A 144,179-nucleotide genomic window follows, 5' to 3' on the forward strand; every position below is an offset into this window, starting at 1 on the left:
TGCAGACTTCTGAGATCATTTTAAAAGGCAATTCTGAAATGTTAACAGAAGATAACTATCAGATACATGATACCAATTTAAAAGGTGATTTCATGGTTTATAATATCAGTTGTGAATTTTCCATGATGTCTGAAGTATATTCAGTACACGTAATGGATAAAATAAAGATATATATATATATATATATATATATATATATATATATATATTTATCTCAGAGCAGATATGACAATTCCCAAGCAGCAAGCATCCAAAATAACGTTCAGCCTTTTTCTACTGTTCATGTATTTTATCGAACTTTAGTGTCTTAAAAAATTGGTAATTCACATAACTCTCAATGAGCCAATACATTTAATTAGGCACAATATATTGCCCCTCGCTTAACCATGCCATATTTTATAACTTGATGAATTTGTTTATTTAAGTCTATTGATTAGGACCATGCCCTTGAGTGGTAAAACCCAGCTCCTAGCTTTGAGAACAAAAGTGCATTTATGTACTCTCAAGCTCATTAAATAGCATTTTCTCCTCCCGAAGGAAATCAAAACCACTGGTGAGATAAATCAAACCATTACATAGAGCAGTATCAATCTTCCCAACCTACGTCTGACCTACACACGTAGCTCATACTAATTTATATCTATTTTCCTCAAAACAATCTATGTCACACACCGAGACAGGTCCTTTCAGCAATTAAACTGATCTCTGGTTTTATTACTAATCGATTGTACCAGGGGATGGTTAAGGGCCTGAATAAGTCAATGCAGCTTCCCAAAGCACCTGGGTTGTATCTTTGAGAAATGACTATCTCATGAGGAACCCCAGCACTTTAGAGAAGGAAGGGCTCAGAGAAATCCTCTGGGCTCTTTGGTACAAGAAAGAGCAAAGGCCACTTCACTGGAGTTGTATCTGGATCTGCTTTGAATATGATCTAAAATCCAACTTGGCCAGAAATTCTTGTACTTTTGAAATCAAAGGAAAGCTCACAGCTTTTCATGCCCTTTTGTATCACTACACTGAAAATGGTCATCGAGGGTAGAACGTGACAATAATATCACAAGAATGAAGTTATGACAGAAAACTCTGGATTCCTTAATGTGTATGTTCATGATCTATTAAAAGAGTCTTCATAATAAACCACAAGAAATCACTTTAGTCAGATGTTCCTTTGACTATAAAAAAATTGGTACTGGAAATTCACATACTGTCTTAAGTTTTAGTTTTATAAGCATGATGTCCATCTTGGGAATTCTTACCAAGTCACTCTCAATATGACAAACACTGTCACACATTTTAAATAGCAAACTGACATGCATAACTACATAAAGCTCGCTATTTTTAATTCATAAACATTAATGAATATACAGTGCCTAATTTTAAATAAATGGATCCTTTAAACTGATAATGGTGATTATACAAGAAATAACTAAAGTTGCCTGATTCCTTGCCTTCTTATAAAAGCCAAGTAGCCTAGTTTTCAATACCCATGATACCATGTGGATATGGTTTTCTAATCTGAGATACTAAATATAATTTTTACTTTCTCTCATGGTGTAAATTGAAAATGGGACCTTCATACATTCTGCAATTCTTCTGAAGTCCCTTTACATAACTCTGTAATAGTTTCAGAATATAAACATTTCATAATATATTTTGCAAGCACAATTTCTACACTCTTCTAGAGGTAGGGGGAAAGGGTGCCGAATGTGTTCCTCAGTGAATGTCCTGCTGTTCATTGTTCATAGCTTCTTCAAGCTGTCTTTTAGAAAGTCTCCTCTCTCCATAGGCATCGATGTTTTTTAGGGGGAGTGGTAGGTTTTTTTTTTTTTTTTAATGTTTTTCTTCAACTTAAACTAAAAACAAAAACCCCAGTTCATTCATTTCTTCCCCCACCCCATCTCTTGTAACTACCAATCTGTCCTTTGTATCTATGAGCTCGGTATTTTTAATTTACTTTTTTTTCTAGATTTCACATATAAGTGAGATCATATAATATCTGTTGTTCTGACTTACTTCACTTAGCATAATGCCCTCAAGGTCCATCCATGTTGTCACAAATTGTAAGATTTCATCTTTAGAGCTGAACGATAATCCTGTGTACACACATCACATCTTTATCCATGCATCCATTGGTGGACTTACATTGTTTCCTTATCTTGGTTATTGTAAATAATAATGCAAGGAACATAGGGGTTTATTTATCTTTTAGAATTAAGTGTTGATTTCATTTTCCTTGGATAAATACCCAGGAGGGGAATTGCTAGATAATACAGCAATTCTATTTTAAATTTTTTGAGGAAACTCAAAATTTTTCATAGTGACTGCATCAATATACATTCCCACCAATAGTGCACAAGGGTTCCCCTCTCTCCACATCTTAATAATTTTCATCTTTTTGATAATAGCCATTCTGAAGGTATGAGGGGATATCTCATTGTGGTTTTGATTTGCTCTGGTGACTGATGTTGAGTATCTTTTCATTTATCTGTTGGCCATATGTAGGTCTTCTTTGGAAAAATGTCTATTCAGATCTTCTTCCCATTTTTAAATTAGATTTTCTTGCTATTGAGTTGTAGGAGTTCTTTGTAGATTTTAGGTATTAGCCCCTTTTCAGATGTATGATTTGCAATTACTTTCTCCCATTCAGTAGGTGTTTATTTTTTTTATTTTTTATTTTTTTATTTTGTTGATGGCATCACTGTTCTAATTCAGTACTGGCTCCCAGGCATGGATAGATCCAGCTAACCATGTCCATTTGTCTAGTGGGATGTAGGTTTATGTTGAGAAGAGACTGAGATCAGACCCAGACCATTAGCATCTACAAGGCTGACATGCTGCCTACTCTAATCATTTTGTTTCCACTGCTTTCTACATGTAGAGTTGTTGATGCTATCATTTGTTTTTAAATGTTTTTCCAGATCCCTTTAAGAAAAATTATTACCTCTCCACTATTCAGGATGAAATCTACTTGCAGAGACCAAGATAACTATGCACTGCAGGTTGTAACTGAAAATAAAGCTATGTGGCTTTTCAGCAATTAGACACTTCTGGAGGCATACAAAATGGTGCATGCAGTCTGGGACGCGTGCTTTCTCTCCCAACATCGGTTGCAAGTTCTAAATGAGACCACAAGTCCCCCAGGTCCTTAAAATAGAGTCCTGCTCCATGCAAGTTCTTCTTTATAGATGATTAATTCAGTGCCAGTTTCACAGTAAAACACTTTGTTCCAATTTGTGAATCATCCATATAGAGTCATGGGTAGCAAGAACAGATAAAAATGCAGTCTGCACTCCAGACAGAATATGAATTTGTTTAAAGCTGCTTCATTTATGAAGCAAACATGAACTGTTACCCGCCTAGAGAGGAAAGAAAAGAGAGAGGTTAGAGTGTATCTGCCTTTTCATTCTCAATAGCTGAATTCATAGAACTACAGATTGAGTAATAGATAAAATAAATGCTTCACTTACACAGCCGAAAGAACTTGACAAATCTTTTCCTAGATGCAATGACTAGTCACTCTGTGATCTTCCTGGTAACACTTAACATTATCTGAAATGATCTTACTGTTTGGTTTTCTCCTCCCATTCGAATGTAAGCTTCATGAGGACACAGAACTTTGTCTTTTTTTTTTTTTTCTTCAAGATTTTATTTATTTGAAAGAGAGAGCGAGAGAGAGTAAGCAGGAGGAGGGGGAAAGGGAGAGGGGCGAAGCAGACTCCTTGCTGAGCAGGGAGCCCTACACGGAGCTCCATCCCAGGACCCTGGGATCACGACCTGAGCCAAAGGCAGACACTTAACCAACTGAGCCACCCAGGTGCTCCATTTGTCTATCTTTTTTGCTGCTGTACTCCAAAAAACCTAGAACGGTGCCTGACACAAAGGACATACTCAGTAAATATTCCTTGAACATAAGGATGGATGAAGGAACACCTGGTGGCTTTCACACCCGTTTGCATACCACAGATGGTTTCCATTTGTGGTAAGAGGGTTATCTTGTAGCCCTGAATTTCTCTAACCAGGCTATGAAAAGGTAGTAGGTAAGGGGAGAGGTTTTTACAAGACAAAGGCAGTGTCTAGAGAGAAATAGGGTAGCATGAAGGAGGTATCCAGTGAAATGGATCGGAGACCATCAACAAATAGCCTTCTGGCCACTGAGCAATGCCAGTGTCTTGACTGCCTAGCTAGGTTCAAGCCATTGCTTTTCCTAACAGGAATAGGAGCAGCAAGATCTCTTTCAATGCTGCCAGCCAAGAAAAAAAAAAAAAAAAGACAAATCCTGGCACCACATCCTAACAAAGCCTCTGGGGAGGTTCATTTGGCCTACCACAGCTTATACTTGTTGAAACGTGAAAGCCAGACATTGTTTCAGTTCTTCAGAGCTGGTGTTAATCCACTGACCTTTGGACTCAGCTTTGAGATTTTCAACTTTTGAGTCAAGTATCTGTACTTCCTTAACTGTTTTTTTCAGTCACAATCCCTAAATAAATATATCTATTACTTTTTCTTCCCTACTCAATACTTTCTCCTTGTCATTATCTATCAATTCCAGAATCTTGCTTTTTAAATATTTGAGATCAGTGCAAAGGTTAAATATAAATTGTATACAATTCCATAGTACAAGTGGTAAGAAGTGCAGTATTTTTTCCAGTCTCTGTAAATGAATATGCTAAAAACCATGTTATATGACAATTTACCAAGCAGAGAACTCTAGAAACTATAGAACCTGCATCTGGGAAAGGAGAATTAAATCCTGAGAAAAAAAATAAGAAACATTAAGAAAACTTCATAAATCCAAAATATATAGCAGATGTTTTAAAATAAAGCTTGATTAAAAAAGCAAAAGGATATATTTTTTAAAAAGTTAGGAATAGCTTAAAATTCTAAACTTAAGTAGAGAAGCAAGATTGGAAATCTATTTCTAGTTTTGTCCCCAGGTCTCTTAGCAAAGAAAATAAACTTGAAGATTTCACAACTGTGTTCCCATAGAACAAAAACTACAATTTTTATAATGATACCCTGGATCCTAGCAATCTCATGAAATGGGCAGAGTAAGTTGTATTATTCCCCTTACTATCTTTGAAAAACCAGGAGTTAAAAGACAACTGACTCATCCAAGAACATACAGCTTGGCTTCCAGAGCCAAGGCCTGGACTCAAGTCTAATCCCTTCTTATCCTCTGTATTATAATGTATATACAGAAGGAACTCAAAGACAAATCCTCTGAAGCTCCAGAAATTCTTAGGAAATATCCAATAGAGTCACAGATCTTGCCAAGTCCTGTATGTGCTAAATGGCCAAACTTGTCTCAAGGTCATCCATGTTCCAACTCTAGGATCTATTATCTCTTAGCTCACATCTGCAGGAAATGTCTAGGTTGTATTTCTTTTATGAATCTCTCCACCAGCCTAGTTGTAATAAGAATTACTTTCAACACTTACCATGCTGGGGTGTGTCACTAAACACTGCTGTCCTAGTGTCTACCAATTCATACTACTTCTTACTGTCAGCCAAACTGGGCCTTCTCAGTGGTAATGCAGTCCTTCTCCTGAGGCCTCAATTAAAATTCTTTGTAGCTGACTCCCATTTCCCAAATCTATTATTTTCAACCATGACTGTTCTTTGAATTTCCAGTCTAACATATCTGGCCACTGGTATTTACTAACAGCTCATTTTCTTTTAATGGTATTGTCACCTCGTTAGTCCTATAGGTTCTAAATCATCCTTGAGTACTACTTGTGATGTCAAGCTTCACATCCTCCCAGTAATTAGAATATATGGATTCTTTTACTGCATATCTCCAAAGTCGTTCATGCATTCTTATTTCCATGGCCCTCATCCTGATTCAGGTTATCAGTCTCTCATCTGTGTGGAAGAATATCTGGTGGACTCCCTGACTCCGGTTCACTGCTCCCCACCCATCTGGTCTGGCTGCACCAAGATCTCATTACAGCTTTTATTGTATCACTCACATTTTTTTTAAGGTTTTATTTATTTATTTATTTATTTATTTATTTATTTATTTATTTATTTATTTATTTATTTATTTATTTATTTATTTATTTATTTATTTATTTATTTATTTATTTATTTATTTATTTATTTATTTATTTATTTATTTATTTATTTATTTATTTATTTATTTATTTATTTATTTATTTATTTATTTATTTATTTATTTATTTATTTATGAGAGACAGAGAGAGAAAGAGAGACAGAGACCTAGGCAGAGAGAGAAGCAGGCTCCATACAAGGAGCCTGATGTGGGACTCGATCCCAGATCCTGGGATCATGCCCTGAGCCAAAGGCAGATGCTCAACCACTGAGCCACCGAGGCGTCCCACTCATATCTTTTCTAAGCCCTCCAACAACTCCTTCCATTACTCAATACGGTCCACGTCCTGTACTTGGAATATTTCAAACCTATGCCCACACTCTTTTTTCTCAGCCCTTTAACTTCTCATTGTGTGGCCTTCCCCTGGAGTCCAACTGTACAAATGAACTCTTGAACACACTCCCTGCACTTCTGGCTTCCCTGACTCAGTTTATGGCATTTGCAGTATCTGGATCACCCCTTCCCTATTGCTATTAAAATTTTATCAATCATCCAAGATCAAGCTCGGTATAAATGCCACCACCATCACCTACGAGATGAAGCCTTTCTCCTATTGCTGATTTCTCTCTCCCTTCCGATAAGGCAACTGTATACGGGTGCACATGGTACAGTTCAAAGAGGTCCATCCATACCACACCTATGCTGAGGACATATCCTGTACAACCTTATGCAGTGATCTTACCTTCGATCTCTTTGCATTTTCCTTGTAAGCTCTTTTTATTGCTTTTTTAACTTCATAAACTTCTAGTTTCCTTTTAAAAATAGGTTATATTCATATGTCTTACTTCCTTTGGTAGGCTATAAGCAATCTGAGGACACAACTAGGTTATATTAAGCTCTGCATCCAACAATGTACTTAGTAGAGTGTGTTGGAATCATTTGTGGGAAATGAACAAAGAGCACAATTTTCCTATATTCTTTTCTTTCTTCTCAAACTGCTACACACAAGCTAATATATGAAAAATTCTTGTGGGATGTCACCTATGTATATTTGGCATCAGCTTGTTGGATTAAATTTTTTGTGTAGATATTTTCATGTTTGGTGTCAAATAAACACAACTTTAGTATATTTTGTCTTAGAGCCAGTTTCTTTGTTTCTAGCTCATTACCTTATAATCCTTCTATTTTCTTTGTTTTTAAAGTATCAAACCTTCCTCCTCTTAATTTTCCAATTATAGGTTATTTTTATTTGAAGAACTACTCCATTTTTTATTCTAGTATTCCAATATTTGTCCTAATTTGTTTTAGTTGGTGAAACTTCCACTTTAGGGAGTAATTGTTGCCACAAAGCTGCATCATTCCCTGTACTTTCCCCTTCCTTATTAACCAAGAAAATGGCTATAACCCAAATTAGATATAATTTTTTAAACATATAATAACAATTGCCCATTATGTTTCCATCTTGGGACTTTTTAGTACTGTTTTATTTCTTGGCAAATTTCTTCTCATACCACATCATATTCTGTTCTCCAAAACCTCCTCTTTCACCACAATCCTCTCCACAAATTATACTTCAAGTTTCTGGGAAGATTTTAAACATCTGCTGGTATAGGGACAAGAAAAGGCTTTACTCTACACAAATGAGTACTCAGTAAATGATTACAAATGACACCTATACATTTTGACTTTGGGGTCTATAGATTCATGATGACAAGCTGGCTCTTTTGTCTTCCTTTTTCCTATACTTTCCATGTCTATTTTCGTCTATTTTACATTTTCACAATTTCTATTCTCACATTATTGCAATTCTCAGAGGAGATTCTCATCCTCTTCATTTTTTTTCCAGCAAATATTCATTCATCACTTGCATGCACATAGTATTAGCTATATAGTTTAGTGGGATTCCAAAAAAGAAATTCAGAAACAAATCCTGTCCTGTAAGAACTTATGGTTCAGCAGAGGACACAAAATGTCTATAAAAGTAACTGTGAAGTCCTATTAATGTGTATTACATGTCATATGAAATGTAACATGAAATGTAATTAGAGGGACCAAAATTTAAGAAGTCATCCTTTTGGAAGTGGTGGTATCTGAGCGGAGTCTTGAGAGCTTTGCAGACATGATGAATAAGGTACTTTATGAAGGAGAATGCCACCGTAGATTCCTTATTCATTTCACACTACTACTCAATGTGTGAGGAGTTTATTTCTAAACAATCCAGAACTTCTTTTAAAACCTAGTTTGATGATTCATTGTACAGGAGAAATATTTCACATTTTAAGAAAAACAGTCATTTCCCATGACTGTATTTCCCCTTGCTATTGCCTCAGATCAGCAAATTACACATATACTACACTAAAAGTAAACCCTACTTCACTTTCTTAAAGATTTTTAAAAATTATTTTATTGAGGTAAGAACTCTTAATGTAAGATGTACCCTCTTTCCACATGTTTAAGTGCACAATACAGCATTGTTAACTATGGGCATAATATTTTACATTCTGCATTACAGCAGGTTATCTAGAACTTTTTCATCTTGTAAACAACAACAAAAAAAAAACCTGTTTCAGAAGGACTGTCTTCCTTGCGAGTGGTTAACTTTCATTCAGGGTTTATTCACTCTGTTGCTCATTCAACAAACATTTAGCAAGAGTCTACAACACATAGGCAACAAGTGAGTTGCTCGTGAAGGAGAAAGAGCAAGAACCAGACAGGTCCCTGACTGCTGCCCAACTACATATAACTAAGTTATAAGTTGCTTGACTATGGTTGCTTAAAAATGCAGTTTTTTTTCTTAAACAGGTGCCTTGGGTTTTCCCATCATAATCCATTTTGCAAATGTCACAGGACAAATGCAGAATTAAAAACCACATGATTAAAGACCTGTGTGCCAAAACAGCATCCCAGCGATACAATCCAAAACCAAACAGAGGACATTACTTGAGACTTGACGACTCGATTAACCATGTAAAATGTGGCTTGTGGATGTCTAGCTTAAGGGAGCTGAAATGGCTTAGAAGCAACAGTGAGGCTCATGCTGGGGTTGAATGGCAGAGAAACTATTTTTCCTAGAAACCTATGATTTCAGCTTGCAGAGTATTGCTCCAGAAAATAAAAAGTATCGAGTGAAAGGTCTATTTGTTAACATTATTTGACAGATAACATGAGCTTAGAGAGAAGGTGAGATAGTGAGCAGGAAAAAAAGAGCTATTTATGCTTTGGATATAGTGATCAAGGGCCCGATTAAAGGCCCAAATGAAGTCCTGGTAATAGCAAGGTTAAAGTATTAGAAAAATATGTGACATAATTATTATATTATGTTACTTGGGGCTGTTGAAAAATGTTTTCTAACTATCAAAGTGAGCTCCTGGAGGAGTCTAAAATTCTCTGACCCAGCTTCCCTGGGGAAGTTCCAATCTGGAGCTAAATTTCTGAATCTGGGACAAAAATGAAGCTGACAGGATAGTGACCTATAAAGAAAAGGCAAAGCTCACCACAGACCATATACCTCATAACTCTGGAGAGTAAATGATCTTGTGACTAGGAGGAAGTGCAGGGAAAGAGCTGAAGACCTAGGGAGATGAGAGGACTTTTTTTTGTGTGTTCTGCAATAAATGTGCTTGAGATCCCATGGCCATGACAAAACTGGCAGCCAGTTAGCAGCAGAAGTGGAAATGAGAAGAGCAGGAGCTGATGCTGGGTCAAGTTAGAGCTATTCTGGGGCCTGCCCCGACTCCTCCCCCACCTGCTAATCTGGGGCCCACAGCTCAGCCTGAGGGAGTAGACAGGAGAGGAAAGAGGAGCATCAGTGTCTCCTGGCCATAGTTCCTCCCTCTCCTTTCTCTCACAAGCCCTCCAAAGACACAAACTATCACAATAGGTATCTGTTTCTGGTTTACATTTACTGTGTCCTAGGCTTTGGCTTGCGATGAGGCACAAATTACCACCAGCCATGTGGCGGGTGGCACTTTACCTTGACACCTTTCTTCTCCTGATTTAGAAGATACTTTGATCACTTTCTATTATTTTATAGGAGTCACACCTAATTGAAATTGATTGTATTTATTCTTCCTCTATTATTTCATTTTAGTCCCTAGTTTGTTCTATTCCCTTGGTCTAATTTTTTTTCTGGCCTCAAAACAGTAAACACTCCACTATTAATTTTTTTGTATACTTCCCATACAAGATGAATCCACTAATCAGGACTACTGCTCACTGCTTGCCTCTCAAAATGTAAGCACATACATAACTGAACTGTGCATGTCTAATTTACTGTAACAGCTTCAGTTAACCTACTGATATCAATTTAACCATTGGCTTAATAAATTTTGTTTTTAAATTTTGGCACCTGGGATGCCTGGGTGGCTAAGTGGTTGAGCATCTGCCTTTGGCTCAGGTCATGATCCTGATGTCCGGGGATCGAGGCTCCCTGCAGGGAGGCTGCTTCTCCCTCTGTCTATGTCTCTACCTCTCTCTGTGTGTCTCTCATGACTAAATAAAATAAAATAAAGTAATTAATTAATTAATTAATTAATTTTTGGCATCTAAGACACTGTACAGTTCTTGTTGAATCTTTCAGCTTGAATTCTAAAAACTTACCAAGGTACAAAAGTAACAGTGTTGATAGAAGCCACAATTACACCTCTTGAAACTCCCTCTCTTTCTCTTGCAACATACTGAAAAACAACAAGAAAAACGCTTATTTGCTTTTGGACAGAGATTCTGTACAAAGCCTAGACACCACACCGTGATCTGGGCCTTATAAAAGGTAGTTTTTCTATAAATACAAAAGATGGCAAAATTGAGTAGAAAGTTTACCTTCATAAGCAATACTAAAGAGAATAAAGGACTTTATATCTGCCTCAATATAGTGTAAAAATTCTCTCTACATATGCCTATACACATACTAAAAATGCCTACCTGTACTTGATATATATATATATATATAATATACACACACATAGTATATATTTAAAGGCATGATAGAAGAGAAAGTAACATGCCAAATGAAAACTATAACTGGAGGTAAATCAACATATTAGTACTGTGGCAGCATGGGGTAGGGTAAGGCGTGATCAGTGTCAGCTACAGTAGGTGGAATGGTAATTTTGTGTTTGGCTTTTGAGAAAATACTAGATAGGCTGAGAAAAGTTAAGGGCTCTGAACACTAGCATGAAGTCAAATATATCAAGGATGTGAGAGAAAGTCACTGCAAGTATCCTGACTAGGAACTAACCTTATGAACTGGGGTTTAGGGAAGAATGGGGCAAGGGTATGGTTCAGAAGGGTGAAGGAAGAGCAAGATTCTGTGGCAGCTCAGCCAAGACATTATAAAGATACGGTTGAAGATGGTAACAATTGCCAAAGAGGTGAAAGACACAGAGAGGAGGAATCAGTATGTCCTGCTGGTAGCATGGAAGTGAAGAATATGCAGATGGGCCTTCAGAGCTCTGTGACTGGGAGTCTAAGCAAGATTCTGCTGCTTATAAAAAATGGAGCTGAGGTGACCATTACTGATAAGATGGGTCATGAAGACATCACTGTGAAGGTATTTTCCAGGTAAGTGGAGAGGTAGCAAATGTGGATAAAGACCATTGATATATGTTGGGAGCTGCCACAGAGAGCAAACAACTCCTTAAAGATGTGTAAGCATGTGCATGGTATGGGAAATGGAGATGTCAAGCTGACTTAAGCACATATTTAGCAAAACAGAATACCTTATTTCATTATCCTCTTCATTAATCTGTATATTTTCAACTGTCCTTGTGAGATTTGGTTGTTTCTTCTGGGAAAAGAACAAGGATATATATTGTAAGAATATCAATGATTGGTATAATATTTAAGATCTTGATATTTTATACTTTTATATTTTATGTCAATAACTCCCTCCAATATCAGGTTTTGTTTCCAGCATGTAAAATACTTTTGCAATAAAAAGAATATGAAAAATGCACTGTATTATCGACTCAACATTTTTAGGGTGTTGGAGACGAAAAAGTAATAAAGAAACTGATAGATTTAAATAGTAATTGAATTCAAAAGACATTTCAAAAAGTTGACTCTCAATGATTTAGCACATTTTAAAATTTTAGCCAGGTCTCTGTAAGAAGAGAACACAAGAACAGAAATCCAAAATAGCAGATAATACAAATGGCATTTTATTTGGCTTGAAGCACATCATATGACTTGCAGTAGATTTCTTCCTTTTTATATTTAGTTCAGGCAATTAAAACCAGTTCCCATTTCTTAAGTGTGCATTTTCAGTTAGAGGGGTTGTCTCCTAAGCATAAGGAATAACGGGAAAACATTAAGATTTAGAGTTTGGTGAGGCTAAGTTAAGGTAGGATCTTTTCTTAGGAAATGGCAGTTTTTTAATCATATATATATTAACCCTTACCTTCCAGTATAAGGCTCCAAAAGCAAACCCAATTACAAGAGAAAAGAATGCTGGCAATGCCATGGCTGCCCATTGTAAGTTGGAGTCTCCAATGGAATTTGAGGCCTTCCCTGTAATTAAAACAGTACAGGGGTGAACATAGCATATCCATGCTAGAGGTTTTGCTTTTATGCTGTGGTTGTTCCCAACTGTTTCCATACTCATGACCTAGCCCTATTTAAAATATTTGAAACATAGATTTTTCTGCTGAGTATTGTTCTGGGTCAGCAATACAAGTCCATGTCATCTCCAAAATACATTAAGTTGAAAAATGAGACCCACAGAAGGACATGTGTCTTGGTTGATGTTGACACATACGGAACACAGACAACATATTCCTAAAAATGATTTATGCTATCAAGCAAATCCATCTTCTATGACTTTATCTTCTAGAACCTTTTTGCCTTCTCACTCTTCACACCTTGCCAAGAAATTTTAAAAAGGACATTTTGCAACCTGGATCAAGGTCAGTATGCATTAAGCTGTTTGGCTTGCTGCAAATATTAAGTTATTAAATGTACTTTGTGGTTAGAGTATTTTTAGGTACCTCATGCTCAGAGTCATGGCGTTTCCTCATCATATCTGCAGTATACATTTACTGGATGCCAGGACTGTGCTAAAGACTAAAGGCTTCATATTTCAGACCTTTTGTGTTGGAAATCCTGAGACCACGGAACACTAAAGAATGGCTAAAAGCACCAATGTCTTCTCATTGCTTACTCTAAGTAACAGTGAGAGCGTGAGAGAGAGAACATGTGAGAATAACTTGGGACACCTTTTTATCCTGCTTGGCTTTTCTGTGAGCAGCAGAATGATTTATGAATTCACCAAAACACATCTACAACAAGGGTCTCTTTTCTTTTTTTTTTTTCCTTTTCTCTGTCTCCTTACAAGGAACAACTTGGTTGGTTGTTAGAGACAATGACACATATGCCTACTTGTATGAAAAGAACTGAAAATCTTCAGTTTTCTGTTGATGATGGAATACATTTAGAAATTACACACTTTCAGCAAGTATAGGATCAAAATGTAAACTAACCCAAGGTAAAGTGAGTGTTTCGCAATATTTGGGTTACTGTGTCAGCCTACAATCACCTATTTAACCTATTAAGCACCTAGGTACATAATGTAAAAGAACCAAACCACTGTATGTGTATAAACATTTATAAGGAGAAAATGAACTTACAGATTTAACCTGAGAGGCAAGAAACAAATCTTATCTACTGCAGGGAGAACAGAAATTGCCCATTTCCCCACCATTTATAAAAATGGGAGCCAGAAATTCATTAATTCTAGGATTCCTGTTTCCAAAAGGCTCTAACAGGAAGCTGGTGTGTGTGTTGGGAGGAAGGGTGAGTCATGAGTGCCCCTTACATTTCAGAAAGGAGGACTGGGTAGGCAAGTGGGGTCTTCCATTCATAGAACCATGAATCACTTCCTTGAGACTAGACTAGCATATCATCTGGCCCACTCCCCATCCTATAGCTTCGTGGGAAATAAGTCTTAGGCATTTTAAAGTAGAATTCAACATGAATTCTTTCATCAAAATAAGCTAGAGTTACAAAATGAGATAACTAAAGTGGCACTATTATAATAACAGAGCTATTTTAAGGGTTATTTAAGATTGTGTGTACCAGTCTGGGATTTAACTACCATTTATCAAAGTGTTCTCTTTCAGAAAAATGGATTCAGAATTATAAGCAATTCTTGACATTTTAGGAATTTTAATATCGCTGTCTGTACATAATTTGGCTATTTGCGGTTGAATTCCAGTAACAAGTTTGACTTCTCCTTGATGGCCACTCTGCTATAGCCCACAGCGTCTATCTGACCAGGTGACCTCCTGGAGGGGTCCCCTAATGAAGGTATACAGAGAGAACAAAGGAAGCTACTGATATTTTTGTCCCCAGACTCCAGTGGAAACTAATGAGCTAGGATGGTGCTATCGAACAGTCTATTACATGTTTGGGTAGCCAGATGCCCTGGAATCAAGGCAGCCAAACACTCTATTCTTGCTGTTCTTTGCAAATACCAAATCTTGACTTGAGCCACTCAGACGACAGGAAAGATCAGGACCACTAGTAACAAGTAGAAGCGCCTTACTAGACAGTAATTCCCAATTCTGGGATTCCCACTCACAAGCTTTCTCAGGTAGGACAGCCCCTAAAGAAGGGGTTCCAAACAAATCCATGTTGGATGAGACCTATTTAAAGAGAACTGGCTTCACTCTTCCAGAGTACTGTGATTTCTTTTTTTTTTAAAACCACTTTAAAAGTTCCACCCACAGGACTAAGGCCCCAAAGCCCTAGAATCTGACTCACACACAGCACCAGTCCACCTGCTGGAGGGAGGGGCCTGGTAAAGACTGGGAGGGGAGTGGGATCAGAGGAACTGAGCTTCACCTCCTTGAGAGGTCAATGTTACCTTGCTTTTGTTATTTCTTATTAACATTAAGAGTTTAATAGATAGGCCTTTAGTTCTCTCCACTGATACTTCCATCTCTCTTGCAGAGAGAGAAAAAGGGTGTTATCAGCAAAGGGTTGTTCATGCTTCCGTGGTATGACTCCTAAGAGTTTCTACTGCTGTTATCTACTGGGATCACTGAGATTTAACCTGTGTGCCTCAAGGTTTATGTGGTGGGTATTTGGGACCGAAGTCCAAACTAGTAACAAGGGCTTTGCTTCTGTGTAAAGATCGCCCCAGAAAACGTGTAGGGTGAGGGAGCTCATCTGGCCAGGATTTGGGTAATCCCAAATCCCTGGGTTGTTGTTTTAACTGTATCTCATTATTATGAAAATGGTCCACTGTCCAAAATTCATGGAGACTGACTTGTTTGGTTTGACTTACACCCAACGTCTGCTCAAATACAGAACTTGAAAAACTGTACTATGATTTTGCTAAACTACTTTTTCAAATGGTTTTGCTTATGTGCATCACCATGCTGGTGAGCATGGACCGCTTGGTGCTTAGAAAACCTGCAACTTAGTACTCCTCTTTGAGATTCAAAGCTTATTGTAGGCTTGCCACAATTACTGACCCACAACCTTGGTATACCTAAATGTTCTAATAATGATGAACACATACATAAGGCATGGCTCCAAGTTCATGTGTGTTAACACATTTAAAACTCACAGAAGCTCTATTAAGGAGGTATTATCATCCTTCATTAGACTGACAAATTCAGAGAGATTAACTCATCCGCGGGTTAACACTGGGATATAACCCCAGGCGGTCTACTGAAAGACTATCTTTTTAGAAGATGTATACGGTAATGTCAAAGCAAGGATTTCTTCTGTATCATTTAAATACTTTCTACAAGGATCTTAAACATCCTTTTAGCTTGGTACAAAGGAAATTACTATTACCTTGAACATATAATTCCTTTTGGATGACTTGAACACTTCTATAAGGGAGAATCATGGGATAATATAAGATTCAGAGAGGACACTCACATCTCAGGACTCCTTCATATACATTGGTCCTCCAGCTAGTATGGCCACTTTTTGGATGGTCACTTCAAATTTCCCTGGTCATATTCCCCCAAAAGTCTTACCTCCTTTATGCTACAACTAAAAACATTTACATACTTCTATCATAATACATATTGTAATATATATGATATATATGATAAAGTACTAGGACTGTTGCTCTTATAAGAATGCAAGCTCTAGGAGGAGGGCGGGGGGTGGGAGTGAATGGGTGACGGGCACTGGGGGTTATTCTGTGTGTTAGTAAATTGAACACCAATAAAAAATAAATTAAAAAAAAAAAGAATGCAAGCTCTACAAAAGCCAATCTTTGTGGATGGTTATCTAAGTGCCATTTTTATGAGTGAGGTCTCTTGACAAAAAGCTGCAAATTATTCAAGATCCATATTTTTTACAAAAAAAGAAGAAGAAAAGAAAGCAAAACAAAGAATAAAGAAGGCTAACCATTCCTTTTGTAATTAAAAAAAAAAATGGTTGTTTTATATTCAGTTGTCTTTTGAGGCAAGTAAACTTTTGTTTCCAACCATGATAATAGCAGATTAGCCTTCCCAACCTAGGTAATTATTACACTAGACAAATTATTTGAGGCAGTTATTTTCATACATTAGCCAAAAAGTAGTTCAATAATGTAATCCCTAAGAGAGTAAAAACACACATGGTGAGGCCCATGATTGTCTTTACTTTCTGGCTAGGAGGTAAGGGAGATAGAACCCAAGTAAGGTTCAGTGGTCTCACGGAGATAGGGAATCAGAGACTAAAATTCCGGGATGTAGATGTGGCCGGAGTCTGTGGGGCAGGGTTATTGGTAGGAAAAGAGCTGTGCAGAAAAGGAGCATCCTTTTCCACATGGAAATCCCTGGAGGGGGGAAAAAAAAAGAAATCCCTGGAGGAATCTCAAGTCATTGGTTAAATATAAGCTGTACACAGACAGGGAGAGACTTCACAAAACCTGGCAATAAACAATACCTAGGAAGCTATGACCTTGGCAGTCATTCAGAGACAAAGGAGTTCTGACAAGCAAGAAGGGGAAGATTTCTGAAATATCAGAAATTCCATGCCTTAGAAATGAAGCCTATTCTCCCCCTTTCCTCTGAGAAAGCTTAAAAACAAGACTGGGAAGGAAAATAACCTGCCAGTAACTGAACGACTATCTGAACGAGACTCAAGAAATGTCTAAAGAAATGCTACAAAATTTGCATTCTCATAAACATAGTAATGATAATATCCAGTATATATATTCAAAAATTACTGGCCATTTAAAGGGAAATGAGACCCATAATCAAGGGAAAAAGTAGTCAATATACACCAACCCTGAAATGACCTACATGTCAAGAGACAAGAACTTTAGAGCTTTAGAACTAGTTAGAGCTTGAACAATGCAGGGGTTAGGGCACCAACTCCCCTGCAGAGTTGAAATGTACATATAACTTTTGACTCCTCTAAAACTACTAATCGCCCACTACTGACTGGAAGCCTTACCAATAACAACAATTAGCACATATTTTATATGTTATATCTATTATATACTGTATTCTTAAAATGATCTAAAGTAAATGTTCAGAAAATCATAAGCAAAATACATTTACAGTACTATAAAAATCTGTGTATAAGTGGACCCACATGGTTTAAACCCTTGTTGTTCAAAGGTTGACTGTATATCCGGGGGTCAAAAAAGAAAATATCATATTGAACATGCAGATGGAAAATCTCAGCAGGAAAATATAAAATGAATTAAATGCAAATTCTAGAATACAAAGTACAAACTTAGAAATGAAAAAAATGCACTAAACCCAAACACACAGAATGTACAACACCAAGAGTGAACCCTATGTAAAATATGCACTTTGAATGGCTATGATGTATCCATGAAGGTTTATCAATTTTAATAAAGGTCCCTCTCTGTGGGGGATGCTGATAATAGAGGCTGCGTATGGGTGGCGGAAGGGTTTGTGTGGGAAATCTCTGTACCTTTACCTCAATTTTGCTATGAACCATAAACTGCAAGAAAAAAATAAAAATGCACTGGATGAAAAGTTCAGCAGCTTACAGATGGCAGAAGAGCCAAGAAATTTGAAAACAGATAAGTAAAAATTACACATTTTGGTGAACAGAGAAATTGGGGAGGGGAAAAAAAAACTGAACAAAACCTCCATGATCTGTGAGACCATATTGAACTACCTAATATGTGTGTGATTAGTATGTGTGTAATTAAATATACTATGTGTGATTCCTCTTGGAGAGAAAATGAAGAAAAATATTTGAAAAAGTTACCGACAAATTTTCCCCAAATTTTGGGGAACATATTAGAACAAATAAAATATAGACTCTGGTTGCTTTTTTGTCAGAAACAAAAGCAGGAAGACAATGGAGTGAAATCCTTAAAGGACTGAAAAAAAAAATCTGTGAACCCAGAATTCCATATCTAGTAAAAAGCATCTGCAATACTGAAGACAAAACACAGTAGAATTTAAAAACCATTAAGATATCTAGAAAAAGCGGGATGCCCCGGTGGCATCTGCCTTTGGGTCAGGGCGTGATCCTGGAGTTCCCGGATAGAGTCCCACATCAGGCTCCCTGCATGGAGCCTGCTTCTCCCTCTGCCTGTGTCTATGCCTCTCTCTCTTTCTCATAAATAAATAAATAAAATCTTAAAAAAACAAAGTCTAGAAAAAGCACATATTTTAGACATTAAGTAACCCACTTTTATATGACCCATGAATCGAAGAAGAAATCACATGGAGGATTAAAAAATATTTTAAAAGGAATAAAAGAAACACAACATATCAAAGTGTGTAGGATGCAACTAAAGCTGCTTTCAAGAACATTTATAATTTTTAAGTGCTTATATCAGAAAATTAGAATGGTTTAAATCACTAATTAAATTTTTCTACCTTAAGAACCTCAACTACAACTAAGCTAAACAAATATAGTAAAAGGAAGGAAATGATAAAGATTAGAAATAAATGACACATAAACTAAGAAGTCAAAAGCTGCATCTCTGAAAAGAGTAATAAAATCAGTAATTAGTAAGAAAGACCTTAATGGCTAACACACAGTCCGTTTTTAAAACTTTTCAGATCTGATGTTATGTAATTCAGAATTTCAGATTTTAGAAGGTTCTGTTTCAGATATTGTAAATAATATCCTCAGTGAGGTCTAGGTAGCATGCTGTAATCAAATATAATATTTCTGTAATGAAATCTACAAGATCTACAAAAATCTTCCTTTTTTTTAGAAGGAAAAAGTCTAAATAAATAGCCTTATCTCAGTTGAGATCAGGTCAGGTTGTGATGGCAAAAATTCCAAAACAAATGGATGTTTGAGGTTTTTAAAAAGCTTCTGAGTTGCAGATTTGCTCTCGTGGATTTGTACTAAACTGATTACTCCTTACAGGTAGGTCATCTACATCCCTGAACATAGGACAGTGCCCCCCCCCCACTAAGTCCTAAGGGATGACTTTCTTAAGTAAGATCATAGGATGAATTTTTTTTACTTCTACAGCTTCCATGACACTAGAAGATCAGAATATTTAGTAAAACTCAATGACCTATTTTTAATGATCTTGCCTGTATTTGAAAGGAGGACATAAGACGTCCAGGAAATTGGGCTATTGGTCAAAGAGGACAGAAATTTCAGGAGAAGAAGCATATTCTCCTCTAACATAATTCTATAGTAAAGTAACAAATCATCAAATGTACAAACACATAATAGTAAATACTCATATACACAAAACTAAAAATATCCTTGGAATTCTATAAAACCAGCATTTGTATTTTCAATTTTAAAATTCCATTTTTATCAGGCAAATTCCACATAAAATATATTTAATTGACAATGAATAAAGCTTAAACCATATTTCTAAAAGTAATTACATAACTTATTTAAAAATAATCTTAGCAGATTTTGGCCCAATTCTCTAAAGATCATCTTGAGTTGTAGGGAAACCCACTTCTACAAGGCTAATATTTATTTATTTATTCCACCTCCCCCATTTTTTGAGGGTTTATTTATTTTAAAACGAGAGAGATAGCAAGCATGCACAAGCAAGAGAGGCAGAGGGAAAGGGGGAAGAGAATCTCAAGCAGACTCTGCTGAATATGGAGCCCAATGTGGGGCTCAATCTCACAACCCTGAGAATCACAACCTAAGCCGAAACCAAGAGTCAGATGCTTAACCAACTAAGCCACCCAGGCACCCCCAAATTTTTATTTAAATTCTAGTTGGTTAACATATAGTACAATATTGATTTCAGGAGTAGAATTTAGTGATCATAATTTATATACAAAGCTAATATTTAATTCTCAGAAAGACTAACAGGAAGAACAGTAACAGAACAGTATTAATAGTAATAATTGCAGAAATTTCCTGTAAAGCCCATGCAATACTCCCTTAGATGCTAATTGGAGCCATGCATGCATTAAATCAGATGTATGTACTTACTATTACTGCTACTGCTGTCATTCCTAAGGGAGCTGGCTGCAACAGGGGGTAACATAAATGGTTTTGTGACACTGACTCTGGAATCTAAATAGAAAGCAATAATGTGTCAGTGTTGTATGGTGATTTACATAAATTACAGAGTGTGCAAAAGGTTGAAGTGCAATACCAGAGTACTTTCAAGGTTTGCTTCCCAAATTCTGATCATTTAGATCCTATTTATTTCATAGTGGGTCCTGTTCTATTTTTATTAAGAAATTTGTCACAGTCACCTTGTAGAGCAAAGATTCATATGCCTATATATGTTAATAAATATAAGTAACATGAATTGTTGGTAATTAGTCAAAAAAAAAAAAAAAAAAGGCAATGGAAGTAGACTTTGTACTACAGGGACCCTGTAGGAAAAAGGTCTCAATACAGAGTAACCAATGTAGATCAGAATTCATGACTCAGAGGTAGATCTTAAGGAAAAAGATTTGGAAAGGGGATATTAAGAAGACTGGAGGTGAAGAATAACATACACTACACAATTCTAGCAAATATCAGATAAAAATTATGAGAGACTATCTCCCATATTGTTTACCCACACACAATTCTTAGATTTGAAAATAGTGAGTGTTGCTTTGGTTTGAAAACCAACAGATCAACCAATCACCTCTTTCATGCCATTGATATACATCTTTTTATTAGACATATACACATACAATCTTTCTCTAACTACACATATATTTGAGTCAGAGGTAGACTCTTATCTATACAGCCAAGAATCAAGCTTGTTTTTGACATTTAAATTAGAAACGCTTATATCTTACCTTTATCAGGACTTAAGGTTGAAGAAACCACACATTCACTACTTTTAGATGCCACCGTCTCCAAGTCCTTAAAGGCATCGATGGATCTATTAAAAATTCTAAAGAATTCTTCAGGAGTAAAAAGCCTGAGTTCTGGGCTCTTAGGTGCTTTTTTTACATTCTAGAAGAAAACAGGATTATATTTTTTAGATTCCTTCTAGATTTAACTGATGTCAAGGTAGTAGACTATAAGTATGTCCCCCAAAGAGTCAAGTAAAATTAACACTTTTAGATAACTGTTTTGACACACATAATTCAAACTGGTACTGCAAGATGTGATCCCACCCAGTTCAGTGTGAGGCTTGACTACAGATAAAGGAATGGAGCGGTGGTGGGGGTGAGTAAAGTGAACATAACATCAAAACTATGTTAGCAACAAATTAAACACTGTTCTTTAGATATGCTCATTAAAATAATTATTCCTCATTAAAAAAAAAAAAAAAACAACCCTCTGTAACATATGTTCCAAACAGCCCAAAGTTAAAAAGTCTGATGATACTAAATATTGGCAAGAATATGGCAAAAAGAGGACTCTTATATACTGGTAGAATGATATAAATCAGCACATTTGGTATCAATTCGTAAGGTTGGACATGTGCCCATTTTGTAACCCAGAAATTCCCCCTTTAAGTTGAATACTCTAGAGAAGTTCTTACACATATGCACCAGGAGATGTATAAGAAAGTTCTTAGCAGCGGTGTTATATAAACATTACACCAAACAACAGAAGAGTGGCTTAATATTGATATATTAAAATATATTTATTAGAATTTATTTTGTCAGATGTGGTACTAAAGGCACTAATCACAAATCATCTAATGTCAACTCCATGAGATGGATCCTGTCATTGTCCTCATTTTAGGCATAAAGAAAGTGATCACACAAAGGTTAAGTTCACAAAGGTAATTCGTGACAGAAATCAGGATTTGAACTCTAACACCTCATTCTTAATCTCTTATCAATATGCTTATCATTCTTATCAATATGCTTAGACCCTGAAGCACTGCCATGCCCACAATCTGAAGTTGGTGACAACAAAATCATCAAATGACCTGGAGATGTTAAAATGCACCTCATTGTTGTGACATGGTTACTGTGGATAAGAGGTTAAGTCTAAGTGTTCATTATAGACAATTTTCCATTTAAAAGTAAATGAACACTTGTAACCTAAAAGGAACGTTATAAGGACTTCATTTATGAAATAAAGGGTATTTTTCTAAACGTTGTACTGCGAATAAATTTTATTTTTATGTTAAATGACGACATCTAAGCCTTAATGTACATCTCAGCATTGCAGTGTAACTAGCCACCTATTTTCTTGTTCACCTTAAAAATATTTTAGTTAAAAATTTTTAAATTAAAAATTTCAGGGATCCCTGGGTGGCACAGCGGTTTGGCGCTTGCCTTTGGCCCAGGGCGTGATCCTGGAGACCCGGGATCGAATCCCACGTCGGGCTCCCAGTGCATGGAGCCTGCTTCTCCCTCTGCCTGTGTTTCTGCCTCTCTCTGTGTGACTATCATAAATAAATAAAAATTAAAAAAAAATTTTCACAAAGACACCACCACCCCTGCCATCAATTGGCATAGGTCTTAGAGAAGAGTAGTAAAAAGCCACCCCAAGGAATACAAAGTTACCTCAAATGAGTATCCTTCTGTGCACTCCACAAGATCATCCACTATTTTCACAAGTTTGTCTATGATAGAATAATTACTCAGGCCTTCAGAAATATTTGAAAACTTGTCCAGAAGATCAGTCAAGCTGACTGACAACTGTTCCACCATCACGCTTATCCAACAATGACTAGGCTGCAAGAAATGGAAAGAAGAGAAGATAAAGCATCTATTGTAAATAAAGTCAACTTGGAACTCCCTTCTTCAAAAAACATCAATGTAAAAAAAAAAAAAAAAAGACATCAATGTTTCACAGTCACTGCTGAACAAAGAATTTCTTTATATCAGAACAGGTCATTCTTGTGTTTTGTTTAATACAGATTCAACATCTGCTTCAAAATTTGCAAATGAATAAAGACCTGAGCAAAGTATTGACAGTAAAGAATGTTGCTCTTCCATGGAAGTAAATTAAGACAGAGCCCAATCTTACCAAATCTTGACAAAGTTTGTTCACTTTACTCACAGTGTTCTTAGAAAAGCTTTAGGCACAGAGGGAATTACCAAAATATATATATTATATATATATATATTTTAAAAGTATTTTTAAATATTTATATATTTAAATATATATATATATATATATTTATATATTATTGTAGGAGAGCGCCCCTCAAGGACTTGCAGTCTTTTGGTGAACTGGAATACTGGAATACGAAACAATGCATTAAAAATAGCTTATTTTTCCAAAGTGCCTAATACTTCAAGCCTTCTTCATAGATTTAATTCATGTGGATATTTAAAAAACAAACAGCCCTGGCAAGAATGTGGTCTGAGGGAAAAGCACTTTTTGCTTTAGCAGCAGGACCAGCTTACATAATTTGTGGGGCCAAACACAAAATAATGTATTTATTGTTCAAAATTGTGTCCAAAATGAATAATTACAAGATGGTGACAGCAGAGCATTAAACCAAGCATGAAGTCCTGCCCATTGGTTTGAAGCTCAAATCTGTAGTCAGTATAATTGGGTTTGACTCTGGCTGAGAAACTCCAAACAAGCTGCATAAATTCTCAGAACCTCTCTGTAGAATGGGAATAAAATAGAACAAGGTAGTTGTGAGGAGATATTGAACGTACATATTTGAAGGTAAGTTTTATGAAGGCAGTTTTTTTTTTAACATGGCCTAGAACAGTGTCCAGCATGTGAAAGTTGCTCAGAAACTATTTGTTAAACAGGTACGTAAGTACATAAAAAAATGAATGAGAAAAAATACTCTTGTCAGGGGTCTAAGCTTTCTGTAAAGGGCTAGATAATATTTTAGGCTTTGCATGCCAAGTGGCAGAAATAAAGGATATTAGTAGGTACATTTATACAAAGAAAGCAATTTCTATAAAACTTTTATTACAGAATTAAAATGTAGTAATAACTGAATATAATGTCTTTTGCATAATAACCAAATTTAATCTTTTGTAATAGAGGTCTACCAATAAGAATGAAATTCTTTATTTTGGGTCAACATTTTGTGTAGTTGGGTTTCAAAGTATTCTCTATTATCAGATAGGCTGCAAATGTTCATCTGGAAAAACCAATCTCACCTCACCTAGCTGGCCATATAAAATCAGGCAGTGGATTGGATCTGGCCTACAGGCTATAGTTTGCCAACCTGTTATAAATGACTCTGTGCCAATAAAGGTTTAGATTATTGGGAAAAATCTCCTTGGTGTATTAGAATGTATTTTCGTATTTATTAAATTAGTGAACATTATTTAAAATAATTACTTAAAATAAGTTCATATGCTTTGTATATTTTAACTTATGTTTTCTCCTATAAACGTCTTTTAAGTGGAAGCTCTGACTTTTTTTTAAACTCTGCTACAATGTAACAAATGAGAAAAACAAGACTGGGGATAGCTAGAATTGTTTTGGCTTATAACAACCTAAATAATTTAAAATAACTCCAGCTGTAATAAAAATATTATAATCATAAGGAATAACTGATGCCATGTAAAATGAATGAAACCACTAAACTTGATTTCCCTTCTCACCAGCAGAATAGCTCTATGGGGGAAGGCCAACTAATTTATCCTAAATTATACAAGGGGGGGGAGGGCATCTTCTATTAATTTAACAGAACAGTTTTAATTAATATAACACAGCCAAAAAGGAAAGTGGTTTATCTACAGATTGGTAAGCCCCAATTCCTGGAAGCACTAAATGTCATTCAAAACTTTCAGGAGTGTTGGCTCCGGCTTCAGAAAAGTAGAATAAACAAACCCCCAAATGGGAATTAGTTCAATTAGGCCATTTCACTCAACTCATCAAGCAAGTTCTCAAAGACTGTGTTTCCAAAGTATGTTCAGAATGGATTCTTTGTTTTGTTTAATCAGTGCTTATCTGAAGCACATGTAAGTTCACATTTGCATCATTCACAGGTCTCTTTCCAAAACGTCAGTCTTTCCTTTGGGGCTGAATCGCTCTCCAAGTTCTCCCTCCATTTAGGCAGTGGTAATTCCCTTTTAGATAGCCCTGTCAGCAAGGGGTAGATTTCCTGGGATATGGGATACAGCACAGATTGTAAATACTGTTTGAAGAGTATTTATACGGTAGGACAGCCCTCACCAATTAGTTCATTCCATTGCAACTGTGCAAAGTTTTCTGCAGCAGATTCTAGATGATAGTTTCTTCAAACTCTATCTTCACTTTATCAATGTGCTTGCCTATCCTCCCCTCCGATCTTCTGGCATAGAAGAACCAAATCAAATTCCCTTATTCTGAACTAAAGTACTAAAGTAGTCCTCTGCAGTCTTGGTGCCTTAAGTAAGCAGGGGTTTTTAATTTTTCTTTTTTTTTTTTCCTTTTTGTGGTTAAAGTAGAAAAGACTTTGTTTATAGGTTTCTTATTTTTTAAACCACGGAACTCTGGGATGCTTACCGCCACCACTTCTGTTTATCTCTATTTTCAGCTGAACTTATGTTTGCATTCTGTATTCAAGTTCTTATTTAGCTATGGTGACTCTTTTACGGCCACCCATGGTTCCCCCATTTTCATATACCTAATCCAACAGCGGAAGCAATCAACTTTTTCCAGCAAAATTCTCAAGTCTGAACTTACAATTTCTTACAGCTAAATCCTGGAAATCTCACAATCTAATCCTAGCCCAAAATTTGCCCTTTTAAAATTATGAAGACTTCACGGATAGCTGATCTGAACTTCTGTGCTACTATACTGCTGAAAAAACACATTTCTAAACATCTTGTAAATCTTATTTCATTCGCTATTTATTCTTGCCAAATTTCCTTGGAAGAAACTATAATCAATTCAGAGTTCTATCGTTTCAGTAATTTGCTTCAAGAGTTACATGTTAGGTTTTTAAAATTGTTAGACTTAATAAAGATAGATCTGAGGCCAAAGAAATTTTTTTTTAAATTAAATATCAGCCAGTTTTTACCTGTCTGCCTGTGAGAGAAGGCCGTTTTGACTAGATCATCAAGCAGTTTTGTATTTTCTTTTTAACTGAATATAGTCAATGATTTGCAAAGAGAATGAAACACAGGAAACTCAGTATTTCATTTGTGAAATGATAGATCTGCTTCTTGACTCACGATTATGACTGGGAAATGAGTGATTGAAGGCTGTAGGTTTCCCAAATGTAATTTTTCCCTTTACCTTAATAACAGGCGTTATTGTCACTATTCCTTAGCTTTCACAGACCATTTTAAGCTCAAATGGTTCTGTATAAATATCAACTCTCAACATTTATCAGAAGAATGTAAGATACAAATAATGTTCTCTACTAGCGGAAGAATGTGAAGAATTAGGAAAAGTTGATAAAGCCACACAGGAGGCCAAAGAAGTGAAGTAAGAAGTACCTCTCAAATTCTTTAAGTAAATATAATTTAAGGTTCCATTCACCTGCATATACATACAAAAAGAAATATACTCCTTGTTTTGAAAGGGAAAATCTGGGTTTTCCTAAACTCCAGACTCTTAATTTCTTATTTTCTTTCTTGGTAGCTTCCGTCTTACATTTTCTGGGTTAATTTCAGGAACTCTGGCTAAGACTACTGGAAAAGTATGCTCTCAAGTCCTATGTAACATGTATCATTTTAGAATGCTATCTGAATCAATGATTATGCATTGATAATTCTTGACCAGCTACCACGCCACCACCACTGAAGATTTGTTTAAAAGCTGTAAACTTCCTAAGGGATTTTAAAGCGCCATGAACAAGTTAATGATTCAACTAAATGATTAAATAAAAGATATAAAAACTACTAAACTTAAAAGCATTTTAAACATAACTAGGAATAGGACTGCTTCCAAGACCAATAATGAAAGTATTTATGCACATTCTAAAACCACACCTAAATTTAAAATAGATAATATAGGAGTATATAAAATAGATATTATGTGATATAACACCTCTGGAGTCCCAGAAATGATAACATTTGAGACTTGGATGAACCTGTGTAGGTTAAAAATATCCTTGGGACTTGCTGGGTCTGGCATGCTTTCTCTTCTCCATCCCCTGCTTCATTCAAGAAATTGTTCTGGTTTATTATCTGGAAGAATTTGACATGTTATTCTGCATAAGTCTTAGATGCAGAGGGAGTCTCTAAGAGCAGTCACCATTAGCTTTATGGAATTAGATGAAATTGCACAAAATGTACTATAACATTTCTTCATGCACACACTTGACACTACTCTCCACTTCACAGCTATATGTAGAAATGCCTGTGTGCTTCCTTAGTTGGCCTAAGGTAGATAACTACATTGTGGGAACTCACTACAAAGGAGTTGGGATAATGTACCTATTAGAGATTCTTGGGGAGAAAAGCACTGACTCATAAACCATGAGCCCTCTGAGGAATATTCACAAGAAGCATGCACCCAGTCTTCTAATCCAACTAATCTAATTACCAGCATTACCGCCCAGTTAGATTGTTTTTGTTTTCTTTAATGTGTGTGTCAAACCTCAGTCTTGCCAGAATTAGAGGTATGAATGCCCAGGGCACAAAGCCTTCTTTTCTTTCCTCCTGTGCTTCCAGCATTTACCTCCTGGCTAAGAAATCAAAAGAACCTAGAGCCATGCCATTAGAATCACAATAGTTTAGATCTGAAAGGAATACTGAAGACCACCTGCTCCAGTCCCACCAATTTCATAAATGGAAAAAAGGCCTAGAGCAATGAAGTGGTTTGTTCAAGGTTGTACAACAAATTTAAAACAGAAACATTAGAACATCTAGACTCCCCTAGTTCTTTTATCAGTGGTACAAAGCACATACAGCTGCAGTATTTTTTCTGCCAGGTTGACGTGAGTCGTATGGTCTCACATCTGGACCAGGAATACTGGTCTTTAGACTCAATTAAGAGAGCTCTTGGAAATGGCTCTTTCTGTGTCATTTCAATGAATTGAGTCGTTCTGAGGAAAATAAATTTCTCCAAGCCAGTTGTCACAACCAAACAGCAACTGCCAATTGCCTTTAGTGGACTTTCTTTATTCTCCTAATATTTACTCTTAGGGCTGGAGAACAGACACTCCCCTGCTACACTCAAACATTCCATGGCAGGCAAATTTCAAACATTTCTATAAAAGCACTTTGCAAAACAGTGTGTGCTTATAATCCTGGTGTGGAATCTCTAAAATCTTAACTCCCTTTTGAAGGAGCTGGGTTTTGTCATGATTTGGGCATCTTTCATTTTCTTGCTTGAATTAAAGTGATGCAGAAACCTCAATCTGATTAAGATGGTAATCAGCCCAAACACTATAAATATGTGTTGTTTCCCAGGGCAGGCCTATAAATGGTCCCTGAGCCAGACATAAAATAGCACAGTGGTGAAGGAACAGCATGGTGAGGTAAGGGCGGACGTGATGAACCAGAGGCTCAGTGTCTCGTCCCAACTATTAACACACTTTGTGATTCTCATCAAATCACTTAATCTATTCAGAGTTTCATGTTTCTCCATAATATAAAGGTGTCTGCTAATCTGTGCTAGCCAATATGTGAGCTATTAGACACCAATTGCTACATATCACTCAAAATGTGGCTAGCATGACTAAAGCACTAAAATTTTAATTTTACTTAATTCATTTAAAATCAGTCAGATTCAGTGACTGGGAAAATTTTTTTTAAAGATTTTATTTATTTATTTATCTATTTATTTATCTATTTATTTATTTATGGAGGGTGCTCACGTAAACTGGGGGAGGGGCAGAGGGAGACGGAGAGGAGAGAATCTCAAGCAGACTCTGGCTGAGCTTGAAGCCTCATGTAGAGCTCAATCTCACAACCCTGAGACCACCACCAGAGCTCAGATCAAGAGTCAGATGCTCAACCAACTGAGCCACCCAGGTACATATTTGGAAAACTTTACACATATGAATCTACACCTTCAGTTGTAAATTTTATGAAAATCTAAATCCAAATATTTCTGATTAAAATTTAATGTCTGCACTGAAACATGCTACAGGTATGTAATACACTGTGGATTCTGAGTATAAAAAAACAAAATATTCCATGAATTTATTTTGATAAGGTAAAAGGATATTTTGGATATAGGGCAATAAAAATTATTTTACTTACTCCCCTGTTCCTTTTTACCTTTTTAAAAAATGTGGCTACTGAATAATTAAGATTACATACATGGCTTTCCTTTTTTTTCTACCAGAGAGTAATAGTCTAGATATTCTGAACTGTGTCTTAATATAATCCACTTATTAAGATGGGCCCTGTAGTTTGAGTACACAAAAGAGCCACTTAAAAATAGTCTTTAATGTTATATTTAATTCATTTAACAATCTATACTTATTCCTTTTAAATAAATATGTTCTATTATATGGGAGGTAGAAGTGGATACGTACAGTGTCTACTTGGCAGATTTAACCTATTTCCAGAGGAAGTACTTCTAATCATAGAAGTTGACTCTCAGGATCCATATCTACAACTAGTGAATTTGCCCCGTGGCTAGAACTGATTAGATCACAGTAGACCTCTGAGCCAGTTGGGACTATTTGGAAAGTCTCTCCCCCAAGCTGGTAGATAATAGAAACTAAACAGTCTCTGAGCAGGTCTAAAACTGCAAATATATAAAGTTGGCAGTCTGGGGTAGCTACATTTCACCAGATGACTAGAACACAAAAAAATTCTTCACAGATAGAACAGAATAAGGCAGAGATGCAGAGATTCAGAGTGGAAAAGGAAAACCTGGTAGCTTCCCATCTTGGCTGGAATCTCTTTCATGAAGCCTGGCTGCATCCTTGCCCTTTTACTAGAATGCTGTTCTTTAGCATCCTTATAACTGGAATTTTTCTGTCTCTCCTTTTTCAAATTAAGTTTGAGTTCAGGGATCCCTGAGTGGCTCAGTGGTTGAGCACCTGCCTTCGGCCCAGGGCATGATCCTGGAGTCCCGGGATCAAGTCCTGCATCCGGCTCCCTGCATGGAGCCTGCTTCTCTCTGCCTGTATCTCTGCCTCTCTCTGTGTGTCTCTCATGAATAAATAAAATCTTAAAAAAAAAAAAAAAAAGTTTGAGTTCATTACTGTTAGTGAGAACCAAAGAACTCTAAACAAATAAGATGGATTCCCTTCAAGATTTGGAAATCAGGACATTTTTTGCCAATAGTTAAATGTTTACTGGTTAGGAACTTTTGAGTAACACCTACCTGCTGGAATGGTGAAGAAATATACAGAGGAGAGAAAGATTTGATCCCTGATCTTTAGATAAATAAAACACAAGAGAAAACATAAAAACAAAATAATGATAGCATCTGACAAATGTATATATTCCAGATCTTGGGTTTTTCAGATCTTAATTATTTCTCACAACACTTTGAGACAAATATATAACACAATTTTAAACAGCTATGTACACAATATGTGATCAGATACCCAAAATGAACAGTTTCTGGACAAATTCTATAAAAATTCAGAGATGATGAACTAAAAGGTAAGGTCCACAGATCAGATACCATGATGGTACTGGTGACCACTGTATCCTCTGAGCGAAGCAGAGTAGGGGTGATTACAGTTTTTACTGGCCAAATGATACACATAAGAGAGAGCATAGTCGAACAGTAGGAAATAGCTCTGGGGAGAAAGGGGGACCTTACCCCAACCTTGGACGAGAGAACCATGAAGATGCTTTCAGCTGCAAAATACTGGATGATTCTGCAGGTAGAATTGGAATGAGTAGATGGAAGAGGAAAGGGCATATGTGGGTGCAATAAGGGAAATGGCACTGAGCAAAATCTTTGAGTTGAGAATAAGCACGGTAATTTTTAGGAGGCAGGGGTGCATTTTGCTGGGGTGGCAAGTTTGTGTTGGGGAATAATAGATATTAAGATGAGGTGGTTAGGATGAGGCAAGATTATGAAGAGTCATGAATATCAAAGATTCTGGAATTTGGCATTCAGCCTTTAGTCACTGGGACAATGAGAAAGTTCTTAAATATGGAAATGACTCAATGAAAGTAGTTTTAACAGAAGCCTCAAGGAAACCATGATTTCTAAAAAATGCATAATACCTTTTACCTAAGATTTTATTTTTTTAAGATTTTTAAAATTTATTCATGAGAGAGAGAGAGAGAGAGGCAGGGATACAGGCAGAGGGAGAAGCAGGCTCCATGCAGGGAGCCGGATGCAGGACTTGATCCCGGGACTCCAGGATCACGCCCTGGGCCGAAGGCGGTGCTAAACCGCTGAGCCACCTGCCCTAAGATTTTAAATAAAATGTACATATATCTGAAAAAAAAAAGATAGCAATAATGTTGAGGTGCAGGTATTGTGTGAGGAGTTACAGGCACTCACCTCAACACAATAATCTTGTGGATTCTATTCAGGTCAAATTTATGCCTCAAGGAAATTACAAGAGATTGCATGGGAATTTCTACCTCCTTCTTCACTTTTTTTTTTTTTTTTTTTTTTTGCTACAAATCAGAAGGTTTTATTTCTTGTATGAAACCACACACACAAAATAAATAGTTCATATAAATAGGAAACTACATGATCTTAGCCACGCCTCCCACTGAGGTCCAGGCCAGGGGATAGGGACACAGGAATGGAGGGAGATGCCCCAACATGGCTCAAGGGTGTGGTCTGGATGGAGGAGACTAGTAAAGTCTGGGCAGGAGCAGGTGTGGCGGCCAGAGGAGGGGTAGGGTTCCCGCAGCGTGCCCAGGCCCTGGCCCGGGCAGCAGGGGTGAGACAGGGGCCCAGCTGCTCCTGGGCCTGGGCGATCCGCCGGGCGAAGCGACTACGATCCCGGGCGAGCTGCTCCCAGGGTCCGCGGCGGGAGGCCTGAGCCGGTCCTGCCCAGACAGCCGGGAGATGGACAGAGACTTTCTTGGAGAAACAGACCTTTCTGGCCGTTAGGGGAGTCTCAGGGTCGGGATGCCGGGTGGGGGTATGCAGATATGAAGTGCGTATCATTCATTAGGCACTGACGATACAAAACAGCAAACATAGACAATCCCTGCCCTCGTGAAGTTTACAAGTCTAAGCGGAAGGTTATCAATGAAATAAATCCACAAATAAATGGAAAACTGCTACTTTGAAGGAGATCACAAAAAGAGTTTCCAGTTGGAGGATTTGGCTCCATGAAAGAAGAAAAGGAAGGTTCCCTTAAAGAAGTGAAATTGAAACCAAGAGTCCAGAGTTACTGGAATCAAAGGTCTGACCAGGTACAGAGGAAGCCATGCGCAGAGGAACAGTGGCCACAGGGGGACGCGTCAGGATGTGGGGCTGGAAGAGGATTTGGAAAGGTGCCCCATCATGAGAGTCTCAGGGGCCTTGCTTACAGAACACATTTTTTTTCTGCTTAAGAGTTATAGGCACACAGACATTTGAAATATATGAAGAAGGAAGGGTAAAGTAATCAGGTGTGTGTGTGTGTGTTTGTTTAATCACTGTCTACTCAATTAGAGTCAAAACTCGGGAGGCCTGGAGTGGCTCAGTGGTTGAGCATCTGCCTTCGGCTCAGGGCATGATCCTGATGTTCCAGGATCGAGCCCCACATCAGGCTCCTTGCATGGAATCTGTTTCTCCTCCATCTGCCTATGTCTCTGCCTCTCTGTGTCTCTCATGAATAAATAAATATAATCTTTATTTTTTTTTAATAAATAAAATCTTAAAAAAAAAACAGAAGAGGGGTCAAAATCTCAATTGTTAAGTCCTGGAATGGCAAGGGAGGAGCAAGGGAACCTGAGGCAGTAGGGCCAGGCAGAAGATGATGAGAAGAGTTAAGAACTGGAATCCTGCACACCCGGGGAAGGATGCTGCCAAGGGAAGGTGGCCTGTAGGATTATGGTTAGATTGATATTACATACTGCCAGTGACTTCTTTGTTTAACCTTGCCTTTAAAAGGAATTGAAAAGATTCCTTTTAGAGGAATCTTTTAAATCAAAGATTTAAATATCTTGGTTATTGCTAATTTTGGTTATTGCTTACGTGACGTAAAGACTGGTTGAGGTAAGAATCATCAATAGATGCTAAATTTGGGGGAGAAACTTTGATGAGGAACAGTGCATGGTCTTAAAACATCTCCCTCAAATGTTGCTTAGGAGTTCCTAATGAGTAAATACATAGAAATACTGGAACACTTTAACCAGGTGGTCATAACAGCACCGTGAGGAGAAGATGGACACTGAGTGTCTGTGTGTGTGAAAACCTCAGGATGTTTCATCACTTATGTAGCATCATGGCCTGAAATACATAATCTTAATGTAATCATTAAACATCAATCAAAGGTTTCAAAGATATACATTTTACTTAAAGGGGATGGCTGTATTACTCAAAAATTTCAATGTCATAGGGACAAGAGAGAGGCTAAAGAACTCCTAAAGCAGATAAAGAGACATGAGATATTTATACAAACTTAGTGGGCTTAGAGTAACACAAATTTATTATTTTACCATTCCTGAGTTCAGAAGTCTAACACAGATCTTACTAGGCCCAAATCAAGGTGCTTACATGGGCTGGGTTTCCTTTAGGGGCTCTCCAGGAGAATTCCTTGCCTTGCCGTTTCTAGCTTTGAGGCCACCTGCATCTCTTGGCCTGTGGCCCCTTGCCGCATTTTCAAAGCCAACAGTGTAACATTTTTTAATCACTCTCTCTGGCTCCCACACTCCTGCTTCCCTCTTATAAGGATTCACAAGGTTAAACTATGCCCATCTGGATAATCCCAGATAAACTGATCCCCAAATCCTTAATTACATCTGCAAAATTCCTTTTACCATGTAAGATGCTATATTCACAGCATGGGACATCTTTGGGGAGCCACTATTCTGCCTATCATACTAATGTCAAATGCAAATCATTATCCTAGTCTGGATCTTGTACTGGAGGAAAATAAATACTAAAAAAAAAAAAAAAAAAAAAAAAAAAAGATAAAATTTAATAAAACTGAAATACAGCCAGTAGATTCAAATATTTTGGTTATTGCTAAATTTACTGAAGCTGACAACCAGATTGTGGTTATGTAACAGAAAATCCTTTACTTAGGAAATACACACTTAAGTATTTAGGAGTAAACAGCCATTATGTATACAAATGACTCAATGAGTTTAGAAAACTAACAACACACATCTGTGCAGAGAAAGCAAGCATTTAGTAAAGCAAATGAGGCAAAATGTTAAAAAGAGATAAATATGGATTAGAGTTTGTGAGTATTCTTAGAATATTCTCATAACTTTTCTGTAAATTTGAAATTATTTCCAAATAAGTTAAAACTGATAAATCTAAAATTAAAACCGATCATTTTCTTTTTACTCAAATACTATAAGCAAGTCATCATCTATATCATTTTATAAACATTAGAATGACTGCAGATGTGTGGTACAAATTCAGCAACCCAATTTTTGCTGAGCCACCTAGGTGTCCCAAAACCCAGGGCCTCCTTTTTTTTCTTTCTTCTTTTTTTCAGAATTTAATTAATTAATTAATTAATTAATATTTATTTTTTTCAGAATTTATTTTTTTAAAGTAATCTCTACACCCAACACGGGGCTCAAACTCACATTCCCAAGATCAAGAGGCGCGTGCCCTACTGACTGAGCCAGCTAGAGGCACCCCCTATAACCACTATAGTGTTAACTGATTCAGGCAAGCATTATCCATAGATGCTAAACTCACAGAGTGAAAGATTCTTGGGGAACGATACTCACAAAGTTTCAAAGTACTACCCCACAGGACTCTTTGTTTTTAAAATTGAAGTGAAATTCACATAACATGAAGTTAATAATTTTAGAGTGCACATAATTTTAGAGTGTATTAAGTACATTCACTCTGTTGTGCTGGTCTTCCTGTGGTAACATTACTGGCAAATAGAAGGATCAGAAACATTTAGGATTCTTAAGGTTAGTGACTTAAAATTCTAACAGTCCGGCAATATGATAGTTTCAAGAGTTTAAAATAGAATTGGTAATTATCACTGGATTTAAATGCCAACTGGTTGGTCACACCCTGCTATTAGTGAGAGAGAATCCGCTAGGTAATTTCTAGAAGGTCTCTTAGAAAAATACTCCTTACCCCCATCCCACCCCCATTCATAGGAGTATTTAGCGGATTTTTAAAGCAAAAGCGCAACAATGAACTGTATTCTATTCTAGAGCCTTCTTTTTTTTTTTTTTTTTTAAGATTTTATTTATTTCTGCTCTGTGCCTCAAGCAGAATTTTATTGCTTTGGCCCCAGAGAATCTTTCTGGTACCCATTCTGATTCCTACTCCGCCCTCTATTGTTTAAAAACAAAAGATAAGGCAGCTGGGACTCTGACCAGTGACAAATCATCACTGGGAAACTCCACTGGTCTTGGCAGAAACTAACATTTTAAAATAAGGGTAAAACAAAGCGTTAAGACCCCGCTTCTCCCCAAAGCCTTATGCACGGGCTTATTTTTCTTGCCAACTGTGGTAGCCGAGAACAAAGTTTCTCCAGTTGTGCCAGGACAGTATGCCAAGTTCAAATAATAGTGGACTTTTCTCAATTACAGAAACAAGAAAAAAAATATGGCAATGAATTAGCTTTATTTTTACAAGTTTGGCTCTTGCTACCACCAGCCCATACTGAAATCTGTGATTTGGCACAATCTATGATTATACCAGCACAACATAATTTATTTTGTTACTTTTAGTTTAACATTAAGAGCTGCATGATTTCTTTAAGTTTGGCAATCATAGATCTAAATGCTTCTACAGTCAGGAGCATGGTGCATCTTTATTACTTAAATGTTTCACTTAGAACACCTTCCCTTGCTGTTGTAATTATTTGGAAACTTGCATTTGATAACCCAAGGTTAAATGTCAGCTGACTTGGGGTTTCTTTTTAAGACTGTCACTTTTTAGTTGTATAACTTTGGGCAAAACACTTGTAAACCCCAGTGTGTCATTTGTAAAACAGAAATCACACAAATCATAAGTAGCTATCTTGACTTCCTGGTAGGGTTTTTTTTAATCATCCGAGGAGATAAATATGTGAGATCATTTTGAAAATTTAAAAAAGCATTATATAAAAAGGCCCAACCATCCCCCTCACCTAGTTATTATTAAAGTTTTTTTGCACATAAGACTAGGTGATGTGTTTGTTATTTAAAGCATCTGGTAAAGTGCTGCCTCCACAGTTTTTCCTAAACAAATACTGTACTTGCTGCCTGAGTAATTGAGTGACAAGATTAATTAAATTTCAGGCTGCTATGATTTTACATTCCCCCCTAATTCAATGGGATAGACACTGACCTTAACTTGAAGATATCTAGTTCAACATGATGCAACAAGTTCTAGGGAACTTTAGATAGTTCATGCTAACTAAAATGCTTAGTACTTTCCTAAGGAAAAGAAATAGGTCGCTGACGTTCTCTTGACATGATAACTTAGGGTCTTTGAAAGACTTTTTAAGCACAAGCACTTAGTGATGTGCTTAGCATGCTTAAACTGGTAATAATTTTGATTGACTAACCCACAAAAAGTACTCAAGGCCTAACACAGCTTGTGCGCAGTGGATTTGTAATAAGTACTTCATAAATCATAGAAAGAGGTCTACTTGCAGAGTAACCCAAATGATTTTAAATTAACTCAGGGAACACAATACAGCAGTTGAAAGGAACCAACACGGATTAGCACATTACATGTCAAATGTGTGTTGCAAAATATTAGCAAGTTGCAAAGTGGTATATACAGTATAATGCTATTAAGCACGAAAATACAAATATAGGATCTTATGTGTATGAGTGCAGATGTGCAGTAAATGTAAAAGAGCAGCTATGCGTTGCTGCATTCAACTCAACTCAAGGTGATACTATCCTCATGCCAGGCCTTGATAACATGCGGTGGGATGAAAAATTTCAGTTCAGAATACTTGTTTCTAACAGTCAAATTGTCTGTAAGAGACAAAGTGGGGACCAGTGGAGATAGGAGAGAGGCCATACCGGGGTCTTTAGTAATATTTATAATGTTTGATTAAAAAATACATTTGAAGTAAATATTGCACCATGGTAAAGTTTAACAAGGTTATGGGATAGGTACATAGGCATCTCTATGCTTCCAGGATTCCTTCATGTATGAATTCTGATCATTTGTAATCAGAAAAATAATTTAAATTTCTTGGTTGCAGTAATACAGGTATATTTATAATCATAATCTCATTTATATTGTAAGTTTCTAAGAATCTATTGATTAATAAATTCTTAGATAAAATATATTGTGATCTGAAATTAAATAGGAAAGAGACTTAATAAAGGATCTTTTCAGGTATGCAAAGAATTTGCATAATTTTACACTCAAGCCTTTTTTTAGGAGGAAGCTAAAGGAAAGGGAGAAATCTGTGGCCAGCTCTAAGGAAGATGATCTTATTTACTTTAGAAGTACAGGTCTAGGACACATGTGCTGAAAGGCTTATCTCTAAGTAAAGTTTAGCAGTTATTTGAGGATAAATCCATGCAAGTCAAATTCCAAGGATACTTTCTTCAAATACTGACAATTAGCTAACTCCTAAATGGCAGATCATTTCCTGTCTCAGTAGAATGATCCCATCTCTTTTGTCAGCTCTTTTGTCAGATAATTTCCTGTCTCAATAGAATGATCCCATCTCTTTTTGTTAGCTACTAAAAAGAAACTCAGAAATGTACAGTTTACGTACCAAAACATCCATCCCGGGGACATATTTGAGGGCTATCTTATAGTCTTTTGGAAGATTTGCCACCTACAGAGACCAAAACAAGAAGAAAAGAAAAAAGGGAAAAATCCATGAGAAAATTCATATATATCACTCATACTGTTTTTAGTGGGAGAAAAACACATACAAACCTGTTATATTGTTTTTGAGTTATCACTGAATTTCAATATTTACGTAGTGATTTTCCATTCTTGACTTACCTTTGTAATCAAAGGCACTCTCCAAAAATAAAGTGATAATGCAAGTCTTTAGATTCCAAATTCGGTAATGAATAGAAGTATAATCCAGTGAGTTTTAGAAACATCTAAATTTAATTTCTACCCGTGGTCTTAGAATTCCTTTCCAGTTTCCTACTGTTTCACCAATGAATCAGCAATACAATGTTTTGTTTTGGGTTTTTTTTGATCAATGATTCTTAAAGTGATGTATTAACATCACCAGGGAACTGCTAAAAAATGCAAATTACCAGGCCACATCAGCTCTACTAAATCTTACTTATGTTCTCCAGGTGATTTTGATACAAATTTGAGAACTTGTTGATCCTAGAAAAAAAAGGTCTGTGAAACCTCAAAAGAACACTACCACTCAAGAGATGCAAATACTTTCTAATTTAAATAATTTGTAAAGACTCCGTTCTGTAAAATAACTCAATCTCCTTACGGAGGCCTGAACCTTGGAAATGTCTCAAATATTTACCTAGCTTCTTTTAAAGGCTTTTTAAAAGTGTCTAACACATTTCCATCAGTCATTGTGGCATATATTGAACAAATACCTGATTTGGAACCAAATCTAAATTCTATACTTTGATTTCTTTCACCTGTAAGATGGAAACGAAAGTACCCATGTCAAAAAGACAATTTCCAAAATAAGATAACTGAATGTGCCAAACACATCATAAATAATCTGTATTCTATCTTGAGAGATATACTGGCAACTGACTTTCAAGGTATATATATCCTGGTACATTATAGAGTTCTAGGTTCCCGTATCTCCTTTCCTCCATATAGCACCAGCTCTGTCATACAATCACAATTACGATTTCCAGCTAAATATAGCCAACATCTGATTTAGACTATTGAGTCTTAAGAGAATATATGATGTAAAAAAGTAGTTTTGCACTATTCCATCTTGCAGAAGTCTACCTTATTTATTTTCCCCTTCATCCTTTCTCTGAAAACTTTGCTCTTCTCCATATTTTTTTAAAGATTTATTTATTTATTCATGATAGAGAGAGAGAGAGAGAGAGAGAGAGAGAGAGAGAGAGAGGGGCAGAGACACAGGCAGAGGGAGAAGCAGGCTCCATGCAGGGAGCCCGACACAGGACCCGATCCCGGGACTCCAGGATCATGCCCTGGGCCAAAGGCAGGCGTTAAATCGCTGAGCCACTCAGGGATCCCTGCTCTTCTCCATATTAAGCTAGGACCTTGCTCATGTTTGCTGGACTAGGTCACCTCTTACAAATTTATAACACAATCTGTATGTTTCTTCTTGGCCATGCTAATAGCTTCTAGAATCTGAGAACAATTTTGGGGGAAAGAATACAGGCAAAGGCATAAGTAGTCAAAAGGGAGCCAATGTAGTAACCAATCCCTTTGTGCTTACTACCATTCTACCTCCAATGGTACCACCTTACACTCATCTCAGTCTCGGGTCTAATATATTCTGAATATGTTATCAGGCACTATGTTCATAGGAGTACATGCTGCATAGTCACATTCAATCTTCCAATCTCTGTGACATACTTCTCTATTAACTTGAGGTTCAAATAGGTCAAGCAACTAGACTAAGGTCGCACAGCTACTCATGTAAAGTATGGACTAGAACTCAGATCTCTGACAACACAGCCTCCCTTGTCTCTTTTGTTCTATTAAACATTTCATCTACTCTGTGCACATTTGTCCTGGGTACTAGATCCTCTCAAATTTCTGACCATGCTTCCATAATTTCTTTTGTCTTTTGGATTTTCATCTCCATCTTTGAAAAGCAAAATGACCCACTCACTTTACGTAAGCCCTGCTGGCAAAGACAGCTGATGCTTTTACAGGTATAAAAGCTGAAATTGGACTGAGCAGCAACATTTTATTATGTTATGAGCCAACCGTGTAAGTGAAAGTCATTCCAGATGGAGAAGCATGACAAAAAGTGGCAGTTGTTCTGAACACAGCTTGCTTGACAATCTAGACCCTCCTTAAAGAGGGAGTCTATCGATCTATATAAAATTGACAGAATTAGTATTCAGAAAACTTAGGACCTGAGTGTATACATAAACCTAATGAGCAGAATAAAATGTAAGGGATATGGCCAATTCCATTTTTTTTAGTAATTTACATACAAAACCCAGATCAAAGAAACCTTACTGAACCACACTGAAATCTCCATATCTTACAACTTGGTGCGGTGGTGGTGGTATATAATAACAATTTCTGCATTAAATTGATTTACTGATATTTAATTCCTGGTGGAAGAAAATACTAGTTTCGAAAAATGCTTTATAATTTATAACAAGTTTTCATATATAGTCTTTGCCAACCTCATGAGACATATATTTTTAAGCCTGTCTTATAGATGAAGACATGGAGGCTCACAGGGGCTATTATTTCAAGGTAGTGGGCATCAGGACTTTCTGATGGAGGGAGGATACAAACTTGGCCCTGTGTGCTTGGCTCAGCACTGTCATCTACAGAGTAGTCTCCCTTTATTACTTTCTTGGCTTACATTGGTTCCTTTCCAATTACATTTGGAAGAGAACTTAGAAGTCAAGTTGTAGATTTTTATGGTTGCTTCATGAATTATTACAGGACTTTCTGAGCACTTAGAGTGTGTTGAAGAGCCCTCAGAAAGCACAGGTAACTGTGATTAAATTCAGCTTCTTTGATGTACACTGATCGCTATAGAAAGTTTGGCAGTGTAGAGGGAAGGAGCCTTTGGCCTGGAATTTAGAAGACGTTCCTCTGAGTTTCAAGTTTGATGTAGGAGCCATAGTACAGGTTCTGGGGACACACTCTTCTGGTTGGATCCAGGCCTTAACATATGTTAACGCAGATCATGGGCAAGTTATTTAATCTACTTTAGCCTTAATTCCGACATGTATAAAATGGGAATCATAACAAAACCTAGCCAGTGAATTTATAAAGACTAATAACTAAGAAACTCATTTAAAACACTTAGTGCTTAAGCATGGTATGTATACGAAGAAGAGTTTATTAATTCCAAGAGAGTGGGATATTCTAGGTAGATGAGGTGACACAGGCAAAAACAAAGAAACAGGAAAGCACAAGTGTGTTTGGGAGACCATGGACAGATAAATCAGGCTCTAGCAGGTAAAGGATAGGAAATATGCCAAGAAAGCTACATTAGAGAAGGACTTTAATGTTGGGCTAGCAGGAGGCCCAATGGGAAGCAGTGAAGTTCAGTAGAACATGTCCTACCACCAAAACCCTACAAACAAGTCATTTCTGCCTCATTTCCTCTCTGTTAAACTTCTTGTCTGTAAAATAAAGGGAGTGAACTGGATAATTACCAAAAATTCAGTCTGAACAAACTGTCTCATGGAAGTAGTGGTGCTACACTGACTGTCCAGCAAGGAGGAGGGATCAGGATAGTAAATTCAGGAACATTGGTCTGGAAGGATGGATTGCATCAAGGACAGAACAGAGACCAAGAAAAGTTTAGGAGACCACTGGAAAAGTGCTGAACATGTATTAAATATTTATACAGAGACTAGAAGCTGAGAAATCAGAAATGAGGTTTAGAGTCTAGGGAAGTAGCCTGTTGATAGGGTTAGATGGATAAGTAATCAAAACTATAGATTTTGAAAATAAATGTAATTCCAGTAAAATAAGTTCAGGGGAAAAAAAAAAAAAAAGGAATGTAATTGATGGAAAACTCTACTACCAAAAGCCAAATTATCCCAATGAGCTTTTGTCGTTTGGAGTATGAGGATGTCAATACTATGACGGATTGTAAAATGCATAAAATTGGAAAAACAAGTCACTTTATGATGGGTTCAGTCTACCAGATGGGCCCCATTGGGTGTCTTTAAGATTGACCATACTCAGTGACACTGGGAAAAACAAAAGCAAAACAAAACACATAAGGGAATGGCATGTGGAAATGCTGAAAACTTTGCCAAGACAAAGCCTTCTTATGCCAAACAGACACTGGCTGCAACCATGTCCTAAAGGTATTTGGACTCTGGAGCAAAAGGACTCAAAGAACAGTTAATGCCCTCCCTACATCACTAATCTAAAATCTTTGGATCTCATGATTCAAGTATCATTGAAGTCTCTAAATCTCATAAAATCAGTGGCTTCTAGGACATCTTTGCTGAGACACTTACTTGTCTCAGTTATTTCTGAGTGCAAGATATGAATCAAAATGCAGTCGTAGTACCTCCTGATTCCTTTGACACTGTACAAAAATGTGGGCATAAGTGAACATCTCTGGGGAAAGAGTCTCAGCAGTTTCCAGAGTCTCAGCAGACCCAGAGAAGTATAAGAATCACTGCTATGGAGGGGGGCAAAAAAAAAAAAAATCTATGCTTATATTTAAATATCCCAGCTCACTCATATACAACAGCTTAGCTGGTTTTCAGAAAGAACACAGGAGAAAGCTTTTCATTTTTTAAAAAATTTTTCCTTTTAAGTCATCCTCTGTTAATACTAACAATCTAACTCATCAGGACAATGGTCTTTAGTTTTCAAAGGTATTTTTTTTTTTATCATAACACAATCAGCGATTAACAAAATTAAGATGACAACTTTACAAGACTTTCCTGAGTCTTCTCAGTGAAGAATACCTAAATAAAGTTAGGGGACTCATCTTCCTCCAAAAAAATAATAAAAAGATAAAGATTTTCAAAAGAAAGTTGATAAGAACATCTACAATATGATCACTTCCTATTCATAAAGTGACTACTACCTAGGAAATAAAATTCAAGAGGTTACAATGATAATTCTTAAAACTGCAGTTGACATTTACATCTTAAATTCAGACATCATAAATTATGAACTATCTTCTTGTGTTCCAGACAGGAAGTTATGGGTTCGAACTTCTCTACTCAACTTCCTATTTCCAGATAGGGATGCTCAGGTTACTTATCACTAGGTCTCAGCTTCCTAATCAATAAGCTCGAGGTAAAAATAATTACCTCCTAGGGTTGTAATGATTAGAGGACAGAATCCATATAAAATGCTTTGCATGGCACCTGGACACTCACACAGTAACTACTGCTTTAAAAAGGAGCAGGAGACACAGTACCTAAGTGGTTCATCCAAGGAAGAATGATTTTTTTTCTTCACAATAAAGACTGCCATGCATGGTAATATAGCAGGACATTTAGCTGTCCTTGTATAAGTATTAGCCTTTTACAAGTATTATTTCTGATATATTTCTGTCCTTTTTTTGAATACTGCAAGTCTAAAATTTAGTGTTAAATAGAAAAGGAAATTTCTACCAACCGTAGGAGAAGAAATTAAAATGCTGAGTAAAGTAATAAACTTTAAAAATTATCCAACTGTCAAACCACTGTTCTTCAAAGGTCCAAAGTAGAAAAAAGAAAAACCAACCCCCCAAAACTGGGTGAGATCTTTTTTGTTTGTTTGTTTGTTTGTTTGTTTAAAGAGAGAGAACATAGGCATGGATAGGCAGTAGAGCAGAAAGAGAGAGAGAGAGAGAGAGAGAGAGAGAATCTTAAGCAGGCTCTACGCCTAACCTGGAGCCTGACTGGGGCTCCCTCTCACAACCCTGAGATCATGACTTGAGCCAAAATCAAGAGTTGAATGCTTAATTGACTGAGCTGCCCAGGTGCCCATAGAATCTCTGCTTTTATTTATTTTTTATTTTTAAAGATGTTATTCATTTATTTAGAGAATACAAAGTAGGGCAAGGGGCAGAGAGAGAGGGGGAGAGAGAATCTCAAGCAGATTTTGCGTCAAGAGCAGAACCAGACATAAGGGCTCCATCTCATGACCCTGAGATCATGACCTGAGCTGAAATCAGGAGTTGGACACTTAACTCACTGAACTACCTAGGTGTCTCTGAAAGCTCTGTTCTTAAAGAGAAGATATGCTTAGAAAAGCTCTGAATTCATCTAGAAATGGGAAGACTCAGAGACTCAAACTTCATTTTAATGCAGTGGTAATTCTATTTGAAGAACATTATACTCAGGATAAAAATCAGAATTATTCAAAACTGTCCAAAGTGAAATTTACCAGAGATATTTTTATAATCTCCCATTATGTTAAACTCTAAAAGTCATGTGTTAAAATAAGTGCCTATCATAAGACCAGGAAAACCATGAATTGCGGAGCTTTCATTCTATTCTGATTTGGAGGTCCTTTATAAGATGGGGCTGGGACAGCAACCTGCCTTACACATTTTGAGGAAGACAAACAATTACTCAATAGATATTTTAAAACAAAACAGGTTTTTAAAAAGCAACAGTCACATTTAATTAAATTCCCCCAAATGAAAGAAAACTATGATCACAAATGAAGGCAACAGTACAAAGAACAAAAGGGGAAACCAATTTGAATGGTTTCAATATTTGGATGCCTCCTTTTATGAATGCAACCACTAAAAGCTGCAGCCTAATTGTCCCATAGATCTAAGTTTTTAAAGTTTGTTTCATCCTCTTCCCAGATACTTGACCCTTTTCTTTAGGTAGTCTGAGTTTGCCATTTAAAACAAGTCCTGCAACATTTTTCAGAAACCAAGCAAAATGTTCTGTAAATAGATGAACTGTTATGCTGGGCAAACATGCCAGAAGGATTTCAAATGAAAACCATGGGGACTTTAGGGGCAGCACACAGTGTCCAAGAAGAAATTAAAAACACAAAAAAATGACAGTAAGGTCATAAATCATGTGCTTCTGTGACATGCGAATCACCCCAAGCAAATAGGCTTCAGGTTTGTGGGCACAGTACCAGTTGCCACCTAATGCAGAGATAGAACTGGTAGAGACTGCAAAGAAATGATTTCAGTCAAAGAGATTACTGGGGGAGCACAAGGTAAAAAGGTACTGTCAACCTACTTTGTTTCTCTCAAATAGAATGTACCAAGGTTATGCCTGCAGAGCAAATCCCTCTTGTTCTGTACAACCTCCTGAGTTGGATATAACTGAATTACTCTAAAAGGTGCAACCTAACAAAGTATCATTGTGGAATTAAAGAATTTCAGAGCTGGAAAGGGCCTCCCAAGTTATGGGATTCAGTAGTTCTCTTTTTGGGGGGGTATCACCAGCTTCTCTGGGAAGATGAAAACTTAGAAATTCATATAAGGTGCAAGTAGGCACAATTTGGAGTTCCATTTGCAAGCGCTCAAAGTCTATGAATCCTAGATTAAGAACTACTGATCGTGTCCCTGTTCCTCATTTTAAATTCCAGAAAGTAAATCCCTGAACCTTTCTGGGATTCATTTGTCCAAGTTCACACAGCAAGGTAAAAGGAGAGCTGATGTTCAAGTAACTCAGTACTCCTGACTTCAAGATGCTCTGCTCCACTGCACCTTAGAGAGACGCCGTGATTATCTGTATCCACAGAACTATGAAGTCACTCACATTGTTGTCTGAATTAGCAAATTAATGAATTTTAGGCTAAGGATGAGAAGAGTTGTTTTTTTGTTTGTTTTTGTTTTTCCCCCCAAATGGAAAAAACTCAACATTAGAAGTATGATGGCCTAACCAGTCCTGGCACTTCTATGTGAATCCCTATCACCTAGGATGTTTGTGGGAAACATTAAGGTTCCTACACCCCATCTTCACAAGCTGAGACTCAGTATTTCTGCAGTAGAGCCCTGACAGCTGTACTTTTAATAAGTATCCTAAAACACTGTAATTGAATGATTCTCAAATTATACCCTACAAATGCTAGTTTACAACAGTGACTTCCAATATTTTTTTCAGAAGCTCGATTCTTTTTTCAAATCAAGTCTTATTTGGAAATCCAGAGACAAATGAAGGCAGAGTGGCTGCATGGGCTCTAGGAGCCAGTTTGAAAACCACAGTTGTAGAAGACACAGTGCTGGTAATGGGACCAGGAGCTGGTCTTCACCATTCCTGAGTCTCAGTTTCCTCATTTATAAAATGGTTTGTCCAGACTGTCTGTAGATATCCTTTTATCTCCTGTATCTTCTGATCCCATAACACCACCACCACCACCACCACCACCACTACTAGCTAATATTTAGCAGGCACTTGTTGTGTTCCTAAACACTGTTCTTATAAGGATTCAATCCTTATAATCACTCTATGAAGTACTATTAATTTTAATACTGATAAGGAAACTGAGATCCAAAGAAGTTATAGGACAATAACTGTGATAGGAAATTTATATATGCATTCTCTAATTTATAAGACAAAATTGGGAAGTAGAAACGGAGATTTAGAAAGGTAAATACTTAATGTCAAAAACCTGGGATTTAAATTCAGGTCTACCAAATCCCAAAATCCATTCCTTAACCAACATATTGGCAGAGGTTGCTGCTATGTTGTAACAGGAAATCTTTTAAATGGCATCCATGTATGTGTTGTTACTGTGGTATTAATGATATACATTCATATTTTTATGGAGATGATTTATCTCCCAAACTAGATTATGAACATTTTGAGGTCAGGGATTATTTTTCTATTTCCTACTCTCTGAAATATGGGTTGTGAATTATATAAGTCTTTATTTAATTAGGAGTTATCTGAGTCCTATTTTATTTTCTCACAACCCTGAGATCATGACCTGAGCCCAGGACCAAGATTTGGATGCTTAACCAACTGAGCCACAAAGGCACCAAGTCCCATCTTTTATTAACTTGATTTTTTTTTTTAATAATCCAAACTAAAGATACTAATTTCACTAGATCAACTCTTGAAATTAAAAAATTTCCCTGAGTCAGTTGCTGGAAGGGAGAAAAAAACCCAAAACAAAACAAAAAAACAAAACCACCCTCTTTCTTTCAGCCTAATGATTTCACATTTGCCCTTGGGGTGAGGAATTATCTTTTAGTGTCAATATTATTAAATATCTCTTTTCTAAGCTCTTCTTCCTCAGTAATGCTTCTTGGCATTTTTCACTATATCAGCTGATAGGTAACAGACTGAAAATAAGCAGGTGGTTTAAAGACAAAGATGGAAAATATTGGAAGGTGTCTGTAATACCTACTTATGCCACTTGAAAATACTGGTTTGACATTCCACAGGACGTAGTGTTCATTAAGTAGTATTTGTTAAACACTTAGCAAGTAATAATGCATTTAAGTCATTTTTCTTAAATACTGTATTAATTTTTGGATATTCTTGGCCTGTGGTCAAATACACCATCATCTTTGAACTATGATTCACTGCCAATATACTTGACATTTGTTCCTTAGGACTACTGCAGAATCTCCACTGTTCATCCTCAGCTCCACAGTTATACCAGCAGCCCCATGAGAGCTGCAATTTCCCAGTTGTGACCTACTTTAAGCATATTTTTGAGATTCATGTTAATCTAACATCCATATAAATTTATGTAACATAGATAAAGCTAGTCAAAATAAGAATTGGGACTAAATTAGGATCAAGACACTTTGGTCTCCAAATTTTGACTGAACAGACTGTCTAGAGGAGTAATTCTTACATCTCCTTTCAGAAATTTCTTTAAAATGTAGATGCCCAGAGCCCTTCCTCAGGCCTATCATTATAACAGTTTCTTAGTGTATAGCCCAGACACCTGTTAGTTGAATAAGCACCACAGATGATCATGATGCTTACCACAGTGAGGCACCTCAGGTCTTCAATCACTGAACAAAGGAGTCATTCAAAGCATTTAAGGAGTGCTTTCTACCAATATAAAATTAGAATATAAGCACAGATTTTTTTTAGTATAGTTTCTTGGGTCATAAATTAATAAGCAACTTGAGGAAGAGGTCCATGCTTTATGGTCTTTTAAAAAAACAAAAACAAACAAAAAACAAAACAGGGGCCACTGGGTAGCTCAGTTGGTTGAGCATTCAACTCTCTGTTCCAGCTCAGGTCATGATCTCAGAGTTGTGAGATCAAGCCCTGCATCGGGCTCTGTGCTTAGTGTGGAGTCTACTTGAGGTTCTCTGGCTCTCCCTCTGTCCCTCCCCATGCTTGTGCTGGCTCTCCCTCACTCTAAATAAAATCTTTAAAAAACAAATGAAAACTTCCTTTACCTCATCCCTAATACCTAGTTGGGCATATAGTAGTATGTAGTAGGCAAATGCTACATTGTTCTAATCATCAGCCTCTCAAATAAAACACTAATAACTTTTTTTTTTTTAACATTGATATATCTTCAGGTACTGCATCAGAGAATATTTTTTAAGCGTGGACCCTCTGGGCATCATTCTAAGGAATCCGTGTGTGTGTGTGTGTGTTACTAACTACATTGAGGCTGGGGCGCCTGGGTGGTTCAGTGGTTAAGCATCTGCCTTCAGCCCAGGGTGTGATCCTGGAGACCCAGGATCAAGTCCCGCATCGGGCTCCCTGCATGGAGCCTGCTTCTCCCTCTGCCTGTGTCTCTGCCCCTCTCTCTCTCTCTCTCCCTCTCTCTCTCTCTCTGTCTCTCTCATGAATAAATACATAAAATCTTAAAACAAAACAAAACAAAAACTATATTGAGGCTGAGCCAGAAAGACTCTGACCATAGCATTAAACTTCTATTTTGAAGTTTGGCTGTAAACTCCAAATAAAACATAAACTGGAAAACGTATATCAAGAGTAGGGAAGACAAGTATCTCGACAAATGTAATTGAAGTATCTCAACAAATATCATTTTCTTTCTTTTCTCCATATCCCAACCCTTATTTCTTCCCTACTCTCGTATCATCTCTGTTCTCTAGAGAGTTTGCAAATAATGGAATGCCACTTGGCTACTTTGAACCAGGCGCTTACAAAAATGCTTCTCAAAGTTTGCTCATCCTGAAATCACACGTCATAACTCAAATGGGCATGTAAAATCTCCCCTAGACCAGAAGAGCTAGGAAGAATGCATATTAGATGCTGTATTATCTCCCTCTCCGTGTTAATGCATTTTAAGGGAATCATGACATGAAGCTAGCTGAGACCAAGGGGCACTGCGGGGCAAAATGGCTTTGGCTGAGGCAAGAGTTCCAATGTAACACATGGGGGAGATGAGTCTGTTTAACATTTGGGTAACACATCACTCCTCCAGCTATGTTCATACACACCCACATGTGACGGGGTCTTCATGCTACTGGAAAAGGGAGAATGGCCACCTCAGATCTTTTTTGTTAGGCTTGTTAGAGAAGAGTAGAAAGGCATAGGGAGGGGAAATAAGACACACTGAGAAACCCAATAAAGAGATAATGGGGAACAAGCTAGTGCTGCCACATCAGCACACAGAGAACTCTCCAGTGTCCTTCACTGTCTGTAAAGGAGATGAAAAAAATGAGCAAAGAAACAAAGTCACTGCAGTGATGTACCAGTTTTACAGATTCTCCATAATCTTAAATGTCTCCCTACCTGCTCTCTCTAAACCCTTTAGAGTAACTCATTGATTTCTTTCCTTGTCTTAGAAAAATACTAACTTGTAACAAGAAAAAAAAAAAATGAAACCTTTTTCAAAATCCACAAGAAAAAAAAAAAAAATCACAGCCTTGAAGGCATTCCTTACTTACCAATTTTGTAACGTCCTTCACATCATCAGTCACACGTTTCCCGCAGATCCCTTTAGTTTTGACCAGAGGATTAAATAGGAGCAGCTGAAGATAAATGCAAGTGATAATCCAAGTCTAAATGAAAACAGAAAAATTGCTGGTGATGATGGGTTAAAATCCATGAACACTTTACTCCATCTTAGACCTTAACGTGGAAAGACAATCTACATTAAAAAAAAAAAAAATGCTACTGGCTTAAATACAATTAAATGCTAAATAACTGAAGTATGCTTACCAAGTTTTTTTTTTAAATTGTCAATTAAAATGTGGTTTGGATTTTTCATTTCTATGACATTATTAACTTTTGTCAAAAGCTTTCTAAAACCAATTTCCTAATGGTAATTTAGGATCGAACGTGCAGCAACATCTACCACTTAAGGTGTTTTCTAAAAACTAGGAATGTATAAAATTCCTACCTTAAGGCACCAAATAAAAGTTTCTATACTTTAAGTGTAGACTGTTTGGCAAGTAGCAGCAGACCTGAGCAGCGCTTTAAATCCAATAGTGTATGACAGTACACCGAAGTGAGGCAGAGAGATGTATTTTTAGATCTAGGCAGAATTTAACCTCATTTATGAGACATCAAAAGAATCATTGTTTTTAATCATAGCTTTTTAACCATTTACTATGGAAAAACATTTTCTTAGTGAATAAAAAGACATTCTTGTAATCACACAAACACACACACACACACATATACACACGTGGTTACACATACCTCTCCTTGAAAATAACACAACTGTGTTTTATAGTTACTTTATGTAGGACTTATTTTTTATTATACTATATTTTAGGTTTTTAAGAAATTTGGCACCCTATTCTCTTTTTTTGTTTAAGTATCTTTATAGCCCGTAACATGGCACCTTGCATATTAAAAGTTCTCAGTATTTGCTGGATGAATCTGTGATGAAGGTCTAATGCTTCAAATTCAAATCCATTTTATTGAGCAGATATTATGAGACAGGGACTGTGCCAGCCACTAGAGAAATAAAGCTGATGAAGGTGCCCTTGCAACTCAGAGGCAGGTACACAAATAATATGCACGCTCTGTGACAAATGCTTTGGGAACACAAAGGAAGAAACAACCAATTAACCATAAGAAGGAGAACCCTTGGCAGGAAGATGATGCCAAGAAAAGCCAGAGAGAAAATGTGACTCTAGATGGCTTTTGGAGGACAAGGAAGATTTTTTAAGAGTTGACAAGGAAGGGATGAGTATTCCAGGAAAAATAAACAGCATGAGCAAAGGCATGGAGATGTGAAGATAATTTTAAAACGCAAGAGTTCCTTTATGAGTTAACATTCGTCTATGGCATCTTAAAATGACACAACATCCATCTGCACATGGCTAGAAATCTTTCCTATTTATGTAGCTGCCATGTATTTAAAAAAAGAAAACTGGGATTATTTTCCACTAATACCTGCATGCTACCTAGATATTACACTGGACCAAATGATGATTATCATTTACTGAAATTTCTGAGATTACAAGGCTACCTACATAGATAATAATAGCTTATAAACAAAATTTAAACCTTTTTATTGTTTGATGAATGTGATTTAATTTTAGTAATAATCCCGTTTAAGTTTGATTAAGGCTCCTTTGAGTCCTGTGGGGTCACACTCTTCATAGCACGGTCTCCTCTGGAGCAAAATGAAGACTGAATTGTGCAAAGTCTTTCTGAGAAGCAACCAGGATGTTCTGCATAGGTGGATAAATAAATTGTGGTATACTGGACCATGGACTATTATTCAGCACTAAAAAGAAATGAGCTATCAAGCTATGAAAAGCCCTGGAGGAAGCTTCAATGAAAGAAGCCAATCCAAAAAGGCTACATACTCTATGTACAATCCCAACTATTATGACATTCTGCATAAGGCAAAACTGCGGAAACAGTAAGATCAGCGGTTACCAGAGGTTGTAGGGTGAGGGATGAATAAGTGGAATAGGAGAGTTTTCTCTTAAGATTTTATTTATTTATTCATGAGAGAAAGAGAGAGAGAGGCAGAGACACAGGCAGAGGGAGAAGCAGGCCCCTGTGAGGAGCCTGATGCGGGACTTGATCCCAGGACCCCGGGATCACATTCTGAGATAAAGGCAGACGCTCAAACACTGAGCTACCCAGGCACGCCAACAAAAGATTTTAAGGGCAGTGAAAATACTCTATAATACTCTAATCGTAGATACATGTCATTATACATTTGTCCAAACTCACAGAATGTACAAGTCCTAGTGTAAACAATGGACTTTGGATGATTAAGATGTGTCACTGTAGGCTATTCAATTCTAACAAATCTACATAACTCAGCACACATGTAGGGGCAGGAAGCATAGGAGGAATCTGAACTTTCTTCTCAATTTTGTTGTGAACGTACAACTGTTAAAAAAAGTCTTTAAAAAAATCACTTTGATTGCTGTGCTGAGAACAAACTTTACGGGAGCAATAGGTAGAAACAGGGGCTCTTGTTATAATCCGAGCAAGAAAGGGTTATAGCAATGCACTCACTGACCATGGGTGGTTAGATTCTGGAAGTCTCCTGCAGGCTCAGCCAATAAGATTTCCTGACAGCTGGAGTGTGATTTTGAAAGAGTCAAAGGTTACTCCAAGGATTTGGGCTTGAGCAAATGGAAGGATGGTGTTGCCATCAACTGATATGGGGAAGGCTGAGGGTAGAGAAGGCCTGGAGGGGGAGATCAGGACTCAAATTTGGAGTGTGCTAAGTTTGAAATGTCTCTGAGGTATTTTAGTGATGATACTAGGTCAGGATATTTGAATCTGGATTTAGAAGGGAAGTTTGGGCTGGATATATAAATGATAGCCCTTGATGTATAAATGGAATTTTAAGCAAAAGAGTAGATGGACCTATCAAGGGAGTGAATACGCACAGAAAAAAGAACAAAGAATTGAATCCTACGGTGCTCTAACTGTAAGAGGTCTGGCGGAAGATTCAGAACTCACAAAAGAGCTCGGGAGCTTGAGAGAGAAGCCAAAGGAGTTGGAGGAAGCCAAGCTTAAAAAAAGAAAAATTACCTGGAGGAGGTCAAACATTGTCAAATACACCTAATGGGTCACGTAAGAGGAGAACTGACCACTGTATTGGGAAGAACACAGGTCACTGGTGACACTAGCAAGGACATTTTTACTGAAGCAGTTATGGGAAAAAGCCAGTCTGGAGTGGGTTTAAGAGAATGTGAGAGAGTAATTGGAAACAGTGAATGGAGACAGCTCTTTTAAAGAGCTGTCCTTCAAAGGGGAGCAAATAAACTAACTAAATAAAAACAAAGCGGGGTAGCAGGTGGCAAGGCCTTGGGGGGAGGGAAGAGTTCTCTCTGTAAGATCGGCAGAAACACCAGGCTGTCCGTATGGATTATGCAGCAGGAGGGGGCACGGGTGATGTGGAGCAGAAGAGAGGGAGCCTCTTGAGCAATGTCCTTGAAAAGGCAGGAAGCCATGAGATCCAGCTCTCAATCACAGGGCCTGGCTCTAAATAAGAGTATGTATGGTTCGGCAGTACTATCCAGACAACTTGTCCAAAAATGCTGAGTGCAGATGCTGGTGGTTTTTCTTTTTCTTTTTTTTTTTTTTTTTTTTTTTAATTTTATTTATTTACTCATGAGAGACACATACACAGAGAGGCAAAGACACAGGCAGAGGGAGCAGGCTCCATGCAGGGAGCCCAATGTGGGACTCGATCCTGGGACTCCAGGATCACACCCTGGGCCGAAGGCAGGCACTTAAACCGCTGAGCCACCCGGGGATCCCCCGGTTTTTCAACACAGTGAGCAGCAGCTACTATTTACTGAGCATGTATTATGTACCAAACATTGTCTGTATCTTATCACAAACAAACTTTAAATTTCATATATCTGAATTTTAAAGATGAAGAAATTGAGCTACAGAGAGATCTGGTGACTTCTAAGTGCTAAAAACCAGATAGGTCCTGTCCTAAATATGTCCTAAGCCCTGTCCTCTTCACAACCCCATACTATCACAGCGTTCTCACAAAGCCATCAGATTACTGAAGAGGGCTCCAAATGGCATATCTCTAAAACTTTAATGATTTTTCAAATATCAAGCATCTGGAGACAAGTATGTTCCATAATCCATGCCACAGTGGAATATTCTACATTTTTCAGATTACCATAATTTTTAATATATGTTCTATCACAGTTTTAAAAAATATTCTAATACAGAATTCTATAAGAACTGCTAAATAATCTCACCAGCGTACCCTCAATATATTTTTTCTGTGCATCAGCTATATACAAATACCTGTAAAGATGGGATTTTGCTCATTTTATAAGAATCTATTTGGTCAGGGCTAAAATTATATCTGTTAATATATTCACACATCTGACAAACTTCTATTTCTGGAAGCACTTTATTTATTTTTAAAGAGTTTATTTATTTATTCATAGAGACACAGAGAGAGAGAGATAGGCAGAGACACAAGCAGAGAGAGAAGCAGGCTCCATGGAGGGAGCCGGATGTGGGACTCATCCCTGGTCTCCAGGATCACACCCCAGGCTGCAGGCGGCGCTAAACCGCTGCGCCACAGGGGCTGCCCAAGCACTTTGTTTTAAAGCTGTTAAATAAACTTGTAATTTAATTTTGTATATACTTAACTAGTAGTATGGAATATTCACCTTTCGTAAAATTCAACAATTCACTCTGGCATAACTAAACACTAGAACAGAGGAGCAGTCATGGGATAATGTCCTTCATCAGTATTCTTGTGAGGGGGCTGAAATGCAGAGCTTACTTCTTTCTTTATATGGAGAAGTAATTTTCCAGTACTATTCTATGTAGATTATAGACATTTTTTTAATATATAGTGCAAACATTTCCTTTATTTCTTAACAGTGGGTAGAAGTATTAAACCTTATTTTTTTTTTGATTCAGGTTCATCAAATAAAAGACTAAGTGAAATAAGCCAGACATAAATATTGTATGATTTCACATGAGGAATCTTAAAAAAAATTAAAAAGAAAAGTCAAATTCATGGTAACAGAGTAGAATAGAGTGGTGGTTATTAGAGGCTGGGGAAGATCTAGTTCAAAGGGTACAAACTTTCAGTTATAAGATGAAGAAATTCTGCAGGCTTTATGTACAACACAGCTATTATAGTTAATAAGATATTATATACTTGAAATCTGTTGAGATCTCAAGTGTTCTCACACACAGAAAAAGGGTAACTGTGAGGTGATAGATTGCAGTCATTTCGTGATGCAATTTCAAATATCTCATTATATACCTTAAATATATATGATTTTTATTTATCAGTCAAACCTCAATAACGGTGAGGGAAAGACAGCATTTTGAGCATGTAGTTGTGACTGTCTTCTTCTAAGTGGCTCCAAATTGCTGTACTTGTTTGAAAGTCTGTTTTTAAGATTTTATTTTAGTTTTTGTCATTTGGTTTCTCAGTTTACCTGTTTGTCCTGGACTGTCAGGTCATTACTTGCAACATATTTTCCTGTCAGGATGCCCATTTCTAGCCTACTGTAGTCTCAATGGCAACACACAACACATGGCCCACAGCAGTGCCTATGGTAGGCAGAGTAAGGGTGAAAAGAGAAACACACCCTAATTCTTGGAACTTGTGCATTTTTTCCTTGTATGGAAGAATAGACTTTACAGATGTGACTTACCTAAGGACCCCAAGGTTGAGAGACTGCCCTGGGTTCTCTGGGTCCAACAGAATCCTACAAATAGAACCTTTTCCAGCTCTGGCTAGAGAAATGCAATAAAGGAAGAAGAGTAAGATGTGACATGAAAAGGACTTTACTTGCCATTCCTGGAAAGGGGGCAGGAGTCAAGGAATGCTAGTGTTCTAGAAGCTGAAAAAGGCAAAGATCAAAGTCTACCTCAGAGCCTTCAGGAAGGAACACAGTCCCAAGGACACCTTGATTTTAGCTCAGTAAGCCTACCAACTTTGGATTCCTGAATCCCCAAAAGCCGTGACATAATAAATTTGTATTATTTTAAGTCACTAAGTCTGTGGTAATTTGTTACAACAACAATAGAAATTTCAGAGCTCAAGAAACTTTTGAATGAATTAATGCATGAATGGCATAGTGTTGTGATGTCTAAGCTTTCCTGGTAAGGGAAAGAAACTGCCCCTATCAGTATTTGGGCCCCCAACCCCTGCTTTAAGCAAAGCAGCTCAGCTCTTTTTCTGTTTTATTTGTTCATGCTTCTGGGTACGATTTTATTTGAACAAAGGTTTCCAAGGGCAAGAAAGAAAGAAAGAAGAAACACATGCTTTTGAAAACTGGCAGTGTGATGGCAGAGAGTAGAACACGGATCCAGGAAACCTCTGAGCCCCTTACCATGTGACCTCAAACAAGCCAATTAATCCTTCTAAGTATCTGCTTATCAGTCTATAAGATGAGAATTAAGAATAATTTTTGCCTTACCCATTTCATAGAGCAATGGTGAGAATCAAATGAAAACCTTTCAAACTACAGGTGCTGTGCAATTATTTGCTGTGCGGTTCATAGGTTTTGGATCATCTAGGAGACCAGGGAAACAAGGACTTTAAACTGAATAAAATAGAGACAAGGACTTTATAGAGTCAATCTTCCATGAACAAAGGAGTATGACCTTTAGTGCATGGATATTCTGATACCGACTTTAGGTTCAGAAACCGTTTTTCAATTTATTTATTTCTTAGTTCTCAACTGTATTAGAGTAGCTTCAGATAACAACTGATTTCCAATTAAGTGAGTTATTTCCATATATCACTGAAATATTTATCTCTTTTTCCACCCCTCTCTTCCTCCTACCCTGATTTCTGGAAACTCCAACAAGGGTAATACGGGTGCCTAAATGTGTGTGTGTGTTGGGGGGGGGGGGAGGTGCACGCACACACACCCTATCAGAGATAGAATGCTGAAGCAAAATGTCCCTGTGTTTGTGACTTCTGCTCTAAAATGTATCTTTTCTGTTTGGGCAATCATCTCACTGTCTCTTTCTGTAACATTCTCTGCTTCTGCTTATGACATTTTTCTTTGGCTACTTTGTTTTAGCATTGTACAACTTTTCTCTCTAGGTCACGCTCATTGTGTGATAACCTCTCATTTCATGATAACCTTTCATTGCACAGACACGCTGAACTAATCTCGTTGTCGGCAGTTCTAGATTTTTTATTTAGAGGCATGCGTCAAAAGTGTCCCCCACATACTCCCCAAATCACACAAAATTCTAATAACCCTTTCACTGCTACAAGTTGCCTTTACCTTATGTGATGAAAAGAAAAAAAGAAATCTGTATGTGCTTTTAGAACGAAGCCATACATCAGAAATAGTTTTGGTAGAGCAAAGAATAGTGACTAACATTCATAGCCCATTGTGAGTGACAGATATAGCAGATCTTTTTCTGGGAGGTTTAAACAGTGGCAGATAGTACTGAAAAGATTCTTGGAAGAAGAGGGGGAAAATTACAGGAAGATGAGGCTGGAGACCCTGAAAGGCCAAGGTCTTAGCGGTGTCTCACTTTTGTGGAGAGCCAGGCTCAGCAGATATCACTGGACTATTTATGCAATCATCAATTCTTTCTGAACATAAGAACCTTCCTTATAATAAAAAGCCACATGCCAGGAAAAGAAGCTGCAAAAGTCCCCTAAAGCAAACTATTTACTTGATCTGAACATGTGTTATAACACAGAAGTTGCTTTGCAGACTTCTTTCCTTTAGTAGAAACTGACATGCATGCAGCCCAAGAACATCAGGGGAACAGATGTTGTTTGAAAAAAATCAGAAGATTTCAAGCTTCTAAACTTGAAGGAAAAACAACAACAAAAACCCCCAAACTTCCCTATGAACTTTAGAAGTGATTTTAAAATAAGCGTTGCCAGGGCCCACATTACACACTTCCCAAAATCGAAAAGGTAGTAGAGTCTGGGTAGCTCATTCTCTTTATGCAAGACCTACAAAATGGTATTAGGTCTGCCCTGAACAAAACAGCAGCTGCTGCCAAAAACAACATTCATCTTCTCTTTAATCTTGAATGCCAGCTAGCGAAGCAGGCAGTTCCCTTGTAGCCTAAATGTGCTTTGGAAGCAGGCCAACTGGCTTAGCTACCCAGAGCCAGGAAAGCAAGTTACCAAGATACAGGTATAGTAATTAGTCCTGAGTTCAGGTCTTTTGAGGTCACATGAACAATATCCTTCAAAAATAATCTTAATGTAAACCAACAACAGATTCTGGTTCAGTGAATAACCATTTAGTTCTGGGTGACTTCTTCCTTCAGATTATTAATTTAAAAAATATACCGTTAGACATTATATACAGAAAATACATAATTTTCCTATATAGACTCAAGTTCTTCACTAGTGATTGTCCAGTAAGCTCAAAGGGGCAAAAGAAACACTCAATAGTAAGTTTGGGAAAAAAACAAGTCTGCTACCAGGAAAGTGGATGTTAACAGGATAGCTACGTGCAACTCAAACCAGCGTCAAGTCCAAATTGGTACACTAAAATCATGTGAAGATACACTTCCACATCTCTCCATGTAGATCCTTTTGTGAAAAAGTGAGAGTATCCTAAAATATGGATGATCTGTAAAATGTGTGAATAGGCTCTACTAACAAAAACTGAACATCTAGATATGACTTGTTTAATATAAAAAGATAGGCAATGGCTTTAATATAAACAAGGAATTTAAGGATTTCAATATATTCAATTTATGGGGGAAAAATGAGAAAAAATGACTCTTGACGGTCAGTCCTTACTCTAAATGTAAACACTAGGTACAGGGACAATGACTCACATATATTGACTTCTAAGGTCCAACCAGATTTTGTACCCACCAACCAGATTTTGCAGGTGAGTAAAACATGCTTCAGTGAGATTAAGTAACTTGTTTATGGACACTCTGCTAGTAAATCCCTGGGCTGGGTTTAAACCAGGACCTACATTATGTTAAGAACAAAAATACCGAGGGGGATCCCTGGGTGGCTCAGCAGTTTAGTGCCTGCCTTTGGCTCAGGGCATGATCCTGGAGTCCCAGGATTGAGTCCTGCATCAGGCTCCCTTTATGGAGCCTGCCTCTCTGCCTCTGTGTGTGTGTCCCATGAATAAATAAATAAATCTTAAAAAAATAAAAAAAGAACAAAAATACTGGGTTAGTCAGATAATAAAACAGATTTCATTTATATTTCATGAACTACTTAATTTTATTTATAATACCTATGCAGTGGGTGACATAGAGGACCATGTAGCTGAATCAGTTTTTGATTGAAGTCACAGTGTCAAATTATTACTATTACTAAACAAGGAATTCAGGTAAATCAAGTTATACTTTGGGGGGAGCAAATAAAGTGTGAACGGCTCCTTTTGATAAAAACAAAATTGAGTGCTTTCAGACTTTTTTTTAAAGACTTTATTTATTCATTAGAGGCACAGAGAGAGAGAGGCAGAGAGAGAGGCAGAGGGAGAAGCAGACTCCCTATGGGGAGCCCAATCGGGACTTGATCCGAGGACCCCAGGATCATTACCTGAGTTGAACGCAGATGCTCAACCACTGAGTCACCCAGGTGGCCTGAGTGCTTTCAGACTTCTAAGAGCTGCCCACTCATTTAACAAACATATATGGAACACCTGATAAGTATATAAGATAAAGACAAAGAAGATATTGACTTTGGTGTCTGCTAGGGAACACAGCAGGGAGACAGGCTGAGAGGGGAGGGGTCCAGGAGGGACAGCTCAACCTGACTTTGGGGAGGGCGGTGGGTGTTGAAGGAGGGGCTCAGAGATAGCTCCTGGGAGTTGAATTGTTCTTCAACTGTGAATAGCAGGCAGCCAGAAGCAGGGGTGAAGAGCCCTGACAGAAGAAGTAGCAGGTGCTCATGCAAGTGAGAAAACAAAGCATTTTCACAGAACTTCACATTGATGATCCAACTAGAAAAGAGTTCCAAGGAATAAACAGTAAAACAGACAAGGCTAGAGAGCTGGGCAGAGGTCCTCCCAATCTTGACAACTGATTTGGATTTTATCTTAGAGACATGGGTAGCTCCAGGAGGACTTTAAGCAGGGGAGTATCAAGATCAGATTTATTTTTGAAAGGCTTATCAGGCATCATAATGAAGCATAGATTGGGGGAGGGGGGGTGGCTTAGAGGCCACTGAAATCATCAACCAGGGCAGAGGCAGTGGGAGTTGAGAGAAATGGATAAGTTCAAGAGGATATGGAAGTAGAATGGGACTCGAGTGACTGACAAAGTGTGTAGGGCAAAAAGGGGAGGAATCACAAATGACCCTCTAGCATCGAGTTAGGCGACTGAGTAAAAGGCAGTGCTATTCTCTGATATGTAAGAGAAGTAGAGGCTGGAGATGGGAAGTTATCACCAAAAACCCTAGAGGACAGATCCCGCATCTAAGGAGGAGAAAGAACCATCTGTCTAGGAGATGAGAAGGAGAAGCCAAGCACATGAAGGGCACATCAGGTGGTGACTGTGGATCTGCAACCACTGTAAAAAGAATGCACGAAAGGGTAAGTGTGAGCAATAAAATAAGCACTGAAAGATATGAACCTGATGGTTGCAGAAAAATGCTTCACAAGTGGCACCTAGCTGGCTCAGTCAGTTGAGTGTCTGCCATCAGCTCCCATCGTGATCCTGGAGTCCCAGGATCAAGCCCCACCTCGGGCTCCCTGCTATGCAGGGAGTCTGCTTCTCCCTCTGCCCCTCACACCTTGCTTGTACTCTCTCTCTCAAATAAATAAATAAGATCTTTAAAAAAAAACTCATGGATTTGATGCTGACAAGGATAGTTTCTGTGGGACTGATAAAACTAGGAGTCAACCCGCAGTGGACTCATGGATAAATGAGTATGGGAAATTTTAAGGGTATACTAGAACAGCTTGAAAAGGAAGGAGAGCAAGCAATCTGGAAAGGCAAGGGGTTAACTTTGGTCTTGGTAGAAAAGGCGGCAGCTCAAAAACAGTGGAGCTAAAATGATAAACATGGTCTTCCTCTTTCTTAGATGGTCTGTGCCTGGGAACAACTCACCTGTGGTTAATGGAAGCCAGGTGAGCTCAGAGGCTTTGCCACTATGTGAAAATCCATGTGAAGAATTACCTTAGGCTAGAATCTAGGGCCTAGGTATTCAAAATTTGTTATTACTATTTTTATAATAGACACATACACGACAGAAGACACTACTCCAGCAGTAGACATTATTTCATTAGAAACACTGGTAATAGATGTTATTAGCTCTTCATAAATATAGGTCTTCAGCAGTTATATAAAAACACAGGGAGAGAATTCCCTAAACAGGATAATCCACTGTACTTTAGGGAGATGCTAGCTGATGACTAATTCTAATCAATTTTATGAGGATGATATGTAATAAACTGAACTACTCTAGAAAACTGCTGGCTGCTAGTTTAACGTTGAACCTAGATTTACATATTTGTTGCTAATTCTTTTTGCGATAAGTATGTATTTTCATAGAAATAAGAGACGGGCCCCCAAAACTGGCCAAAGTATAGGAACATCGAAAAAAAAAATTCACAACAGTTTTGAAATGCACATATCCACATTCAGTACTCCATGGGCACTGGTTCTTTCTAGATGGCGTTGTTCACTATTATGTCAATTAGTTGCTCTTATATTTAAACCACAATAAGCACGCTAAGCATTGCAGCTTTCAAAAAACAAAAACAAAAACAGCTACAAAAACATAAATTGTAATTTATACTTTTTCAACTATGTGACTCACTTAGTCATGTAAATCAAAAGTGTGGTCTCATGTAAATCAAAGTGTGTGGTCTCATGTAAATCAAAAGCTCTGCAATTTTGCAAAATCCATAAAATCTTGTATACTCCGAACAATGGAAAATGAATGTAGGTTCCAGTTGCTATCCAATCCCATGTGCTGAATCTGGACTGAAGGACTGAATTTCCTAGAACTTGTGGTTTTTGTTCTCCTATGGTTGCTATTAAACATGCTCAGATGTCTTGTCAGATCAGCTACCAGGAGTCTGACAAGTTCGGTCTCTCAGGGCCTTTTAAGTTTTAAGAAAACTTAATCTGAGGAAGCAAGCTCAGGAAATCTCCAAAGTTTTTTTTCCCCACCTAAGCTTTTTTTTTTACTACATTAAAATAAACTAAATCTTCATACTCTGCTTTAACTGCTTCCAAACAGCATCAAAACCAGTGGGGGCATGGCTCAAAGAACACTCACAATCTTGATCATTTTCTCCATCACGTCAAATGAAAAGCCTGATTTGCAAAGGTCACAGCAAAAAGCATTCCTGATTACTCAATGTATGCTGGACACACCAACTGCATTTGGTTGAGCTGAATAAATTTGAAATGTTCTCTCCTTTCACTGAAGGTGCTCTAACTGAAACAAGAAGCGTCAGCTGTTTTACCTTTAGAGGAAAGTATAATTATCTGAGGGTGTTTACTAAGGTTGCAGATTCCTGAGCGTCATACAGAATCTTAATTTCTAAGGATGCATCATTTCAGGAATATATACTTTTAACAAGCTCTCCATGTGATTTCCTGGTATTCTCTAAAGTCTGAGACATGCTATTTTAGGCTGTACTAACTCAGGGTTACTATATCATTAGGGAAAAGGAAAAGGTCTAAAAAGATATACAAAGTTATATTTGGTTCAAAGGCTACATATTAGATACTCCCAATTTAGAGCAACCCTAAAAAAGAAAAGTGAAATGTAATGAACAGGGTAGAGGATACTGTGGATTGGCTCTCCTAGCATACTCTCCTGCACTGTGGGGGCCGCAAAACTTCTCCTACTCTTTTGCAATTAGCTACAATTGCAGATGTGACTTAGGTTCTGCCACTCAGGCAGGACCCTACAAGACTGTTAGGGGAAGGATTTTCTTGAAAAAGAGCTGGATGTTGGGCATGCATTTTGCTCACACGGACAGTAGTGGGGGCAGAGTCCCTTCAGTCAGCAGCAGTAACAGCTACGGCCTAGCTGTTAACAGTTTTACAGACAGCAATGAACTTAACTGGATTCTAGGTGCCCAAAGTATTCTGGAAGCTCAGCTTCCTCTTCTGGCCTTTCTAGTGGTTTTTATAAGCCATCATATACATTTCATTACACCTCCCCACTTTTGTTTAGCTAGAATGGATTATATCTTATGCAACTAAACCCTAAGCAATACTAGGAGAAAAGAACCCAAATTATTAAGCATTTATTTCTTATAAAGGTTAGTCTAAACTTTCCTTAAGAATCTTCCATTAGTGTTTCAAACTGCAAATTATAAGCATCATTTTAAAATTCAAAAATAAAAAAAGCAATTTTGGCAACCCATGAGAATGTGAATGCCACTCTACCACCTACGGCACAACAAAGCATTTATCTTTGACATGCCCAGGACATGTTTCTTTGGTAACAAGATACTTTTTTTTTTTTTTAGATTTTATTTATTTATTCATGAGACAGAGAGAGAGAGAGAGAGAGAGAGGCAGAGACACAAGCAGAAGGAGAAGCAAGCTCCATGCAGGGAGCCTGATGTGGGACCCCAGGATTACGCCCTGAGCCAAAGGCAGACCTCAACGGCTGAGCCACCCGGGCATCCCAGAACAAGACACTTTTCACTGCAAGTTCATTGTTGATGAAGGAGATGACGCTGAGTGCAGAAAACATCAGCGAAGACATGGATTCAAATCCCAAGTCTGTCACTGACATGCCGTAACCTTGAACCAATTATGTAAGCTCTCTGAGCCTCAGTCTTCTTGTGGGGCTAGCATTTCTTTGGGTTTTTGAAACAAGACAGTGTTATGTCAAGCATCTGCAAGAGGTAGGTGACAGATCATGACATGACTGCCGGTGCTATAGTTATTTTATTACTAATCTTTTAGATGTTGAATTCAAAACTAAAAGTCATACTAATAGCGAAGGTGACATCCCGTGTATGTTCTGTTCCCTGCAGATTGAAGATCAGCACAGGAAGATGATAAAAAGGTTGTGAAACTGCCCCTGGGCTTGCCTTTGGATCAGCTCTCCCAAAGCAGGCAGGCCCATCCTGACCTGGTGTAAAAGTGAGAGTGAATTGTTTGGGCAATGGGTGAATGTTAACCTAAACAGCAGAGTTTCAAAAGTCAACTAGAGCTTCAATGATAATTTCAAGACAGCTTTAGAAAACATTCGTGTTTACTCGTGCACAGAGAGGCAGTGTGGAGTTGGGGCTGGGAGGCAGGGATTCTAAAATCCAACTGCCCACCTCGGAGTCTCTACTCTGCCCCCGACCGGCCTCGTAACCCTTGAAAAGTCACTTCACCTTTCTGTGCTTTAGTTTGCCCACCTGCAACATAGGCCTAATCATAGCACCTACTTCCTAGGCTTGCTGAAGACTAAAAGGAGTTATAGATGGAAAGCAGTTGGGATAGTACCGGACAAACAGCACACCCCCATCGATGCTTCCACGGTTCCTATTATTGCTGTCTTCCCAACCACACTTAGCACAAGCATCCCCACACTTGAAGCATGGTGGTTCAAGCCAAAGCCCTGGGCCCCATCCTTGATTTTTCCTCTTCCCCTATTTCCACATCCAGGCTGTATTGTCCTATTAGTTCTACCACCAGAATAAATCTTGCAACATTCACCTTTCTCTGTCTCCCCCTGTACTGCTATAGCACATGCTCCACGCCTGCCTGGAAGGCCTCGAGGGCCCCTAAATAGCCTTCTTTGCTTTCATGCTTGCTACTTACAATAGTGTGGTCCTCTGGGAATATAAAACAGCACTGGGTGCCTGCTTAAAATCTCTGAATACCTTTCTATTCCATTTATAACAACATGCAAGCTGCAGAACAAGGCCCACCAAGCTCTATGTATTTAATGCAAACTTGCCTACCTCCATGCTCAAATCTTAGCACATGGCCTTCCCTCTCCCCCATACTCCCAACAGCCACACTGGCCCTTTTTTTGTTCCTGAGAACACTTGAAATGTATTCATGCCATAAGCCCTTTGCACTTGCTGCAGAAAGCTTTCTCCCCTTGGGCTCTGCAAAGGCAAGTCCTTCTCATCATTCAGGATTCCGTGAGACTACCACCTGCTCAAAGCAACCTTCCCAGGTGACCTGTCTTAAGTAGCTCCAAACCTCATATCAGTTTTATTCCCACTGACACTTTTCATCAGAAATTATCTTCATTACCCAATTAGTTTACTCCTTTATCACCTGTCCCTGCTGACAAGAATGTCAATGGTGTGAGGATGTGAATTATGTTATTCTGTTATTCACTTTTGCCTCCAGTTCCCTGAGCTGCCCCTCACTCACGGTGCATGCTCCTTCACGTTTGTGGATTGCATGTGGTGCAAACTGTCACTGGAGTGCCCACACAGAGTTCAAATCCTCTTATATAGGACAGACCATGATGGTTACAGTACAAACTTGGCTTTATGAACTGGGGCACAGATGAGCTCTGGATAATGCAGGATTCAATTCTCTGCAGATGGCGTCCATATTCACACAATGGAATTACAACATCACCCACCAGTTTTGCTTATAATTTATCTCCTGCACTCGAGTTTGAGCACTGTAAGGCTGGTACTTTCAGAGCCTCACTGTTTTTCCAGAATGGACACAGCACTGCTGAGCAGAGAAGCCTCTCATAAATATTTTTTAAATGAATGAATACAGGATAAACAGAAGACTTTTACTCATCAGAAGTTGGCCATAAACCATTGTCACACTTTTCCCTCTAGGGTCCAATTACAGCTAAATCCTAACAACAAGTGTGAGTAATGTTGCAACCTTCTCTTAATTACTCGAAATGGGACGTTAGCTACATGCTTTTTGGGTTGAACTTTTAACCATTTTCTCAGTGCCTTTTTAAAAGAAAATTTTTTAAAGATTTTATTTATTTATTCATGAGAGACACAGAGAGAGAGGCAGAGAGACAGAGGGAGAAGCAGAGGGAGAAGCAGGTTCATTGACAGGGAGCCCACTGGGGGACTTGATCCCTGGACCAGGATCATGCCCTGAGCTAAAGGCAGACACTTAACCACCCAGGCATCCCTTCTCTGTGCCTTTAAATACTTCTCTGGCTCCATGAAAATGGTAAATCAGAATATAAAACCAAGGATAGACTATAAGCTCCATGAAGCACAGCAACAAGGTAATCTTTTTTCCTTTTTTCACTATTATATTCCTAGTTCTTCCCAAAGCGCTGGTTGACTTACTAGTCATCGCTACTAAAGCAAGCAAACAAAAAAAAAAAAGTTCATAGAACTGATGTGGTTTTTGTCATCCGGATCCATTCCTAGTTTGACTAAAGAACAAAAATGTTACCTTTTCTTCAGAGTAACAGAGGCATGCTATTACTGCTCCCCTCTCACAGGACCTGGATGCAAGAAACAGAAAGTTGCATGCCAGATTGCTCCCCCAAAATAGGCCTTAGTTGTGTCTATTAATGTGAAGATGCAATAAGTGGCAAGCTCTTTTATTTTCACCATGATATTCATGAAATTATACTTAGCCTTCTCCATAATACCACTATATAGGAAGAGACTCCAAATTCAGTAGAGAAAGAAGATGTACAACAGAAATTAAAAAGAAGACCTTTTACAATATATAAGGATGTGACTATTGGCACTGCAGATTTTTAGAATTTTTAAAAGGGTTCTGAGATAACAATCTCAAAGTAAATGTAAACTACTTTGTGTGTTAAAATTCTCCCTCAAGTTGGACTTGAAAGCTTACTTGATAATATTCCCTAGTTTAAAAAAAACAAAATATGAAAAATGTACTTTAAAACCTCAAGCTCTTACTCTAAATAATGCCAGGAGGAGGAAAAAAAAAAAAAAAAAAGGAACTTTCTCCGTGGGTCAAGAAAGAGGGTGAGTGGGTAGCCATTGCAAGATGATCCTTTGGGCTTCTTTTCAAAGCAGCTGCTTTGCTGAGGAATCAAAGGAGGATGGGGGAATAAATGTAAACAGAGGGACTGCTTGGGTAGCACAGAGGTTCTCTCACCATAGGGGGGAGAATGGGGATCTACTTCCTCAGGAAGTGAAGAGAGGCCTGTGTGAGCAGGGCATCCAGCTAAATGAAATTTAAAAGATATGCTTCAGCTGCTGTAGGAATTAAGTGCCAAGTCTGCACAAATAATTTTGCACATCTACTTCATTGTTAAATTTTTGTATGTTATCTCTCATTTATGGTATTTTTGAGCTTTCGTTTGCAAATTAGGGCAGGAGATAGACTTTGCTCTTTGTGACACAGTAATTATTCAAAACCTCAGAAGTTTTATGGGTTCCAGAAATGTTAACTTTTTCATTCTACACCCCAAACTGAGCTTGATTAATGAAAAGGAAGGGGAAAAAAATGAAAATAGACAATGCTACAACACTGCCTAACTTTAACACTTCAGAACTTAGATACAGTGAAATACTACTCAGCCGTTAAAAATGAAATCCTACTGTTTGCAACAACATGGATGGAAGTAGAGGACATTATACCAAGTGAAATAAGTCAAAGAAAGACAATTATCATATGATCTCATACATGGAACTTAAGAAACAAACCAGGATCATAGGGGAAGGGGGGGTAATAAAACAGACGAAATCAGAGAAGGAGACAAACCTGTAAGGGAGTCAATCATAGGCAACAAACTGAGGGTTGCTGGAGAGGAGCAGGTGGGGGGGTGGGTAACTGGGTGATAGACATTAAGGAGAGCACATGATGTAATGAGCACTGGGTATTATATAAGACTGATGAATCACAGACCTCTGCCTCTGAAACCAGTAATACATTATATGTTAATTAATTGAATTTAAATTTAAAAGAACCTTCAGAACTTGGAAAACTTGGCATCAAAAGAGTTTTAGTAATTTTTTAAAGTACACAATCTATATATTGCTACTCTATCACTGTAAAGCATTTGTATTACTGCTCTAGGTCACTAACATGGTGGGTTCTCATCACAGATATTTGAAAACATCACTTCTTATTAATCCTTCTCTAACCTTCCTCCACACATAAATAGATCTTTGATCTTAAGTATTGAAGCATCATTTTTTTGCTAAATTCCTTAATCACACCTGTCTTCAATCCTTAAACACTCAAACTGAACTATCTAAAACTTCTATTGTCACATTTCTGTCTTCCTTCACTTTCTTAAATAGACATTATACACCTCAGTATCTAAATCTATAGGACACCCTGTCCTTGCCTACTGCACTATTAACTAGCACAGACTTTGAAAAGAAAATCTAAAAGCATCTTAAATGCAGGTAAGCCGTGGAAGAACCTACTTACTATATTTACAATAGTCTTATTCATTATTATATATGAAGAAAAATACCCTATGTAGGCAATACAAGATGATGACATATATTGGTATGAAGCAAACAAAGGCTTAGGGCAAACAGACCAGGTGTGCAGACTGTCTAGATGTTAAGATGTTGAGTAACTTGCTCAACCTCTCCAAACACATTTCTCTTCTGCAAAAAGGCATATCCACAATAACACTCTCATAGATGGAGAGAATTGGGGGAGATACACTGTGTATTTTCTTTGTCAGCAACTGTATTAGGTCTAAAACATTTTCTGGATCTTAAACCTTCTATATATCTTGAATTAGCAGACACTTGCTGTCACTTGCCATTCAACCTATAATATTATTTCCTTAAAGATTACCAGCAACTTGCCCATGACCCCCTTTTTACAGAATTCATGGTCCAAAATTTTTAATTAAAAAAAAAAATCCATGGTCTCCATTCTCTTCCACAAGCCTAAGTGGCCCATTTCTCTCTCCAAATAGAATTACGTTTGAACACTGTATGTTCATGCACGCCAGTGTTGCATGGACAATTACATGTTATTTCTTATTGACATCTATACATAATAGTAATGTTCTAAAGTTCCTCCTGCCTTCCAAATCACTTTCCTTCTATCAACTGAGATCAGCAGGCATAAAAAAGGAGAAATACCAGATCTACACTTAGAATGCTGATAGGTGTTCAGAATGCTACAGTTTGGTCTGAACCAACTAATCAGGATTTGATTCAGAAAATCTTCAAGATTTAAGTTCTGAGTCACTAACTGGAAATACCAATATGAGGCAATTTAGCCAGGTAGACAGGTAAATAAGATAATTTCACTACGGTATTTTCACACTATATGATTTTATTTATTTTAAAGACTTATTTGAGACAGTGAGAGAGAGAGAGAGAGAGAGAGAACAAGTGGTGGGGGTAGAAGCAGAGGAAGGGGGAGAAGCAGATTCCCCACTGAGCAGGGAGCCCAATGCAGGGCTCCATCTACAATCCTGGAATCATGACCTGAGCCAAAGGCAGATGCTTAACCAACTGAGCCACCCAAATGACCACTCTCGGATTTTTCTTTTTTTTTTTTTTAAGATTTATTTATTTGTGAGAGCGAGCAAGCAAGTGGGTGAGCTGGGAGTGGGGGGCAAAGTGAGAGGGGAGAGGAAGAACCTCAAGCAGAGTCCCTGCTACATATGGAGCAGGATGAGGAGCTCCATCTCATGGCCCCTGAGATCATGACCTGGGCCGAAACTAAGAGTCAGATGCTCAATGAACTGAGCCATACAGGTGCCCGATTATTTTTTTTTTTTTTTTTTTTTTTTTAATGCTGTGGAAGCTTAGGGTAAAGTCACTAACACAGGACCAGTGGGAGTTGAAGTATAAGGGCAAACAAACATCACAGAGGGCTTCTGAGGAGAGAGAACATCTCAGCTAAAGAAACGGAAGATGGAAGAATAGCCCATGGCACCCTCAAGACCAAGGCAATGTGGTGGGTCCATCACTATACCACTGCACGGTGTTATTAGAGGTTACCACTTAGAGTGGGGGGAATAAGCAACAAACAAGTCAGAGAAGCTCGTAGAAGGTGTTGAGGGTTTGGATTTTATCCTGCTCATAATGAAAAGTCAGGGGAAGATTTTAACCAGGGTAGTTACATAGTGAGACTTCCTCTAATCATTCTAGATTGTGTGCATTAAAACCTTTAAAACTGGATCCCTGGGTGGCACAGCGCTTTGGCGCCTGCCTTTGGCCCGGGGCGCGATCCTGGAGATCCGGGATCGAGTCCCACGTCAGGCTCCCGGTGCATGGAGCCTGCTTCTCCCTCTGCCTGTGTCTCTGCCTCTCTCTCTCTCACTGTGTGCCTATCATGAATACATAAAAATTAAAAAATAAAAATAAAAAAAAATAAAACCTTTAAAACTGCAGAAATCACCACTTGTTTTGTTGGATAATGAAATGGACACGGACTAAAATGCTAACACTACATAACTGAATTCAGGACATGATCTCCCATGTTAGCAAACTCTTATTCTGATGTTCCTACAGAACCCGCCAAATGCCAGGACAAAAATTTTCAGGGAAAGATGCAAACTAAGCTCCCTCATACTCCAGTTCTCCTCCTAAACTACTTACCAAAATAATATATGCCAGTGTTTCCATTCCATTCTCCTTTGGGTTTAGGAATCCCTGGGTGGCTCAGTGGTTGAGCACCTGTCTTCAGCCCAGGGCGTGATCCTGGAGTCCTAGGATTGAGTCCCACATCAGGCTCCCTGCATGGACCCTGCTTCTCCCTCTGCCTGTGTGTCTGCCTCTCTCTTTCTGTCTCTCGTGAATAAATAAATAAAATCTTTAAAAAATAAAATAAATTTCACTCCTTGGTTTCACAGTCTTGGTTCAAGTTTTTGTGCTAGATCTACTCTGAATGAACTCAAAATTACTTCACACATTTCTGGATTGGTAGTTTAATCACAGAGGTAGCCATGATCAAAGATTCAGTCAAGAAACCTCTAGAAATGGCCTTAAGATAATAGGATGTCAGAACACAGGACTGTTTGTGGTCTTTTACAAGTGCTTTGAACAAGTCAGCACTCCATCAAAAGGTACATAACAGTGTCATGTTCTGTCAAAGGATGTAACACTTGTTTACCTAAAGTAATTTGACTGATAGAAGTCACTTGCATCTGTTTGATTGACACAAAACTTGAAAAGACAAACCTGGACAGTCAAGCCCTTACTCTTGAAATGCAATTACCTATAAGAAAATAAAATCTGAGGCATGCCTGAGTGGCTCAGTGGTTGAGTGGCTCAGTGGTTGAGCGTCTGTCTTCGGCTTAGGTCATAATCCCTGGGTCCTGGAATCAAACCTGCTTCTCCCTCGGCCTCTGTGTGTCTCTCATGAATAAATAAAATCTTAAAAAAATAATAAAATAAAAAATAAAATCTGAATTCATACTGAAAACACCCCCAAACTACTGATTCCAATACACTTCTTAAATTCAACACATGCAAAAAAAAAAAAAAAAAAAAAGGAAAGAAAAAAACAAAAAAGCTTTGAATGTAAAAATGTATTTTGCTTGAAAGCAGTTAGCATTTACCTAGGTATTTGGCATGGTACTAGTCCTTTGCATGTACTGGCTCATTCATCCTCACAGCCACCTGAGGAATGAGACACTATTATAAACTTCATTTTACAAATGAGAAAATCAGAGTGCTACAAGAATTAAGTGACTCAAAGTATCCAATCTGAAAAGCTGACCAGATCGAGGAGTCTCCAAAGCTATCAATACATCCTATATGTAAAGTTGTTTGAGGCTCATTCTGGAAGACATTAATAAACACAAAGCTTTTAAGAATTTGTGAAGTTTGAATGTTTTAATCACTCAAGGCTTAGAATTAAATAATATGACCTTAGGCCCCGGAGTAGAACAGCACAGTCTTCAGAGCACTGCTCTAATAATTACCTCTCACACACAGACACACACACACACACACACACACACACACACACACACACCAGCTTGTGAGATAGGCAAGATGTATATCAGCATCCTTAGTTACAAGGAGGATGCTGAATGTGATCCAGATCCCTTACTAATCTTAGTTCACCATTACAAAATCCCATTTCCCATAATCACTCATTATTTCTGCTTTTCAATGACAAGATTTTAAATTATTATAGCCAGCACACAAATGGAACAAAATGAAACAGTATATAGTCTGATGTATACTGCTCTTTTGATGGTAAAATACAGCCCCAAAGATTATGGATACCACCGATCAAACATCAGTTCTGGGTCAGCCAACTTCCATATATTATCTCATTTAATCTTTGTATTCTTCCAACTGCATACTATTACCCTTATTACCCCATTATACAGATGGGAACCCTAAGGCCTAGAGAAAGAAAGTTGATAACATGCACATGGTCTTGGTGGATAACAGAGCTAGGACTTGGGCCTCCTCTAACTCCAAAGTCTGTGGTCCTAAACGTGTCTTTGAGGCCAGTGAGTCAAGCCCTTTGCACAAACATATAATTTTGTCCTTAACAGTATAGTAGGAAAATATGTGTTAAGCCTGAAAATTATTTAAAATAGTACAATTTTGTGAATAACAACCACAAAGCAGAGAAACAGCATACTATTTCTAAGTTAAAAAAAATAAGGAAGGGGGAAAACAAGGAAAGGATAGGGGGTAGAGGGAAGAAAAAAGTAGGAGAGAGGCAGAAAGGAAAGCTGCTAAGCATTATTCTTTTATGGAAGAGAAAATCTGGGTAAGAAAAGGCTAAGGAAAGTTAAATAATTTGCCTAAGATTCGCCCTCCACAAGCTAGAGTCAAAAGCCAGAGGGAAAGCATAGGTGCTCTGACACAAAAGCTCTTTCCATTCTCCCTTGACAAGTGGCTACATTTCTGCTGATGCTGAAAACGCCAGTTCTTCCGAGACAGGGAAAAGTAGGAAATCCACTCACCAATTCATGGAAAGGACTCATGTTCTGTCCCTCTAGTTCCAGGGACAGCATACATAGAGTTTAGAAATGTAGACTCTGGTTCCTGACTGCCTGGTTCATAAAGCAGCACTACCTTGTACTAGCTCCGTGACCTTGGGCACATGATAGAAGTAACTTTGCTCGTAGGTAAACTATCTTTCGATTATAATTATGCACATTTAGCTCTTTTTTTTCCATTTTTGTTAAAGTAGGGAATGAAAGCAATCAAATTATTCAAAAGTAAAGTGAATCTGAAGCCTGACTTATCTGGATGAATGGCTTCAACTTTCCCTTTCATGCTGATGGTGGAGACTTTGCAATAAAGGTTCCCTGATGAGAGAAGTCATTGATATTGATAAATTTACCATTTGTTTAATACTCATGATAATAGCAAATATTTATTTAGTATTTCCAATGTGCTGGGCATTGAACTAAGGACTTTTGGTGGATAATTTCATTTAATCTTTATAACCACCTTTGAGCAACGTACTATTGGTCTCCCTGTCTGGCAGATGGGGAAACTGAGGCTCAGGATTACATACTTAGTTAAGCAAAGCAGGCCATCTAACTGGTGTCTGGTTCATCATACCTCTGTTCTCAAATGATTCCTTCTAGCTGACACTTTCATTTCCAATAAAGTGTTGCTAAGTTACATAGTGATACTGCTGATAAGGGTACTCTGACAGTCATTTGTTTAAACAATCATAACATCAATGTAGAAAATGACTTTTACTATCCATGCATTTGGACTGAGCTGACAAGGAAGTACAAAGCAAAGGTCACAACTTAAATGGCTGGTAGTTTTAAAAGCCAGACATAAGCATAAGGGTATTATCATTAAATAGTTTTCTAATCTGATCATAGCTACTTAAAATTGTCTTCAAAAATAGCATGAAAGAAGGTCAGAGCAAATTGATGAAAGTAATCCCTGATGCATCATTTTCCCCCAAGAAGTTTTTTTTTGAAACACAATTTTAAAATATCTTTAAAATCTGCCCTCTGCCAAAAACAGTATCATTTTCTTTGAAAGACACCAAGGATTTGGCAGTAATTCTTAATACTGCCTCCTCTCAGTCTTGCCCGTATAAGATTAGAAGACATCATTCACACACAAACACACACACACACAAGCTCAAGCCTTTCAGATCGCATGTATACTTAAATACGACTGCATTCTATTGCAGTGATTCAGAGGAATTTAGACTTCAGAATTAGGCTTGGTTTGAAAAGAAGCTCTTCCACTTACTTGCATTTTTTTTTCTTTTAATCTTGGGCAAATTTTCTCAATCTCTCTGAACTTCAGGTTCCTTATTTGTTTAAAAAAAAAAAATCAGTATCTCCTTAACGTTTTCTTTCTTTCTTTTTTTTTCTAGAATCAAATGAGATATACCTGTGCAGTCTGTGGCACAGTGCCTCATCCATGGTGCGGCCAAGTATTAATTTATTAACTAGCTATTCTTCTCTTCTTAAGCAGCTTGTCTTTTGGCCTGTTTTGTATAACCATTTCCTTTTTCAGAAAGGGAAGAAAGCTTAAGGAGATCAAAATGGGGGAAAATTTTGTTGAATTTACTAAGAGTGCTTATAAGGATTAAAGAAAGTAGATAATATATGTAAATAAGGCAGTTAAGGCATAAATCTCTAAGGATTATTTTAATTCATTTATTCAGAATACGAGCCTTATAGCCACAGCCAGGTATTGCTAATAATGAATTTATTTCTTACAGCATGTGGACTTGCCGTAATGTTCCATGATTCACGATTCTAGCAGAGAATGAAATGATTATTTACTAAGTATAAGTCACTGTCTCATTAGACACTATTTTACTTAATCATCACATCAATACTATAACAGGTAGTTATTTCTGCACCCATTTTAAAGATCAGAAAAGTAAAGGTCAGAGAGAAACACTACAAATCATACTGACGGGGTAAATGGCAGAACTAATAATATACTTGATCTAGAACTCAATCTAAGGTTTTCTATTTTCTTGCATGGTCTCCAGTTTTAGCTAGTAAATGATATTTGCATATTCACTGAAAATTTTGCTGTAAATATTTAACTAGCCCTTCCAGTCATCAACCAAACATGTTTGTATAATAAACTCAGGACAGTAGTTATAATTTGCCTTCTGCTTAAAAAAAAAAAAAAAAAAGCTTCTAACAACAATATTAGCACCTAACCTGAATTAGGTATCTATTCTTTCCACAACATTCGATATGTATTTACTTAGCATCTAGTAGAAGCTGCTCTGCTAGGCAACTAGAGTCATGAAATTTTTGTTGTTCACATTAATATCACTGGCAGCTGTTTTAATATCTGAATTGGATTTCTTTTTTTGATTCAAGGTTCCTATAAACAGAATGTGTATCTTTGAGGTACTTAATAATAAGCCTCATGGATACACTGTGGTTGTGCCAGTTAAGTCTCTTCGGGTGTTAGTCTTGGCAATAACCACTTGGAGTTGGTAGAGGAAAGATTTTATCTTAGTTTCCTTACCTGTGAAATGGGATTTGAAAAAAAAAAAAAAGTACCTACCTCTCAGAAGAAAACGTCTATGAATTAATTAATCTTGGAACAGTTTTCCACTAAGTGCCATTTGGCATGATCTTAATATCAGGGTAATTTGATTTTATAAAACAGTGATGGAAGCTATTTAAAACGGCTACACGTTTAAATGTCAAACAGCTGACACATAACTACAGTAAATTTCCTTTCTTCGAGCTGAATAATTTATGTGTGACATTTGTATAGAAGTACAAACAATGGTCAGATCAGTTTGGGATTTAAAAGTGTACTGAATTGTTCAGGAGTACACCGATCCAAGTTTCAAATGGGGGGGGGGGGGCGGATGTCTACTATTTTCTAAATATTGTTTAGATATAGTACTATGGTCATGGAACATTATAAACAAACATGGGCTAAAATTTTAAAAATATTTTCCTGGGCAGGGGTTAAAAAATGAAAAACTTTAAAGATTAAAAAAAAAGTTGGTTACAATTGTCACAAAGACAAGGATTATAGAAAACCTATTTTGTAGCCCTGTGCTTCTCTACATAGAATTTATTTCATCTAATATTAAAAACATTGTGCTAATAACCTCTTTTTCATTTTTTCTGAATGTTTTCTAGCTTCTTTTTTATTTCTGTATTTCAGTGCCCATTTTGGGCCACCTGGAGGCAGAAAGGACCAGCCAGCCACCCCCCACTACTGTGATAATTTCTCTAACAAGCAGTGGAACAACATGTTGTTGGTCCATCCTCTACTTTAACAGAACACATCAGAGAGGTCTGGGCAGGGCCAGATAAATAGAACAGTTTTCTAAAATCACCAGAAGATCCAAACTAAAGCAATTACAGGACATTTTAGTTGATCATCAAAAACATAAATCCCTAATGTGTTGGCTATTTCAGAAGCAATAAATTGTAGGTTCACACAGAACCATTAATAATGATGTGTGACTGCCAAGGCTTGTTTTGCAATCCTTGGGTTTTCAAGATCACATTAGAAACCGTTTCATATGAAACCTCTCCAACCCTTCCTCCCTCTGCCCTCATATGAAGGTCCGCAGTGCATATAAATTTTGATAGCTATCCATATGGACAATACATCCCAGGAGGGGGTCAAGGCCTTTAGAACACAACCCACTTTTTCAGCAATGCTCTTCTTGGAAATCAAGGAATCTGGGTGTTTCCACAAGGCAGTTGCTTAGGAGGGCACTAAGAAAGGAACTCCAAGGGAGCAGTAGAAAACTCAGGGTAAGAAGGACTCTCACAGTAGACAGCCTCTATTAAATTGTCATTTCTATCAGTGGGTTGGTTACTCTACCATTCAAATGCTTGCATTAGGAGAAACAAGCCGATTATGAGAAGAGTTTTGGTCCTAGAGTTTAGTCAAGGCACTTAGATGGAAAGGCTTCACAGATTCTGCATCAAGGTAAAAAGGAGGCAAAAATCCTCAGCAGCCACAGGGCTTTTGTTCAGTAGATGAACTTCGGCTCCTGGAAGGGCAACAGAGGGTATGTAGAGGAGACAAACACAACGCCCCCCTCTGGGCCGTGCTCTTTGGAGGAAAATTATGCAACGGGGATGCCTTTTCTGCAAACGTGAAAGAGGCTGAGGCTTGCCTTTTCAAGTGAGTGCTGACGGTGGGTTTGCTCTTGCTCTCGCCTTTATGCCCTTTTCCATGGGAGCAAGGCATTCTTTGCAAGGCAACTGCCAGATTTTTTGAGCTGCTGTCTGTGCACCAGGAGCAAAGAAAAGGCACCCTAACTGCCCCCATTGAGACCGCATTCTAATCAGAGCTCTCAAAGCCCCAAGGCAACAGCTACACCTGCAAAGTCAAGTGTTGAATTCCTGCATCCAGGTAACTGAAATATAGCTACTGCTACTTGTTTAACTGTCTGGATCACTGCCTTTTGTTTTGTTTATTTTAGTAGGTAGCTCACTTGACTCTGTGGGCATTTAGAGGAGAAGAGCATTACTGTCATCGTCAAGACTCTCTTTTCTGACGAACCTATGGTCTCTTGTCTGGAGAAGAGGGCCAACTGATCTTCGAATATTCTCATGCCAACAACAAGAAAAGGACTGTCATGGCTTCCGACTGCTAAGGAAAAAAACTACTGCTGGCTACTAGGCTTGCCCCAACCCTCAGCAAATGTCAGTTTTAGAGAGAAGCTAAGGAAAGGAGGCAGGTGAGAGACCATATTAGATCTGCAAAAAGCCAGGGCAAGAAAAGACTCTGCCAAGTGTCATCTATGGGAACTGTGTTTTCCCTGAAGCAAAAGGGCTGCTCCCTCTTTCTTCAGCTTCCGTGCATCCAACTATAGACCCCTCCCCTCCTGTCTTCTCAGGATTAACTCTAGGGTGCAATTCACAGATACTACCACCACTCAGAGACTTGCCTGTGACTTGCCCATGACTTGCCCATGACTTGTCCAAGACTACTAAGACTCAGCGATGGGTTCTGGAGCCAGAGCCACACATATGACCCATTCTTTTGATTCTGCCCACTAATACTTCTGCTGCATGACCAGCTGCTCTCCATTTCTACTCCCTGCACACAGATGCTGGAGACTACTGGGGAAGCAAAGTGAAGCAAATATTGGGAGGCATTCATTACCTTTTGTAAACTGACCTCCTTTGGCTGTCTGACCTTGCCTTAAGATTCTTCCTCCCCTAGAGAATGTAAAGATTAGAAGAAAGAACCTCTTCAACCAAGGATATTGCTAACATAGAAGTGTAAGTGTCATTCTTATTATAGAGAAGTATCAAGTAGTAGGTGAAATGGCTAAAAGTACAACAGTCTATACTTAAATTTCTTTCATTTCTCCCCACTGGCTGGTTCAGGATCATAAAATGATTATAATTTAGATATAAAATAATGATTATAATTTAGATTCACACCAACCCAAAGCAATGGCTACATAAATCTCAGAATCAAAGGAAGCTTAAATGCCATGTGGTTCAAACTTCTATCTTACTAGTATCTTAGAGAATTTTAGAACTGGAAGGCACTTAGAAATCCCCTACTCCTACTTTCTTACTTTACAGTTGAGGAAACCGAGGTTTGAGGAGATTAAAATGCCTTTCCAAAGTCATACAACTTAGTATCTGGACTAGTAAAAAAAACTCCATCCCCTAATATCCAAGTCAATGTGGCAGCCTAGAAAAATAGTAAAATGTAGCCAAAAAGAGAAATGTAGCCAAAGAGAGATGTAGCTACATAAAGAACAGTCTTTCTTTAGATGACACACATTGTGATTTTAAAAAAAGAACCATGAGGCCTAATTATAAGAAAATCACCCATCCCTGCCCATCTCCCTTTTTTTCTGGACAGAAGGAAATAGGTAGAGATGAAATAATGACAATTTTATCAAACTCCTAACCCTTTAAGCAGTTTTTAGTATACACATACTTAAGTGAATAGACAAAAACATCTTGCTGCATCTATAAATCAGTAAGGCTACAGTCAATGGTTTCTATGAGACAAAGTCTATACAAAATAATTGAAAACAGCATAGATTATAAAAGCATCCGGTGTTCCAAAATTGGTTTCATAAACTGTTCTGACTACACAGGTGACTAACACCAAAAAAAAAAAAAAAGTCTCTTACAGCTGCTCATGATTCATGTACTAGGAAACAAAGATAAAAGATCATTCCTCAGATTTATATCCAAATTTATATCCAAATTTACACCCTAATTTACAAAAGGGAACACTAAGGTAATCAAGAAGAGAAAAAAAAACTCACAAACTTGCATAATGAAAAAAAAAAAAAAAAGTCATGGCATGTTGCCTGGTAAAGACACCCTGCAGAAATGAATGCATGGCCCCCCTTAGAAAATCAAGTATCTTTAGTCTACAATAAATTCTCCGAATCATACCAGGGGAACTTAGAAAGCAAGAGTGTGGAAATATGGAAGTGAATCAGACATGGTAGTAATATTTCCAGTTTCTTTTTTTATCTTTAATTCTTATATTATTCAGTTTTACCTTTAAAGAATAGCTTTAAAGGATTTAACATCTTTCATGCCACATAGAGCCTTTTTCACATAATCCAAGTTTGATGTGTATTAATTATAGTCTATAAGCAGGTAACAACCTATAATGGGAGACACTGAATCCATAGATTCAGATTTATAAAAACTTGGTCTCTCTGCTTTGCTGGTTAAAGATCATTTGCAATAGTTTTTCTCTAGCTTGTAAGTTGCCGGCCAGGCAATTCTCTTCTTGGGGACAATAAATTCTGATTATAACTACAGTAAACCACTGTGCTGGGATAAAGGCCTATATAAAATTTTGTTTAGTCCTTTACAATCATCAAAAGAGAAGAATCTTTATAACTAATTGATAATCATACAGATTATAAAATGGAAATCCTAAGAAGTTTAACCATTTGCCTGAGGGTCATTTGTCTTACAGTGGTAAAAGAGAAATCCGAATTAAGTTTTCAAAAGCAAGAGCCTAGAATCTTTCCATTATAGCTTAGGTACTCCCAAGACATGGATGGAGAAGGCACGTGCAGTGAGGTTTAATGGACCATGCAAGAAACTTTCCCTGCAATATTCTGACTAGCTATTTGGGCAGTGATTTTTTTTTTTAATGTTATTTATGGTGATGGAAGAATTTTAATCACTCATCATTAAAGAAAAAAATGTGACTCACAATTGCTATCTTCAAATCAGAGGAGTTAGACATAAATAAAATTTAGCAATTTTAATTGGTTTGGCTCAGGCCCTCAGATTTCCATATGGTTACTTTCCTTGTTTTATATTAAATGTAATTGACTTAGCACTTGACTTTTAAAGTCTTGGCAAAATGTATCAATTAAGAGCTATATAAATTAGAATTATTTAAAGCACACATTCCAAATTTAGTGACTTTAAGGACAAAGTTTAAAAACGCTCTTTTCACAAATGTTAATTTTTTCTATAAATTTGTGTCATCACTCAGATGACAAATTTCATAAAGACAAAAGAGGATATTTTCTTTGGAATAACATAAGCTAACAAGCATTCTATTTCTTTTCTGAGAATTAGTGTGTACCTAAAATGGCCTTTCTATACTGTTTACAAAATGAATTTTTCCAGTCTTAGTATTTCTAAAACTGACAGCAGTCATGAAAACTCTCACAAACCATCTCAAAACCAAAATATAAGTACAACATCGATAAACATGGCACCAGGCCCATTAAACTGACAGCACTTTTCTAATTGGTCTTGCCAAACATGCTGCACAATTGTTATTTAATATGCCACTATATCAGAGCATCACATTGGAAAAAAAAAACAAAACACAATTGCACATTGAAATAATGTTCTTTCTAAGCTAGAGCCACAGTTCTCTTCTGAAACTATAAAACCACACAATATGAATAAAATACAATCAGAAATCCGAAAAATGCAAAGCACATTCATTTCTGTAGGCTCCTGATTCAATTTACTGTTACAATTGCTCCCAAAGACTATTGCCCGTGTAATTACTTCCCAAATACTTAAGTCCATCACACACACTAAATAAATGACAGAATCATTTATCAAACCTCAAGTGGTTGTTGATAGAATTTCCACACTTACTTGGCTTGAGTGAAAAGCCAGAACATTTGGTGTCCCTGAGATTTTTGGAGAGCTTATAATTCAAGCTAAAATTTATTATCATTATTACTACTATTAAATTCTCGTTTTGTGTCTTGGGTAATGGAAACCTACTGAACCCTTTGCCTTACGATGGAACTCTGGTATTCATGTCATTTTTTTTTTTTATTTTTAAGATTTTATTTATTTATACGAGAGAAAGAGAATGAGCAGGGTAAGGGACAGAGGGAGAAGGAGACTCCCCGCTGAGCAGGGAGCCAGAGGCTCGATCCTCAGACCCCGGGATCACGACCTGAGCCAAAGGCAGATGCTTCACCCACAGAGCCACCCAGGCTCCCTTGATGCCATCCTTCTAAGTGATTATTTAAACTGTTGAACATGAATAGACGCTCCTCTCTGGCAAGGGTAACACTAGATGCAGTAGAACAAATGACCTTACTTATTAATGTCTAATTTATCTAGGCTATTCCTCATCCACCTAGAATTGCACAGCAAATTTCTTTCTAACTTTTGGATTAGGAAATTTAACAACATGAAGGAGGAGGAGGATCTAATCCCCCTTCCCTATTTCCAACATTTTATTGATTTCCTACTATTTCCAAGTGTATTCTTTTGCAGTGGCAAGAATGTGGAATTGCTAGAAGTATCCTTAAAGGAAACCTTGAAGGTCATTAGATCCCAGGCTATGAATGCCTTCATTCAACAAGGGCACTGCCCTCCTTTGCTTGCAAACCCTTTAACATCAGCAAGATCCCCCAAGGGCTTGCACTTTAACTTGGTTGGAGCAGGTCACATTTCTAAAATACTTAGCAGTCTCAAATGTCCCTGGTCAGCAGCACTGAGTCACTAACGCCACAGCGTTTCAGGCTAGATCGACCTCTTTCTAGTTTTCAATGGAATTATTCCATGTAATCCGATTTACACAGTCATTTAATCAAAGTGAGAAAGGAGATTACGGAGCTCACGTTTGTTTTGCAAAGCAAGGGTGCAAGGATCATCAATCCTACTGACTCTCAAAATGACACGATAGTACATCGTCTCCCTTTGGAGTGTTGGACATTAACCTGATCTATCTCCCGTGTTCTTGTTTAAATAGGAAGGTTTCGCCGTTCCCCCCCCCCCCCCCACGCCCTAACTAGAAGGTAGCGGTTTCTCCACCAGCTCTCATCACTACCATCCACGTGAGAAGATGCTACAATAACCAGGAATTACTTCCCCTCCCTTATTATTCCACAAAGCAGAAAGCTTGTGCAAGTCAAATAATGACATTAAAACTTTTCTTTCTGTTCAGTTTTTAACATTTGTATTTCAACAGCACGGTGTGGTGATTCCAGGTGTGGTGTTCAGTGCTTTGCCTCTGAATTAACCTGCTCACCAGACGAACCTGTGCTCCGCTCCTTAGTCTTGGGCAGCTGCCCTGGGGACGGCACAAACGTCCTTTCTGCCAGGCAACGTCCCTTCCCCCGGCCCTTCCCACACCTGTGCATCGGGCTGGGTTCTTCCTACTTCCTTCTGACTGTGTACATTTCCCAGGCCTACACATCAATTTAAAATAGGATACAAAGCAATTCATTCAGTAAAGCATTTTCAGCACATGGATGCCACTCTAAAAACTGACGATCCGGCCAAATTCTCAATTTCCTCCCCACCCCCCACCCCCACTTCCACCCCTTGGAATTGCAGTCTCGGATGGATCCTCTGGGGGGGGTGGAACAGCAGCGTCACCCAACTCACCGCGGATACACAAATTCCTAAGGGGTGAAGTGGGGAGGGGAAAGGACTGCGACGAGAGAGGCACCGTGGGTGGGGGGGCCCGTGGCAGCCCTTTCCAAACCAGAAGCCAGATATTTGCTTCAAGGGGTGGGGGGGGGGGGAGGGAGTGTACTATTCCCCCTGGGCGGTGCTTTACCCACCGCGTTTCTGTACTATGCACAATTTAGATGCACAGGGAATTACCTCGCTGTCATTGGAGGTGCCTGTTTAAAACGCAAAACAACAGAAAACTTTTCTCTCTTCTGTGATAGAAGAAGGTGGGTGCAGTGTGGCGGTGGTCGCCCATCCACGGCTCCCTGGAAACGCCGGCGGAGCCGCACGCCCGGCGGAGACCGCCGCGCCAAGTTTCCCTGCTGGCCGGGCAGGTTCCCCGCCGCCCCGAGCCCCGGAGCCCCGCCGCGCCCCCGAGCCCCGGGGCGCCCGCTGCGGGTGCACACTACCCTGGGGTCGGGAGGGCGCGAGCCCGGGCGCCCGGAGCGGCTCTGTAATCTCCCGGGACCCACGGGAGACCGTCCCCCGCGCACACAGATGCCTCCACGTGATAACCTGCGCTCCCCGGCCAAAGAGCAGATCCTTCCATTTTACAGGACCCGCGGCTCCCGGCTGACAGCTCCCAACTTAGCGGCGGCGGCTCCCGACGGGACAGCGGCCGGGTCTCCGCGCTCCCGCTCCTCCCCCGAGGGCCCCCCGGGCCCCCCAGCGCCCCCTGGGTCGGCCGGCGGGCGCAGCCCCACGCCGGGGCGGGAGAGGCGGCCTGCCCCGGGGCGCCGCGCCCTTCCAGGGGGGCCGGCGAGCGCTCGGCGCGCCCCACTCACTTGTGTCTTCTTCATAAGGAAAGGCAGCGCTGTGATCCAGCCCAGGCAGCGGTGTGGCGACTCGGCTTAGACGCTCCGGAGCTGCAGCATATTGCACGAGCGGCGGCGGCAGGTAGTCCACGCATCGGGCAGCCCGAGCGCAGCGCCCCCTCCGCGGCCGTGCTCCGCGGCGCTCCCGCTCCGGGTCCGGGCGCAAGGCGGCGAGTGAAGCCCGGGCCGGCGCGCCGCCAGCACTTTTATACCGGCCCCTCCCGCCCGCTCGGACACGCCTCCTTCCCTTCCGGAGCCCCGGGGACGCCAGACGCGGCGGGGCGCTGGGCGCGGGGCGGGGGGGGCCGGGAGGGCGGCCGGAGCGCGGCCAAAGCCCCCGAAGTTGAACAAATCGGGCCAAGCGCGTCCCTTCGCTCGGGCGCCGGGGGTGAAGCTCCTGCAGCCGCGTGCGGGGCGCGGCGAGTCCCCGCTCGGCCTCGGAGCTCCGCCTGGGCTCACCTGGCACCGCCCGGGGACAGGCGCGCGCCCGCTGGGCTGGGCGCTCCCCGGACCCTGAGGCCGCAGGAGCTCACTGGGCGCCTACCAAACAGCTCACCCCGCCCCTCCCCGGTGGGCGGGGGGGGGTGCTCAAGGGGGTCTATAGTTAGGCCATTGTCTCGTTCCCCCTTTTTTTTTTTAAACATTTTAGTGAATGAATGAATGTTCATCATTAAAAAAACGTTGACTCGGGGTTAAGTTTTGCTAAGGAAGATGCTATTTTCAGAATGGTTTACTGCTTCTTCAGAAATTACCGTCGAAACGGAAGGCATGGTTTATTAAACGTGCAGGTCGACAGCAGCAAATGTTCGAAAGGTGTTATTTGTTAGAGAAATCGGGAAGATAATGCAAAAACAGTGATGACACTTAACACCATTATGGGATGCTCTTAATTACATACCAGGTGCCATGCAAAGGACTATTTCCTAGAGTATCTTGTTAAATCTTTTCCTCAAACCTATTGTACAGATCCTATCATTTTTATTCCCATTTTACGGATGATGAAGCAGAGGCTTAGATCAATTTTCCCGAACCACAGCTAGTAAATGGTACAGTCTGATTTGAATCCAGAGCCCTCTGGCTACATAATCTTAAAAAATACTTAAAACAAGTATTTTATTGTCTCTCCAAAACCCTTCTATATATGTTCTTATAACTGGAGACCATTAAAAAGAATTGTATTAATTTTTTTAAAAAAATATTAACCAGATATAACATCAATAATTTTTTGGAACAATAGTAACGTATAAATTTAGGAATTATTTTTTTTAATGAGAGTAGGATTCCAAATCTGCATTAATTAGTGCAGTGTGCCTTTGTTAAAAAATATATATGTCAGACTTACAACCGTAAGAGAACAAGAAACTAGGTAATATTTGAGGCTCCCTGTGTTAGTTCTCTATGGCTGTTATAACAAATAACCACAAACATAATGGCTTAAAACAACACAAATGTATTATCTTACATTTGGAGGTAAGTCCAAGATGGATTTCACTAGGCTAAGTGTTGGCAGTGCTGCATTCCTTCTATAAAGAAGCTCTAGGGGAGAATTCCTTGTCTTGTCTTGCCTTTTTCAGCTTCTAGAAGCTATCCACATTCTTTGGCTCATGGCCTCCTTCATCTTCAAAGTTGGTAAAGGTGAGTTGAGTTCTCCTATTAAACCACTCTGACTTTCCCTCCTCTCTCTCCCTCTTCTACTTCTAAGGTCCTTGTGGTTATATTACACCCACTTAGATAATCCAGGAAACTGCCTATTTTAAAGTTAGCTGATTAACAATATTAACTCTATCTGCAATCATAGTTCCCCTTTGCCATGTAATATAACATATTCACAGGTCCAAGAAATAGGATGTTGACATCTTGGGGGGGGTTCATTATTCTGTCTACCACATTCACTTAATAGTAAACATGTTTGGGACTTGGAAATGTGGACTTGATAGGACACTGTGCGTCCTTCAGCAAGTGTTTTGCTCCATGTGACTGGAACTCCCAATTGGAAGACTATTTCCCTGTCTATAGTTATGAACATAATAAATTATGAACAAATGAGAAAAAGGATCACAAGAAAAGTTTGCAGTATTAAACGATTGTTTTTACTTTCAATCAGAATGGTACTGCAAACTATTTTAAGCAATAGTGGAAAGAAGCCTGAAAACAAAAGTATGACAGTATTGGTAAATCATTTAATTAATAACTCCTCCCTGGTAATCCCAATTTAAACCAACCCTTAGGGATAATTTTGCTATGCCAAAGTCTTCCAAACACTTACATATATATATTATGCATAAGGGATTTACACTTCTAAAATGTATTACTATACTCTGATAGAAAGGGAAATGAGTATGAGAGGGGTTGTTTCTGATTCTGCTGCAGGCTCTAGGAGCTTGCCTCCAAGCATGGGTATAGCAGTATGATATGCATAGCTGTAAAGGTTCCCAGGATGATTTTAGGTGGTACACAGATCAATTTTTTTTTTGTTTTATCAAATGAGCATAAATTAAATATATATATTTAAATGTATACATATATAATATGCATATATATATCACATCAAACAGATGATTCCAAGTTGTTTCTTAGAAAAAAATTAAAAGGTCAATTTAAAGACAGTTTAATGTAGAATGTTTTGTTTTGTTTTGTTTTATTGGAGTTCAATTTGCCAACATATAGCATAACACCCAGGGCTCATCCCATCAAGTGCCCCCCTCAGTGCCTGTCACCCAGTCACCCCCACCCCCTGCCCACCTCCCTTTCCACTACCCCTTGTTCGTTTCCCAGAGTTAGGAGTCTCTCCTGTTCTGTCTCTCTTTCTGATATTTCCCACTCATTTTTTCTCCTTTCTCCTTTATCCCCTTTCACTCTTTTTTATATTCCCCAAATGAATGAGACCATATACTGTTTGTCCTTCTCCAATTGACTTATTTCACTCAGCATAATACCCTCCAGTTCCATCCACGTCGAAGCAAATGGTGGGTATGTGTCGTTTCTAATGGCTGAGTAATATTCCATTGTATACATAGACCACAGCTTCTTTATCCATCATCTTTCGATGGACACCGAGGCTCCTTCCACAGTTTGGCTATTGTGGACATTGCTGCTATAAACATCGGGGTGCAGGTGTCCCGGCATTTCACTGCACCTGTATTTTTGGGGTAAATCCCCAGAAGTGCAATTGCTGGGTAATGTATAATATTAAATAAATAATAATAAGTACTAAGGGAAGGTGTATATGACAAAAATCATGAAGTTGGTAGAATTACAAAAACTTGGCAAACAGGGACACCTGGATGGCTCAGCGGTTGAGCATCTGCTTTTGGCCCAGGGCATGATCCTGGAGTCCTGGGATAGAGTCCCACATCGGGCTCCCTGCATGGAGCCTGCTTGTCTCTCTGCCTGTGTCTCTGCCACTCTCTCTCCGTCTTTCACGGAAAAAAACAAAAACAAAAACAAAAAACAACTTGGCAAACATCAATCTAACTATACTAATTTTATGAAACTAATAGGAACAAAGACTAATAAATTAGGCCAGGTTTAAAGAAACCAGGGGGTGAACCTCTCAGACATTCAGGTCAATCTCTTTTTACTCAACTAAGTCATCTCAGAACTCAATGTATTCATCTTCTATTGTGTACTCTCACCCTCTCTCTCCCCCTTCCTCCCTCCTTCCCTTCTTTCCCCTCTCAATTGTCTCTTCCTCCTACCTGCACAACTCAATGGCTCTAGCTACATTTAAATCATCACTGACTTTCATAACTTTATCTTTTGTTTCCTTCATATTGGTGCAGTACAGTTTTGCTGTATAATCATGTTATTTGACATCAAGAGAATAAAAAAGCAGGTATCAAAGAGATTAGAAAGAGCTAGGGATCCCTGGGTGGCGCAGCGGTTTGGCGCCTGCCTTTGGCCCAAGGCGCGATCCTGGAGACCCAGGATCGAATCCCACGTCGGGCTCCTGGTGCGTGGAGCCTGCTTCTCCCTCTGCCTATGTCTCTGCCTCTCTCTCTCTCTCTCTCTCTCTCTCTCTGTGACTATCATAAATAATAAATAAAAATTAAAAAAAAAAAAAAAGCTAGTATGCAATTCACAGATTCTCCAGCAAGCTGATGGGGAGGTCAAAAGTGGGTCAGAAAGACTGAGATTTCCCTTTCGGGCAGGCCTTTGGGGGAGACACAGGCTGTATCCAGTGCCTCAGCAGAAGGAAACCAGGAGCTACTAACAAGTGAACAAGCCGCAGGGCTGTGCCCCAACTGGCTAGGAGGCATGGGGAATGTTTTCTTATAGAAATAGTAGGCTCCCATTATAGGGTTCAGGGAGTTCAACATTTGGTACATTTGGAAGAATGTCTCTCCATGATAATCTTGTCTTCACTTGCATTCTTTCAATGCTACTTTGTCCATCATGCTGTTTTTTGATTAATGGTTGGAAACAGTTTATGTTTTTTAGTTTAATGTTTTTGTTAAGAGATAGGTTTAATTCAGTAAAGTCTTGTAAGTCTTGTCTCATGAATGTGAAACACTTCTTGTTCCCTCACCATTTGGTGACCGCCCTGTGTTAGACACACGTGTCGTTTTCACTACCTTTCTTTTAAAAAAAGGCACCCCCAAACTGAAACTGTTATTGTCTGACCAGGCCAGACCAGAGGCTTGCCATCCACTCCCACCGTTGTGGGAGATAGAAATGGAGTACGAAGCAGTTTTTGATGATGTAACTTCCCCTGCTGAAAACTCTTTGGTACCTTGTCATTGCTCTTGGGATAAAGAAATAATTACTTTAGCAAAGGCTTCACAGCTTCCCGGGTCTGGCCCCTTGCTGCCTCTCCAAAGTCAATTCATGTTGTGTTCCCCTGCTCAGACAAGGGCCTTCTTTCTGTTTCTCATAATTCCTTCCCATTTCAGAGTCTCTGCAGATCTCCTTCCTTTTGCCTCCACTTATACTGCTTTGGTCAACCCTTTTCTCTTTGCCTAGTAAATATCTTCTCATCCTCCCATTAGATTTCAACTCAATATTCTCTATATTCTCTTCCTTAGGCAGGCTTTCTCTAACCTCTGATTCAGTCAGCTCCCCTCTTATTATAAACTCAAGTATGAATTCCTTCTCTTGTGTGGTACTTGCAAAGCAGCTGCAGTTTAACATTTGTCTGTGTGATTATTTGATTAAAGTCACTGACTATGACTGTCCTCACTCATTATTTTATCTTCAATGTCAAGTCCAGTGAGCAGAACTGGACTCTGTTCAGTAAATCTCTTAATACTCTTCTAATTAAGTTACTGATGCCAGACATGAGGCAGGGATTGTGCTAGGCCCTTAAGCTTATACTATGTCCCTAACTTCTCACAACCATCATGTAAGGGAGATAATTTTTCTATTTGAGAAATAAGGAAACTGAGAACCAACAAGATAAAGTGGTTTCTTACAGGTCCTTCAAATAGTACGTAGAAAAAGCATTGCTCCAATCCAGGCATATGGACTATGGTAAGCATTTATTATCTGCCAAGCACACTTTCCTATTCTTCTCTATCAGCAGTCCTGCTTCCTTCCAGTAGAATTCACAGTGGATTCCATGTCTTTCAGGAGGGACTGTAATTCACAAGGTTCTGTTTCTCCCCCTCTGCAGCCCCACTTTAGAGGTAGGTTTAGGATCCAGGGCTGTCCAATCCCCTGACCTGTGAGGTAGGGTTACATGACCTAAAGTGGACCAGTCAGAATCCACTGTGGGACTTATCTGCTAAAGTTCATTGGAAAGATTACCTCTTTCCTGTGGAGTTGCCAAACTACAAAAATGTGAAACTTCTTTTATCCTTATAGGTGTGTAATTTTACCAGCCTGAAAAATGATGGAAAACATCAGTTTATGGAGTATTCTTTGAATAATCTATATTTTCTAGTATTCAGGGAATAGCATTAAACCCATTTGTTTCGTTCATTTTTTTCTTGGTTATGGAAAAAAAGATTAGCAAATATTGCCAAAGATACCAAATACTTAAATTATTGGTAACTGGCCTTTTTTCCTTTATGTTGTGGCTAAAAATCAATCATAGGCCCAGTTTCAAAATCGTCAGTAAATAACTAAATTCCTGAAAAGAGGTGAATCTGGATAATACCAAATCAGGGATTATTTAAAAAAATTTTTTTTAATTTTTATTTATTTATGATAGTCACACACAGAGAGAGAGAGAGGCAGAGACATAGGCAGAGGGAGAAACAGGCTCCATGCACCGGGAGCCTGCCGTGGGATTCGATCCCGGGTCTCCAGGATTGCACCCTAGGCCAAAGGCAGGCGCTAAACCCCTGCGCCACCCAGGGTTCCCGATTATTTTAAATGTTACTTAAACTCTTTTGGGGAAATTCTAGAAATGTTCATAATATTAACTTAGAATGTTCTATTTAGTGTTATCAAAAAATACTGCTCACATATCAAATGGAGTTTCATTGACAACAGAATTAGTGTTTCATGGTGATAATTTTAATACAGATAGATCATTATACTCTAGATCTACCAAATAATCAAGAAGATATTAGCCATTGTGACCCAAAGAAAAAGTGGTATTATCAAGGAATTCTAAAGGAATAAGCTTATCTCAAGATTCTAGTAGGAATATGAGAGAAAAATCCAATGGATCTTTGAGAAGGAATTTACTGGCATATTTAAAATTATTAGTTTAATTTTATAGAAATAATTCATATCATATATTCATCAATCTGACAAATATGTTTAATACCTCCAGATGACTAATACTTTCCTTTAAAACATATTATCCATTTCCATCATTCACTGCCCTACTTCAGTCTCATGAATCTTACTTAAACTATTTTAGCAGATCCACCAATGGTCCTCTTGTCTGGTCTTTTTTTATTCCAGTCCATTTCAACTTCACTGCCAACATTTCAGTAGCATCTGTAAAAATCTAGTCATACCACCTCACTGCCTATAAATGTATTTTGATTCTCAGGACCTGGAGAATGAAATCCAAACTTCCTCATAATTTGGCTACAATATTTATAGCTCCCTAGATTCATTTACTGTACCAGCCACTTCTGTTTAACTAGCCATACTGGACTTCTTAACATCTTCTCTTTGACACCTTTGTTCCCATGTTCACATTGTTCTTTTAGCATGCAGTAACTTTTTCTCTATTTTCTGCCTGAAATCTCCTTTTCATCATTCAAATCCTAGTTCAAATAACACTTCCTCTTTGAAGCAGTGTCTGTTCATTCTTTATAACCTTAATTAGGTTTATAATTAATGAGAAAATTAATTTGTAATACATGAGTACTCACTCAGTGAAGGAGAAAAGGATATTGTTCAAAATGTGATGAGTAAAAGAATAAAGTGAGCTGTGGGAATTTGATGGGAACATTCTAGAGAGAGAATACGAAATACTGCTTGATAAAAGTTAACTATGTTTTCATGTCATTACATCTGCTAAGTTTAACAAATATTTTTTGACTCTATTTTCTAATGGAAGAGGTATAATTATTTGAATTAACTTATATAAACATTTTGCTTGTCTTCTAATCCTTGTAGATTTCAAAAACTTATGTCATGAACATAGTTTTTAAAACTAGAAGATAATTTTCATAAATGTAATTTATGTAGTTAATCTACCGGTGAAGAAACTGGGGCCAGAGAGGGCTAATTCACATCTGGAGAATTCACATCTCCAGAACTGACTCATGAAACATTAGTCCAGAAGCACCACCTCTAAGGAATCAAGATCAAAGAACAACTATTCCACTCTTGTTTTTTAGTAAACAGTGATTTATTATTAATAAGAAAATGATTTAAAGATTATTCAGAGAAGGATTTCTAAAGAAGAAAAGTTGAAATTGATTTTCTAAATGATATGTATATTCTGAGAATATCCTTCTCTATAGTCTGTATTCCCAGAATATAAGACACTGTTGAAATCTAAAATATATATTTTAGGTGCTCAAATACCATGTTACAAATTTTATATATTTTACCAGAGGCCCCTCTTCTCCATGACATTTTGAAAAGATATCATCCAGTTGTACATCTTTGCATAATTTTCCTTGTTATGACTTTCACGTGTGTCTCATAACTTTTGTGTGTATTTTTAAAAAATATTTTATTTATTTATTCATGAGAGACACAGAGAGAGAGAGGCAGAGACACAGGCAGAGGGAGAAGCAGGCTCATGCAGGAAGCCTGATGTGTGACTCAATCCCGGGACTCCAGGATCACCCTGGGCCAAAGGCAGGCACTAAACCGCTGAGCCACCCAGGTATCCCCACTTTCATGTGTATGATATTAATTTGTTAGTGTTTTTGGCAGTGATGTTACCCTCTTCAGTTATCTGTCTTTAAAAGAGATTTGTGGCTCCAACTGCAGCAATGTTATTTTCTACATTCTTCTTTTGAAATATGTGTTCTCTAATGAATCACTTAAATGAGAAGTTTCTAGAGCATGGCTTATTCCCTAATTGACAAGTTAGTTCTGTACAACTTTTGAATGGCGCTGAAATAAAGAGTGTAGAGACATGGATAAATATACTACTTTATAAAGCTCTATGACAAGATATTATGCAACTCCCCTGGTTATCTTTTTCTATAAAAATTATACACAGGGAATATCAGAGAAGCTGTCACATATTTGGAATTTTTCTTTCTTTTTTAGGCGAGTGTCTTTAGGTGATAAGAGAATGGGTTTGCCATCAAGGTGGCTAGTCAGCAGATAACTCTACTATTGTGGATTCCACAGTCTGAAATAAGCATTGTAGATACTTTTTTTAAAATTTTTTTTAGTGGATATGCAACTTAATTAGACAAGTAGCAGATTTTTCATGTCTCTCTCAGCGTCATCAGACCACTTATCAAATTTGGATAAAAGACATTTGTTCACAATGTACCTCATTGTTGGGCAGCCCCAGTGGCGCAGCAGTTTAGCGCCGCCTGCAGCCCGAGGCGTGGTCCTGGAGACCCGGGATCGAGTCCCACGTCGGGCTCCCTGCATGGTGCCTGCTTCTCCCTCTGCCTGTGTCTCTGCCTCTCTCTTTCTAGCTGTATCTCTATGAATAAATAAAATCTAAAAAAAAAAAAAAATGTACCTCATTGTCTGTTTTCCCTCAGCTAGAAACTGTTTGCAATGACCCCATCTTTAGAGGTTATGGGGATCTTGACCAGTTTTCAACCTATTCTCTAGAGGCCTTGAGGAAAGAGAGGTCTTTCAGAATCTAGACATCCAACTTTAAAATGGCTACTAAACTCTGGACTTTGTCATCACTAGCCACATACACTAGCCACATCACTAGCCACATACACGAGCCACCGAGCCACCGTCACCTACCTTCCACTTTTTTATTGTTTCCATTCAGGGCTGACATTCCATGCTATGAAGGCTCCTATGGTATCTGAGATACCACCTTTCTTATTCTAAAGACCACATTCCAGGTGAGACAGTACATAAGAGTAAGGGTATTGTTACCATAACAATTAATTTTTAAATATATACTTTCTTTTTCACTTATAAAGAATGCATGCTTAAATTGGACTGTTTATTGCTGTGATATCTTTCATTTATCTTAAAATATGTAGGATAGTATTGTGTGTGTGTGATTTAATTGAAGGTATATCCCCCAGGTGCTCTAAGGGTTCTATTCAGGAATTTCAGTTTAGGGCTAGCCAGTTAGCTGTCTAACTAGAAGTTCCCTGCTCTAGAGGGTACTAATGCCACTACTTTTTTAAAAAAATCCATATCTGTATCATATAAACTTACTTTACGTATATATGTTGGAAATATGTTAGGAGTAAGAATGTTAGATATCACTCATAAATAGCATACTATATTGCAAAATAATTTTTTAAAGCAGGACAATGGTTGCTTGGGCAGGACAATGGCAGGACACCATTCATGTATGAAAGGCTCATTAGTAAAATTAAAGCTTAGGATATATAGATTGGATAAAATTGTTCTGGAGGCATAGACAGGAATAGGGTATAATAATACAAAGAAGTTAGCTTTTGGCAGTAGAAATGACACTCAAGGCTTGAGCCACAAAGAGACTGATTCCAGTCACTGGTGTGGGAGGATTTCTAACGATGTATTTGTCTTTAGTAAATATTTCACGCAAGATGTTAATGAGAGCACTTAACTATACAAAAAGCTGGGACTTTATCAAGCTTTAAAGAAATGTTGTATGACCTGTCTATATATCAGCATACCGGTCTCTATGTGTTACAGAATTTGGTCTGTGATTTGTTTTCAATATGATCCGGAGGCCACAAAATATACCACAAATAACCTAAAAGTTGTGCATAAGAAATTGACTTGAAGTGAGTTCATAATTGTTTATGGAGCACTCATCCAATGCTGAGTACTTTGCATATATTATTTCATCTTTATAGTAATCTACACAGTACTCCTTGCAATACTCCTAACACAACTATTACTTTCTGGTTTTGGTAAACCATCTATATATAGGGTGTTGCTAAGCATTGCCATTACTTGGATAAAGAAAAGCAAGATAATCGAATGCACCTATGAGGTGGGTATAATTATGTTGTTTTACAGATTAGGAAATTAAGCTGCAGGGAGTTAAGTGACTACTGAAGGTCACAGAGCTAGACCAATCTTGGATTTAACTTGTGCTAAAAATCTAAAAATCCATCCTTCTAATCATGATGTTTTAACTGCATCCTTGAATGTTTCTTGTTATATAGAAGAATTTATGGTCTAAGAAGTGAGTTAAGTATTTCTGATAATACAGTATTTACATTGTAGAGTTTTTTTGTGTAGTCAAAAGGTAGAAAATAACTTGTCAAGTCCTGGGGCAACCTGGGTAGCTGTCAGGACTATAGGATAATCAGACACCTTTCAAAGGAGTACTCTCAGCATGGAAAATGTCCTTAAGGACTCTGATTCAAATGACTGATTTCATGACAATGAGGGACTCTGAAAGCCGAACAAGGTTCTTTTATGTAGAGCAAAGGAAATAGGCTAGCATTGAATCTTTACAGAGCAAACACTGGAAGCTGAAGATTATCTGTGCTGATTTTTACCCTAATCCCCAGTTATTGGGTTTCTGGTTACCTGACCTTAGTATAGCTTGTACAATATCATCTCTGTAACCTTTGTGTTTCTCGGTTTATCTTGATCAACTATCAGTGCAAAGTGAGAAGCTGCCTTTCATCTGGTTTCCAATGGTGCTAACTAGAAAAGGAGAAACTAAAAAGTTTGCATTGAGCAGAAATAAAGTAGTCAAGGTATTAAAGCACCTGACGGTAAATCTAAAGAAGGAATTTGAAGAAGGAAGGTTTCCTAGGGAGAAAGTTCACTAAAGAATATTGGCACCATAGGACATTGCGAACAAAGAGGGTTAACTAAAATCTTGATTTGCAGTGGTACAAGTGGTACAAAGTTTTCCTATCTGAACCTCAATAAAGAGTTTTTGTCAATTCATCCTTATGCTGAAGCTGTGCTCCTAAATCTAATGTATCAAAGATCTGGCATCATTAAGGAAGATAATTCTAAGAACTCTTAGCAATATAAGCAAAGCTGGCAAAAAAAAAAAAATAGAAGTGTAATACTACATAAGCTTTCCTCTCTGGAAAGAAAATAGGACAGGTTTGACTTTTGGAGACCATCTAAATCAGGTAGAGGAGCTGAAAGAGGCTTTGTAGCCAAGGAGGGAGAAGAAAGTGAACAAGGGAGCTGTAAAACACAAAATGATTTATTTATACCTGTTTACTAGATGAAAAGAAGAGGCATATTTTACTTATCTAATGTGCTTTTTTTTTTCTTTTAGTGAAAAGAACATTAACTTCAGTAAACAGACCTGGGTTTATTTATTTTTTTGTAAAGATTTTATTCATTCATTCATAAGAGACACAGAGAGGGAGGCAGAGACATCAGCAGAGGGAGAAGCAGGCTCCCTGCAGGGAGACTGATGTGGGGCTTGATCCCAGGACCTTGGGATCACTACCTGAGCCAAAGGCAGATGCTCAACCACTGAGCCACCCAGGTGCCCCAGACCTGGGTTTAAAGCCTGGTTTCACCATTTTCCACTTGGGAAATTTAGAGCAGATTCTTTAACCTCTCCAAGTCTCGGTTTTCCCAGAAGTTAAATGGAACTTCCAGTATCTGTCTCCCATCAGTGCTGGAGTCTCTGTCACTAACCTTCTGTTTTTGACTTTGGGCAACTCACCCTCCTGAGCATTAGAAGCTCCATCTTTAAAATGGGAATAATTATGCCTCTGGCTCCAGTTGGGGAGTTTTACCCTGCACACATGGACCAAACATACAGGACTGATGCTCTTGGTGGCTTTTGTTCCATCAAACCAGAATAATAATGACTACCTAGTAGTGGCACTTTAAATTAGACACTAATGTATTTCAGATCCTTAGTTTATGTTAGCCAGGTGATAGATGGTGCATAATACGCATGCAGTAAATATTAGAATTACATTATTAAATTCACACAAGATCTATAGGTGGCATTGGCTTACTCAGTACTTGCTTTCATAGAAAAAAAATACATGCCATAATAGACAACATACAAAAGTTTCTCATATTTAAATTGTGTTCTCCTTTTTTTCCCAAAGTATAATCATATCCTCTTAGAGAAGGACACACATACATCATACTCCTTAGTGTCCAGAAAAGAAGGCTGAGATCCAGAGAAATTTAGCGATATTTACCAGAGATGATATGACTTTAGGGAGTCAGGCTTGGATTCTGGATTCCTGAATTCCATCCTAGTGATCTCCTCACTACACTTATTCTCTCTGTTCTATGGGTCTGGCACACCTTTCTAGAAATCCCGTTATGGTAAACTGTAAGAGCAAGAAAAAAAAATAGGCTTTCATTTTATGACTTCATGATATGTTGATATCCTTGGCTTATTGTTTCACTTTTTTAAATGTAAAAAAAAAGATAATGAATTCTCTGTAACATTTAGAGAGGAACAGAGAGAACACACTTTTGCTAAATTGAGTGGATTCGTGCCACTATCAATTTTGATCCTTGACCTGATTTCAGACCCTTGAAAGTTGAAAATTAGCAAAATGTTTTTCCATTTTTCCGAAAAAAAGATTGAAGCTTTTAGATCACAAATCAAAATCATCAACTTTAAATAGCTAAGGAAAAATATTTTGATCAAAAAAATATTGGAATATCAACAGTTACTTTTCTTTGAAACATGTCTGCTTATAGCAGCACATGGTTACTAAGTACATATTTAAAAGCATTGGGTTTAAAAAAAATAAAATATAAAAAAATAAAAGCATTGGGTTTATAAGAATCAAGACTAAACTTCGTTTGATTCCTTAATGTAATTTTGTCCAGCTAAATACTTTACTACTTGATAATGTTTTTCTTTGCATTAGTAGAATACTTATAGAAAGAATCAGAAATATAAAGCAACAGTAAATGTAATATACTATTTTAGTTCAGTCCAACCTGCAATAATTTAATTCAACCTATAATACTTATAAAGAGTCTACTCTCTAGAGCATAATGCTAGCCCTAAGATAACTAACATCTTTGAGGAATTCAATGTCTGAGCTTTATGATAATAAAAGCATAGAGTTACTTTTACTGATCTCTTGCATGCATCGGCCACTCCACCAAGAGTTTAGCACATGTATTCCTATTTAATACCCCCAACAACATCCTCTGGAAATATATTAACCCCATTTAATAGGTAAGGAACAGTGGCTTAGACTATAGAATATATCCAGGGACACACAGCACATAAATGGTTTTATTCACATAATTCATATATTAACACAAAAACGCAGACACAAACCAGCTTACTTAACAGAAGTAGACACAAACACAACTTTAAAAAAAAAAAACTGAATATATTTTTCCTTCTTTAACTGAAGCAAAGGTGTTTGCTGTTACTGGTGTTTCTCCTGCCAGCTTATGTTTAAATGACTATGTGATAGCAGCAGCATCATTGTACAGAAAGGGCAATGCATTTATAATCACAGAAGAGTGCAAAATCCTTTTATGGCTATTAACTCCAGTCTTACTCTGGCCCTAATACTGCGCTCTGTTCACTTTTTAGGGTAAATTATAACCAAAATGATATTTAAATTTTAAGTTGACTTTGTAATAAAACTTCTCCTCTTAAACCATATTTTTGTTTTTCCTAGGGAATCGTGGTAACACCATGCTTTGAATATACTCAACTGTCTTTTATAAAAGGATCCCAAACACACAAGACTGGAGAACTTCAGACACCAGTGCATGAGGGGCAAAAGTGTAGGAGGGAAACTCAGAAAAACATGAAGTTTTAAAAAGAATAGACTCCCCCAGTCCTTGCTCCCGTTTACTTTAGTTTTCAGATAGAAAACTCTTGATAGAAAATTTGGAAAAATAGGGACGCCTGGGTGGCTCAGTGGTTTAGCGCCTGCCTTTGGCTCAGGTAGTGATCCCCGGGTCCTGGGATCAAGTCCCACATCAGGCTCCTCGCAAAGAGCCTGCTTATGTCTCTGCCTATGTCTTTCTCTCTCTCTCTCTCTGTGCCTCTCATGAATAAGTAAATAAAATCTTTAAAAAATTAGAAAAATAGAGATATCTAACTCGAAATAGTAGATTGAGCGACTATTGGTTTATTAGGCTGCCATAACAAAGTACCACTGATTAGGTGACTGAAACAAGAGAAATTCATTTGCACACAGTTCTGGAGGCTGGAAGAGTTGGCTGCTTCTGTGACTTCTTGGCCTGCGGATGGCTGCCCACTTGCCGCGTCTTCCCATGGCTGTTATCTCCGTGCATATAAGCCCTGGGTGTCTCTCTTTGCATGTCCGCATTTCTTATTAGAACGACGGCATTTACATCAGATTAAGGTCCATTTTATTGGCCTCATTTTAGCTTAATTACCTCTTTAAAGGTCCTCTCTTCCAAAAAAAAAAATCACATTCAAGCTATGGGGGATTAGGGTTTCCACATAGGAATGGGGGGGAGGGGCATAATTCAGCCCCTAACAGTGACCTTTAGCTGCAAGGACTGAGAGTTCTTACAGATCCAGAATTTGTCTCCTCTACAAAATTTTCACTGTGTATAAATTGAGCACAATCAGTTTTACTAATACAATGCTGTTCTTTACTGATTAAAAATGACATTCCCTCTTTTGTGCGCTATGCTGAACGGGGTCCCTATTACATTGTCTGCGTTTCCCCTTGTAACTTAAAGGGAACTTTCCATTATGTCTGGAGCCCTGGATGTCCTGCAAGTGAAGGAGGAGGATGTGCTCGATTTCCTCGCAGCAGAAACCCACCGAGGCACCTCCAACCTCGACTTCCAAACTGCAGTAATTAGGAAAAAAATAAAATTTAAAAAAAGCGCGGGGATGGGGTGGGGTGGGCAATGGCATTACCTCATAAACCTGAAGAGAAGCTGTTAGAAGCTTCTGCGGGCAGCTCACGCCATCGTTGCCACCGCACACCCCGCCGAGCTCAGGGCCTCAACCCGCCGGCACATCCCGCCCGGGGAGCTGAGGTTTGCCGCTGCCCCCGGAGCCACGCCTGCCGGGCCCCTCGGCTTCTGGAACCTTCCTAACCTGACGCAGGCCGGCTCCGCAGCCGTGACTTCCGGCGGGTGCCGGGCCCGGGGCTGCGCGCCAGCCCCTCACGCAGGCGCCTCGGTGCGCGTCGTCGGCCCCTCAGAGGGTCGGCCGCGCGGGAGGAGGAGGCGGGCCTCGAGGCTCTGCGCATGTGCGGCACCGTCTCCCATGAACCTCTGCTTCTGCGGAGATCCGGAAGGGCTGGGGGCGGAGCGCGGGCCGCCGCCCGAGTGGCTGCGCCCGAGCAGGAATTTCAGGGCGGATGGAGTCCTCAGGCTCCCAAAGTTACCTGAGGCCCCAGACCGGTGTGAGGGCGTGCAGGTGTCCTCTGCGTCTCCTCCACGGGTCCCCGCCGGGGTGGAGGGGCCCGCCTGCCCCTGAAGACGCCCGCAGCACCAACTGCTCCAGCGACTGCGTGGGTAGGAACAACCACGGAGGGGTCTTCTTAAGCTCTTCTTCCACACACTTTTTTTTTTTTAATGCCAATTTAAAATTGTTTTTTATTTTTATTATTTACTTATTTTTAGATATTTTATTTATTTATGACAGACAGAGAAAGGCAGAGACACGGCAGAGGGAGAAGCAGGCTCCATGAGGGAGCCCGACGCGGGACTCGATTCGGGGTCTCCAGGATCACACCCCGGGCTGCTGACGGCGCTAAGCTGACCCACCGGGGCTGCCCAAATTATTTATATTTTTAAAGATTTATTTATTTATTTGACAGAGAAAGAGGGAGGGGTAGAAGGAGAGGAAGAATCTCAAGCCCAGTTGTCACTGAGCGGAGGAGAGCCCAGGGCAGGGCTCGATGTCAAAACCCTGAGGTCAGGACCTGAGCTGAAACAGACTTGGTCGCTTAACTCACTGTGCCACCTGGTGCCGCTCTTCCACGCTCTTTTTATTTTATTTTATTTTATTTTATTTTATTTTATTTTATTTTATTTTATTTTATTTTATTTTAAGATTTTATGTATGTATTCATGAGAGACACACAGAGAGGCAGAGACACAGGCAGAGGGAGAAGCAGGCTCCGTGCAGGGAGCCCGTCGCGGGACTCGATCCCGGGACCCCAGGATCACGCCCTGGGCTAGAGCAGACGCTCAACCACTGAGCCACCCTGGCATCCCTCTTCCACACACTCAAACAGGAAATAGAAATGAAGTTGATGAAAAAGAAACCGTTTCAAAAAAAAAAAAAAAAAAGACCTCTCTAAATTAGATTTACAAATATATATATCTGTGTGTGCATAAATAAGTACAGTTAACACACAGGCAGGCAGAGACACCTTTGGTTATAGCTACCTTTGATTCACTCACACGTTTACAACCAAAAGTATGCATCCATTTATTAACCAATTAGATGTAACCAAATAACCCAAATCTCACACATTTTCAGTATGCTAGAAGCACTCTTTTTAAAAATTCGTTTGACTAAGTTTCTCTTTTAGATTAATTTACAATTTCATGTTACATTACGCCTGTTTTTTTGAATATGTTTATATGGGCTAAAATAAACTATCTGCAGTTATCCTGAGTTAAAAGTTATCCCAAGCACGTTCAGCAAGAGCGTTGCTGTTGCAGATTGAATTTTCCAAAAGTGGCTGAGACAACGTTTCCAATTCCACAGAGGCCTGCAACTTCCCAGTCAAGAGGTGAAGTCTGTGTCTCTGCCTACCCCCTACCTGCATCTTTAAAACTTGTATATAAGCATATGTCCCTACAAAGACTTGGATACAAATGTTCACAGCTTCTTTATTTGTAGTAGCAAAATAATGAAACAACCCAAATTTCCAATAAGTAAATGGATAAGCATACCATTTCATGTACATGCAAGGAAATACTATTCAACAATCAATAAAAACCACCTAGTGATACACAGAAAAACATAGGTGAATGTCTATTAAAATAGCTATATGGAGTGAAAGAAGTCAGACAAAAAAAATGAGTAAACTTTAAAATTCTAGCAAGTGCAAAATAATCAATAGTGACAAAACCCAGATCAATGTTTGCCTGAGGACATAAGTGGAGAGTGGATTAGAGGGATACAAAAATATACGGGAAACTTTTGAGTATGTCCATTACCTTGATTAATTTGATGGATCTATGAGTATACACATATATTAATATCTATCAAGTTGTACACATTAAATACATCCTTTTTTGTGTGCTAAATATATTTCAAAATGGCTTTAAAAATAATGTAAAAAATTCTTTAAAAATAAATGAAAGGTGTATGAAAGCTATGTAAGGAAAATTTTGACTTAAATATGTATAGCATCTGTGAGACATTTTATGAAATTCTCGGCAGAATTTTTATGCCTTTATTGAATAACATGATGAATATTTTATTTTCCAGTTTTAATAATTATGTACCTTTTGAGTTTTTTTATAATGACTTTATATTAATTTGAAACCAGATATTTGAATAATTAATATATGTCTATGCTCATAATAATACATATTTTAAAAATTTAAGTGTAACCAATGTTAATTTATTGCTACAGAAATATTCAGTTTGCTGTCTTGCTGAAAATTGTGGTTTTCTAACCTGATTTAATGCCAGTTAATTACTCAGCATACATGTTTGAACTACATTTTGATAGGGGTTGTGGTACTGAGATAATGTAAAGAATCAGAGAAACTTTGAAATCAGTTAAAGGGGTAAAGACTCATGTAACTATAATAGAAAGTGCTAGATACTTTTAAAGAATTAAAGAAAAATAATTACACAAATAATTACTTAAAACAATGAAGAAGTATGAAAAAAAGACCCTACTCAAAACCAAATCAAAAACAAAAAACCTGTTCCTGGGGCAATTCATCACTTTCAATGGATAGAGATTTCATTCCTGTAAATAGATGACTTGTGTTTGAGAAGACCCGGGATGTCCAGTGGGAGAAAGGCTATTTGAAATGGCATTTGAAGCCAAAGAGAATCTGAACATTAGGATTTGGTTTAGAGAAAGAATATTTCAAATGAAGGGAACTATGTGTGCAAAAACAGATGGCTAAAAATGCTGGATGCCCATAGAAAATTTTGACTGGTTCAGGTTGGCTTGAATATTATTGTGTGAGGGCCAGTATTTGGAGGATAGCTGGAGAGGTAAACTGAGGTTAAATGAGATCTGAAACACTTTATTGGTTAGACTTGAGTTGGTAAGCTACAGAGAACCATCAAAGTTGTTGAGCATTTTCACCTCATGATAAGGTCTGTATTTTAGACAAATCATGTGGCAACAAAGCATAGGAAAAGTTGTAGGAAAGAGAAAAAAAATTCTCTGCTCTAAATAGTTTCTCATTTTTAATGGTCACCCATATTCCCAAAAGATATTTTCTTAAGCAGATAACATATTGCTTTTATTAGGGATGTCAAGAAAGAGAAGTTATTAGGAATAGTGTAGGTTGAATAGCTAGTGACTATATAATCCACCTGTAGACTCTGGTTTACTTATACTGATCATACTGTCATATCAGATCATACTCTGGATGAGAGGGATTTATCTCCCCTGCTGGGGCAGCTTTTGGCAAATTATAACGCCTATGCTAAGACAGGGTAAGTTAAAGGATAAGGAACTGTGAACCTGGCAGACAGAAAAGATCAGTAGGCATGATACATCTGTGGAAATTAGGTAAAATAGGGATCAGCATGAAAATTTATTTATTTATTTAAATTTTAAATTTTTTAAATTTATTCATCAGAGACACAGAGGGAGAGAGGCAAAGACACAGGCAGAGGGAGAAGCAGGCTCCGTGCAGGGAGCCCCATGTGGGACTCGATCCTGGGACCCCACCCTGAGCTGAAGGCAGATGCTCAACCACTGAGCCACCCAGGTGTTCCAGCATGCAAATTTAAATTTAAATGCAGTCAGTGGATTAGAAGCAGTCATGAGGGGTGGTGAGGGAGGTATGGGATTGGGAGAGGAGAGGAGAATTTGTAGCATGTACCAATTTCCCTGGTGTAAATATTCCTACCACAGCCGATTTTACTCTACCAAAGTGGGGTCAACAGGCTCAAAACAAAAGTTTTGAAATTTAAACAGTCCATTATTGTGAGCCAATATGGGCCAGCTCCAGCCCACTACCAGTACTACCACAGAGATTTCTAACCTAGACAGGATTATAAGAGATTAGGATTTAGGCAAACAGACTGGGCAAGAAGTTCTCTGAATCCAGGCAAGGCATCTGGGTGATATATACCAATATCAGCAGCAAGAAAAAGCTGGTTATATTATGGAAAATTATATGAACCGTGGTTTCCCTCTATTCTTTAATCTCTGAGGGGGTAGGTCAGAGGCAGGTGGAGGGAAATTGGAGTATCTGCCTAAGTTGTGAGCATGGGCCTAAGAAGCCTCATATGGCAGTCACTGTCTTCTTTCTCCTGGATAGTTATGGTGGGTTTCTAGGTCATTAGTAAGGCTTTGGCTCCTCTTTTTTATTAGAAGCTTGAGAATGAAGCTTGACAAGTATGGAATAGGTAAAAGTAGTCACTGAAGGAAAGCGTTTCTCCATCAGTAGTGTGTGGCCTTCTTCTAACTAGTTTTTAAAATGAGATAAATAAGATAATTTGTACAAACATCTTTCAGCCTCCCCCCCCCCCCCCGCCCCCGCCCTCCATGTTCTGGCTTGCTTAAAGCAAGCTATTATTCCAAGTGACACGATTCACCAGTATGGTATTATAAGAATATTCTTTAGTTCACATTCTAGGATGGGAGGTTTTAGTCTTTAAATCTGTGAAATTATTTTATTTCCAGAAGAAATTTGTAACCTAAATAATAAATTCTAAAATGACCATATGATGACCATAATTTTCATCACTTAGTCTTTCAAAAATAACTCTTTAACATACCAATACTTTTTTATGAGTTTGGCCTTTGCATACAGGTTTAGTAATAGTATTCCCATCGATAATTTCTACCAATTAAAAATTTAAATAATACCAGACAGGCCTTCCAGAATGTCAATAAAATAATTAAACGTGGTATTTAAAGGATCCAAATTTTGTTAAGGAATGAAACTAAAAATTGCTTAATTAGAATATTCCCTTTCCCTTCAAAAGCTTTTTGTTAGTTAAACTAAATATTATTATTGCAAATAATTGTGGAAATAGTGTTTTCTAAAGATAACATCAACCTTATACCATAAAAATTGTTGACACAATTTTTAAAAATGGTATATATACAATTAGTTATGTAAAATCATTAGAAGTTGTGAAATTAATAATAGTTTGTGGTTGGTTCTCTATCTCCTATGAAGGAGAAAAAGAGGTAAATAAACGAAAATTTTAAATATTAATTTAAAAGGTGCCTTACCCAAGCCTACTGTCCATTTCATTTCTCATTCCATAACTCTTAACCCTGGGCTACTGCTTTTCCATGCTACCAAGCCTGCCTCCACCTGATTGGAGAGTTTAAATCCAAGCCTGTCTCTGATACTGTAACTGAGCCTCTTCTCCAAAGTGCTTCCCAAGGCACTAGGACTTTCAAGAGAGGTATGAACTTACAGCATATATGCCCAGGTCAACAACATTTCTGTCCTCCTTATGAATCCACAGAATGGGATGGCAAGCTATAGGCTTCTTTGTGAGTTGTAAGCTTCTTTGTTTACCACAGCATTATATACTATTTATTACCCACCTCCCTTTTCTTTTTCCTGAGGAAGTAGGTTTGGTATCCCATTTCCCTTGAATTTTGTTAGAAGCCACCCCTAGAGTGTAAACTGGTAATATGTTACCCTAAACCATTTCTTGGCTTTTGTATTAAGAATTGCCTCCCGTCAAGTCTTTAATCATGCTCCACATACTCTCTATTCCCTTTTCAGCTCTATTTCCCTCCCTAATATTCATCACTGGCTGGAATGCCTTATATTCTACTTCTGTATTTGTCTATAATTTGTTTTTTTTTTTCCCACTAGACTGTAAATTGCAGAAGATCAGGGATTGTGTTGTTTACTGTTGTATCTCTGGCACCTAGAGCCATGCCTGCACACAGTAGGTACTAGATAGGAACTGAATGCATGAATAAATAAAAAAATGAATGAACAAATTTTAGAGGATAGGATTCAGAGCTAGTAATAGGGTCAAAGCTGTGGCTTTCTAGTGGCCAGCTTCATAACAAATAAGATAAACATAATTTCCGGGGGCAGCCGGGTGGCTCAGAGGTTTAGCGCTGCCTTCAGCCTATAAGGCCTGATCCTGGAGACCCAGGGTCGAGTCCCATGTCGGGCTCCCTGCATGGAGCCTGCTTCTCCCTCTGCCTGTGTCTTTGCCTCTCTCCCTCTGTGTCTCTGATGAATAAATAAAATCTTAAAAAAAAACCAAACATAATTTCCATGCAGGGGTATTTTTATTATAAATATATGTTTCATCATTCATCCATTCACTTAACAACAAACATTTGTTGAGAACCTTTCATGTAAAGGCATTGTTCTATGTGCTGAAGTTGGTGCAGAATTCCAGGTTAGTAGGTTTTCTAGGGTAAGTAGGGTTTAAAAATGATGGGTGTTATTATGATATACTGTATGGATGCTAACTTACATGCTGGCTAAAGGAATATATGAATGAATGCCACAATAAGCATCCTGATAGGGGTAGATGTGAAATAGGAGCACAAAAAACTATGAGTGCCTTTTAGGGGGTTATGAAGAGATCTTGGCAGGCATGGATTTATTGAGGAAAAATAATCTATTTTGCACAACAAAGGAGTTGTCGGCAATGGTCACTCTGAGCTGAAGGAACTAAATGTTCAAAAATATATATGAAGAAGATTAAGTCATCTGGGGAGAATTGTTAAATTCTGTGACCAGAGATTGGGAATGTAGGTTGGGGCAGGGTTAGGAAGTATCTTAAGAATTCTAAATTTGTATCCTGTAGGTTACAGGAAACTGCTTAAGGTTATTCAGTGAGGAGTGACATGTGTATGTTTCAGAGACATGAACATTTTTGGTTCAAAATGTTTGGGAATGGAGGAGGAAGGAGATTTCATATAGAGATGCCTGGTAGGGAGCCATGACTTTGGTCTAAGTGAAGATGATGAGGACTAGGGTGATAGCAATGGGAGTAGAGAGGAAGTGATAGAGTAAATAAATATTTTGGAGGTGGAATCCACGGGATTTGAAGAGAAGAATAAGGAATGGCAAAGTTTCTAATTCAGGGAACTGATATATTGTTTTAACTTTAACTCTTATGACTAATAGATGGGTTAGAGGGAACAGGCTTGGTAGGAAGTGGGTGAGAGAGACACCAGCTTGCTATTATACATGTCATGTTTGAGTTGCCTGATACTATTAGGGAGATGACCCCTGGGCTCAGGGTAAAATGGGGCTGTAGAGGAAGATTTGGGTATCATTGCTGAGGCTATAGGATTTTATGAATGCCATCAGATGGAGGGTACAAAGCAAGAATAAAAGCACTCCTAGGAAGGAATTCTGAGGTACATGAGTATTTAAGAGAAATTGGTAAAGATGGAGAATAAATTCTCAATTTTACCATAACCAGAGGAGAAAGAAGGGAGGGGAAATCTTTGCAGAAGGAAGAATCATCAACCAAAAACTGCTGCAAAACTCAAGAGACTAGAACAATTAAGAGTTTTGGGTGACCTTAGAAAGAGACATTTCAATTGGGTGCTAACAGTGACAGCTGGATTGTGAGGTCTGGAAGGTGAGAAAGCAAACTGAATGCTGTACATTTTATATGAATGTGTATTAGCATCCCCTGTTGCACCCTTCGCTCCTCCCCATGCAACCCTTTCCACAGAAACAGATTTGCAGTCTTGCAGGACTTACAATGAATTGAATTAATTTAGCACCTTGTGCTCACATGTGAACTCTATAATAATATTCACAAGTTATACAATGTGACCATGAGCCCTTTCCTTTTCCTTTAGCACCCTCACAAATCCTTTTTATGACTGAGGCATACCACTTATTGAACAAAATGTGTGAGGAAGTGAGTGAGGAAGTCTTTATTTCTGAAAAAATCAAGGGTAGATGCTCTGATTACCAGTAGCAGTCATCTATCCTGAGGTGTCCTTGACTTATGTTTGTTTCTGAGCTGATGATAATAGCCCCTGTTACCTATGTGATGAAAAAAAGTGCTGAGATCATTTTATAAGCAGAGTTTTTGTCCAAAAGCAAAAGGACAGAAAGAACACACATACCTATGTGTATCTGTGTGTGTAAATGTATGGAAAAGGCTGAAGCATATACACCCAGTAGTTATTAGTGAATAATTTTGGGTGGGAGAATGAGATTAAGGAAGGGACAAAGACAGAACTGTACTTTTTAATTTGTATTATCCTGCACTATATAAAATTTTCAGTCAACATCTATTCATGCATTACAGAATTCTTGCTTTTAAGTTGAATTTTGGTTAGTTAACATACAGTGCAATATTGGTTTTTAGAGTAGAATTTAGTGATTCATTGCTTACGTACAATACCCAGATGCATTACTTCCACAGTTCTTTAAAAGAAGTAGTATCTCCTTGTGTGGAAGACTCCTTTCCACACCTACCCTACACAAAATACTAGACAGAGTATATAATACATTGAGTTTAAACATCTACTTGTTGGGGTATCTGGGTGGCTCAGGTCATGATCCTGGGATCCTGGGATCAAGTTCTGCAGCAGGCTCCCTCTGCCTATGTCTCTACCTTTCTCTCTGTGCCTCTCATGAATAAATAAATAAAATCTTAAAAAATTTTCATTATCTACCAAACAGGATGCTCTGAGAGTCAAACCTGGGAGCTTGGTTTTTTAAAGGACACTATTGGTGATTCTCAGGTAGACCAACATTTAGGGATCATTGGTACATGTAAGAGAGTACTAACTTGGGAATCTGCAGGCCTAAGTTTTAGTCCTAAGACTTACCATTTAAGTGGCCTTGCCTGAATAATTATCTTCTCTGATACTCACTTTCTCATCTGACAATTGGTATTCCATTTCAGTTCTAGGGTTCTATGATATGTATGATTGTAAGCATGGCATGGCACTGTGAAGGAGAAACTTAGCTCTAAATAAATCTCTTTGTTATCATGTTTATGTTTGTGCCTGGTCCTATCAAGTAAGATGCCTTTAGTGAAATTGTGTTTATTTACAACACCAAGAATGAACCCAGAATGTAGGTCATTCTGCTGAGGGCAAAAGTGATGTGGTCTAAATACATGGTCTCTTCTGGTAATTTGAATGCGGACATTTTTGGAATTCCTAAAAGAGTAACTTGATAGATTGTTTCCCAAGCCAGTATCCCTAAAAACAATTTCTCCTGCCAAGGCTTTGATAGGCACAGGGTCAAGGTATTCTCTCTAGCAAAAACCTGGAATAATGGTGCCTTCATTGCTGACCTGCAACAGATCCCTTGGAGATCACATAAGCAAATAGTAAAGTTAATCTTCTATTATGAAAATTAGGAAGTCTAACAGATTATATTCTTGCCTGAATAAAAGAAAACTCCACTTGCACATTTACCTGGTATAAGGATTTTCTCCAAAACATGTTCATCAGAGACTACAGCACTCCATTCTCTTGCACACAGCAAGGCTTATTAAAGCAGAGGAATGTTAACAGGTTTGATGAAATGACCCTAGGCATCTGTCTAGCCTTGAATAGCTCCAGTAACACCCACAGAGAAGTTCTACATAATATGGGCCCCTGCCATGTCACCAGACAGTAACTGTAGACAGTAAGACTACATCACTAAATAAGTTAACCTGCTACACAGTTTTATTTATTTATCTCCAATACATTAAAGACTATCTGCTAACATTATATTTGTTATATAATACTTGTTATAATCCTTCTTGATAATAAATAAATATTAAAACTACTTCTCTTTTAATAGCATTACTGGTTAATCTCTACCTTAAAAATAGATATTCATGCTATATAGTATGGCAAAATCCTCAATTCAACTAAAATTCATTAATAGATAATGGTTCTTCAGGAAATTACTCAAAACACAATCTCTGATGACCTACCAAGTTATGACAAATTCTGTGGAATGACCTTCAAAATTAGATTTGGTCCCAAACTATTTTTACAAATTTTTGCCGATGTTTTTTTGATTTGTTTTGTTTTCTCTCCTTTTTATCCGTCTCGCAACCAAATTGGACACATTCCTGTTTCTGAACAGAATTTTACCCATTGGTCTTTGACTTGTTCTTCTCTTGCCCATGCTCTTTTTGTTACATTTGCATGTCAGAAGTATGTATACTTTAAATTAATTCTCAGTTCTTAAAACATTTTCTGATACCTCCAATTAAATGGGAGATCTGTTTTATATTACTAAATGCCTTGAACATATTCCTTTAAAATTAAGATTTTGATTTATCCTTAACACTTATATATGTCTAGTAATACTGTAAGCTCTATTGGAGCAGGAATTATATTTTGCTTGCCTTTCCACTAATGTACTTTATAGAAAATAAAATCTCAGTGTATATAGAATTGAAATGAATTAAATTTGACAGATTTCCCTGACTTGGTGTTCATTTGTATGTAACTTTTTCTTAATTCCATGTGTTGTCTTGAAGAATAGTTTTTACATTATACAAATGTAAAAATAAATACATAACTTGGCAAAAAAAAAAAAAAAGAAATTGTGTTTATTGTTTCAAACTTTTAAAATCGCAGCATATCAAACCTTCAGATGCTTATCTGGGGCAGGAATTCCTCTGCTAATGGTCATGAGTTGTCACTCATAGGGGGAATCCTTGCCAGTATGACAAAACAGCAGTCATTAAAGTTTTTCTTATTTCTTCCTGATTTGTAAATATTTAGATATGAAGTGTCTATAAAGTGGCTGGGGCAGGAGATGGGGTTGGTGGTAGAGGCATGAGTAATGAAGGGAATCTTGTAAACATAAAGAAGTTTAGTTCTTTAACATTGGAGGGTATTAAAATTCTAAGCTTCCTTTAGTGTGGGTATGATCTTTCTTACCTCCTATCTTTGTTTAATAGCTGGGTAATTAGGTTTCTTGAAAGCTTGCTTTGCTCTTGTTCTGATACTTTGGACAAGATTCCCCATCTGCTGGCAACAGTAACTGAGGGTTAACTTGGTGAAATGATCTTGGAGTTAAACCCTAAGGTGAGAAAGCTGGAGCAAGCAGTTCGTGGACATCAGGACAGAGATTCTCTCTTCTGTTGACCTTTCCTCTGCTTCTAACCTAGAGAAGAAAAAAAGGAAGGAGGATTGCTGTACTTTTGGTATTTCACTGTACATTCATGAGAATTTCTTATATTTGCTTAAAATTAAAATTGTTTACCGACATAAAAATGTGGTTTCCCTGTTATGTGCAACACTCTACTGAATTAGGTGTAGCTTAGTATATCATAACCATTACAAAAATAACCACATGCACACACACACACAAATACAAACAATACCCTGAAATTTCCCAATGGTATTTAGGATACCAAAGTCCCAGTTGTATTTTGTAAGACAAATGGCTATGTTTCCTTTTCTTTTCCAGTACTAGAGCTATTGCCCACCCTTTTTCTCTCCCTCTCTTCCTTCCTCCTTTGAAAATTGGTGTCTAATACATTTGAGATCCAGAGACATTTTTTTCATAGACTGCAGTGATTTAATACATGCAGTGGGGCCCTATTTTATGTATTTGCTTGTTTATTTTTAGTGGGGCCATATTTTTAAAAGTGCGATTACTTATGAATTCTATGGTAAGGGGAAGTTGAAGGGAAACAGGATTTAGTTTTGAGTGGAGACTCTCCTTTCCTTTGGAAAAAACCACCTTAATAGAGCTGTTGCTTATGAAAAGGCAAAGTCCAGAGTAGGTTGGGTGAGGTTTGCACAAAGAATCAAAAATGCTGTGCTATCTAGTGAAAAAGACAGTGCTTATTGAGTAAGCAGGCAGTTCTGAGAAATCATTAGGCTAACTGACTGTTTCCCCTTGCTGGTGGATAATATGGACAGGGAACAGAGGTCATGGGGGGATGATGAGAGATAGTAGAAGACCTTGAGTTGCTGAGATCTAAGGCTCAGCTCTAGGAACTAGGGAAAAAGCAGGGAGATTTTAAGTAGGGATTTTTCTTTTTTTTATAAGTAGGGAATTTATCATGGAAGGACATGGCCATGAACTTTAGGAGCTCAAATAATATCTGATATTATTTTTTTCCTTATTTTCATTCCTTTATTTATACTTAAATTTATAATTAAGCTTTATTAATCACTAAAGCCTGGATTAAACTTTGCTGAGAGAAATGATGAGACAATTCTTTGATCACAATTATACTGAGTTCATAATGTGAGAGTAACTGGGTTCCCCGTTTGTTCCCCTCCCAGGCTAATGGGAAGTAACATTCTTCCAATGGGTGTCATCAGTCAGTGAATTCTAGGAGTTGGCAAGCAACAATAAAAGTAGCTTATGAAAGAGCAAGAAATGAGTAGAGACACCCAAAATTGGCCAGTAGAATATGCAAATATTCTCCACGGTTGCCTGTGAAATTAAGAAAGGAGAATGTGAAGGGAACATGCATATCTGCAATCCTGCAAGAGGTAAGGTTGAATGATTTTTATTTGGATGTTAAAAAAGGGAATCTCCAAAGTCTTGCAAATTTGAGACCCCTCAGATTAGTCATAGTATATTGCGTTTTCAAAATGCCTAATATTGGGACTCCTGGGTGGCTCAGAGGTTGAGTGTCTCGCTCAGGCCATGGTTCTGGGGATTTAGTCCCGTGTGAGGCTCCCCACAGGGAGCCTGCTTCTTCCTCTGCCTGTGTCTCTTCCTCTCTGTGTCTCTCATGAATACATTTATAAAATCTTTTTAAAAATGCCTCATATTTAGGATTATTCATTTTGTAAACATGAATATCATACTTTTACATTATGTAAATTAACATTTAAACATTTTTTTTAAGGTTAGGGATATCCTGTTAAATGTAATTCTATGTAATATACCCTATGTGATGAGTATATCCATAAAATTTTATCCATAAAAGACTACTATTTGATTGCAATTAAAAGATGGGTAATGGAGAGACTGAACTCTCAGAGGTCATCTGATTTTTAAAAAGATGAATGAGTTTACTTGATTGACAGAGTTCATGAAAGAGAATTTTGATGGAAAAACAATCTGACTTTGTAATCATTCACAGTGTTGTTTTTCACTATCACCCTGGAATTCGGCCATTGATACAATGCCTGCTTTGCAGTCTGTTTTTTCTTAGTCACTGCTTTCTTCTCCAAAATTCTCTTCAGATTAAGAAATACAAAGCCACACTCAGTAACAGTGATTCATGAATAAAAAATTCACAATCCATAGTCCTTCTATAGCTGTGAATTTTTTTTTCTTCTCCTTGAGCTTTTTTAGCTGAAAATAAATAGAGACACTTCTAGGAAGATTAAATTAATTTGTTCTCATCAAACTAAAAATCATATGATTCAGATTTGCCTCATTCTAGCCCAAACGGTAAGAGTTTTATAGATAATATTCCTTAAGCATACTTAGTTTTAATCTCTGGTGGAAAAGAATCTATTACTAGTCAGTGGTCCAGTTCCTGGGATTAGAAGGTAAACGTGGGGGATCCCTGGGTGGCGCAGCGGTTTGGCGCCTGCCTTTGGCCCAGGGCGCGATCCTGGAGACCCGGGATCGAATCCCACGTCGGGCTCCCGGTGCATGGAGCCTGCTTCTCCCTCTGCCTATGTCTCTGCCTCTCTCTCTCTCTCTCTCTCTGTGTGACTATCATAAATAAATAAAGAAAAAAATATTTAAAAAAAAAAAAAAAGAAGGTAAACGGCATGAATTGTGGCTGACACTGCACACCCTACATCAGTGATTGTATCAGGAGTCAGAGGCCTTACAGGGAGATACAGATCGGTGCCACAGACTTGGCGCCAGACACAGACAGGGCCTGGCTTTCATTCATGACCAGTGTTGCACTGTCAAAGTGATTTCTAGATGTTGTGACCTATTACTAGTTCCCCTGCCCTGGGATGCACAGCTTGTATTGAATAAACTTGCTGTTAATTTGTCTTTTTGCTTTTGTGTTCCTTTACTTTTCCGGTCTCTCTTCTTCACTTGAGCTCGTCAGTAGTTAGGAGAGTATCAGCTGGAAACTGAATCTTGAGAAGTTGACTGAGGGACTGTGATTGGGATAGAATCAAAGCCTCCACCTCCCCCCCGCCCCAACATTGCAGGAAATTTGAAGAAGCACAACCCCAGAAAATGTGAACATTAGAAGAAGAATCTTAGGAGGGAGAAGGTATTAGGAAAGAAAACTTGACAGATGAGAGATTTTCTCACAGGATGTCATAACCGAAAGGAACGTAAGAGTGTTACCTGGGAAAGAAACCATCATAGCTGAAAAATCAAAAGAAGCCAGGTAGAGAAGGAAATGAAAATGAAGAGCTGGTAAGGAAGAGAACTTTTCTGTAATTTAGCAGCCTTCAAAACAGAGGTATTCCCAATAATTAAATATCTATAAGATATTTATTATGAAAATTCATAAAAATAAATTTGATTATTAGATATGGAAATCAAATTGCCTTTTTCCCCTTCTTCAGTCTTCAGTACCTAATGGAGAAGGGCCTCAGAGGATTTTCCTTAAGTCATTATTTAAAAAAGTAATAAATCTTGTCCCCTTCTCTTCTGCCATTAAAACCTTGCATGGCAGTGGACCAAAGTACATTAGAGTCATATTGGGGAGATGCTAGTGAGGAAAACTTACAGTAACAGGGATGAGAATGTTTCTGCTCCCCTTTGATCCCATGGGCCTTAGTTTACTAAAGGCCCCATCAGCATTTTTCTTAAGCTGCATTTACTGTATATATTCAATTTTAAATTAATTGTACACAGTGTATTTGCTTCATGGGTTATCTAAGATTCCTATTTTAAATATCCAAATACCCAAATATAAAGCTTTAGTGTCTGAGTTTCCTCCCATTGTACAGTTGACATGTAGTCATGAAGAAGGCTGTGATGTGTCAGCAAAACAGGAAAGCTTGATGTGAAAAAACTCAAACATACAGAATATCTAAAATCAAATACAGCATGCTTTAGATCATTCATGGTTTGAGATTATTTATGTCATTAAAATTGCTCCTCTTTGTTAGCATGGATAGCTTCCAACTGCCCAAATTCTGGTGCCTAGAACTCATAGATAAACAAGAAGACTATCAAATACTGTAGAATCATCGATAGCTACATTCTTAAATGACCAAACATTTGATTATTTTTTCAGAATCATTCTTGGTCTCATTTTAAAATCCAAAGAATAGTTAAAAAAATTATATATATATATATACACACACACACACACACACACAAAGAATAGTTAAAAAATATACGTATTATACATATACATATGCATATGTATATATATATTCTCTGTATATATATGTATATAGTTTCAAAAGCTTCTAGTTTTTTGAACTTATGATAGGTTAGAGTATTACATATACATTTTTGCAAAAATTAGGCCACTTCTGCTAAGATAAACATTGTGCAACTCCCTAAACTATTACAATGGCCCAGAAGTAGACTTCCAAACAAATAAAAAGAAAACAACCCTTTACAAAAAGCATGATCAGCAAGGCACACAATGCAGTGCATTCTTGATAGACATTTAATGCATGCTTTATCTTAAATGGAATATAAAAAGAAAATATTTTTGCTTGTATTTTGGAATAAGATCTAAGAAGCAGCTCATAACGTTTGTGTTGTTTAGTTTGCTGATGTTAGGAATTGTGTAATACCTATATGTCCTCTTAACTGCTTTGTTAACAATATTTAGTCAGCAATAGCTAACTCATCTGAATAGTCAGCAATAGCATCTTTTTTTTTTTTTGGTTCTACTATGGAGTGTGGTTGGTTCCCCTAAAAGTTTCTCTGGTTATCTTTCTGTTTGATGTCGTTGTGTTGTTATGTGTCAAGTTGGTTGGGCCATAGGATACCCAGATATTTGGTTAAACACTATTTTGAATGTGTCTGTGAGGGTGTTTCTGGATGAGATCAACACTTAAATTGGCAGACTAAGTAAAGCAGATTGCTCTCCTCAGTGTTGGGAAGGCTCATCCAAATGTTGATGGCCAGATTAGAACAAAACTGAGAGGAATTTACTCTCTTTGCCTGAGCTTTGAGCTGGGACATCAGTCTTCTCCTGCCCTTGGAGTCTGACCTTGGAGTCAGACTCAGACCAGAACTTACACCATCAGCTAGTGTGGTTCTAAGGCCTTTAGACTGAGAACCTTTTCCATTGGCTCTCCTGAGTCTTCAGTTTGCAGAATGCAGATCTTGGGACTTCTCAGCCTCCATAATTGCATTGCTTAATTCCTTATAAAAAAAAATCTCTTTATATGTGTGTGTGTGTGTGTGTGTGTGTGTGTATATATATATATATATATTTTCTATTTGGTTCTTTTTCTCTGGAGAATCCTAACTAATACAGTCACCTATTTAGCTTTCTCATGAGCTTGTCAATGGGAGCTACGCTTGACTATAAAAACACTAGCTTCCAAGATTTGTACTCCCTTTCTGCGAAGTCTCTTTGAAGAGAGCTCTCAGAGGGAAAAGGAAAGGAAAGTCATTCCTATATATGTGCCTAGAAGCTGTCCCAAGGCAACTCCATTCGAACGGAGTATTGTCCAAAACACCTACCTCAAGCTCATTTCATGTAACTTATGTCTGTTTGTCTCTGGCTTGGAGTCCCAAAATGCTTTTAGCATCTGGCAGCCACTTGCTCAGTTCTCAACTACTCATACTCAGCTGAGGACTCACTCAGCCTCTGGAAGATTAACACTGTCTCTGAAAGTCATCTTTGCTATTGTTATTTTTTTTTAGATTTTATTTAAGTTTATTTATTTATAAATTTATTCATAAATTTATGAAGTTTATTCATGACAGAGAGAGAGGCAGACATAGGCAGAGGGAGAAGCAGGCTCCCCTCAGGGAGCCTGATGTGGGACTCGATCTCTGAACTCCAGGGCCAAAAGCAGAGCTCAAAGCTGAGCCATCCTGCTGTCCCTGCTATTGTTATTTTTAAAGCCTACCAGTTTGGTTGCTTCTACTGGGACTGCTTCTGAATTCATCAAGGGTCTTTACTCTCATAGATAGATGGGCTTTGGAGACTCTGGACTTCCATGACACACATATATATATTTCATATATGTATATACTTTTTTTTCTACTTCAGTTGTTCAAAAGATCCCATGACCCAAAAAAAGATCTTTGTCCTAGGGAGTTGGTACACTTGCTGGTTCTTTAAGGGATTCTGGTTCTTTCCTTTAACTGCCCACGGAGAAAAAACAAAACAAAAAACTGCCCAGGGAAGAGGTAGCAGTCAAAAAGCATTGTTTGCTTTGTTGAGCCCAAGGAGTTTATCAGTATTTTAGCACTTTCTTAACCAAATGTCTTCCCCTAAACTAAGAAGGTTGCATATATTTGTTCCTCAGAAGTATATATCAAGCATTCACAGCTGTCTCAGAGTGATAAAAATAGCTCAAGGTTAAGCCCAAATATATACTTTTCCAAGGAAATCCTGTAGTCTCTATAAGTTTCCACGGTAGGACAATATACTAGTTTACTGTTTATTGAAATTTTAGGATATCTCATGTTTTGTTTCTTAAACATGCATATTAGCAAAAGATGTATTTTTCCTACTTTCTTCAGCATGTCTCCTTTCTTCATCCCACCTTTATTTGGGGGGCAATGAAGTTCAGTGTTAGGGTTTTCAGTGATTTACAACAAATTATGGAGTACCTCTGTTCTTTTAATCCCTGGATGTTTACAGTTGTAAGCTACAGGGACAGGATAAAGTCACTGCCATAATTTTTCCCTGAGTAAAGGAATAATACTGCAGTGCATTCGTGTTCTGCCAATTTGCTGTTTCACCATTACACCTTCAAGAGGTTTTTCTTAGTTATAGAGTGGTCCTTGTCTGCATGGAGCTGTCAGTCTAGCAGGAGAAAGCTTCACAAATACACAGTGATAATCAAAAGTGACAACTATAATAATGGTGTCTATAAAGTGCAGTGGAATTGAGCCTGGGGAGCAATGAACTCTGCTTTCATGCTTGTGGGTCAGGGAGGGCTAGGAAAAGCTATTGAGAGACTTTTCTCTTGGGTCTTGATATGAATATAATTTGGCCAGGGGACAGTGGGAAGGGAAAAGAGGGCGATCTGAGGGCTATAAAATACTTTAACACTTTAAAAAATTTACAAAGACATTCTTTCTTAAACGAATGTTTGGAAAGCAATTATTGTTTGAATTAGAGTATTTAAGCATTTTTTTTAGACATTGTCTTTGAAATGCTCACAACCAAGTTTTGTGCCAGTTTTTTTTTTTTTTAGAGAAACAGCTGTATGCATTCAGTGCTTTATTAGTTTTAATTTTATACAACAATGTAAAAACATTTTAAGAAGTAATTTTTCTTTTGCTTTGGAATTAAATTTATTCTTTCTATATAGAGGCACTCTAATTTTTTTGTCTAACATTGATGGAATGTATGGTATAGTTTAATATATATTTATTCTCTTAGGGAAGAATTTGTGTTTTCTATAAAACAGAATTGCTACTGCCAGCTACTATGTGATTTGATTTATTACAAGAGTTTATAAGTTAGACTCATTAACACACTCCTTACAAAGAGTGTTTCTGAAAGAAGTTTGATTTAAACTTTTAAAGTCGTTATAATTACTGGTCAGAGCCTCCTGAAATATCTAGTGCTATATCACAATAAGGTATTAGAAGTCTATATTTTTTATGCCTTTGTAGATTATGGTTATTTTTGGATTGTTTTGTGAGGAAGTATATTTGAAAGAAGTTATGCACAATTATTCAAATTACACTTCAAGGAACATAGATTTTTGTTGTTTCAAAACTCCAGTATTAAGTGTTTTTTTTAATAGGCTCTTTGCCTATTGATTGTGTAGGTATTTTTATTGTTTTAATGGCAATTGAAATTTCTGTTTAGAAGTACAATAAATTTGAGCACCTATAAAATATCAGTGTGTTCAGTACCTATAACACAGTCTTGGGGCAAAATAAACTTGTAGACAAAGAATTATAGTGCAATAGGTTAAGTGCTATAAGAGAAGTATGCGTAAAGTATTAAAGACTCACAAATTATGAAGCACTAAATTTAGGGAGAGGTAAGATGGCTGAGAAGTTACCAAAGGGAGAGGATGTTTGCAAAAGGCCCTAGGGGAATAAAGAGAAGAGTATTTTAGTGGAAAGCAACATAATGAGTGTAGTGCATGTGAAGAATGATGTAAAGTCCTATGGGGTTAGAGGTGCGACTGGGAACAAGGCGGGGCCCACAACAATGTAAAGGGTCTTTATGCACCACTTAAGCTGAAAACAGAAAGGGCATGTACCAAAGAGATCACCTTGATAACAGAAAGGGGAATGTGTCCTTTCTAGAAAAGAGCAATGGCAAGGATGCAAGTTAGTAGTTAATAGGCAATATGAGAGTCTCAAATGCAGTACTCACAATGACATATGAGAATTGCCTGGAGATGGTAAACTTGACAGAAGCTGGTGGCCGATGAGGGAGAGAAGAAGAGGTAGACATAATGGAAAAAGAACAGTGTAAATGACTAATTTTTTACTTTGGGAAATACAATGAATAGTGGTATTATTAATTAATCTAAGAAAGATAGGAAGAAGAAGCAGTAGTACTTAGTTTTGGAAAGAATATGGACTTAGGTTTCAAGCTTGGGTTTTCTGCTCTCTTACTTCCTAGCTATGAGAAATGTGGCCAAGCCTCTGCAACCTCTCAGAGCTTCCTTTTCTTCTTTTAAAATAGGGAAAATTATACTCTCTTTGAGGAGTTGTTGAGAGAATTAAATGACAAAGATGTATGTAAAGTGACCAGCACTTTTCCTGAAATATCAGAGACTGTTACTGTTATTGTCACTTCCACCTTGACTTTGAGGAGCAGTAAAGATCCAGAATAGTTTACCAGCTAGGTAGTTAGTGCTACTGTAAAAAACAAAACAAAACAACAACATCTAGTCAAAGGAAGGAGTCAACAGAAAGATTCCAGAGATTTTTTTTTTTTTTTTAGAAATATGACCTGGGTGGTTCAGTCAATTAAGTGGCTGGCCGGCTCTTGATTTCAGCTCAGGTCATGATCTCAATTGACCCCGGCATAGGACTCTGTGCTCAATGGGGAGTCTGCTTAAGGATTCTCTTTCCCTCTCCCTCTTCCTCCCCCCGCTGCTCATGTTGTCTCTCTCTCAAATATTTTTATTAAAAATAGGATCTAATTGATTTAAATTATATGAATCTAAATATTGTCAGATTGTTTTAGTGATTATATTGGTATATAAAAATAAAGTACCTCATAAGTCCTTAACATGACCAAGTCTAGAGAAAAGTAATTTGACCTTTATTACCACTTATTATTACATTATCTGTAGTTAGTATTATTTAATTCTGATCTCTAATAGCTACTTTAGAAATACATTTTATTCCATTATTTCAGTTGGCTTATCTTCCTAGTTAAGACAAAATTCAGCTAAGGATTATTGGGGAAATGAGAGCCACTAATACTAGTCAGAGGAAGGTATATATTTTAGAATTATATGTATATGTATATATATATATTTATAGAAATATATTTATATCTATATATTTGGAACACATTTAGTTTTCTGATAACATCAAGATGTAATGTTGTACTAATATTTTTTTATTGTGGTAAGATATGAGAAATGGAAAAGGAAGTGGTCACTGGCGTGCAACTGGCAAAAGATAATGATTTGCTGGCTGAGTCAATATATCCCATTGAGCATTTTGAAATGAGTATATTTTAGACCTCTCTCTTCTAAGTCATTATTCATTGAACATTTTTTCTGTTACAAGTATAAAACACAATTTTTTCCCACAGAATGTCTGAATATTTATAAATATCTCAATGTCAGATTCAATCTCTTGTATAGATTAAGATCCCCAAAACCCTTTACCCATTTTTCTCTTTTATTCCCTACCACAAGAGGGCACATATCTCATCTTTTCTTAGAAGTTAATAGAAAAAATGGGAAATGAGTGCTGTTTCTAGTCTGTCCAGTTGTCTACCCTGTCCTGAGATCTCAGATTGAGAAAGATTCCCTACCACTTCAAGGTTGCCTTTGGTATGGTAAAAGGTCTACTTATTTTCAAACATTCCCACTTAGTATCATGAATTTATCCAGAGGTTTTCCCAGTTGGCTTGAGGATCAAACTTCAAAGGAAACAGAATGGTGTTTCAGAATAAGTTTGGTCAAGTTGTAGCTTTGGACTTGTTACACTCTTATTCCAGATATAAATTTATTCCAAAACAAACGGATTTTATTTTTCTAAATTAAATTCTCCCTTCCTTTAGAGTTAAGAGGGATTACACCACCTCAAAATATGCTTATTGTCTAGGCTTACAAGGCCTGTAGGAAGGCTGGAGGCTCTGTGGCTGACAGCATGCACTTTTGGCTTCTCAGACTTTCTATGAAGCTTCCAAGGCTTTGGTTTTTAGGTTTTAGTCCTGAAACAATCCACCTATATTAGATTACTGCTTCCTCCCAGAATGTTTTGCAGTCCTCTGAAACCTTCCCTCATTCTGAAGTTATGGCTCTTTTCTGTTTAATTCCAGTGAGATGTTCTTTCTCTAAAACAGTCCACCTTTTTTAAAAATTAAAGAGAAAAAGTCTTTAGAACACAAAAATCTTGCTTATCCCCTAAAAAGGGAGGAGGAAAAGTGGTTCTGATTTTCCTGGTGAGCCTATCGGGGGAAAAAATAGTACAGCTTACTTCATCATCTGATTGTTCTGTTACATTGCTTTAGTTCATATTTTAATGGTGTTAGAGGTTTCTAAGTGGATGCTTAACTATTATTCCTGGTATTAAAAAAATGAGATCCTAGCAATAGGATTTTGTGTGTTAGAGATCTCTTAGGTTGAGCAGATTTTTTGGTGTGTATTTTTATATGTGCAGGTATCAATACAGTATGAGTTATAATAGTCAAGTAGACAATCAAGTATTCATCCCTAAAAGATTTTATGGGACACCATTATGTTCTAGGTACTGTTATTGGCATTGGGATTTGGGGTGCAGTTGTGAATCAGAACTTATATTTTATCAGAAATTTTTCTGGAGCAAGATGATGATTAAAATGATAGGAACTGTCATAAATGTTGTATGTAAATTATTTTATTTAATACTTGCAATAATCCTGCATTTAGATATAACTCGTTAGTCCCATTTTATAGATAAGGAAACTGAAGTGGAAAACATTCAAGTGGTTTGCCAAAATTTAAATTGCCTATAAGTGCTTGAGATATAATTGAAATCCATGTGTTCAAAGCCTGTCCTCAATGCTGCCACACTAGTCAGGATGGTGGTAAAGACTAGGAAGATACATATATATTTTTTTAAACAGATGAAACATCTTGAATACTTCTTTTGAAATATGTTTAAGGTGCAGGTTTATTTAGTGACAGACACACAATCTGATATGTGTTGAATTGCGTCCCTTTCAAATTTGTATGTTGAAGTCTTAACCTCCTGTACTTAAAAATATGATTTTATTTGGAAATGGTGTTGTCGATGTAATTAGTTAAGTCAAGATGAGGTTATACAGGAGTAGGATGAACCTCTAACCTAAAATGATGTCTTTATAAAAAGGGGAAATTTGGCCACATACACACAGGGACGATGCCATGTGAACATGAAGGCAGAGGTGGGAATGATGTATCTACAAGCTAAGGAAAGCCAAAGACTGCGAGCAAAATGCCAGAATCAAGAGAGAGAGATAGGAAATAGATTCTTTTTTTTTTTTTTCTCTCTCTTCCTTTTTTTTTTTTAAATTTATTTTTTATTGGTGTTCAATTTACTAACATACAGAATAACCCCCAGTGCCCGTCACCCATTCACTCCCACCCCCCGCCCTCCTCCCCTTCTACCACCCTTAGTTCGTTTCCCAGAGTTAGCAGTCTTTACGTTCTGTCTCCCTTTCTGTTATGTGGTTTATGTATACAATGGAATATTACTCAGCTATTAGAAATGACAAATACCCACCATTTGCTTCAACGTGGATGGAACTGGAGGGTATTATGCTGAGTGAAGTAAGCCAGTCGGAGAAGGACAAACATTATATGTTCTCATTCATTTGGGGAATATAAATAATAGTGAAAGGAAATAGATTCTTATGCAGAGCCCTCAAAAGAAATCAAATCTCTTAACACCTTAATCAACCTTCGCAACTGTGGACTTCTATTTCTACGACTGTGAGACAATACAGTTCTTGTTTAAGCCACCTAGTTGTGCTACCTTTTTGCAGCAGCCTTAGCAAACTAGCATGCAAACCATCTAAGGCAACTCATCATAGATGAGTGTGTAAAGATTGATGAAAATGCTCCTTTAATGTACTACATTTATTGATGTTGAGGAACAATACATTAGACAGATTACATATTGTAACATAGTAACAATTTAGTATGTATGTTTGTTTATGTTGACAGTCGTTATAGCCACCCTGTATCTTTTACTTAGAGAAGTTGATTCAGTTTGTTTGTTTGTTTGTTTGTTTATTTATTCATGAGAGACACAGAGAGAAAGCAGAAACACAGGCAGAGGAAGAAGCAAGCTCCCCATAGGGAGCCCGATGTGGGACTTGATCCCAGAACCCTGGGATCACGCCCCGAGCTATAGACCAGATGCTCAACTGCTGAGCCACCCAGGCATCCCCAAGAGATTGATTCACTTTAAATAATCAATAATTAGATTTATACATCGTATCCAGAAAATACTGTTTGGTTTTCATTAAGGAATTTAATCAAAGGGAAAAGGGAGACTTATAAAAATATTAAAAACAGAACAAAAATTATTTAATATGAAACCTGAAAATAAGCATTCAAGATTGACAGCTGTAGCATTTTGCATTCCCATCAGCAGTGAATGAGAGTTCTTACTGCTCTATACTTTCACCTGCATTTGGTGTTGTCAGTATTCTGAATTTTGACCATTCCAGTTGGTGTTTAGTGGTATTTCATTGCTCTTTTACTTTACATTTTCTTGATCACGTATGATGTGGGGCATCTTTTCATATACTTATATGCCATCTGTATACATATATATTTTTGATGAGGAGCCTGTTAAGGTTTTTGTCCCATTTTTTAAAAAGATTTTATTTATTTATGAGAGACAGAGGGAGAGAGAGAGAGAGAGAGAGAGAGAGAGGCAGAGACACAGGCAGAGGGAGAAGCAGGCTCCATGCAGGAGCCCGATGTGGGACTCGATCCCGGGTCTCCAGGATCACACCCTGGGCTGAAGGCAGCACTAAACCGCTGAGCCACCCGGGCTGCTCTGTCCCATTTTTAATTGGATTTTTTTTTATCATCAAGTTTTAAGAGCTCTTTGTAAATTTTGGATTACAGTCCTTTATCAAATGTGTCTTTTGAAAATGTTTTCTCCCAGTCTGTGGCTTGTCTTCTCATTCCCTTGACACTGTCTTTTGCATAGCAGAAGTTTTTAGTTTTTATAAAGTGCAGTTGTCAAATATCTCTTTCATGGGTTGTACCTTTGGTGCTGTATCTAAAAAGTCATTACTATTCCCCAAGTCATCCAGGTTTTCACCTATATTATCTTCTAGGAGTTTTATAGTTTTGTGTTTTAGATTTAGTGTGCAACTCATTTTGAGTCAATTTTTATGTAGAGTCTAAAGCCTATGTCTAGGTTTTTTTTTTGAATATCCAGTTGTTTCAACATCATTTGTTGAAAAGACTATCTTTGTTCCATTGTATGCCTTTGCTCCTTTATTAAAGCTTGATTGACTATATTCGTGTGGATCTATTTCTGAACTCTATTCTGGTCCATTGACTTTTTTGTCTATTTTGCAAATATCATACTGTCTTGATTAAAATAACTTTATAATAAGTCTTCAAGTTGAGGCATACCTGATTTCTTACTTTGCTCTTCTTCAACATTGTGTTAGCTATTTTTGATCTTTTGTCTCTTCATACAAACTTTGGAATCATTTTTTGGTATCCCAAGTTTTTCTTGCTGGGAATTTTTACTGGGATTTCATTGGATCTAGAGGTCAAGTTGGGAAGAACAAACATCCTAATATTGAGTCTTCCTACCCATGAACATGGAATCTCTCTCCATTTATTTGGGTCTTCTTTGATTTCTTTCATCAGTGTTTTGTATTTTTCCTCATACATATACATATTTTGTTATTTATACCTAATAACACATTTTTTGGGAGTGCTAATGTAAATGGTAATGTATTTTTAATTTACAATTCCATTTGTTCATCGCTGATATATAGGAATGTAATTGACTATTAACCGTGTATCCTGAAACCTTAACATAATTAGGTAATTACCTATTAGTTCCAGGAGGTTTTTTGTTTTTCTTATGTATTATTCTTTTGGATTTTCTACCAGAAATCATATTATCTGCAAACAAAGACAGTTTTATTTCTTTCTTCCCAACATATATTCTTTTTATTTCCTTTTCTTGTCGTATTGTATTAGTTAGGACTTCAGGTATGATGTTGAAAAGGAGTAGTACAAGAGGACATATTTAACTTGTATCTCATCTTAATGGGAAAGCTGCAAGTTTCTCACCACTGAGTATAATTACTGTTGGTTGTTTTTGTAGATATTCTGTATTAAGTTGAAGAAATTCCTCTTTATTCCTGTTTTTTTTTATCATGAATGGTTATTGGATTTTATTAAATGCTTTTTTTTGCTTCAATTGATGAATTCCTGTGACTTTTCTTATTTGTAGCCCATTGATGTGACAGATTACATTAACTGATTCTATTTCCAGCTTTATAGTTATAATTGACATACATCACTGTATTAAATTAAGGTGTAAAGCATAGTGGTTTGACTTATATGTACTATTGAAATAGTACATTAATTGATTCTGATTGCAATTAACCTTGCATACCTGGAATAAATCTCATTTGGTCATGGTGGATATTCTTTTAATATATTGTTGGTTTCACTTTGTTAATATTTTATTGAGAATCTTTACAACTATGTTCATAAGAGATATTGGTCGATGGTTTTCTTTTATTGTAATGTCTAACTGTGTTTGGTAATAAGATAATGCTGGCCTTATAGAATGAGTTAGAAAGTGTTCTATCTGCTTCTATTTTTTGGAAGAGATTAGAGAGAATTGTTACAATCTTTTCATTAAGTATTTGGTAGCATTCACCAGGGAAACCATCTGGACCTTGCTTTCTTTTTTGGAATGTTATTAGTGATTTAATATCTTTAGATATAGTTTTCCTTGGATTATCTATTTTTTCTTTTGTGTATTTTGTGTTTGTGTGTGTGTGTGTGTGTTTTGTGTACTTGTGTCTTTCAGAAATTGGTGCAGGGTACCTGGGTGGCTCAGTTGCTTAAGCACCTGACTCTTGATTTTGACTTAGGTCATGATCTTGGGGGTCGTAGGATTGATACCGATGCTCCATGCTCAGGGCAGAGTGCATGTCCCTCTCCCTCTGCTCCTCCCCCCGCTGGCTCATTCTCTATATATATATATCTAGTTCTAAAATAAATAAATGAAATCTTAAAAAAAAAAAAAAGGAAATTGGTGCGTTTTCCTATTCATAACATTCCTTGTTTATCCTTTTTATGTTCATAGAATTGGTAGTAATGACCCCTTTCATTTCTGATAATAGTAGTTTGTGTCCTTTTTATTCTTGGTTAGCCTGGCTAGGAGTATATTGGTTTTATTAATCTTTTTAGAGAACCAGCTTATATTTTTGTTAATTTTCTTTACTGATTTCCTCTTTTCAATATTTATTGATTATTCCTATAATTTTTGTTACTCCTCCTCTACTTGCCTTAAGCTTACATTGCTCTTCTTTTTCTATATTCTTAAGGGAAAAGTGTGTATTGCTGATTTTAGATTTTTCCCTTTTTCTAATACATACTTTCAGTGTTATAAATTCCTCTTTAAGCACTGCTTGTGCTGGATCCTACAAATTTATCAGTTTTTTTTTTTAAATTTACATTTAGCTTAAAGTATTTTTAAGTTTTCCTGAGATTCTTCCTTGACTCACTAATTTCATTTTTTGAATAATTATAAAGAAACTGGGATCCTGGGTGGCACAGTGGTTTGGTGCCTGCCTTTGGCCCAAGGCGCGATCCTGGAGACCCGGGATCAAATCTCACATCGGGCTCCCGGTGCATGGGGCCTGCTTCTCCCTCTGCCTATGTCTCTGCCTCTCTCTCTCTGTGACTATCATAAATAAATAAAAATTTTTAAAAAATTAAAAAAAATTATAAAGAAACTGAAAAAATAAAAAATAATTGTAAAGACACTATTATTTAGAGTTTATTAAATACTAACTACGATAAATAAACTAAAAACTCTAAGTTCTATATTTTTGTAGTATATAAAATTAAATTTTTATTCATTCTTTTATTGGTATACAGAAAAATCCATCTCATATATTTTTTAAAATAATTATGATCTAATGAACCTAAGCCCCTAAGATAAACAGATTTATAGTTTGAGTAAGCTTCTAGGTAGCTAAGTATATTGCTGTTAAGAGTGATTTACTTATGGAATATCCATGTTAAATAGTGTCCAGCTCATTACAGTGTTAAGGCTTGTCTCATCTCCAATGCTATTACTGTATACCTATATTTGTATGACATGTATATGTATGTATTACAAAAGATGGTCAGCATTAAACAAATACCTCATTTGACTTAACTTACTCAAATAAATTATACCTAAATCTTAAGAAAAGAGAAAAAAAGTATTCCTAGTAATCATATCACTTAATTTAAATCAATCGCTGTCTGGCTCTGCTAGCACAATAGCTGCCACTTTTTTCTGCTCACTCTCTCTCCTGCTCTACAAAGTATTTGAAGCCCTTCATTTTAGATCCAAGGTGGTAGCTCCTTGCTTGTTCTCGTTTCAGGATCTTGTACTTCCTTCCCTGCTTGTCCTTTCCCCTTTTTGCTGCCTTTCAAATTACCTGGGTTTTGAACAATCTTCCTTATCCTACTGTCAAGAATTGTCTTCTGGTTCTGCTGTGTTTATCTGATATTTGACCGCTTACTTCTCCTGACCTCATTTATTTGGGTGAGAAAAAGACTCTAAAAAATCATGGCAGGGGCAGCCCGGGTGGCTCAGCGGTTTAGCGCTGCCTTTGGCCCAGGGCATGATCCTGGAGACCTGGGATCAAGTCCCGCTTCGGGCTCCCTGAATGGACCCTGCTTCTCTCTCTGCCTGTGTCTCTTCGCCCCCCCCCCCCGTATCTCTGATGAATAAATAAATAAAATCTTTAAAAAAATAAAATAAAAAAATCATGGCAATTGAAGGACATGGGAAGGGATGTAACTCTCTTGACAATTCTTTAGCTCTGTCTTAAGTTTATAATTGAAATAAAAGCAGGCAATCTTTATAAAGGCTAAGGCATCCTTTACAGAAAGAAAAGATGACATCCCAGTTATTGTGAAATGCTAACTTATAAGTATGTTCCATTACAATAAATTATCTTGCCTTTAAAGAGCTTTTAGATTTTCAACAATGAGAATCATTTCTAGAGTGGGAAGAAGAAAAAAATGTGTTTCTTCCACAGCATGATTACAAATCATTTCTCCTGCTATGTAATGCTTTTCAAAATCATAGTGCAGTAAAGAATCCCTCCATTTCCTTTGTTGAAAAAGGAAGGAACTGAAGTCATTAATGGTTCTGATGAAATTAGGAATTTCATACTCACCCAGCCCCAAAGAGAATATATTAAAAGTTTTAACAGCTTAAAAGTCTCTTTCAACTTCTCTCTGTGTCATTAAGAAAACACACGAGAAATTCCCATATGGAAAGTATGGATTTTTCTTTCCCCTAATCAGATAAAGTAGCTTCTTATCTCTCCTGTTCTTTGTGCAGGAGTGAACTGGACTAACCACAGGCTGCTGTCTGTTTCAGTGCATTCTGGTCCATTTCATACTGCCGATTAATTGCCTGTGCTCAAAGACGGAGGTAATCAGCTCTTACGCTTCTAGAAATGTGTTGACCCCTTCTCCTAAGTACACACACAGAGCCTTTTGCCAAAGTTTCTAGGCATTTTGTCAAAGATGCACTGTCTGTAATGAAGTTGGGGGAAGCCAGGAGCACTAAGAGTGAAGCCCACAGCTGCTTGAAGAAACACTGCCAAGATAAGAGCAGCTTTGAAGGATAAACTGGGAGATTATGTTAGCAAGCATGGCTAAGGCTTCTGGAGGGCTGGGGGAGGCTGCACTTCCATCCAACGTTGTATTACAAGTCTTAGAGTTTTATTCTTTTTTAATGAATTATTTATGCTCCTGGGAACACCAAACAAAATGTTTCTTTCAAAAGAATGATATTTCATGGAAAGTGCTTAGACTTTGGTGTAAACATTTTAGGATGTAACAAAATCACAATGATTTCCACAAATGTCTTAATCTATTAGCAAGGATTACTTAGGTGGATTCACTATAGTCACACCATTGCCTTTTCTGCAAATGTTTTCTAAAGGAATGGATAACCTTTAGGTCAGGAAACCACTCTGTGGTATATAATTTCAAATAAGATCTATTTTTAAAAAAAAAAAAGATCTATTTTTTCTTCTCTGTTATAGTTATATTTCATTTCTTTGAGATAGTTTCTTTCCCAGATTTATGGTGTCCTAGGTTAAAATATTTCTTAAATTTTTTAGCTTTCTGTATGCTGTATTTTCTTCTTTGTCCTTGAGCACTGCTTATAAAAATTAAATTTCAGAAGCTGGTATAGACATTGATAATATATGGAATTCATGCCTACTTATTCATACATATTCACATGTACTTATTCATGCATATTCATAATATTTATTACCCCATATGTGTGGAATTTAAATGAATATCTAAATTCTAAAATTCAGATTTTGTGGCAGTCTATATGATTTTCTTGTTGCAATCTTGCCTTCGCAATTATAGTTTTTATTGAAGTAACATTAAATTTAGTTTCCTTCCTGAAAAATACATACTAGGAAGTACACACAAATAAGGCAATATAGAGCAATACCTACACATAGTAAGTGGCAAATATATACTGGTGGAATGAGTGAATGAAGGGATGTTGCTAAATGAAGCCCTTAAGAAAATCAGAGTTAAAAAAAGTTTTATTAAATATCAATGATTACATAGTATATTTAATGTAGGTAATTGAGACTATATCGTATTTTTCAATTTTTCATTATCATGGCATATTGCTATTTATATTTCTAGTGTAATAATTAAGCATATGTGTATATATTTTTACTTGTTTTTAAAGTATAATGTTATGAATGTTTAATGAATATTGAATTTACCTAGATAATCTATAAGAAAACAGGGCTATATTTTTTAACAGTGCATATGGTATTATTAGTAACTACTAAAAGAATTTTAAAGCTTTGGTTCTAACTCAGTTTTATTCAGATCAAATGCTCTTTGATATTGGTCTGAATGGCTGTTGAATCAGGACACATAAAGGATAAGAGGGTACTCTTGATCACAGTTTTAATCCCTAAGTTTTTTTTTTTTCTTATCAAAATACATTTGTCAGAAATCTTTCTTTCTAGCTGTATATTTATAACAATTACTCCTGGCTATTTTGAGAATGATGCCGTTTTTATGTCTTTATTCCATGTAGCATAGGATATTTTTATAAGGTCTGAAAAGACTTGATTGATACGCTCAGGATATGGGAAAGGCTAATTTGAGAACTGCTACCAGAAAAAAGACATTATAGATATGGTGCAGGAAAATATCATAAACCTCCAGTTCTGTTACTCAACTGATGCTTCATGAATTACATAACCATTACTCTACTCTTGAATCTTTGTTTTTGAGCATTTAGCTTCAATAGGCATTTCTCTCTAAAATTATTTTTTAGGAACAAAATTAATGGGCCCAAATATATTAGTATTTTTTAATAACCTATTTTTGTATGTTTTTCAAAATGGTTGAACGGATGTACAGTGCTTACTGGGCTAACAGTGTGTGATAGTAAAGTAGCAATTTCTCTGGAGGGAGTTAGAGGGAAAAAAATTAATCTTGTTTGAGGTTATTATAGCAGCTGGAATTTAGAATACAATGCAAAGACACTTAATAGTATGTTCCCCAAAAAACTTTAAAACAATTTCAGAAACCTGCCTTGTGCTTGGTTGGCAAATGTATCATTTATTTATACCCTGCCTTATTCCAGAACATATTTCAAAATGACTAAATGCATCTATAACAATGACTCAAGAACAAACTTAACAAAGCTGAGTGGAATAATATACATCAAATTTCTTTCCAAGAGAAAGAGAGTAGAGGAGGCAAAAGCCACTTAAAAAATCCTTTAATTCCAATTTATATGTAGAGCTTGATCTTCCTTAAAGCTGATATAGGCAGAATTAGTCTCCTGGCATTAACTTTGATATCTCTTTGGAAAGCAGTTTGGCAACTCACTGTGAACCATAAAAATGTGTGTACTCTAATTCACTAATTTCACTTCTAAGAATCCTAAAAAATAAATTATAAACATAAGAATAATAAATCTGATGCATTAAATGTTTATCACAGTATTGTTTATAATAGTCAAAACCTGGAAACTACCTAAATTTTCATTCAAAAAAGGAATAGAATTATATATACTTGTTAGGATAGCAATTTGGATATTAAAGTATGGTTATTAATCATTGCAAAAATTAATATAATGTTAAGTGAAGAAGGAGAATATAAAATACAATGTGTGACTATAATTATGCTACAAGAGAAAAAGACCATCACTTGAAGGAAAAAAAAAGTAAATTAGACCAAAATATTTAGTTATTATACTAATATGAGAGGAACTATGGATACATTTTATATTCCTTTTTGTTTAGTAAAATTTTATTATGAGCTTATAGTACCTCCAAGTAAATTATATCAGGAATAATTAAGCCTCTCTATCTGAATAATCTCATTTTTATATTCTGATGTAATATTAAGAAACAGGAAAAATTACCATCAAGAAGTTACCATCTGATAGGTGTTTGGATGTGCTACGTCTTATATTAGCTCTCAGCAGGACTGCAGTAGATTTATGTAGAGTTTTGCAGTGGGAGGACTTTTGAGATTAAGGAGAACAAGTTTTTGAGCAGGAGAGAGAGTGGAAGCTTACAGGGTTTGAGAATTTGGGAAGAACCAATAGCTTATAGCTGAAAATCAAAATGGTGGTGTAATTTAGGCAGTCTTGTATAAGGATTCCCTAAGGAACCAAGAAGATTCTACATGTATGGAACCAGCACCTGTCAGAGGGGATGTGCATACCATAATCTATGCTAGTTTAGGCCAAAATTCCACTCCAGCAAAATATAAACAGTCATTGGAATCTGTCTCTACTCCTTATAGATGCGAAATGGAAGGTGTTGGCCCTACCAAATTGGAATGAAATCACAAAGGATTCTCTTTGTGTGTGTGTGTGTGTGTGTGTGTGTGTGTGTGTGTGTGTTTACAAAGGATTCTCTTTGAACATGGCAAGAGAGTTCTCATTTTTTCTTGAACCTTCTATTTGTCGAAACTTGTGTTATGTGCTTTATTTATGCTGGTTTATTCAATTCACACAAAACTCTATGAGATGGTGATATCACTCTCATTTTACAGAGGAGGAACCTGGATTCTAGAGAAGTCACATATTTTACCTAGGGGCGCACACCTGGTGGTAAAATTAGGATTTGAACCCAGGTCTGCAAAAGCCAAATACTTTCTGTTATTTCTAGTGGGCCTAATAGTGAGATGACCCAGTAGCTTAAGTCTATTGAGTTATTACACTTGTTATTACAAGTGTTATTACACTTCCACCCCAAGCCATAGGGCAGGAAAGGTGACTGTATTTCACTTTCTCTGGAAAACAATCGAGTAATCATAACCTGTTGATTAACCTGTAAGTGATAATACAAAGACCATATTTACCCAACAACATTCAGGATAGTTGGAATGTGTCTAGGCCCAGAGTCAGACCTACACTTAAGGTGATATTAATAGTGCTAATGGCGGGGATCCCTGGTTGGCTCAGTGGTTTGGCGCCTTTGACCCAGGGCGTGATCCTGGAGTCCCTGGATCGAGTCCTGCATCGGGCTCCTGGCATGGAGCCTGCTTCTCTCCTCTGCCTGTGTCTCTGCCTCTCTCTCTCTATGTCTACCATGAATAAATAAATAAATCTTTTAAAAAAATAGTGCTAATGACATCTGTAGAGAAAATCTTAGGTGTTGCCTCCAGTCTTGTGAAATTCAAAGCTACGTTGACTCATGTTGACAAAAGTACAGGTTTCCAGAGCTTGTCTGTCCAAATTCAATCCAGACCAACCCAAGCCAAACTAAGTAAACCAAACCAAACCAAAATAGCTCTTATAAACAGCTAGTGACATTTTTATGCGATGTAGTATTGTAAATGGTCAAGCAATGAAACAATTATATACATAGTTATATTTATGCAGAAGAAAAATATCACACACCAGATGCCTGTGCTTGTGAATATGTACATTCCATATTTTCATTTTATTTATTGCTTTGCATTTTATCTTTATTATAGATTTTTAAAAAATATTTTATTTATTTATTCATGAGACATACACAGAGAGACAGGCTCCATGCAGGGAGCCCAATGTAGGACTTGATCCTGGGACTCCAGGATCATGCCCTGAGCCGAAGGCAGATGCTCAGCTGCTGAGTCAGCCAGACATCCGTTTATTATAGATTTTGAAGTCAAGAGTGACTTCCTTTTCCTAAAATTATACCCATTTCATAATCAATTTCTGTGTTACTCCAAAAGACTTGTTTCAGACTTACAATATATTTTTTAAAGATTTTATTTAGTTATTCATGAGAGACACAGAGAGAGAGGCAGAGACATAGGCAGAGAGAGAAGCAGGCTCCTTGCAGGGAGCTGGATGTGGGACTTGATCCCAGGACCCCGGGATCATGACCATCATGACCGAAGCCAAAGGCAGACGCTCAACCTCTCAGCCACCCAGGTGCCCCTCAACTTCACAATATTTATTGTCCTTGGCTCTTATATTTTTCTAAATTTCCTATTGAAGTCATGTATTTTTAAAATGCTAACCTAGTCATATCTTGCTATTGGAAGATCCACTGAATAGTTTAACTTTTAAAACTAGCATGTCTTTAACCAGGTGTCTGGTGTTTGGTAGAAGATTCAGTTTACATCCTTAGTAGAATGACGCTAGCTCTTTTCAAAGTAGGAAATTTGAATCGAACTAAGAATTGGTTAGTTCTCTGAAAGCAACAAAATCTAATAAAAGCTTGATTAAGGCAATATAGGTCACTCTCCTTTTACTGAAAGGTAATCACCTTTTATAGACTTACTGTAGTAGGTCAGCTGAGAAAGCCTCTCTTCCTGCCTTAAGACCATTAACAGCTGACTTCCTTAAAATGTGATCATCACACCTGAAACTATCTGTTGTAGAGCATTTTTAGTCATAATTGAAATGTGTGACAGGAAAGAATTTAGAAGAGGGAAAAAAACATGTTATTATTAAGCTTCTCTGTGTTGAAACTCAGAGTTCTATTTAGTGTCCAGTATATTGAGGAAGATTACAACCTCCCCTTATTTTTTTTGTCACTGCCCTCCCTTCTGCTGGTTCTACTGCCCAGTCTCCAAGTCCCTCTCTTCCTGAGCATGGTAAATATTACTGTTAGATGTTCTTATATCAGCCCAGCCCATGTTGAACTGGTCTTTGCTTTTCCCAAGTCCTCACAGCTGGATTCATTGATTCTTAATCCCATTTTCTGAGCCAGCTCTGGTACATCCAACCAGGAGTACAGGAAGGGAAGAATGAATAAACAGAGCACAGAGGATTTTTAGGGCAGTGGATATACTCTGTATGATACCATGATGGTGGATACATGTGATTATATAGTTGTTCAAATTTATAAAATGTATAATACCAAACATGAGCCATAATGTAAACTATGGACCTTGAGTAGTTAGTATAGATTCGTCACTTGTAACAAATGTACCTCTCTGGTAGATGTTGATAAGAAAGAGGTTATATAGGGGATCCCGGGGTGGCTCAGTGGTTTGGTGCCTGCCTTTGGCCCAGGGCGCGATCCTGGAGTCCCGGGATCGAGTCCCACGTTGGGCTCTTGGCATGGAGCCTGCTTCTCCCTCTGCCTGTATCTCTGCACCCCCCCTCTGTCTACCATGAATAAATAAATAAATATTTAAAAAAATACAATAAAAATGGTGAGAAGCCTTTAATGAGGGAAGTGCTTTATTGGGCAGTACTTGGCCTCCTCCAGATCTGTCCCATTTCCCTTCTGGGAGTAAAACTTAACACAACCAAGAGGGAAGTGTTGGGCCTCCTAAATGAAGGAAATTGTACTCTTTCACAGTCACTTTTGGTTTTCTATGGTTTGTGCTTTTTTGTGTTCTATCTGAAAAATAGTTGTGTAGCACAAGGTTGCAGATTTTCTCCCATCTTTTCTTTAAGAAGGTTCATACGTTTAGCTTTTACATTTAGATTTTTATCCATTTTGAATAAATTTTTGTTTGTAGCATGAGGTAAATTTTTTCACCATATGGATATTCAGTTGTCCATTCTAGCATCGTTTGTTGAAATAACTTTTTCTCATTGAGTTACTTTCACATCTTTGTTCAAAGTTAACATGTCATATAACAGTGGTTTCTTTGGGCCTATTTTATTTTGCTAAATCATTCATTTTTTCTTATGCCAATACCACATTATAATGATCACTGTAGTTGTGTATAAAGTCTTGAAATCAGATAGTTTCTCCAACTTTGTTCCTTTAAAAATATTCTCCTGGTTTATTCTTTTAAAAAAGTTATTTTGGCTATTTCAGGTCCTTTATGTTTGTATAAAATTTTACAGTAAGTTATTTAATTTCTATTTTTAAAAAAAGCTTTCTAGGATTTTGATTAGAATTGCATTTAATTTATAGGTCAATTTGGAGAGAATTAACTTTAAAAATATTAATTTTTCCAATTTATAAACATAGTAAATCTTCTTTCGCATTTCTCTATAATGTTTACATTTTTTAATGCACATACCTTACATATATCTTGTTTTTCAGAATATTGTAATTAGTATTGCATGTTTTTTTAAAAAAATTTCCCACATCTTTGTTGATAACCTGTTATTTTAATATTTATCAGAAGACAAATAGTTTGCAGGTTTCCAATATCATGGTACATTTGAATATCATATATGAGTCTGGCTACTTTATGGTCATTTAATAAGCCTACCATTTTGAAGGAGCATGTATATATATATATATATACACACATATATGCTATTCGTCATAAAATAATGAATTTGGATACTTTGCAATCCTGCAAGTTTAGGAATAGCAATGTAAAGCATACATGTTTCTGAGGTCACATTAAAGTTTAGTTCCTTCTGATTCTACAATTTATTTTACTGGGAAAATGGTAAAGCATAAATTTGTTTAAATGTGTCCGATAATATCCTAAGTATTTCTCAGTTTGTGTGTGTATGTAGGTAATTCCACATTCTTCTGTCCCATTCTAACTTTTTGATGTTCTATACAATTATTGTGGTAAAAATTCAAAACAATTACATGGCATTGTCACTGGTTTCATCTTCATAGCAAGCTGAGAGGTTTATGAATAAGGTAACTATAGAACTATAGAACAACAAAAGAATATTAGTGTCCAAAAGCTTTTCATTCCTACATAAAAACTAAACACAAAACCATTTTTTAAAGTATTTTGTTTATTTATTCATGAGAGACACACACAGAGAGAGAGGCAGAGACACAGGCAGAGGGAGAAGCAGGCTCCATGCAGGACGCCTGATGTGGGATTCATCCCAGGTCTCCAGGATCAGGCCCTGGCCTGAAGGCAGTTTACGCTGAGCGACCCGGGCTGCCCTTTTTTTTTTTTTTTTTAGATTTTATTTAACACAAAACCCTTTTAAGAATGACTAGAGAGTTTAGGATGGAAATATCCTGATGAGAAGCACATCTTAACTAAATTCTGTTTGGGATATCCTGCTCATACATTGGAGGATTAGATTTTGTTATAATGCAGACAGATATGCCATTAGTGTAACAACACAGAACGTGAGTACTATGTGAGATCAGGGAAGGCAGGAAAGGAAGGAAGAAAAGGAAGGTTGGATCAAAAGCAACCATAGAAGTAGGAGAGAAGAGATGCTCAACGATGCTAATTCTCCTTAGGCCCTGCCTTTCCATTTAACTGGATCTTTTTTGATGCTGAGCAATCTTCTGATTAATTTGTTGTTGATTCTCTAGAACAGGGATTGACAAGCCCACAGACCAAATACAGCATTCCATATGTTTTTGTAGGTCCCAAGAACTAAGAAAAATAATAATTCGGGATGCCTGCATGGCTTAGTGGTTAAGTGTCTGTCTTCGGCTCAGGTCGTGATCCCGGGGTCCCGGGATGGAGTTCCACATCGGGCTCCCTGCGCGGAGCTGGCTTCTCTCTCTGCCTGTGTCTCTGCCTCTCTCTCTCTCTCTCTCTCTCTCTCTGTCTTTCATGAATAAGTAAAATAAAATAATAAAAAAAAGCTAATAATTCATGTTTGCAAAAATACTATGAAGTTGAAATTTCAGTTTCCTTAAATAAAGTTTTCTTGGAACACAACCATACTCATTTGTGTACACTCATTTGTGTACATATTGTCTATGGCCACTTTCACACCACAACTGCAGAAATGAGTAGTTGTATCAGAGACTTTGTGGTACACTAACCCTAAAATATTTACAATTTGGGACTCTACATATACAGTCAACCACCCATATTTTAGATGGTTGCCTAACCTTTCTGGCTTAACAAATGTTATTTTCCTGGAAGAGACAGGAAGAGAACTAATATTTATAGGGTATCTATTTGCTAAGTTATTTCACCCCATTACTAACACCCCAGTTACATAGACACTCCATTTCAGAGATTAAAGAACTAAAGTTCAGAGAATTTAAACAATTTAGAATGTTGTATAGGTTATATGTTAACTAAAATTTACATAAAAACTTAGAGGGGACAAATTTTTTATTTTTTTTATTTTAAAGATTTTATTTATTTATTCATGAGAGACATAGAGAGAGACAGAGGCAGAGATGCAGGCAGAGGGAGAAGCACACTCCATGCGGGGAGCCTGATGTGGGACTCGATCCTGGGACTCCAGGATCACGCCCTGGGCCAAAAGGCAGGCACTAAACCACTGAGCCACCCAGGCATCCCAGAAGGAAAATTTTTTAAAAAGCACTTTGTAAACTGGAAAAAAAAAATTAGTCTATAGGTAGTTGATTTTGGAGCCAGGCTTCAAATACATGCTTTACCATATTGTTTTTATGTTATTATTTCCCTTTTTCCAAGAAGTATGCCAATTCAAAAGCAAAGAAGAAAAGGATTGCAGGATTGTGGGAGCCAGCTATTCAATGAGTAGTTGGTCACCAATGTTGGAACCTGGTATACCAACAAATATCTCAGAAAGACTGACTGAGCCTATCAGCAGGAAGGTACCCTTGGGTACTTTTCATTAGTAAATGGATACTTTCCCTTATAGACTCTTTCTTCTAAGGATAAATACTCATGAGTAAGACCAAAATAATTTATAAGAAAGTATCTTTCTATACTATCTGAATAAATAGTACATGAAAAAATACGAACCTTAAATTACTGTATCCAACAAATTTTCCTGATTTTCCAATAAGCAATTAAAGCAGCTCAATTTAAATCACTTTGGTTTTTTTTGTTTGTTTGTTTTGTTTTTTTTTAAATAACTACAGATAATAAAGCAGCAGCTGTAGCAGTGGGAATCTATTGTCTAATTATATTTCTCGTTGATTGATCTCCAAAAGTATGCTTCCTAGTCTTTGAAAATTCACTGAAAATTTTATAGTGCTTTAAATGAAAGGAGTTAAAATACAAAGAATGGGATAATATTTTTATGTGGTGGCTGAACCAAACTGGAATATAGCTTAAATATTAATTTTAATTCTCTCTCTGATCCAAATCATCTCAGCCAAATAGACATTCACACAAATGAACTAATACTTAAGTTACTAAAAATAAATGTTGGCCATATTGTAACCTATTCATTTTTTGCAAGTTGATATGATCCAAGTTTCATTTGGAAGAAATGAAATGTTTCTCTGTATTGCTGTCAATAGATTCCTTACCTTTAACAATATTTTTCTCAAAACGTTTTTAGGTCCTCTCTCTCTCACTATATTATTTTTCCTCCCCAGAAAAAAAAATGTGCATGTGCTTATTATCTTGTTTATTTGCTTTATTCTTGTTCTGTTCCCTGCCTCCTTACACGTAACCCAAAATGTTCCTCTCCCCATGCCATAGTATAATGTTTATGAAGCTAACTGTGATGAAAATTGCCACATAGACAGGACTGTGGTGCATCTAGAAGCCAGGACAAAAGCCACGAATCTAGGCACACTAAGAGGAGGTTGCTCAAGTTCAGGTGGTAACAGATGGCAGAGTGGACACTAAAGATGGAAGTTTTAACGGTGCAGAGCTGTTATAAAAATAGATCTTCTCTTCCATTTAGTAATATCTGAAGAAGCCAAGTGGAAACAATAAACAAAACAATGAAAAGCCATGCTAGGTGACCATTTTAATAATTGTGCTCTTTCAACATAGTAAAATTTCCTACGTTCATTAAAATGGTAATTATAAGTCCATGCTCAATAGACAACCAAACTGAATTGGACAACATCTGTGGGATGGTGTAGGTGAGCTAGCAGATTTCAGAATAGAGTTCTTGAATTATAAGGATGCTACTAACCTGGTTAATTTAGCCAGACAGAGAGAGTGGGAGAGAGAAAGAGAGAAGCAGGGGGTTGGGGAGGATTGAGAGAGAAACAGACAGACCAACAGAAAGATAAAGATTAAAAACAGGTTTCAAAAGATTGGAGAAAGGACAGCTCCAGTGAACTGGAAATCAGAAACTAATAACAGAACACTCACAGTGCTGGGAACAGAGCAGACAATATTTTCAACAAAGAGGCTATGAATGAATGAATATATTCTACTTTCATGAAGGTTGGGAGGAATACCTAGAGAATTTCATTATGCTATAAGCAGTCTTTTTTTTAAATGTCATTTGTGGGGAGCTTTCTCATCATCATTTTACTTGGTGGGAAGATGTATGAATAATATATTTTAAATTACTTAGAAAATGTTACCTCAGATATAAACACTATCCTTCACATCTTACCTTAATACACCTGAAAGTTGAGAAACGATCTTTGAGTTGTTTCAGATTCTGTGACTGCAGTTTTAATGAAAAATAAAATTGGACCATTAGGAATGGAAAACCACAGCTATTTAAAAAATGGAAACAAGAAATCCAAAGACTAAGATATTGGCTTCTCTGATTTTTTAAATGTATAACAAAATTGCTATCAAGCCTATTAAAATTTATGGAGTTTCCACTTTGTTTTTGGACTTTACCATGATTTTATAATTTTACAGAACTATGCAATGTGACAATTGAAAATAAAAATACATACTTGAATAGAATGTTACCACTCTTTGCACACAAATTGAAGTGTGGTTTCCCTTATCATAAAGAAACATCTGGGTTGTAGGCAAATCAAACCACTACTGATTATGAGGATAAGCTATAGAAATAAGAGTTTTATTGATTTTTAAAAGTTATATCATATTAGTGCTTCTTTTTACATGTAGTTGTGCATAATTTTTCAATACTGTCATTACCAGTCATATTTATAGTGCTCATGAATGTCAAAGATTTATAGATATTACATAAGTAGGTACCAATGGTATGAAAGAAGGACAGACCTTTTGGGAAGGCTTACCCAGTTACCACCTCTCTCCAGTTTCATCTTTCAGGAGGATCATTGACAGTTACACACAATAGAAATGTTCTTTATTGGTCAAATTTTTGTGTGGGCAAAAACACTAGGTATAACCAGGAGGTAAGTTGTGTGGTGGACTTGGGGTAGTGAGAGAACAACATCTATTTTAGATTAGATTCATTTCGAGTGGACAGCTTTTAGAGAAAGATAGAATGGAGTTGCCCAAACATTTTGTTGGTTTTGACACAGACTTATTAATCTTCTTCATATTGTCTCTTGCCTTTCTCAGCATTTATCTTAAGATAAGAATGTGCATCACAAAATGACATGTGTACTTACCACTGTGTTATTTTAGGGTTACATGCTGGTATAGTCTCACGTTGTAGACTTTTATGATTTAAGAGCATTTTTAAGATTCAGTAGAGAAGCATTTTAGGAAAATATATCTTCAAATAACAATGTTTTTATAAACTCATTTTTAGATACTGTACTCACCAGATTATGTTAGATTTACATTTTTCCTTTACCTGGATAAGCTTTATAGCATTGGTGGTCAAGTCCTTAAATTGCTTTGGTCTTTGCTTTTGTTTCTGATTTTAATTTTTAAATTACATTCAGGGCAGCCTGGGTGGCTCAGCAGTTTAGCACCGCCTTCAGCCCAGGGTATGATCCTGGAGACCCAGGATCGAGTCCCGTGTTGGGCTTCTTGCATGGAGCCTGCTTCTCCCTCTGTGTCTGTGCCTCTCTCTCTCCCTCTCTCTGTGTCTCTCATGAATAAATAAATAAAATCTTTTAAAAAATTAGATTACATTCACATATTATTTAAAAAGTCCGGTCTACAAGGAATAACCTGCTCTCTTTTCAGGTTCCTCTGCTTCCCACAATGCTTATTTTTTTATGTACCCCTAAGTCTATAAATAACATTCTTAAATTAACACTTTTTGGTTTTCTGGTTGTAGGCAATTCCCAATATGAAGGATGAGAATTAGACCTCTTTTATCCCCACTCCACTTCCAACGGCTCCCTGCCCTACAACATATACATTCTACATCACTTCCTGTATTCTCAGTATAGCTAATTATGGGAAGGAAAATCTGTAGTGCTTACATTATTATTACTATGTAAACACCTTCACAGATGAGGCATATTGTGTACTATGATTACATTTCTTTCTGATACAACTTTTATTTTTCCATAGATTTGTTGTCTTGTTTCCAGTTGTTCACTTTCCCTTGTATTCCTTGCCATATGACTTGCAAAAATCATTCATACTAATAAACAGAGCAGATATTGTGTCCATGCTTTCTTCTTAGACACATCTATTTTGGAGATTTTTGTTCTGCTCAAATAAGATTGGTGGCTCTCCAAGTCTGTTATCAAACTGCCATTCTAGGATATTTTCCCATCACCTTGGATATTTGAATGTCACTTCCCTTATTCTATTTCCTATTTCCTTGGTCCCACATATTCCTTTTACTTAGTTTATTTTCTGGGTTTATATCTGGATATATAACAATCAAATCAGCGCAAATAAAACTTATTTGAGTTTGAGATCTCTTAAGTGTTTAATAATAATCAGTCTAAAATCAGTATTTAAAATGATTACTAGATTTACCATACATTAAGTTGGTTGATGTGAGTGACCCACACACCTCAGATTCTGTTTCTCATGCTTTGATTATTGCTTCTAGGTTAGTGGCAGAAATTTTCCTTTCTTTTTCATTTTTACCTTACAGTTCATCTTGTAAATTTCCTTGCCCTTTTTCAGTGATACTAGTTACAACACTCATCCAATCCTGAGGTTATCAGAATTCTTTTCCTTTTCTCTTAATTTCCTTGCAGGAGAATAAAAATAAACCCACTCTAAATGAAAAGCCTGAGATTCTTAACAATTACATGGCTCCTATTTTTTCTTTTCATTTTATTTTTAAAGATTTATTTATTTATTTTAGAGAGAAGAGGGTGGAAGGGTAGAGGGAGAGAGAATCTTGAGCAGATTCCATGATGATCAGGGAGCCCGATGTAGTTGTGATCCCACAACTCTGAGATCATGCCCTAAGCCAAAACCAAAAGTCCAACATTTAATTGACTGTACCACCCAGATCCCCTCCTTTCTTTATATCTTCAAGTAGCTTACAAATTCTGGCTCTTCTTTCTTTATAACATCTACAAAGAATTACTCTTCCCTTGTTTTTCCTTTCTTCCTTCAGGACCGTGTGGATGAGTACATTTTGAGATAGAAACTTGGAAATCAATTCCTGGAAATAGCCTGATTCATATTCATATGAAAGAGTAATGTACAGAATTGACAATTATTGAGTAATCTTCTCTTCTAGTATGGTCCCTTAGTCCATGTAGATGATCAGGCTTAATCAAATTTATTTAATCATTCTGTGAGCTGTTGTTTTTTCCTCCAAACATTTAGCAAACATAAAGGAATAAGTTATTGCTTAGCTGAGTGGGAATCATCTTCAATACATGCTTAACTATTATTATTTTTAATAGCATCTTTATCCTACTTTCAGAGGTAGCTGCTGCCAATACTTTTAAGGATTAAGTATTGTATACTTAATCTATATACTTCTTTTTAACAAAGAACCAAGAATTCTAGGTGGTGTGATGTAGGGAACTGAATAAGAACACTGGTATTTTTTGTGTACTTTTTATTTATAGACCATTGTAGTGAGAACTCTCTTAATTTGCACCTACTAGAATGGAAACTATGTGGACAGTAATTTTGTTAACTACTGTAGGTGCTTTGGACAGTGCTTGACAAAAGGTGGATTCTGAATGAAAGAATGTTTAATCTTGATGATCACCTTTTATGTGATATTATTAGAAAGTTTAAGTTGTTTGCTTTCATTTTCAGAGCTAATAGTAATAATAAGTATAATTCAAATTCACATCCATGGAGCTCCAGGTTTATGCTTTTAAAAATTAAACTGGACTTAATTGAAAACTCCATAGAATTTAGAATTGTGCCTTTCACATGGCTATATAAAACACAGGAAAATGTTGAATGTATACAAAAAAATGAAAAAATAAAAGAAGGGTCCCTTGCATAACTTCAGGTACTTTTCTTCATTAGTTTTCATCAGGATTCTATCTTTTGCCATGCCTTGGCATAGAACTTACGGCTTGTTTTAAAATTTTCACTAAACACAATCTGCCCTATTGTCTTTTCGTGAGTCTTAGGAGAGTTGCCAAAGGGTGTGGTTTTTGGTGGTTTGGTTTTCAGAAATCATTCATGTTGTTTACTTCAGCTTTCATTGTAATCAAACAATGATCTGCTTTAGACATTATCATTAGCACTATTGAAAATACTATATCTACATCTGATAAAATGCTAAATTAAAAAAATCTGTCACTTATTTCAGAAATTCCCAGTACAGCTTCTTTCAGTAGCTTAAATAAACTCAAATGTATGAGTACATGTAAATCCATTCCTCTTGGTATTTAATGTAATGAGCAGAACTTATTACCATAAAAGAAATCCTAATTAAAACTCCGTTCCTAGTTTAGTTTAGGGTTTTTTTTTTTTTTCAATTACACAACAGAAATTTTGCTTTTGAAGGAAGTGCTGTGGTAGTCTCTAAAATAACAATGGACGTGGCAAAACTGACCTGTATCTGAGTCATAGGTTGACCAATCCAACAGCTATGAGAATTTGAGCAATCCATGCAATTTCTTTGAGCCTAAATTGACCCACATGTGAAATGTAGATCAAAATCCATGACTGTCCCATGGGGCTGTTGTAAGCATTAGATGACAGAAAATATATGTTGAAACTGCTTTATATATTGCAAAACATTAAACAAATGTCTTTTATTAGTAATGGTATTATAATTACATTTGGATTCAGGGCAACTTTCTTGGTGAGCTGTCCCTAAATTTTATGAATAGTATAGTTTCACATTCCACTATAATCAACATTAATGCATTCTTCTTTCCCTTTCTCATCTTTTCTTTCTTGACTTCTGAAAACAGATTTGAGGGATGTTGCAAGTAAAATATGTCCATTCTGATTAACACAACATAAATGGAAAGAAGTTTAAATAGTGAAAACCAAATTTTAAGCAAATTCGGAGAGTTATGGATAACTAAAACTGAGAATAAACTTTGGATTGTAGAACTTGCTGTGAATAGTATTATAATTGTTATTTATTAGGATGATGTAGAGTTACTGACAGTTTCCAGGAATTCTAATTCATCTAAGAAAAATGAATCCTACTTATGTAACTTTGTGCCTTCACATATTGTTAAAGCACATCAAACAGTTGTGATGTGCTATATATATACTGTGCTAGTAAACAGTGGGAAACAAAATGGACATGCCTTGACATCAAGTCAACTTGGATAAGAAATACAGAAATGAATAAAACACATACCTTGTAATGAAAAAAAATGCATTCTTATAAGTTGTACTAAATAATATGAAAGAAAAGAACTGGATTATGTGAGACGGAATAGAGGAACTCCTATATTACTTTATGGAGGTGGTCAGGAACATATTCTCCAAGGAAATATTTGCATGTATTTTAAAAATTTATAATTTTCTTAAAAAATCATTTTTAATTTTGTTCATTGATTACTCCATCCATTCGTTCAACCAAGACTTGAGGATTTTTCTCTATGGTATAAAAATAAAAATAATAGCGAATTTTAGAGAGCACTTAGAAATCATACATTGTTGTAAGAACTTTATGTATATAGATTTATTTCATTTTCATGATATTTCTGTGAG

The 144,179-nt window shown here is 37.5% G+C and overlaps 1 protein-coding gene and 1 long non-coding RNA gene across 2 annotated transcripts; one reads left to right on the forward strand and one right to left on the reverse strand.

The window, feature by feature from the left end:
- Positions 1–2,705: 2,705 nt before the first annotated feature.
- KITLG (KIT ligand) lies at positions 2,706–83,327 on the reverse strand. Its single transcript, NM_001012735.2, has 10 exons — positions 83,119–83,327; positions 49,668–49,781; positions 37,998–38,060; positions 22,900–23,070; positions 21,226–21,385; positions 20,417–20,500; positions 12,450–12,559; positions 11,770–11,837; positions 10,652–10,728; positions 2,706–3,356 (listed from the first exon to the last, which is right to left on the reverse strand). Exons 1-9 carry the CDS (start codon positions 83,131–83,133, stop codon positions 10,689–10,691), a joined length of 825 nt encoding a protein of 274 aa, NP_001012753.1. The 5' UTR covers positions 83,134–83,327; the 3' UTR covers positions 2,706–3,356; positions 10,652–10,688.
- Positions 83,328–98,873: 15,546 nt separating this feature from the next.
- On the forward strand, positions 98,874–113,003 carry LOC119869331. The gene is made up of 3 exons (XR_005370452.1): positions 98,874–99,093; positions 110,961–111,173; positions 112,815–113,003. It is a non-coding gene; the product is annotated as an uncharacterized LOC119869331 (long non-coding RNA).
- Positions 113,004–144,179: the final 31,176 nt, after the last annotated feature.

This window comes from Canis lupus, chromosome 15, assembly GCF_011100685.1.
Source record: "Canis lupus familiaris isolate Mischka breed German Shepherd chromosome 15, alternate assembly UU_Cfam_GSD_1.0, whole genome shotgun sequence".
In the NCBI taxonomy this organism is placed as follows: domain Eukaryota; kingdom Metazoa; phylum Chordata; class Mammalia; order Carnivora; family Canidae; genus Canis; species Canis lupus.

Coding starts and splice junctions, on each gene's coding strand:
- KITLG (NM_001012735.2), bottom strand. Junction 23,071..37,997: donor TCCCCGGGATGGATGTTTTG/GTACGTAAACTG, acceptor CATTTCTTGCAG/CCTAGTCATTGTTGGATAAG. Junction 12,560..20,416: donor TGACAGCAGTAGCAGTAATA/GTAAGTACATAC, acceptor TTTTAATTACAG/GGAAGGCCTCAAATTCCATT.